The sequence below is a fragment of the Carya illinoinensis genome, chromosome 3 (genome assembly GCF_018687715.1).
Source record: "Carya illinoinensis cultivar Pawnee chromosome 3, C.illinoinensisPawnee_v1, whole genome shotgun sequence".
NCBI classification, from domain to species: Eukaryota; Viridiplantae; Streptophyta; class Magnoliopsida; order Fagales; family Juglandaceae; genus Carya; species Carya illinoinensis.
Genome location: NC_056754.1, coordinates 31476459 through 31620637, shown reverse-complemented (window position 1 = coordinate 31620637; position 144179 = coordinate 31476459). Strand labels below are relative to the sequence as shown.

The 144179-nt window shown below is 36.0% G+C and overlaps 4 protein-coding genes across 10 annotated transcripts; 1 reads left to right on the top strand and 3 right to left on the bottom strand.

The window, feature by feature from the left end:
• Window positions 1-25969: 25969 nt before the first annotated feature.
• LOC122304111 (ribose-phosphate pyrophosphokinase 4-like) lies at window positions 25970-34141 on the bottom strand. Its single transcript, XM_043116165.1, has 7 exons — window positions 33951-34141; window positions 32609-32924; window positions 28339-28434; window positions 28164-28232; window positions 27240-27368; window positions 26439-26535; window positions 25970-26357 (listed from the first exon to the last, which is right to left on the bottom strand). Exons 1-7 carry the CDS (start codon window positions 34076-34078, stop codon window positions 26224-26226), a joined length of 969 nt encoding a protein of 322 aa, XP_042972099.1. The 5' UTR covers window positions 34079-34141; the 3' UTR covers window positions 25970-26223.
• Window positions 34142-42459: 8318 nt separating this feature from the next.
• On the bottom strand, window positions 42460-53261 carry LOC122304110 (zinc finger BED domain-containing protein RICESLEEPER 2-like). Of its 5 annotated transcripts, none has more exons than XM_043116162.1 (3): window positions 52908-53261; window positions 51827-51921; window positions 42460-44747 (listed from the first exon to the last, which is right to left on the bottom strand). In XM_043116162.1, exon 3 carries the CDS (start codon window positions 44718-44720, stop codon window positions 42750-42752), a length of 1971 nt encoding a protein of 656 aa, XP_042972096.1. In that variant the 5' UTR covers window positions 44721-44747; window positions 51827-51921; window positions 52908-53261; the 3' UTR covers window positions 42460-42749. The 5 variants fall into 5 exon arrangements, with proteins under 5 accessions (XP_042972096.1, XP_042972094.1, XP_042972095.1 ...); XM_043116160.1 differs by having other exon boundaries at window positions 52913-53261; XM_043116161.1 differs by lacking the exon at window positions 51827-51921.
• Window positions 53262-66756: 13495 nt separating this feature from the next.
• LOC122305604 (HVA22-like protein f) lies at window positions 66757-68278 on the top strand. The gene is made up of 5 exons (XM_043118193.1): window positions 66757-67011; window positions 67139-67165; window positions 67262-67384; window positions 67560-67809; window positions 67920-68278. Exons 1-5 carry the CDS (start codon window positions 66965-66967, stop codon window positions 67947-67949), a joined length of 477 nt encoding a protein of 158 aa, XP_042974127.1. The 5' UTR covers window positions 66757-66964; the 3' UTR covers window positions 67950-68278.
• Window positions 68279-71846: 3568 nt separating this feature from the next.
• LOC122304109 lies at window positions 71847-98796 on the bottom strand. Of its 3 annotated transcripts, XR_006240915.1 has the most exons (5): window positions 98538-98796; window positions 97680-98418; window positions 75383-78366; window positions 74960-75041; window positions 71847-71885 (listed from the first exon to the last, which is right to left on the bottom strand). XR_006240915.1 is itself a non-coding variant. In XM_043116157.1 (4 exons), exons 1-3 carry the CDS (start codon window positions 98567-98569, stop codon window positions 75385-75387), a joined length of 3753 nt encoding a protein of 1250 aa, XP_042972091.1. In that variant the 5' UTR covers window positions 98570-98796; the 3' UTR covers window positions 74693-75041; window positions 75383-75384. The 3 variants fall into 3 exon arrangements, 2 of the variants coding, with proteins under 2 accessions (XP_042972091.1, XP_042972092.1); XM_043116157.1 differs by lacking the exon at window positions 71847-71885 and having other exon boundaries at window positions 74693-75041; XM_043116158.1 differs by lacking the exon at window positions 71847-71885 and having other exon boundaries at window positions 74693-75041; window positions 75383-78363.
• Window positions 98797-144179: the final 45383 nt, after the last annotated feature.

Sequence of the window (144179 nt, the reverse complement as noted above, 5' to 3'; positions counted from 1 at the left end):
AGTATGCTACACACATATTCCCTTCACACTTCACGCCGCATCATAACTACGGCATCCATCTCATGCCCATACTCACAACACAGCCCACAATACTACACAATTGAGCCCAACACTTCACAACTATACTTCACTTCACAACTATGTAACGAACTCCACAATTACTAACTACACAGTCTATAGTCCAACCAATCAACTACTATAAACATAAATAACTAGAGATAGAGGGTTATACCATCGATGGGATAACCCATGCATCGCTCACTACTCGTCATGATCAAGACGTTGGAGGAGTCTTGCATGGTAGTAACACCACGTACAGTAGCTGTCCACCATATAAAGTGACGGTTTAGACTTGAGAATAGCTAGGCGTGGTCTTAGAAAGTCTCAACGTGGCCTCGTGATGGTCAAAGGTGGCAGAGCACGATGGCATCACGTCGTGAACAGTGCGCCCAAAAAGGAGGGAGGGTGCTTGACGTGGAGGAAGGCTATAGAACTTCATGGGAAGCTAGGGAGAGGTAGAGGAAGATGTGGTGGAGCTATGGTGGCGAGGTGGTGGCTGGACAGTGGCTCACGGCCCCAGATCAGCCACAAGAAGTGCAATTCATGCCTTGGAGAGTGAGAGTTGTACAAAACTCTGTTGGGCATGAAAATGGTTGGAGCGTGATGATGAAAGGAACAAGATGGTGGTGGTGAGAAGTAGTGGGTAGCCGTGTACTGTGGTGCACGGTGGTGAAACCAAACATATGGTTGTGGAGACCCATCGGAGAAAGAGAGAGAGAGAGGTAGAGGAAAAGGAGGACATAGGAAGGAAGCCCATGATGTGGTGAAGCCATTGGTGGTGCTCGGCAGCCGTTTTGGCCGTGTATGGTAGTGCTAGGTGGAGGAATAACCTTTAAGACCCATTTGCTTGGGGAAGAAAGAGAGAGAGAAGGCTGCCAGTGTAGCTCACCACCGATGGGCTAGTGCTCGCCGATGGGAGGAGAACATGTGATGACCCGCTTTTACGTGTATTTTCACTGAAGGGTTGTTTTTAATTTAATTAATATAGTGGTTTATTTATTTTAAATTATTGTGTTTTAAATTGGTTTTTAATTTATTTGATGTTGTGTTTTATTTATTTAGTCATTTTACGGTTTTTAAAATCGTTTTCGGCAGATCTGTTTTGGTTTCCAGAGTGAAGACTGGACCTCATTTTTTTTCCCTTATCTTTTCTTTTCTTTTCTCTTTTTTCTTTTTCTTTTTCCTTTTTTCTTTCTTTTTCCTTCTTTTTCTTCCTTTTCTTTTTCTTTCTTCTTTGTCCTCTCCCACGTGCGCACAGCAGCACCTTTTCTCTCCTTCCATTGCCGCCTATTTGTCAGCCCAGTGTGCCGCCGTCCAGCCTCCATGTAGTGCACCACCCCCACCATTCTCTTTCCCTCCCACCAGAGATCATCCCCACCAATTTTCAGAGCCATCGGACCAGCCGTTAGCCGCCACGAGCCCCTGGAAGTCACGGCACCTGTCTGTTTTTCTCCCCTCTCACTGGTTGCTTTCGCAGCCCAGAATCGCCACTCGCCAGTGGCGTGGCCTACACCACCCACCCAGTTTTCTTGCCCTCTCACCGGTGAACATCTCCACCAAGTTTCACCTCCATCCGAGCCACCGTTAGCCACCACGAGATCTTCCAAGCCACACGGTTTTTCACCGATTCCGGCGCCGTCACACCACCTCCGGCCACCATCTCTTCACAGCTTCTTTCTCTACCTCTTGCCGAGCTAAACCACCCATTTTCGGCCTTGATCCGTTGCCGGAGCAGCTCCCACGAGCTCAACTTCGATTTGAGCTTTTTCTGCTTCCTCCGCCGTTTCCGCAGCCACCCACGGCCAAACTCCACTTCCCTTAGTTTCATAAAAATTCCTAGACCATTCCCTATCAATCCCGAGCTTTGGTTTGTCCCCGTTCAAAAGTGAGTATTTTACAACCCACGACCACAGTGAAATTTCACTGTTACGTTACTTTTCTTCCGCCGTTTGCAACGCCGCGAGCTTTCAAAAAATACCATATAGCACTGTAAGTATTTTCTAAACTCTACTTTTAGATTTAAATATATTTTGCTCATATAATAAATATTTGTTGTTGGTTGGCTAATTCCGGACTGAGTCCGAGGAGTTCGGGGGTCGGATGGTTTGAGGACGGAGTGTTTGGTTTTGGTTGTTTGTGATTGCTTGATTATTTGAGCCATGCGGCATGTGTTACATATTGCATACATGTGCATTTTATTTTAATTGAGAAAATCGTGTTTTGTTGGCGTAAATAGTTTTCGGGTGCGTGTGTCTCACGAGCCCAAGCCGGGATGGGTTATTATCTCGGTGGAGCTTCTCTGGTCACTCGGGAGTGGATAATACTGAGTGGCATCCCCTGGGTTGTCGCAGGGAGACGACCGGATCGCACAATACGGTAACGCTGTCGTGTCGACTCCCTGGTCCCTAGAGTGGCGGAGACTAGAGGATGGCCTGGCCAGGTAAGCCCTGGGCGCGAGTCTGGGCATCGCTCGTTTAGGTGTCACATATGTAGTCGTTACCTGCGGTGTGGCACAGAGCCAGGGTGTGCGAATGATCCCTAGGGGAGATCATGGTGCATGCATAATTGGATCGTTTTTATGGTTTTCGAATACGGGCCATTTTCTAAGAAAATGGAGAGGATGTGTTGAGGCTTTTGATCCATTTTATGGAAAAATGGTGCTTTGGGCCATTATCTGGGATAATGGCGAGGCTTGGTTTTAAGCGTTATGTTTTTGGGCCAAATGGGTTTTTGGCGTGCGTGGAAAAAATGGTTTTACGGGACATGTGCATTGGTTTTTCTTTCATGCATATTGTTTGAGTTTTATATGTTTTTATCTAGTGGTATTTGGATTTTACTTACCTGCGGCACCATTTTTGGTTCCGTAGATTTTGGTGCAGGGTTCGAGGAAGAGGAGGCTGAGTGTGAGGATGCGGCTCCACCAAAGTTCTGAGTTAAAGTTTAAGCTTTGTTGTTTGGTTTAAAACTATATTTATGCTTTGTAATATTTTATTATGTATGTTTTAAATAGCTTTGTATTAAATTAAGAAAAATTCTGGTACTTAGTTATTGACTTTGCTATTCGCTGCGTGTTTCTCGTGCACATTCGTTGCTTATGCACACACTTGGCACTCGTCGATAGGGTGGTGACCCGTGATGTCATCATCCGGACATCTCGATTTTCCCGTGTCTGTGCGTGGGGATTTGGGGGCAGTACAGGTGGTATCAGAGTGGTTTGGCTCTGGGTAAAACCACATGTCCCGTAGGTAGTACCAGTATGTTTTTTAAAGTTGTGTTTTAAAAATTATGTTAAGTAAAGTTGCTATTTGATTTGTTTTATTTGTTTGTACTTGTTTGCTTTTTTTTTTTTTTGTTTATTTAGTTATGTTGTTGCATGCTGGTTTCTTTTGTTTCTTGCTATGTGGTATTGGTTTTGGTTTTTGGTTTTATGTTGGTTTTTTTTTGTTTTCTTAAAGGGGGTCAGAGGTTGTGTTGTGGCAGGAAAAAAATAGTGAGACCAAGAAAATCTACTCAGGAGCCACGGGACGATACATCAAGAGATGACTCTATAGCCCAAGCAATACGGTAGATGACGGAGGTCATGCGGCATAATTTTAGGCCACAGCAGGTAGGGCCTTGGCCACAACAAAGAGGACCTTGGCCACAACAAGGGGGTCCTTGGCCACAACAAAGGGGTCCCTGGCCATAATAAGGAGGGCCTTGTCCACAACAAGGAGGGCTTTGGCCACAACCAGGAGGTCCTTGGCCACATTAGGGAGGGCCTTGGCTATACCCAGGAGGGCCTAGGGCCATGGTGCAAGCTGGATGCACTTATGAGCGCTTTCTAGCGCATAGAACTCCACACTTCACTGGAGAAGAGGATCCACTTCAAGTTGGAAAGTGGATCAAAGACTCGGAAAGAACTTTTGAGGTGTGTGGTTGCACCGAGGCGCAACAAGTACTCTATGCCAGCTATCTGTTGCAAGGCACCGCTTCTGATTGGTGGAATACCAAGAGGGTAATGCTGGAATCAGAATTGGGATCTTTCGCCGCTATGACCTGGCAGCGCTTCAACAAAGAGTTTAATGATCGCTTCTTTCCCACTTCTATAAGGAAGCAAAAGGCAAGAGAGTTCTCACCCACCTTATCGCCACAAAGGAAATGCGAGCTGAGCGTTTCCAGGAGGGACTACGCCCTGATATACGCCATGTGGTGGTCAGTCACCGGATATCCACTTTTCAGGACTTAATGGATGTGGCCACCCTTGTGGAGCGAGAGAATAATCTGAGTATGGGCTCCCCTCCGGGACATAAAAGGCAGAGTTTTTCTGGTGAAGGAAGCAGCTTGGGTTCGCCTCATAAATTTGTTCAGCTGACCAAAACTCGACCGCAAGCATCCTCAGGTATTCGTATGGGAGGACGTGTGCCAGTTTGCGGAGTTTCTAATAGAGCCCATGTGGGTGAGTGCCCTTCTGGTGAGGCTCGATACTATAATTGTGGCCAGCAGGGTCACTTTGCCCGTGAGTGTCCGAGGCTAGTTCAAGGAAGCTGTGGAGGTAGACGTAGTGGAAGAACAAATCCAAGACAAACAGTGCAAGCCCGGGTTTATGCTGTCACACTCGGAGATATGGATGATGAGGCACCAACAACCCATGATGCTGGAGTAATTACAGGTATGGATCTAATTTAATTTTATGTTGGATTTGATTTTTGGTGTGCTTTGATTTCATTGTGTATTTGGATTTCATGGGTTTATATGTTTGGTTCAGGGAGAGTCTGTTTATATGAGTTTTATGCTTGCACTTTGTTTGATTCGGGTGCTTCATAGTCATTTGTATCTTCCACGTTTGCTCGGATGTGTAATTTGGTCACGGAACCTTTGCCGAAGTCATTGGTAGTGGCTCTACCCAATGGTGAAATGGTGTGGTGTTCCAAGGTTGCTTTGGGATGCCCATTAAATTTTGATGGAAGGTTCTTAGATGCTGATTTGGTGGTGTTTAAGTTGTTGGGTTTTGATATCATTCTCGGGATCGATTAGCTATACCAATATTCTGCAAGTATTAATTGTAGAAGTCGGATAATTAGCTTTCAGCTTTCAGATGGTGATTGTCTGGAATTTTTGAGGAGTAAGCTAAAAGAAAAATCGGTAATTGTATCGGCAATTCAAGCAAAAAAAGAGATTGCATGGGGAGCGGAAGCCTTCTTAGTTCAGGTGGTGTCTACGCCGTCTGAGAAGAAGTCTTTGGTAGACATTCCCGTTGTGGAAGAATTCCCCGATGTGTTTGTGGATGACTTGCCTGGGCTACCCCCTGTTTAAGAAATGGAGTTTGTTACAGACTTGGAACCTGGAGCGGCTCCTGTACATAAAGCTCCTTACCGCATGGCACCGGCTGAATTAAAAGAGTTGAAGACTCAATTGCAAGAGCTGGTAGATAAGGAGTTCATTCAACCAAGTATTTCACCGTGGGGTGCACCAGTTCTGTTTGTTAAAAAGAAAGATGTAACCCTCCGTATGTATATTGATTATCGGGAATTAAATAAGGTGACCATCAAAAATAAATATCCTCTCCCACGGATCGATGATTTGTTTGATTAGCTTCAAGGAGCAGTTGTGTTCTCGAAGATTGATTTGAGGTCGGGATACTACTAGTTGAGGATCAGAGACAAGGATGTGCCCAAAACTGCTTTTAGGTCGAGATGTGGGCATTATGAATTTAAGGTGATGCCGTTTGGATTAGCCATTGCCCCTGCTGCTTTCATGGATTTAATGAATCAGGTATTTCGACCTTATCTGGATTCCTTTGTGGTAGTATTCATTGATGACATTCTGATTTATTCCTGAGATGTTGAAGAGCATGTGTATCATCTTCGTCTAGTTCTTGGGAAATTGAGAGGACACCAGTTGTATGCCAAGCTCAGCAAGTGTGAATTCTGGTTGGAGGAAGTCAGATTTCTTGGGCATGTGATTTCTCGAGACGGAGTGGCTGTTGATCCTAGTAAGGTGGAAGCCGTTTTGTCATGGCAGCGTCCGACTACAGTGCGCGAGATCTGGAGTTTCTTGGGACTTGCCAGATATTACCGAAGATTTGTGGAGGGATTTGCTCGCCTATCCGGACCTCCATAGCTTTGACTCGGAAGAATGTAGAATTTGTTTGGTCAGATAAGTGTGACAGAAGCTTCCAAGAATTGAAGAATAGGTTGACGACGGCACCAGTGTTAGCGCTTCTGGAACCGCATAAGCCATTCGTAGTCTTCAGCGATGCGTCTAAATTCGGTTTGGGTTGTGTCCTTATGCAGGAAGGAAGGGTTGTTGCTTATGCATCTCGTCAGCTAAAGGACCATGAGAAGAATTATCCAACGCACGATTTGGAATGGGCTGCGATTGTTTTTGCTCTCAAGATCTGGCGACACTTTTTGTATGGGGAAGCTTGTGAAGTATACACTGATCACAAGAGCTTGAAGCACTTGTTTTCCCAAAAGAATCTAAACATGAGGCAGAGACGATGGCTGGAGTTAATCAGTGACTACCAGTGTGAGATGAAGTATCATCCGGGGAAGGCAAATATAGTTGCTGATGCTTTGAGCCGAAAATCGCACTTGGAAGATGAAGCCGAGCCGTCAGAATTGGATTCTTTGCTTTGTGGGATGAGAAGACTCCTTATTGACAGTTCACAGCAAGAAGAGATTTTATCTTCAGTTTTTGATACTCGGGTAACTGATTTTGAAGAATTGAAGACTCTTCAAAGGAATGATCCGAAGCTGCTGGATATCAGAAAAAGAGTCAGAAAATCTCGAGGGTCGTTGCACTATAGTATGGATAAAGATGGAATACTTCGGTCCCGAGATCGTAGGGTGGTCCCCAAAGATTTAGAATTCAAGGAGCGGATCATGGCAGAAGCTCATGCGGCCCCTTATTCAGTTCATCCTAGCAGTACAAAGATGTACCGGGACTTGAAGAAAAATTATTGGTGGGATGGAATGAAGAGGGATATTGCCTTGTATGTTGAGAAATGCCACACATACCGTCAAGTCAAGGCTGAGGATCAAAGACCCGCAGGTATGCTCCAACCCCTCCCTATTCCTGAGTGGAAGTGGGATGACATCACGATGGACTTTGTAGTGGGCTTGCCGAGGATGCCTAGTGGGAAAAATTCTGTTTGGGTGATTGTTGATCGGTTAACGAATAGTGCTCATTTCTTACCTGTTAATAACACTGATTCCTTGGGTAAGTTGACCCGCTTGTACATCAAGGAGATAGTGCAATTGCACGGTATACCGAAGAGTATAGTGTCGGATCGAGACCCAAGGTTCACGTCTCAGTTCTGGAAGAGTTTGCAGGTAGCATTGGGTACTAAGTTGAAGCTCAATACTGCATATCACCCGCAGACAGACGGCCAATCAAAGTGCACCATTTAGACCCTTGAAGACATGTTGCGAGCATGTGTCATGGAATTTCAAGGGAGTTGGAAAAACCACTTGCCGCTCATAGACTTTGCGTATAATAATAGCTTCCATGCGACCATTCAGATGGCTCCTTATGAAGCTCTCTATGGGAAGAAGTGCAGATCGCCCTTGTGTTGGGATGAAGTCGGGGAGAGTAAGATAATTGGACCCGAAATAATTCAAGAGATGCAAAGCCAAGTTCGGATCATCAGGGATAAAATGGCGGCAGCTCAGAGTCGCCAAAAAAGCTACGCTGATACCAGGAGGAGAAAGTTATCTTTTGAAGAAGGTGATTGGGTTTATCTCAAAGTCTCTCCCATGAGAGAAGTTAAGCGTTTTGGTAAAAATAGGAAACTGGATCCGAGGTATGTCGGCCCTTTTCAGATCTTGGAGAAGGTAGGGTTCGTCGTTTATATAGTTGCTTTGCCAGAATATTTTGGGGATATTCATGATGTCTTCCACATATCATCCTTGAAGAAGAGCTTTGGACAACAAGAGCCACGCTTTGTCAATCTAGAGAGTATTCAGTTGCAGCTGGATCTTACTTATGAGGTTGTTCCGTCGCAGATCATGGATTGGAAGGAGCAACAGTTGAGGTCCAAGACGATACCTTTGGCTAAGGTGGCATGGGGAGATCCGTTAGCTCAAGATTTCTCTTGGGAGCGAGTAGCGGATATGAGGGAGCAGTACCCTGACTCACTCAAAAATGAGTAGCACTAATGCTATCCCAAGTGCAGGAGGATGTCGTGTAATAATTAGGAATAAATTCCTAGATCGTCTCCTCAGGAAAAGTTACTTAAAATTAAACTCGTTGAAAAATGTGAAAAACTTCACAAAGAGAAAACAAGAGGATGATATGTGCAATGGATGGAAGAGGTTACTAGTCATGGACTAGATTCATATTTTTAGATTTTTGATTGTCGAATTGGAATGTAAATGACTAATAGATTAAATTCAGAGATTAATAAAACTAAATTAAGAATTAAACTAGATTAGAAAATAATTGACAAAACATGCATTGAAAATTGAAAAGCCTCAAAATCAATATTCTAAGGTTTATCATTGTATCTAAATCACAAATTCTCAAATTAAACCATAACAATTGTAATCACTATTAAAATGAAAGCTTAATGAAACAATAAAAATAAATAACATGAAATAAGTAAACAACAATTAAATTACCCAACTAAAACAAAAACAAAAGCTCTCTACCAAACCCTTCTTGCAATAAATTAAACTAGTACACTTAATTAAAAACTTCTAAAACAATTCCTTTATTTCATGAAACAAACTAGCATACTTGATTAAAAACTTCTAAAACAATTCTCTTGTTGCATGAAACCAACTAGCACACTTGAAAGAAATTAAGGTATTACAATTAATGAGATAAAATCTAAAACAATTCTTAATACTTAATAAAAATTCTTAAAACAACAAAGCATTGTAGGCAAAAACAAAAAAAACTGCCGAATACCAATCTATATTAGGAAAGAAAAGTCAAAGAAAATGAAATGAAAATTCTGCCACTTAAACGAAAGAGAAAGAAAATAAACTCAAGGTTGCCCTACTGCTATATACGGAAAGAAAAACTCAAACGACTACTGCAGGTCTGGAACGAAAACAAGATGTAAAGCTCTGCTATCCAAATGAAAAACCAAAGAAACAGAGAAGAAAACTAAATAAAACTGGCTGCCCAGCATCTGAACGAAAGAAAGAAAGTAAATAACAACTCAAAGCTACTCCCCCCCCCCCCCCCTCTACTGCTACGTCCAAAACGAAGGCAACGTCTGGAACTCAAAAACACAATAGCATGTCAAAAGGCTACTGAAAATAAACTAGAAAACCGAGAGCTTCAGAGAACCCTCGCCTGAAACGAAAACTGGAAAAAAAACAATAACTCTCTCTAGCTTCTAAACGGAAAGAAGTAAGAAAAAACTCCCCCTATGTTGCTGCCTTCATTAAATACTCTGTCCAGCTTAAACGAAAGAAAGAAAGAAATAAAGTCTGCTGCTGCTGCTTTCCGTCCAGCTGTCTTCCATGATCCCATGTGTTCTCTTGCTGCCCCAGATGCTATTGATCTCCTGCTGCACGTCCAGCTACTCGGAAAAGAGAGAACAAATCTGCTGCTGCATGTGTGTTGCATGTGTGAGTTGGTTGCTGTGTGCTGTCCGAATGAGTGTTCTGCTTGTGTGAGCTGGTGTGGTTTCTTGCATGTGAGCTGCTGTGGTCCATGTGATGCTATTGATCTCTTGCTGCACGTCCAGCTACTCGGAAAAGAAGGAATAAATAACTCAGAAGCTTGCTACTGCTGCACGTCCAGCTACTTGGAAAAGAAGGAATAAATAACTCAGAAGCTTGCTACTGCTGCACGTCCAGCTACTTGGAAAAGAAGGAATAAATAACTCAGAAGCTTGCTACTGCTGCACGTCCAGCTACTTGGAAAAGAAGGAATAAATAACTCAGAAGCTTGCTGCTGCTGCACGTTCAGGTTGCTGTCCATGTGGTCCGAATGAGTTGCTGTCTGCATGTGTAAGTTGGTCCCATGCATGGTCCAAATGAGTGGTTGCTGCATGGTGTCCGTGTGGTCTGCATGTGCATTGTGTGAGTCACTTTTCTGCATGTGTGAGCTGGTGTGAGTGCAGTTCCGAGTGAGTGGTTGCTGCATGGTGTTTGTTCTGCTGCATGTGCATTGTGTGAGTCACTTTTCTGCATGTGTAAGCTGGTGTGAGTGCAGTTTCGAGTGAGTGGTTGCTGCATGGTGTTTGTTCTTGATTTTCCTCAGCATAATCTCTCTTTGCTTGAACAGAAACACGCACTCATCATTTTCCTTTCCTAAGTTAAATTTCCAAGGTTTGAGAAGCATAGGATTTCACAAGGAATGTGATATATTTATTGGAAAATGGGTTGGCAAGAAGTGCTTTTATCTTTTGAAGATGGAAAGATAGCTCAAGAAACCTTATGAACATGAAGAACAAGGAGAACAATGGTACAAACACAAATGATAATAGAAAGCAAGAAAAATTATGGACTAGAATGCACAGTAATCAATAGTTAGTAGAATTCAAGCAGAAATTCATGCTTTTAATCAATTAAAATCACAACTTTGATTTATTCACTTTAACCATTTTTCCATTTAAAACCAATAATAATGTCATGATGAATTTAAAATACATTGGTTTTAAATAACTAAAATATGCAATATTTCAGCTCAATCATACCCATACTTGTTTCATTAATGACAGTACGTTTCTTAATCTTGGTCACGGGTGGTTTATGTGATATTATGTGGTTTGTTTCAAGTTGGTGTTTGATCTTGCAAATTTCGAGGATGAAATTTGTTTTTTAAGGGAGGGAGGATGTGATGACCCGCTTTTACATGTACTTTCACTGAAGGGTTGTTTTTAATTTAATTAATATAGTGGTTTATTTATTTTAAATTATTGTGTTTTAAATTGGTTTTTAATTTATTTGATGTTGTATTTTATTTATTTAGTCGTTTTACGGTTTTTAAAATCGTTTTCAGCAGATCTGTTTTGGTTTCCGGAGTGAGGACTGGACCTCATTTCTTTTCCCTTATCTTTTCTTTTCTTTTCTCTTTTTTCTTTTTCTTTTTCCTTTTTCTTTCTTTTTCTTTCTTCTTTGTCCTCTCCCGCGTGCGCACAGCAGCCCCTTTTCTCTCCTTCCGTCGCCGCCTGTTTGTCAGCCCGGTAAGCTGCCGTCCGGCTGCCGTGTAGTGCACCACCCCCACCATTCTCTTTCCCTCCCACCAGAGATCATTCCCACCAATTTTCAGAGTCATCAGACCAGCCGTTAGCCGCCATGAGCCCCTGGAAGTCACGGCACCTGCCTGTTTTTCTCCCCTGTCGCCGGTTGCTTTCGCAGCCCAGAACCGCCACTCGCCAGCGGCGTGGCCTACACCCCCCACCCAGTTTTCTTCCCCTCTCACCGGTGAACATCCCCACCAAGTTTCATCTCCATCCGAGCCACCGTTAGCCACCACGAGCTCCTCCAAGCCACACGATTTTTCACCGATACTAGCGTTGTTGTACCACCTCCGGCCACCATCTATTCACAGCCTCTTCCCCTACCTCTTGCCAACCTAAACCACCCATTTCTGGCCTCGATCTGTTGCCAGAGCAGCTCCCACAAGCTCAACTCCGATTTGAGCTTTTTCCGCTTCCTCCGCTGTTTTCGCCACCACCCACGGCCAAACTCCACTTCCCTTAGTTTCATAAAAATTCCTAGACCATTCCCTATCAATCCCGAGCTTTGGTTTGTTCCCGTTCAAAAGTGGGTATTTTACAACCCACGGCCACAGTGAAATTTCACTGTTACGTTACTTTTCTTCCTCCATTTGCAACGTCGCGAGCTTTCAAAAAATACCATATAACACTGTAAGTATTTTCTAAACTCTAGTTTTAGATTTAAATATATTTTGCTCATATAATAAATATTTGCTATTGGTTGGCTGATTCCGGACTGAGTCTGAGGAGTTCGGGGGTCGGATGGTTTGAGGACGGAGTGTTTGGTTTTGGTTGTTTGTGATTGCTTGATTATTTGAGCCATGAGGCGTGCGTTACATATTGCATACATGTGCATTTTATTTTAATTGAGAAAATCGTATTTTGTTGGCGTAAATAGTTTTCGGGTGCGTGTGTCTCATGAGCCCAAGTCAGGATGGGTTATTATCTCGGTGGAGCTCCTCTGGTCACTCGGGAGTGGATAATACTGAGTGACATCCTCTGCGACGACCGGATCGCACAATACGGTAACGCTGTCGTGTCGACTCCGTGGTCCCTAGAGTGGCGAGGACTCGATGATGGCCTGGCCAGGTACGCGCTAGGCGCGAGTCTGAACATCGCTCGTTTAGGTGTCACATGCGTAGTCGTTACCTGCGGTGTGGCACAGAGCCAGGGTGTGCGGATGATCCCTAGGGGAGATCATGGTGCATGTATAATTGGATCGTTTTTATGGTTTTCGGATACGGGCCATTTTTTGGAAAAATGGCGAGGATGTGTTGAGGCTTTTGATCCATTTTTTGGGAAAATGGTGCTTTGGACCATTATCTGGGATAATGGCGAGGCTTGGTTTTAAGCGTTATGTTTTTAGGCCAAATGGGTTTTTGGCGTGCGTGGAAAAAATGGTTTTACGGGACATGTGCATTGGTTTTTCTTTCATGCATATTGTTTGAGTTTTATATGTTTTTATCTAGTGGTGTTTGGATTTTACTTACTTGAGGCACCATTTTTGGTTCCCTAGATTTTGGTGCAGGGTTCGAGGAAGAGGAGGATGCTGAGCCCGAGGATGCGGCTCCGCCGGAGTTCTAAGTTAAAGTTTAAGCTTTGTTGTTTGGTTTAAAACTATATTTATGCTTTGTAATATTTTATTATGTATGTTTTAAACAGTTTTGTATTAAATTAAGAAAAATTCTGGTACTTAGTTATTGACTTTGCTATTCGCTGCGTGTTTCTCGTGCACATTCGTTGCTTATGCACACACTTGGCACTCGTCGATAGGGTGGTGACCCGTGATGTCATCATCCGGACGTCTTGATTTTTCCGTGTTTGTGCGTGGGGATTTGGGGGCAATACAGAACATGACGGAGGTGGAGGTGAGGCGCTGTGATGGGTGGTGGCACCGGCTGTAGGAGGAGCAAGGTGGAGGAAATAACGAAAGAGAGAGAGGAGTCGAGCTTATCGCATACACTGGGGAGAAGAGAAGAGAGAGAAGAAAAGGAAAGAGATAAAAACTGAGAGAGAAAGACTAGGGGCTTGGGTATTTAATCTCTAAGTCCTTCGTTGAGGAAACCTCAAAACGATCTAACGATAAGTTTAAATACTGATTTGAAAATACGTAAGTGTTTTATTTAAACTAAAGTTTAAAATAAAACACTGAGAGGAATTAGGATAGAATATTATTTTATAAACTAAAGTTTATAAAATAATATTTTTCCATCATTACTTAAAATGATGACGTATCGTTAATTATTCAAAGAGAATCAAATCATTTAAATTTAATTTAGAATTTTCAACGTAAAGTTAAATCTCTTAATATTTTAAAATAACTAAAATATTTAATTTAAGTAATTATCCACAATTATAATATTTTTAGAACTCATTAAAATATTATAATTATGTTATTTTAAAAACAAGCTTATCTAATAATATTGGAAGTATCTCATATAAATATTTTCAAAATATTTAAAATATCCATAAGTTTTAAAATATCTATCTAGCTTTGAAATCCGCTTGATAATTTTCGGAACACGCCATCGGGGTTCGGCACGTAGGATAAGGCTCAGCACGTAGACCGAAGCTTGGCATGTAGAACGAGGCTCATAATTAAAAAAAAAAAAAAAAAAAAAAAAAAAAGGGAGCGAATATCACACTACAGACCAATTGGTCTTTGTAATGTTCTATACAAGATTGTTGCAAAAGTTTTAGTCAATAGATCATTTCACCCAACCGGAAGTGCATTTATCCCAAGTAGATTGATAACTAATAACATTTTGGTGGCCTATGAAACTTTGCACTCAATGAATACTCGAATGTATGGAAAGTCTAGTTATATGACTCTGAAACTTGATATAAGCAAGGTATATGACAGAGTAGAACGGGTTTTTCTTAAAGAATTTATGTGTAAAATGGGGTTTGATTCTAGGTGGATTGATTTGACTATGAATTGTATTTCAACTGTCTCCTACTCAGTTCTGCTTAATGGAACCCTCAGCACAAGTTCCATCTATCTATAGGAATTAGACAAGGAGATCCCTTGTCTCCATATTTGTTCATCTTGTGTTATGAAGCTTTAACTTCTCTTCTTAACCAGGCTGCAGAAAGAGGCATTATCTCAGGACTTCCCATTGGCAGAAGCAATTTGTGCATCAATCATATTCCTTTTTGCTGATGATAGCCTTCTCTTTTGCAAGACAAATGCTCTTGAATGGAGTCATTTGAGTTATGTGCTAGAAGTATATGAAAGGGCCTCAGGTCAGATTCTGAATAAAGAAAAGACTACCATTTCTTTAGCTGGTCTACTCCTTCAAATATCAAACAGAATATTATCCAAATTGCAGGGATCAAGTTCACTGGCTCCTATGAAAAGTGTTTGCATTTACCTACATTAGTGGGTAGATCAAAGATTGCTGCATTCCACTCTCTAGTTGATAAGGTATGGGCTCAAGTTACAAACTGGAAGACCAAGTTCTTATCTTCATCAGGCAAAGAGGTTCTCCCAAAATCAGTGCTTCAAGCCATCCCAACTTTCACTATAGTGATTTTTCTCTTGCCTCTATCTATTACCAAGAAGATTAATAGTATATTCAAGAAATTTTGGTGGGGATTCAATGAGGATCATTCAAAAATTCAGTGGGTGAAATGGAGTCATATGGGGCTTGCTAAGGAAATGGGAGGGCTTATGTTTCAAAGATATCAGGAGTTTTAATTTGGCCATGCTTGCAAAGCAAAACTTGGGAATTCTCCAGAATCCTGATTCTCTTCAAGCACAAGTTTTCAAGCAAAAATACTTCCCAACTACTGATTATTAAGTGCTAAAATATGAGGCAGACCTTCTCTAGCATGGAGGAGTTTAATGGCAGGATAGAACCTAAGAAAGATGGACTGATTTGGAGGATTGGCAATGGGGAATCTATTAAAGTATGGACGGATAGATGGATCCCAAGACCATCTACATTTATGATTCAAACCCCTATTGCTAGTTTGGATGTTGATGCCAAAGTAGCTGAGTTAATTGATACTGATCTTAAATGGTGGAAGGAAAGTCTACTAGGCACTCTGTTCACCTCAGAAGAAGTAGACCTGATCAAGAGTATCCCAATCAATATAGGAGGTAAGGATGATAAATTGGTTTGGCACTTTTCGAATAATGGTTTATTTTCAGTTAAAAGTGCCTACCATTTGCATGAGGAGGTCTGTGCTGGAACTGAGGGAGGATCTCCTACTAGGTAGTCCCTAAGTGAGGCTTGGAAAACAATTTTGGAATTTAAAGATCACAAATGCAATGAAGCTATTCATCTAGAGAGCTTGTAAGAATGCCTTACCTATTCTAGGAAATCTTTGCAAGGGGAAAATATTAGAAGATGATGCATGCCCTTTATGTAAACGATTTACTGAATCTGCAGGTCATGCTTTATGGAGTTGTGGTGCTTCTATGTATGTTTGGAGTAGCAGCTACAATAAACTTCAGAAAATGACTACACAATCTGAGTCATTTATGGAGATATGGGCACACCTTGTTCAAAAGCTGACTGCTAAAGAACTGAATGAGGTGGTTGTAACTGCAAGATTGATCTAGTTGAGAAGATATTAAGTAATCCATAACAAGGCCTTCACCTACCCTAATACTCTCATCTAAAAGGCTAGGGAGGAGGTTCAGGCTTTTAGGAATGCTCAGGTCTCTCAAACTGTCTCATAACCAGTTTCCCCCCAAGTGCTTCAAGTATGGAAGAAACCTCCACCTGGAGTTTACAAAATAGATTGGAATGGCGCAGTCGATAAGCAACAAAGTAAAATTGGCATTGGGGCTATAATAAGAGATTCTGAAGGTCAAGTTATTTGCACTTTTTGAGCTGTTAGAGAGATGAAGGCATCTACTATGTTGGCTTAAACTTATGCATTGATGATGTCTCTAAATTTTTGTCAAGATCTTGGATTGAGAAATCTCATGGTGGAAGGTGATGCCTTTAAGTAGTCAATGCACTGAACAAGAGCTCTAGAGACTAGAGCCAATCTGGTTTTCTGCTTGAAGTCATTAGAGCTTTGCTGCAATGCTTCTCAAGATGGTCAATCCAACATGTTGGACATGATGGAAATTATGCTACTTATAATCTTGCTAAAGATGAAATCAAGTTGGTTGAAGATGTCATGGATGTTGAGGACATTCCCAACTGTATTCATGATATTGTATTACATGAGATGATGTAATCTATTTATGAGCAATAAAGGTTTTCTTTTCCTCTCCAAAAATAAATAAATAAATAATGATTTATAATATAAGTGTTTACGACAAAGGAAAATATTTGAAACTTGAGTTTTTTTTTTTTTTTTGAAAGTGAAACATAGTTCCATTCATTCATGAAAGCAGACAATTATAACATTTAACCTACAAAATACAAGTCAAATTCTAACATTTTCTCGCTCTTCAGTCCACAACTTTCTTTACGACTGACAGGGTCTTGTCCAAGACCTCCAGATTAACCGTCTGAGAGACTAAAATCTGTCTTATACCACCGTCTAAGACAACCCACACAACTCCCCCTCCCAAGGAGTGGAGTACAAACTCTACAAATCCTCGGCCCTAGAGACTATGTTTCCTATTGCTAACTAAAACAAACTAAATAAACAAATACAACAAAAAATACCACTTAAAAAACATCCTGGGCCCAGACCAAACAAAACACAGCCCATCCCAACCAAATATGTTGGGTTTCTCGCTCATCAGCCCAAACAAAAACAGCCCAACCCACGTACAAACCCACTTAGGGTTTCATCACTAACTTCTGCTGCTGCTCCCTCACCGTGCAGCTCCCCTCCCTCCAAACAAGTGAGAGAAACACCATGTGCAGGGAAAGCACTCCTCCAAGCTCACGGCTCCAAGCTCCTCCTCGCCGTTTGAAAATAAGGGCTGCTCATGGCTCCAAGCTCCTCCACGTTGTTTGAAAACACCGGATGCATGCATGCTCTCCAGCAATCCTCCACAGGCCATAGAAAAAGCTCTACTCTCTGGTATCTCCCCAAAGAAAACTACAGGGCAACTACCTCCCATCTCCATGCATTTCTCCGGCGTTTTCACCTTCGTTCTAACCAGCACTGACTTGTGTGCCGTGGGCCACCTTGTCTTCAACCTTCTCCACCAGCTCGTTCACCGTGGGCCACATCTAGAACAGAGCAAAGACCATCTCGAGTCTGGACCGCTTGGGACCGATCAGACCATGCCTCTAACCCTCACTCTATGGCCTTGAGAAACAAGCATTGCTCCCTTAAAACATCTGGACCTGAACCTCCTAACGCCTTGCGCCATAGCCATGGAGACTAGATACCGTCTCCTTTTATTCACAACACCAGATCTTGGAACTAACATGGGCTAGACAGACAAAAGGGAAAACTAACAAAAACAAAAGAAAAACAAAAGGAGCGGGAGGGAGGGAGGGAGGAAGGATCCGAAGCTCCCCCCTCCCTCTGAGGAGATTTTTGTTTTTTGGTTCTAAAGAGATGAGAGAGTTTCTCTCTCTAAAAGCTTCGCTCAATTATACCTTCTCTATAGCCCTCATTTGAGACTTGAGTTGAATGTAACATTGAGTGGTGTTTATGAACATCATGATAATAACCAAGATATTTAGGATCTGTTTGACAACAAAACAGTTCTCAAGTATTCTCGAAAATTTTCAGATATTCTTTCCCAAATATCACTTCCTTATAAAAATACTTTTCAATTTTAAATATTCAATTTTTTCATCTAATCATTACAATTTTTTCAAAATCCCAAATAAAACACTAAAAATAATACTATTTTTTTAAATTTCAAAATAAAAATAAAATTAACTATTTTTTTAACTTTATAATATTTTTTTTCTTATTTTTTAAAACTTAATAAAATATTTTAACTCAAATGACTTTATTACCATTCACAAATATATTTACATATTTTAAATAACAAAACCACATATACAATTTGGGGATAATGGGAACGGGGCTTAAAGTAAAGTAGAAAAGAGGAAAAAAAGGAAATGAATATAATATAAATGTTTATGACAGCGGAGAATTCTAACGCATGAGGTGAATGTTACGTGTTTATGCTTATTCAATAAAATTATGCTTCCCTCTGGTTAATGTTGAATATTTCAAAAAGTTCCTCCAATTTAATTTTGATTTCTTTAGAAGTTTTCTCCCAATATGTGATTTTTTATTAGTTCAACGTTTGAGAAGGAAACGTTTAGTAGTTTATAAATGAATAAGTTTTACAATACATAACTTGGAATATAAGAGTAGATATACAATAATAGTACGTGTTACCTAGCGAAAGCACTGACCATATGCACACACATGCGTGCAACGCATTGATATAAGAGTAGATATACAATAGTAGTGTTACCTAGTGAAAGCACTGACCACATGCACGCACATGCGCGCAACGCATTAATGCTCTAGATGCACTTACGTATGTCACAAGTGACATAATTGATTTTTTTTAATAAAATGATATGGTTTTTCATTCTTAATAACTGTCACTGATAATTATTTTTACACCTTACGAAAGAAACTATTTTTATTTATAATTTAAATGAAATAACACAACTACTGCTATTACATTTTTTTTGAAATTTTAAGATTAATATTCAGAATTTATAATTTACATATAATATAATCAATATTATATTCTAAAAATAAAATTGTTAGATTCTCTTTTACAAAATTTAATTTCATTAATAGGAGGTAGTATTTATCTAACCGCCTCATTTGCTATTTTGGATCTCTTATTGCCATCATTTCTAACAGTTAAAAATACATTTTTATTTAGTTAATGTTAATGTTTATGTTTAAACTTTGGATAAACGAAACCCAGTCCACACACACGCAGAAAATTCTCAAGTACAGTACACTCAACTGTAGAAGGGGTAACAAAGAGGACGTTGACGGTCAATGCGTAATCTGCAAGTTACGTGTCCATCTAAAGAAAACGTAAGTCAACGATAAGGCTAATTTAGATTCCGACATAAGATGAAAGATGTTTTTAGATAAAATTTAAAAATTAAATAAAATATTATTTTTTAATATTATTATTTTTATAAAATTTAAAAAAATTGTAATAATGAGATGAGACACTTTCTGAATCTAAACAAGACTGTGTTGAATAACAACTTGTTTGGATAAAAAAATAAAATGAGATAGTTTTAGTCTTTTAGATGAAAATTAAAAATTGAATAAAATATTGTTAGAATATTATTATTTTTTTAAGATTTGAAAAAATTGAATTGTTTATTTATTTTCCTTTAAGTATAAATGATATATTTCATTTATCAACCAATCAGTCATTACAAGACTTCTCCCTTAACACAGAGCTCATAATCTATGGAGGGCCTTCCTCAATCCATACAATTTCTTCAGAACAAGTAAGAGTCAATTTGGCTAGTAAATGAGCTGCATTGTTAACCTCCCTATGAATGAAATTTACAGACCAATTCGTATTGCCCTTCATCAATCTTCTGGTATCTTCAATTATTACATCATAGTCTGCCCATATATCATCTTTACCGATTGTATCTTTGACAACCACCAGGGAATCACCTTCCAGCATTACCTTCTGCAATCCCAGCTCCAAACAGAAAAAAATTGCTCTTCTGAGTGCATGTGCCTCAACCACTACAGGCTTAACAAATGCAGAAATTTTTTAACACAGACAGGCAAGAATCTCACCCTCGGAGTCTCTTATAATGATCTCAATTCCCACTTTTTTGTTTTTTACATCCAGTGCAGCATCCCAGTTAACTTTACAGGCCATATCATCAGGTTTTTTCCACCTAACTGAACTCTTGTAACTTACATCAGGCCTAGATGGATTGTTTACAATTCTGAACTCTTCAAGATTCTACTTGACAGCATGAAGTAATACTTTTGGACGCTCAAACTTCTTCTCAAAAATGAAAGAGTTTCTTCTCAACCATATCCTTGTTATCATGCAAGCCACAAGACCAACCCCATCCTCCTAACATCTATTAATTTGCTTCCATAAATCCATAAAGTGACCTGCAGAACAAGCCCACTTATGAACTGGACTATCATTCTCTGCCCAAACATCTGAAGTAGCCGAGCAACACCATAAAGCATGAGTAATAGTCTCCTATTCCTCTCACAAATTGGATATAGACTGTTTTCACTTATTTTCTTCTTTATTAAATTCAGATTAGTAGGGAGTAAATCATGGCAAGCCTTCCACAGGAATTGTTTCACCACACCCTGCACCTTCAGCTTCTAGATCAAATTCCATCCAACTTCATCTAAGTTCATAGTCAAAGATTCACCCTTCTTTGCCCTTATCCTTGAATATTCCAGGTGATACGCATTTTTTACAGAAAATAAGCCGTTCTGTGAACAACCCCACCTCATTTTGTCCTCTATACCCATCCTGCTAAGAGAAATATTACAAATGGCCTCAGCCTCCGCTTTGTTAAAAATTTCATTAATTAGCACTTCATTCCATTTACCCATTTCCTCATTAAATAACTGCCTAACAGTTGCATCAGCAGGTATTATCTTCACAGGAGATTGTAATAAATGAGAGGAAGATGAAGGTACCTATCTATCCTTCCATATTTTGATCATATTTCCATCTCCAACTTTCCATAACAATCCATCTTTTATTAAGTCAACAAAGGAAAGAAGACTTCTCCAAACCAAAGATGGAGAATAACCCAATCTAGCATCCAGAACACTATTTCCCTTAAAATACTTCTCTTGCATTACTCTTGCCACCAATGAGGAAGGATTATTCAAAATTCTCCAAACTTGCTTAGCCAACATGGCTTTGTTAAAACACTCGAGCTCTCTAAAACCCAGCCATCCTCTTCTTTTAGAATCACACATCTTTAACCAGCTCTTCCAGTGAATTCTCTTATCATTTTGTATATGACTCCACCAAAATCTTGACATTATAGCAGCAATCTCTTTACACAATTTCCTTGGTAGCATAAAGACACTCATTGAATAAGTTAGTATTGCCTAGACAACAACTTTTAACAAGACTTCCTTCCCTGCTTGTGAGAAGAAATTTTTCTTCCAGTTGTTAACTTTCATCCATACTCTCTCCTTTAAGTGCTTGAAGGCATTGTATCTTGATCTACCAACAATAGAGGGGAGGCCAAGATATTTCTCAAAATTGCCACAAACAGCTACCCCTGCCACTTTCTAAATCTACCTTCTTACAGCCATAGGGGTATTAGAGCTAAAAATTATGGTGGTTTTTTGTCTATTTAAGCACTGACCCAAGGCCCTCTCATAAGTGCTTAAGAGCTTTTGAATTTTGAACCACTCTATCAACTTTGCTCTTCCAAAAATAACATAATCATCAGCAAAGAGTAATTGATCCACTCTTATGCCTCCTCTGGTTACAGCAACCCCCCTAATATCACCATTTATTTCAGCCACATCAACAAGAGAGCTCCAACCCTCAACACAAAGAATGAACAAATATGGAGAGATGGAATTCCCCTTGACGAATTCCCCTTCATGGCTTTATAATACTACCTGGTTGTCCATTGACTAAAACAGAATATGTTATTGAAGTAGCACAAACCATAACCAATTTAATCCACTTTTCCCCAAAACCTAGCTTCCTCATCACGCCCTCCAAAAATCCTCATTCAATTCTGTCATAGGCTTTGGAGATGTCCAACTTAAAAGCTATACTTCCAACCCTCCCTTTTTGCCTTGTTTTCATGGTATGCAAAGTTTCATATGCAACCATGACATTATCTGTGATAAGCCTGCTTGGGATGAAAGCATTTTGAATTTTTGAGATGACCTCTGGCAGCACCTTTTTTAACCTGTTAGCTAGAACTTTTGACACTATTTTGTATAGCACATTACATAGACTTATAGGATGAAATTCACTAGCCACAACAGATTTTTCAACTTTAGGAATTAAGGCAATATGAGTAAAATTGAGATTATAATCGAATTCACATTTGCCATTCAAAAAAGACAAGACAGCTTGACTTACCTCCTGCCCTACAACACTCCAATAAGTCTGGTAAAAGCAAGCTCCATATCCATCTGGTCCAGAAGACTTAAGTGGCCCCATATCTTTAAGTGCAACTTCAACTTCAAACAATACAAATTCCTTCTGCAACTCAGAGTTCATGGCACTAGTAACTTTCCTCTCAACTCCACTTAAACCCTCTACAATAGCCTCTGGCGATGGATTAGAATAACTGAAAAGGTTTCTGAAATACTGAGAGAAAACCTCCTCAATGCCTTTCTAATCAGTCACCCTTCTTCCCTAAGCATCCTGAATTTCTGTAATGCAATTTCTTTTTTTTTTCTCTGACTAGCATGTTCATGAAAGAACTTGGTATTTCTATCACCAAGATTATACTAAGTTCTTTTTGCCCTTTGCTTCCATTTTAGATCTTCCTTTTCGAGGAGTAAACCTAAATCCTTCTGTAGTTTTCTTACAATCAAGGCATTGTGAGCCCCTTCAACTTACTACTCTTTTTTTAGCAACTCAGTCAGCCTTAAGATCTCCTTCTCCCCATCAGAAGCTTTTAGTGAGCTCCACTTAATTAGTTCACCACTGCACCTTCTTAATTTTCCTTGGACCTTTTTTAATATGTTTTGGCCTACATTGTCTCTCGCCCAAGTAGCTTCAACAATATTCCCTCCCTCTTCCTCTAACGTCCACTTAGCTTCAAATCTGAATAATCTTCTTCTATTACCAGCAAAACAATTAGACTCATTTATTATCAACAAAACAAGCTTATGGTCAGATTGCCTAGCAACCAGAGTCTCCACCCTCCTATCAGCAAACAATTCCATCCATTGAGAATTGGCAACAGGTCTATCAAGCCTCTCTTTAGTAAATGAGTCATCAGTGTGCTTATTAGATCATGTAAATTTCACTCCCCTCCACCCCAAATCATACAAGTTGTTACCCTACAAACACTGTCTAAACTCATCCATTTGTCCCTCAGGTCTTTCTTTTCTCTCCACTTTCTCAGATTGTGATACTATTTCATTGAAATCTCCAATCACACACCACCCCTGTTTATTCAATGGTTTCAGACTTGACAGTAAATTCCATTTCGATTTCCTTCTTGAGGTCTCAGGATGGCCATAGGAACCAGTCAAAGTCCACTTGGTCATAGATTCACCCTGCCCCACCATCACACTGATATGGGGCTGAGTAAAGTTAATTACTTCTACATTGACCTTCTGTTTCCACAACAAAGCTAGCCCCCCACTACTACCTCTAGCATCCACCACAAAACAACCTCACAGTCCATTTTCTTTTTTATAACATCAAACTTATTTGTTAATAGTCTTGTCTCCATAAGAAAGACTATCTCAGGCTTCTTATCGTTTACCAAGAGGTATAGGTCTTGAATTTTTCGAGGGTTCCCAAGCCCTCAGCAATTCCAACTTAATATTTTTATAATGATTGGTGGGGCTGTTTAATAGCCTCCTCCAATTCCTTAGAAAACATATTCTCTTTATAGTCCACATCATGCTTCCCTCTCTTCACAGGGCTCTCTTCCCAAGTAGTATCCTCATCAATCAACTATAGTCCACGCTAACACTTGGTAGACATAACAACCTTATTAGGATTACTGACATTTTTGGCCCTTCTTTTCCATCTCCCTTGGTTAATCACACCACCACCCTCACTCACCTTCACATCATTTTGCTTCTCTACTGACCTTTCACTAGTGGCCATTGAAATACAAAGTTCCCCTTCATACTTCTCATTTACCTTATTCTCAGTCAATTCCTCAATCATCTTACTAACCAAAGAATTACTAGTCCTTTCATCTTTTGGTACTGGCTTTTGTTTATGCATACTCTGCTCCATAACCAACTCATTTGCAACACACACATTCTCACTACCACTTGGTTCAGATTGATTAGGATATGGATCTCCCTCCCTTTCCCCCAAATCCTTCTCATGATCTTTCCCCTTCCTGCACTTAGGTTCATGTTTAACATAGCCAGAACCTGACCTATCATCACTTGGAATTCCACTCCTTCTCCCCATCAGGTTACTGGCCCGAAGCCAGGATCCATACTGTAATTTCCCTCCTTGTTTTACATTTACACTAACACCTGAGTTAGAGCATCCTTCTCCCCCATGAACAATCACTCCACAATTAAAACACATTCTAGGTAATTTTTCGTATTTTAAAGGAATCCAGTATTTCTTCCCAAGCAAGTTCATAGTTCTTCCACGAGCAATGGTTTTTTTTTTTTTTTTTTTTTAAGTTCAATTCAACTTTAACTCTCAAAATACCCCCCCTAGCCAGATCCATCTTCCCTTCAATCAATCTCCTTAACCACCCCTATTAATTCTCCAATCTGCTTGCCTACCTCTCGATTCATACAAATAAACGGTAGGTTAAACAATTGAATCCAGGAATCCTTAGTATCAAAATTTATCTATTGTGGATGGGTAAAACCATCAAACAGTTTAAGGACCAGAAGATAGCTATTGAATAACCACGGCCTACCCTTCAATATACATTATGCATCACCTTGACAATCAAACACAATCATAAATAGGTTTGCGCTGATTTGTTGGAAAGAAAATGACCTATCTACTTTCCAAATCTTAGCCATAGTACATCTGACCACCTCCTTCCCCACTCGTCGATCGGACCACAACTTACAAACTAATCATCTCTCTCCCTTCTGCGCAACATCCTCTAATTCAATCTAGGCAACTTCAATTACTGAATTCTCATCTTCAGTCAGGCTGAATTGGTCCCAACATATCTCCAGATCCTCCATTTCTTCCCACCTTAATTCTGTTACAACGAATTAAGGAGAAGCCCTTCCTTAGTCACTCCACGAGCACCAAAAATACTCACTCCACCTATTCGCTCTCCCAGAGAGTTTAGAGGAGACTTGTTTATTATATTTTATGTGTAAATTTAAAAAAATTGTCATGATAAGATGAAATGAGATGGTTTCTAAATCCAAATAGTTCTAAGAATTATATAGCCACAGCTTAACGGTGTAGACCAAGTTTGCATGAAAATTGAATTTGGAGTCTCGGTACAAAGTGAAGGCGTGAAAGCATTGAGGTTAGCAACAAACATCTTATATCAAAAGAATAACCCAAAACCAAAGGAACCCATGAACCGTGTAACAGTACTACTGAAGCCTAGGAGTCTAGGCTTTTAGAATCTCACTTATTATTTGGCCACAGATAATTAAAAAGTGTATTCGTGTGTGATGTCGGCAGGGTGTGCATTTTGATATTAAGTCAGCATTATTGTTTCGTTGCATGATTGTACTCATTCTATTATCTATACTTGATTATTGATTAAAGATGAATTGTTGATGATGTTGTGTTTATAACTTACATTATGGATTTAAATTATCATTGGTATACAGATGGAACATAAAAATTGAAGAAAACGAGTAACAAAAAAGAGATACAAAAAGGCCCAAAATAGGTAAAGAAAAGACCCATACCGACTATTGGATTCAGGCAAATTCCAAAGTGGACTCCGACTCCAACTCCAACTCTAGCTCCAATTCTAACAGTTCTGATCAGAGGCAAAGTGGGCTACTAATCGAAGTTGAAGTCGAAGTCCCCAACGATGTCTGCCTCCGATTAGAGTTGGAGTCCAGAGTTGGGAAATCATCGGGAAATCCAACTTCGTTAAAGTCAAAGTCCAGCCCGATAAGGACATAACTGGGTTTTAATTTATTTTGTATTTTTTTTTTAGCCCAAAATAAGCAGTACACCAAGGTCCAGAAGCAAATAAGTACTCATGCTTTTCGTATTACTAAGAAAAAAACAAGCTTTATTTGCCTTGGCTTTGACAGTGACAACCAAGCAAACCTCTAAGAAACATGTTTTTTGTTACTAATATAGGCTTTATTTTTCGGCTTCTTGCTTACCGTTTCGCCAAAATATATCATTCATCAACCGAGTTAAATTTCATCAGGATTGCCAGAGATGTATTTCTTCGCACTATATCTGAAGTCAGTTACAACGTACGATCTTTTCAAATCTGTAGAGCATCAGCAATTGATGCCGCAAGACTCAACACTTCAAAAGGAGCTTTATTTGCTATGTCTTTGACAGTAAGTGGGCAAGAATCTGTTATCCAAAAGTAGGCAAACGCCTTCTCCGACACTTCTGAAATTGAATGTAAAAGGTAATGAAAATCATAGCAGTTCAAAAGAGAAGCACTGGGATTGGGAACGGGAAAGTACGTACCATCCTTGTGAATGAATCTCTCCCACGAGCGCTTAGGAAACACTCCATGGGTCACGTAAGCGCTCACCTTTGCTGCACCATGGGCTGCCAAAAGTTTCTAGCAGAATCAAGGGAGGAAAAAAAGAAATGTTATGCCCCAGGATTGCTAAAACATTCATAAACGAAATGTCCATTTGCATCAGACTGCCCAATTTGTATCCATGTTGAACATATTGAGTTAAAAGAAAAAATGGGAACTCACCTTGATTACCTCTGTGGGAAGATGAACATATTTGTAAAGAACGACATACAATGTTCAACTTCAATGTAACAATAAAACATCTCAAACTGTAACATAGGAACATAAATAGAAAGAAAAAACATATTTCAAAAAAAGTTAGGAAGGTCTGAAGTATGTATAAGGATGCTTGACTGAGTCAACCAATGAGTTATAACTTCCGGGTTTAAACAGTTCTTTTTTATTAAAAAGCGGATACACACAAATCACAATCCCACTTTCTGTGTTATTCCATATTTCGATGAATCAGTGTTCACTTATCCGTATTGTTTCATGTCCTTACCAGTCCCACATGCTTGAATTTACATTAGTTACGTATGCTATATACAAGAATTCAGGTTTGGTGCTGATGAGAGATTTTGATGTTTCAATCAGAATGACAATATATTAGAAATACAATAAAATGACTTAAAATCTTAAGTGAACATAAACTTACCCAAGTCCTGAAGCACATCCTCAAAAGGCTATGAATACAAAGGAAAGAAATGAAAATGCCTATATAACGAGGGCTAACTGAAGGATACCTGGCACTCAATCAGGGTGCCTCCTGATTGGACTAAATCATCAACAATGACTACATGACAACCAGCAGGATTTCCTTCCTTGAGCCGAACTATCCTCTTATCACCCTCACGAACCTTCGCGCACACCACCTCAATTCAACAACATAAGAGGGCAGCATATAATACAAGCATCGGATTATAATTTTGATGAAACTTTTTGATCAAAAACCTACCATGCTATGTGGTACTTAAATTTAGGACACTGCAATTCTTTTTAGAAATAACCCTCTATGTATGAGTTAATTAGGAAGATGTCCTTCAGTCAATTTTTCCGTCCATTAGTGCTAATTAAAATACATATCATTTTCACAGATTACCATGTGGCAACTTTCATTTCTTTTAAAGATTAAAATAACTTTTTTTTTTTTAAATAAAGAAATTTCTTAATAAATTTATTAATAATAAAAAAATAAAGAAATATTTTTTATATTTAAAAAATATTACAACCGTTTTTTGTATAAAAAAGACCACCGGTGGTGGCCATGGGGTGGCCAAGCATCAGGTGGCCAATGGTTGAGTTAGCCTCTTTCTTAGTTCTCAAACAATTTTAACATTCTTAAATACAAAATCCATTTTTAGTTTACCATGTTTTCAGAAATAATTTAATTTTTTAAAATTATTTTTTATAAAATAATAAAATAACTTTTTCTTAACAGAGTTTAAATTTCCATGTAGTTCTATAAAGTGCCACAAGTTTTCGGTTAACTTTGGTGGACGGAAAATTGACGTAGGGTTCTATTTATAATTAACACATACCATAGAGGTCATGTCTCAACAAAAGAAAACACAAATCGCACATGGCCCTAAATCTAATTACTCCATAGCATAAGGGGTGTATGACCAAAATTTCCTAACTTAATCATCACTTTATTTGAGGAAAAAAACCATGGGGAAAAGATCCAACAGCTTGTGGAATCGCTTCCAAGCTCCATCATCAGGAAATGCAACTACAATCTGGATGAGGTGTATTATTAGAATGGGGAGATATAGTAGAGAATTTACAGGCTAGAATGTATTGCAAGAGCTGCTATGAAATCAAGAACTGAGCATAAGCACTCACATTGTCAGCATCTGGAAGCTGGTGCAGACGCTGCTTTAAAAGAGGAATGCCAGTCTCAAACAATGGCAAAACATGGTCCCCAAAATAAAATCTTTCCTGTATAATAATGGAAATGAGCACACGTGGATGTTATTGTCGCCATTATCTCACCTAGAACTAATATCAAAGACAAGCCTGAAGGGTGCAGAACAAGATAAGTAATATTCCCCGGTACACTGAAGCTTGGTTCAACCATAGTGGAGAAAACATATTTTGTAATCTACAATTAGTGGCAAACACTTCTGTATATTGGAAACAGAGGATCTATCTAACAACACATTTTCATTTTGGGTAAAATGCATCAACATTGTCTGCATATTTCATTATATTCTGTCAAGGCCCTATGCTCTTAATAATAAGGTGTGTCCATCCAATGACATTGACGATTACTTATATGGACCATTACATGATTTATGGATTAGCAAAATAAAATTGTTGCTTCATCCTATCCTTCAAAATACATCACCAAAACCCACTTTTTCTATTTTACATACTGACTTTTACAATAGACTATACATCAGTTTATCTATTTTTTCTTCATATCATTTAAATAATGTTTTTTATTTTTTTTAAACATTTCCTTTCTACCAATAAATTTGTAATATCCATATATTTTTTTATATTTACAATATATTATTATATATAATGTAATATAATTCAGTCCTATAAACACAAAATAAAATTATATAAGTTAAATAAAAATAAAAAAATCAAATCAAATATGAAGAAATTGGATAAATAATATTTCCAAGATTTTTTTTAGAAAAAAATAAAATAGTGTTTTAAATGATGGACACTAAACAGAATTTGTATTGAAATGTAAAAAAAGTATAAGGAAATGAGGGAGTAAATGAAGTATAAATAATAAAAAAAATTATTTGAAGGATGAACAGTACCCACTACATGTAGCAGGTAACTGTAGCAACTTGTATTTTACAAAATCTTTTACCTAATCAGATGGAGCTCATTTTATGAACATTCCTTCAAATATTTTACATTTTTTGTATTATACATGAGCCATTGAGAGTGCTCTTATCAATATAAAGAATGTTAAAAATGAAACAGAAGAAACATAATCCAAGGATAGCCCAAGCCGCATATAAGCCTTATACTCCAAAAAGATTAGTCAATGTTGCAATTGATGACTCACATAGAGTAGGTACATTATAGAGCTAATCATGAGCGCTAAGTCCAGCATTGCCTGCTTGCTAGGTAGAAATGGACTTCATAAGTGATACTAGGGAAGCTTCAAAATGATTAGTCTTTTATGGCGTAGATGTGGTTAGCATTTTACCTAGGTCGCTGAACAATATAAAGCCTAGTTCTAACCTAGTAAGAAACCAATGTGGGACTCAACACTCAATGCACCATTATCATATTCATTCACCTCTATCATACTTCTTCCATCCAATGTGAGATTTAGTGAGAGTATCACAAAAAGTAAAAGAAATATGGAGGGATGGAGAGATAGTAAAATCAGACATCAACCAACAATATATGTACTTTCAAATGCAATGAAAGAAAATCTTATATTTCTGAATATTAAATTAAAACATTGTTAAAGCCCCTAGGAGATGCAAACAAAATCAAATCAACGAATAAACTTCCAAATCTATTTTTTTTTTTTCATTAAAAACTAAGAATGAATAACAGAATCTAAACAAAATACTAAATAACATAAATATTTTGTGTAACTCATTAAATTACACACGCATTCATATATGTCTCTATGTGTGTAAAGACTAGAATATTATCGTTTAAGTACCAACACCGTATCTCTAAAACCAAAACCTCTCCATTCTCTTTAAAACTCTCCCAAACAGAAATCAGCCCAAAGGAAGGGGGGGGGGGGGGGGAAGCTTCAGCTCCTTCCTCCCTCCCTCCCTCCTTCCATCTAGTGGGTGTGGTTTTCTTTGCCTTTTTCTTCTGCTTTTCCCATTCAAAGGGTGACAAATAGTTGATCTGTTGCTTTCTGAAGCCTCAAAACCAACACGCGCCCCACCGTAGGTTGCCCAAGCTACCGATCGTTCAGACGGATGAAGAATTTTGTCGAAAGGAGTGGCGTGTGTGCCTCATGCACATGTCAAAGTTGCGCGTGTGATCCATGCGCCACCACAAGGGAAGCCTCCTGCAGCACCAAGCGTGGTAGATCTGGATTTAGGGCACTCGATTTCTTCAGACTAACCCATCCATCGCTCTATTAGGGTGGCACGTGTCCCTCACGCACCCCCACAATGTTTTTCATTTGGTTTTGTTGTTGTTTTGTTGTTTTTGTTTTCCTTCAAGGGGGTGCGGATCTGCAACTTTGTATGCTATAAATCGTTTATTTTCCCATCTTTGTGTATGGTTTTGTGTTGTTTTTGTTTAGGTAGTAATAAAACCTTCTCCTCCTCTAGAGGATGGGGGTAGAAAACCCTCTCCTCCTCTAGAGAGAGGAGGATGAAAACCATCTCTGCTTTTGGTAATGTTTGTCTCTACAGTTTGTTTGTAGAAAGTTATAGAAGTTAAGATAATACCAATCTCAAAGGAATTTGAGCGCTGGTAGGAGCTCGAACAGTAACTAGTTGGGTTGTAGTATGTATTAGGTCACAGCTGTAAGCGAAGCTCGAACAGTAACTAGTTGGGTTGTAACTCCCTCCCTCCCTCCCTCCCTCTCATATCTGACTATCATATAAATGTCACCACAATAAAAAATGAAGGGTGACTAGTTTAATAAGTGCTATTTTATTGGCCCATAATATGTGATATCCACACGGTTGACAGCAATCACCAAAACTATGGATAAAAGGACCCATTAGAACAATAAAAGATTGACAAGTGTGATTAGAAAAATCAAAAGCCCATGGGCCTTGATAGAACACCATCAATACACAGGACCTGTTGATGCATTTCACCCTTGCATTTTTTCTTTGGATACAACTTATTGATGAACTTAGTAGAAGTAACTGCACAGTTAACAAGAATTTTCAATTTTCAAGAATTTATAGATGTCGAATGCAATAGGGAGTCTTGTATAGGCGGATACCTCCCCAACTCTTTAACAAAACTCTTAATTAGATGGTCAATAAAGGATGATGATATCAAGCTACCAAAGGTGCATAATTTGCAACTCCGCCAGGATGTACTAGTCACAGCAACACAATGCAGGAAATATCTCAATACTGGTAGTGTAATGCATATCAATAAAAACTGGGCATCAACCTGGACATCTCAGGTCTGAATGACAACCACTATAATATGGGTAACTCCTAAATTAGGATTGATGATAATTAAGTACCATTAGTTTCAATGATCACCACTCAAAACTTTCTGTTTATTGTGCAGCAATAGACTCTAGCATTTAGGGTCACATTATCACGACTGAGAATCTGAAATTGATCCTTCCATATCTCATATTTAGGATGATATGGGGAAGCTAATGAAGATATACTTGTGACTCAGTTATGTTAGCTAGGTGTTTGTCAAACTAGCTTCCACAAGGAAAAAAAGAAAAGAAAAGAAATTGGGAGCTTGAATTTTAACCAAAAAAACAAAGATCAACAGATGATTCTAACACTCAACTACCTGCTTCTAATATTTTTAACTCAGTGTAGGTCACATTATCTAAATTATATCTTCAAATATATCCTGTATTAAACAGAGTTTAGCTAAAGACACAAATTTTCCAGATGCATAATAAAAATAATGAAACATTGGATTAAATAAAAATGATTAAATAAGTAAAAAAGCTAGTGATAACATCAAACATGAATACCTAGGTATTCTGAAATATATATCACCATCCTAATGCTCACTTTTTCTCTCTAGGTTCTAACTACTAAGCCATAAGCCTATGACACCACCTCAAGCCATCTTAAGTTCTTAACCCTTGGCCAAAAGAAAGGCATTCCTTAAAACCATAAAGAACTGCAGTCTAGTATCCAATTCTTACAGAAGAAAAGGCAAAAGAAATTGTTCCAGATGAACAATTAAAAAAAAAAAAAACAGTCCATATACACCAAAGGTGAAAGAATAGATATGATAAGCATGCAAATATCATTAATTAAGGCAACAAAATAACTTGAAACAATCTTATTAGCATCACATAATTTATAGTAAATTTGAAAAGGATGCTGCTTTTCCAGAAGAATAAAAGTAAAAAAAGTCAACCAAATTATGTGATTCTAAAAGAGCAGCATTGAAGCACCAGGGCAATAGAAGCAAATCTAACTACTTCCAGAATAAAGAGTACCTGCAAAGCATGAATATCATAGATGACTAGACTATTAGGGCCACCTCTTGAAATGGGTATATTTGTCAACATCCTTGATAAGGTAAATGCAGTTGCTACATCCCCTTCATCTTCCATTCGCTCAAAGGAGCCAGTTGGAAAGAAGGGCAACACCAATGTGAAGGAAGCGACAAACAGCCGTGGTAGTAAATATATAACAGAGAGCTGCTCAAAGATTACTCCAGTGGAGCTGAAGGATGCAAGAAAGGCAACATGTTGACCTCGCAGATCTTGAGCGTTGTTAATATAAAGGTTTGGAAATCCATCATCGAAATTCCTGTAGATGAATAGAATTTAATCAGTTCTCCAATGCATCCTTATGTAAAATTAGCTCTAATTGCCCCCACAATTCAACTAAAGATAAATTTTAAATTACACATAAAAAAAAGACTAGGAAATTTTGTTTAACTATTTAAAAAGTAGAAAAGTATTTTCTTTTTTTACCTATCGAATAGGAAAAGACTAATTTTTTTAAAGTCCTACGCAGATTCTGGAGCAACCACAGACATTTTATCATCTCTTGGTCAAGGAAACAACATTTTAAGTTGCAATGATTATTTGTATCAATTCTTGCAGGCCCAACTTCAATGTTTTGTGCAAAGCCAGTGGCAACCCAGCCGCACATTAGGTACAGATCATCAATCTCAAATTCCCACCAACCGTTAGATATGGAAACAAAGACACAAGTGTGAAACGGAGAAAAGCACCAAAGGTATATCAAATAATAAATTTTGAATAGAGGTGGCATGCATGCTAGTGTAAATCTTGATCAAAATTAATACACTAGCATGCATGCTCCATAAGAGCAGTTTACGTAAATAGACCAGGTCATCATATCAATACTTGCAAAATTGCTTAGACTAATTGCTTGTGTTGTGCCAATAAAAGGATCGTGTTAAAGATAGTATGCGTAACACTACAAAGGTCGAAACCATGGAAATTGATACAGTAGACGACATATAACTGTCCAATTAGGGAAGTGATTCCAACTTAAAATTTAAAACAGCAAAGCACAATAGCTCAATTACCCTTCATTCTTATTTTTCTCTTTCTTCGCAATGTCAGATTTTCCGCAACAATGTCAATGTCCATTCTCATAGTAATTCTGTTTTCTTCTTATTCATTTTCCTCTGTTTTTTCTTATTCATCTCCTCTTCCATTGTATAGCTAAATTTATTAGAAAAAGAAAACTACCCATCTCATGTTTGCAACAAAATAAAGAGATCAAGCACAGTACCAACAAGAAAAAAGTGAAAAACGTGAAGATGTGATTTTAGAACTTGAAAAAGAAGAATAAAGTGACCTCCATTTGATGGTTTGGAGAGTGATATTGTTCGACTGAGCGGCGACGTTCCTGGCAAGGTCCTCGCACTCTGGACAGTAGAAAAGGTGCACTTGCTTCTTCTTCGTCTGAGACTGAGACAAAGCCATTAGCGTCCAACCCCCGCACTGTCGAATGCTTTATAAAAGGGGTTAGGGACATCCCTACAATGCGAAGTGACCATCCGTACAGTTTTTTCTTTTTTATTATTGAAAGCGTTATAAAAGGTGATATATATAAAAAGTTGAATAAAATAATATAAAAGTATAATTTTTATAAATTATTTTTATTTTAAAATTTAAAAAAATTAAAAATTTAATAAAATTATAATAATTAGATAAAATAAAATAAACTAATTTGTATAACCGGAAGTTAATTTACAAACTAATTGCTTGATATGACATATATCATATGTTTTATTATAAAATAAATTTTATAAATTAAATATAATATATTAATTTACTTTTATAAAATTTTGAGTGGGATGCTATATTTCTCTATCTAATGGATTGGACTAGAATCTTTTGCATTCGTTCTCTTACTGTCTTTTGTATCGTGAAAGTATAATCGAGTTTGTCTCACTTATATGACATTCTTAGATTTTAAATATTGAATTATTTATTATATTTTACATGAAAATTTCAAAAAATTATAATGATAAAATAAAAATTTTGTATTTGAGATGAAAATTTTATATGCCTAAACCGAACCTTAGTTTAATATTTTATTCTAATATGAGTTAAGACTGAATATATCATTCGAGTTATATTTTATATTTATGAAGAACTTAATAAATTTTAATTTATTTACGAGTTACTTAATTTTAATAAAAAATAAGTTATTTATAATATAACTTATAATCTTATTTATAAATTTTGACAAATAAATTTAGAGTTTTTGTAAATGTGTTTATATTATATAAAAAAAATCAGTAACACTCGTTCTAATATTAGGGATATGATTTTTTATCATCTTTTAAAAATATAAGATTGTTATAAAGTTAAAGATAATATAATTAAAAATAATAAAGAAAGATTAGGTTCTGCTTGGCCACTGAGAATTCTCAGATGAGAATTTTAAGTTTTAAGATTAAATATTAAAATATTATATTTTAATATTATTATTGTATTGGGATTTGAAAAAGTTAAGAAAAAGTTAAATTGTTTATTATATTTTATATGAGAATTTAAAAAATTGTAATGATGAGATAAAAATTTTATATTTGTGATGAAAATTTTTTAGGACCAAGCAGAATTAATCAATTTGATAACTTGTACGAATCATGTCTCTAATCTCAAGTCAGTCACGTTTCACGAGGAGCATGCGGTGACTCCAATGCGTTTTTTTTTTTTTTTTTTTTTTTTTAATTTTTTTAGAAAAATGGTGGCTGTGATAGACCTCAATATAATTTATTTATTTTTATTTAATGATTAAAGATGTATTTTTTAATAATATTTTAAATATTTAACCGTATTAAAAATAATAATAATAAAAAAAAAAAAAAACAGATAAAATAGTCTTATCCTGCCAGACTTATTCTCAGGCTACACCTCGATGAATACGGCACAACTCTCATTTTTTTCTCACGCCTCAACCTGTCTTTGTTGTCAACCTGTAAGAGTCGTCATTCTCATATGATGCCAATAGGGAAACCCAAGTAGTATTTTCCTTGCTTGCGCCTAGCAGGACGAGTCTTTCCTTTGGAGTTGTGCAAGTAGCATAAAAGAAAAAGATTAAAATGTTATGAAATCATTGAAAAGAGAGAGTCATAACGTGTTATAAAACTTTTAAAAGAAGAGAGAAAGAGATAGAGCTCAGAGAGGTTATGAAACTTATAAATTTCTTAAAGGATTCAACGATATATTTAGGAGTACAAAGGGGACTATGCTTTTGACGACTAGCACTATGTATTTGACGGCTAGCTCACTATACTAGCACTATACACTATGCATTTGATGGCTAGCTCACTATGCATTATGTATTTGACGGCTAGCTCACTATGCTAGCACTATGCACTATGCATTTGACGGCTAACACTATGCACTATGCATTTGACGGCTAGCTAAATGTGGTTATACAATTTAAGATAGTTTATAACACTTCCCCTTTGGATGACCATATTTAAAGAATATGCCTTGTTAAAACCTTACCAATGAAAAACCATGTGGGAAAAAACCAATGGCGAAGGAAAAAGAGTACAGTATTCATGTGTATCGCCGAGTGCTTTAGGATTGCCTCATTAAAACCTTGCAAAGGAAAACCCAGTGGGATAAAATCTTAGCGAAGGAAAAAGAGTACAATCAGCACAAATCTTCAAGACATTACTTCCCCTGAAAAGTACATGATAACAGGTCTTCAAACCTCTGCATTCCAATGTTCTGCATAATCTTCTTAAATGTTGCAGTTGGTAATGCTTTAGTGAATAAATCTGCCAGATTTTTACTTGACCGTACCTTATTGGTATCAATTTCAACTTTCTTCTCATGAATTGCAATGATCTTCTTGTGTGTATCTGAAAGATAACTCACATCTGTACATCCAACTAACTGTGGACTTGATCCATGTTGATAAAATAATCACAACTGGATCTTTCTGCTCATCACTACTCTCTGGAGTTGTACTCTTCTAGAGTTCTTGTAAATAACACAGTTAGTGGAGAATTCATCAACATTAAACCGCTAACCTCATTTTTTAATAAAAACGGTGGCCAACCTTTTAAGATCAGACAAGCACTGCGGATTTTCAACTTTTCTGTAGGTGTCAGGCGTGCTGTCAGGTGCCGTAGCTGTCAGGCGTGCTGTCAGGCGCCGTAGAGCTATGAAACTATATTTCGTCTCTTTTCTCTTACTTCACGAGAGATGTTGTATCATAATTTTCTCTATAAAAGAGATATTCAGCTCATCTTCATTCGCATATCATCTTCTTCACTTTTCTGTAATCATACTGCATTTTTACTCTGCAATCTCTTTCTGCATTCTTATCCTACAATGGCTCAGCGATCTTCTCATGGCCAATATATGAGGTACTCTGCACCTCGTTCATCAGCTGTTCCTGCTTCTACCACAGGTGCTATCATGCAATATAATGATGTGACTCATAAGTCAGATAATGAAACTATCTATGAGCTTGTGAGTCTCGGTACCCGATACTCATCATCTATTGTCGCATTTTCTCAGCGACTGCAATCCAGAACTTGTGGAATTGACAATCTCCAAGAGAATATTACTATACTTCAACGACTTCTTCTGGAGTCCAACATGAAAATAGAATCAATAAAGCAAGAGAATATGAATTTAAAATCCTTACTTAAATTTTCTTTTCGATTGCCCACTCCTTTAAATAGGGATGACATGCAGATTCTTGAAGAACAAGAGCGTTTGAAGAATGAGGCAAAGTGCCTCGAATTTCTGTAATTCTTGCTTCAAGATAATAAAATAATATTTCACAAATATTCATATTTGTGTTTCTATCTTTTGGTAGATATTCTGTGTGTTCCCTTTTATTTCTTCTTTAATAATGCACACTTCTTATCAAACCCATAATATGAATCTGAAATACTAATTGTATTAAAAGATGGTATTTCATGACTAATAATATCATCCATCTTCCCCTTGAAGCCGCAAGGGTTTCAGATTTATATTTCAAATATGTGCAGTTTTCATGAGCTCTTCTGGAGCCTCAATGACATTTAAATCATATATATAAACTGCAATAATAGCTTGTTTCCATTTACGTTTGGATTGCTTTAGATCATATAAGGATCTTTGAAACTTGATAGAATACATATTTCCAGATGTATTCATATTAGAAGTTTCAGACATTTTCTATCATTCAGGGATTTTCATATATATATCATGATCCAATGATCCATATAAATATGCAGTTAATCATGCATATCCAAACTCTCGATAACTTTCAAGCTAATAAAAATCTCAATATGATTTCAACCACTTTAAAATCATATCAATATTGTTTCTTTGAGAAACTAACTTGTGATTTCTATATCACATTTTCATATTAAAAGTTTCAGGCTTTTTTATATTATGTATATAAATATCCACTGATATTTAACAAAAATCACATCTTTAAGTATTTGGACTTCAAGTCCATATTTATCACATTTTATTTAGTGATATCAATTCTGTAGGAATTGAGAAACTGACTCATGATTTATATATCACATTTTTATTTCTTTTCCATAAATACCCACTGACATTCAACAAGCATCACATCTTTAGGTGTTTGGACTATAAGTCCCGATGCATCATATTTTACTAGTGAATCAATTCTGCAGGAATTGTTTCTTTCAAATTCGGCCAATATTTTACGTCGTATTCTTCGACGATTCTTGATTCACTTTCATCATTACTTTTGGTAATATCAATTGCCATTTCATATAGAAATACGTTGTTGACAACGATTTTATTTCTATCCATAATTTTTCCATTATTCATGAAATGTATCGAGATCTCGTTATTTTCAGGTACCTGTCCCTCTTTAAGAGAAGACATTTTCATGAAAAACCTTTTCAGGAGGCACTCTTCAAGAGTTTATATAGGAGAATTTTATACAGAGAATTTGGATGGACTTTATTGCTTGTTTTGTGGGTATGGCCTCTTCAGGAGCACCAAATTATTTGTGCCTTTCTCTTTTGAAATGCAGTACCTTTTGTATCAATAGGTCTCACATGCTTTCAGACTGCTGAATTTCTTAATTGTCCTACAGGGACTTCAATCCTCGCTAGGATTTTAGCAGTTAGAATATGAGACATTTTTATCTTATTGCATCCAAAATTTAATTATCATCTGAACTTCTGGTTCACATATGATAATCAAGATAACGTCGAATAATTTCATCTTATTTGCTTCAAGCAAATTTTTCTTTCCACTTCTGGTGGTAAGACTTTATAGTAAAAGAATCTTCTAGTTCTTTTATGGACGTCCATATGAAAATCATTCGACTTATCGTAATTGATTTTGGATGATCAAAATAACCATGAAAAGATACAAATATTTTGAATCATATCACCTTTTGATGCATCATAATATTTGATTCAATAATTTGTATAATATCATCTCAAAAAGAAAGCTTACAGCTTTTCCAATACGAGCTTCTGGCCCGAAAAGATATTCATTATCACGTCCAATCTCTTAGTTTTTTTAATGAAACGTATAATTCTTTTCACTTCAGGGAATAGAATGATATAAATTCATTATCATTCACTTCAGGGAATGATATAGATCTAGTAAGACGTGACTAATGATTCTTATTAAAAGCTCATTATTTTGCTCAATTACTGAAAGACCTGATACAAATTTATAATATATTGTGAACGTTTGCATTTCATATTGCTACTTCAGGAGCATACTCGATATTGCTAATTCAGGAGCACAATCGAGACGTTCATTCAAATATATATTCTTTCCACAATTTCAATTATGCAACTTCAGGTGCATAAATCATAATGAACTTTTGGTACAAGTATCACTCATATGAGATACTCAATAAAATTATTGATTTGGGCGATCCTTCAGGGATACTCCATTTCCATTCTCAGATAAATCATATCATCAATAATTTATAACAAGTATAAAAGAATAAATAAAACTTTCATTACTACAAAACATTGCAGAATATAAAAATATTTTATAATAAGATAAAGGAAATACATTAATTAAAAAGGAACACTTCCATGATCAACTCTACCACTAGAATCTTCAAAGAAATCAGAAATATCAAGACTTGTAATATCTTCTCCATCTATAGAATCTAAAACATATGATGGTTCAGCAAAATTTGTTTCAAATTTCTTTATTTTTTCTTTTATAGAAGATTGGTATAAGTCAACCAAGTGCTTATCTGTACGACAGACACGAGCCCAATGTCCAGTCATACCACATCTATGGCATCCATCTTCATCTTTCTTTAAAAATTTGTTTTGAGGACTTTTGTCCTTCTCTGAGTTGAACCACTTCTGGTGGTACGGTGTATTTCTATTATTGTCCCTTTTAGTATGGTCACTTCTAAGACCTCCACTTCTATAGTTTTTCCTACCACGTCCACGCCATCGTTTTCTTTGAAAAGATGCACCATTCGCTTCTGGGAATGATGTAAATTTAGTACCATTCACTTCAGGAAATGATATAGAACCAGTAGGATGTGACTGGTGATTTCTTAACAAAAACTTATTATTTTGCTCGGCTAATAGAAGACAAGATATAAGTTCAGAATATTTTTTGAACTTTCGCTCTCGATACTGCTGCTGCAAGAGCACATTCGAGGCATGAAAAGTAGTATATGTCTTCTCTAACAAGTCATCATCAGTGACTTTTTCACCACATAATTTCAATAGCGAGCTAATTTTAAAGAGTGCAGAGTTATACTCACTAACACTCTTGAAGTCTTGCAACCTCAGGTGCATCCAATCATGATGAGCTTTTGGGAGGATTACAGTTTTCTGGTGTTCATATCTCTCCCTTAAATCATTCCACAAAATAAGTGGATCTTTCACCGTTAGATACTCAGTTTTTAATTCTTCATGAAAATGGTGCCGAAGGAAAATCATTGCCTTAGCACGGTCCTGCAGGGACCCTTGATTTCCTTCTTTAATTGTATTTCCCAGGTTCATCGCATCCAGATGGATCTCAGCATCAAGGATCCAAGATAAATAATTTTTTCCAGAAATGTCAAGAGCAACGAATTCCAATTTTATAAGATTTGACATTTTTTATATATATAAATCAGGAACATAAGTATAGAGTTTTCATTAAGTAATGTAACATTTCATATTCATTTTGGAAACTACAAAAATATATTGAAAAACTTACTTGAAGTAGAGGACTACTAGCTTCAAAATCGTCAGAACTTTCGTGCTGATAACGTGTTATGAAATCATTGAAAAGAGAGAGCCATAACGTGTTATAAAACTTTCAAAAGGAGAGAGAAAGAGATAGAGCTCAGAGAGGTTATGAAACTTATGAATTTCTTAAAAGATTCAACGATATATATAGGAGTACAAAGAGGACTATGCTTTTGACGACTAGCACTATGCATTTGACGGCTAGCTCACTATGCTAGCACTATGCACTATGGATTTGACGGCTAGCTCACTATGCACTATGTATTTGACGGCTAGCTCACTATGCTAGCACTATGCACTATATATTTGACGGCTAGCACTATGCACTATGCATTTGATAGCTAGCTAAATGTGGTCATACAATTTAATATAGTTTATAACATAAAAATAATTGTCATCCCTTATACCACATACAATTATGTAATTTATTATTTTTTTCATTCTATTTAAATATATATTGATATATAAATATATGTATTTAAATAAAAAGATAAAAATAACAAATCACATATTAATATATGGTGTATAGATAATAAATAGCATTTCTTAAAACAAAACAGTAACATGCATGATCTTAAAAGATTTTATCCATTAAGAAATTCTATCCATCATCTCAACACCACAAACCACACATGATTTTTTTTTTTTTTTTCTTTATCAAATATGTGGTATATTGATGATAAATAGAAGAACTCATTTACTTTACTAAGAGTAGAACAAAATAAAATTAAAAAAAAAAAAAAACAAGTGCGGTATGTGATTTAGTAATGATGAGTAGATGGGCTATTAACCATTAAGTTCTTGTAGAATAAACTAAATTTGATAATTATATTACACTGCTCCCCACCATTAAGAATAAAGTCACTTCTACAATTTTTCGAGAATCGAAATATTACTATTGACCTGACTTAAAAATATATTTAGAGCAAGTTTGACAAGTAAGATAAAACACAAAATTCTTATATCATCTCATTTCATCATTACTATTAAGTCTCATATTACTTAAGTATGACTATTATATTGTTTTAGCCTCATCTTTAGCTTAAGAGGCTAAAGCAATTCAAAATATAACTTTGACGGGTTTAAATTATTTTTATATTTATAAATTTTAATTTATAATTTAAATTATATTATAATTTGAGTTCAAAAAAATATTTTTAAATTCAAAAATAATTTTTTAGACTCAATGAGTTGGCCTAAATTGAGGTGAGGAGGATGGATTTTTGAGAACCCCCCCCCCCCCCCCCCCCCCCCCCGGCACACCGCGGGGCAAGGGCCTACCAGGACGGGGGGCTCTGGGCAGAGGTAGGGATGGGGTTGAAAACTCCTCCCCGCACCATGCAGGTGAGATATGGGGAAGGGGCCCTGCCCAGCACCATACGGTTAGCACCTCTAATTCAACCCTTTAGATTGTATGGGCCTAAAAGTTGATTTTTCAATATTGATTGATTGCCTGTGGCTACTCATGATTATGATAGGCATCTAATCACGTTTGCATGTGAGGGCTCGAGTGGCAGAAGGCGACGCACGTTTTGCATAAAGTAAAACTCACTGATGTAGCATGCATTCCTGGGATAAAAACTCGTCTATTTATCCCAAACCACAAAGGAATTGAGTGATGACTAGAACATAGGCAGTCCTCTACAGTATGGAAAAAATAAATAAATAAGAAAAAATACAGATACGCTGGTACAATTTGAGCAAGAAATAGTTTATTGCCACCCCATCTAGACCGATGTAAAGAAAGATGGCAAATATTAGAATGGACAACCTTAAAATTGACTCACTACTATGCATCAAAATATTGGTACAGGGATTAGCTTGATCCTGCCATAGATGAGCTACAGAAATCCAAGAAAAAGAAAGCTCAATGACAGATAGAATTTACCAAAAATGAGATTTAAAGGGGAAAGAAAAGAAAATTAACTTTCTAGTTCATTCCGTATCCAATCTTGTGAACACACCAACGCTTGGACTGTCTGTGGACTCAGTGAACTCCAATTTCGACGGAGCACCCTTCCTCCAGTGTTGAATGCAAACTCTGAAGTAAATTTGGACATGGGAACTGCCAACACATTCCGCGCCATCATAGATAAGATAGGATACCTAGGAGTGTGTACTTTCCACCAATTTAATATGTTGAAATCTACATTACGAGGAAAGAGGGGCTCCTCTAGATACTTGTCTAGATCTGATTTCATGCCTTCACCATGAGCAGTTTCATGTAGGTATTTGTCAAACCCCATCAGCCTATCCCTTGAAGCAGGTGAGGAACCACCCACTTGCCAGGACAGACCTTGATCAAGAGAAGCCAGTGGTGAGCAGATTGAATGTTCATTGTAAAGTTCCTTGACACAGTGAAAGACATCATCAACACGTTCTGAAGCACTGCTACCATAGATTTGTGGATAGTAATACTCTACCAGTTTCATCTTAAATCGAGGATCTAAGATGGCTGCAACTGCTAAACCAGAGCTGCATCTCTCCCAATATTCTTCAAACTTATTTCTCATCTTCGATGCCAAAGAACTTATACAATGATCTGAATTCTGGCACCATTCAATCAACTGCAAGTGAATATCACAGAGCTCAGGAAAATATATATTTGCTGTTGGAGACTTGCACTTTGTCAAAACATTCGTAACCTCAACAAAGAGCTTCAAGAAACTAGTAACAACACTCACTCTCTCCCACTCTGTGTCAGATGGGCACATTGTGTAGACGGGGTCATTTTCTTGCAAAAGAGAAAATGCCTCCCTGTATTCCAAGGCCACTTCAAGCATAATATATGTGGAGTTCCATCGCAATGAATTATCTAGACATAAGGACTTTTGACTTTGAACTTTAACTTCTTCAGCCACTTCATTGAACTTGGCTTGCATTGCTTGGGTACTTTTAAAGTGTTGAATGCTTTCCCGAATCTTATTGGTTACATCGGATAGTGCTTCCAAGGCATCCTGAACCATCAAATTGATAACATTTGCCACACAGCGTACATCAAAGAATTGGCCATTACAATAAAGAAATCTGTTCTGGGACAGCCGGTCTCTGATTTTAAAGACAATGTTGTCGTTGGTAGAACAACTATCAAATGTCATGGAAAACAACTTACGGTCAATATCCCAATCCATCAAACATGTCATGATAACATCTGAGCGCATGTCTTCAGTATGGGAAGGATCAACCAAACTAAAATTTAGAACCATCTTCTTTAACAGCCAAGATTCATCAATGTAGTGTGCTGTCAAACACAAGTACTCAACGTCGCCATAAGCAGCCCACAACTCTGCAGTGAGGCTGATTTTTCCAGGCAATTTATCCAACACTTCGTTCACCTTCTGTTTCTCTTTCATGTAAATTTCAATACAATCAGCCTCAGCTTTACTAAATGTCACGAGCTCAAAAAGTGGCTGCATATTCTTAACAAATACTCTAAATCCAAAATGCTCAACCATGGCTAATGGATACCCATGTAAAATGATCATGCGAGCAAGATCAAATTGACTTCGCCTTTGATCGAAGCTACCGGTTCCACCGTTAACAAGCTCATCTTTCATATGTTGCTCTTGCTCAAATCTAACATTCGCAAGGCTGAGCATTTCATCCTTTCGCTGCTCTTGATCCAAATTTAAATTTGCCAGAGCTAGGGTCCTTTCTTTTTTCTTTTCCCTCGCTGCAATATATTGAGGTATGCCATGATTAGATCTTCTCTGGCACCTGATCAAATGATTCCTCAAATGTGATGTTCCGCTTGTACTTGATCCACTAAGTTTCTTTTTACAATGCCTACATACAGCCACACAGGTATCACCTTTCTTGACCCTATCAAAGTCATTCCATACAACTGATTTCAAACGGCTAGAATTGACTATTACAGCATCTGACAAATCCATAGCATGAACCTAATCTTTCACCGAAATCTGTAAATCAAAAATATATACAAATATGTTATGTTGATAAATAAAAACTGAAAGAAAACTAACAAAATCTATAAACTGCAGAACAAACAGTAACCTATGTGAGACATCATCACCAAAAAAAGAAGACACTAGTTGTTCATTTCCTATACAGTACAAAACCATTTCAAGCAGTATATTATTGAGAAACATGAAGCAAATTATTGAAATCAAATGTAAAGCATAGAAGACAACTGGAACCAAATGGAAAATATAGATACAAAGAATCCAAGAAAAAAATATGGTACAGTTACTCAAACTTTAATAACAATTAGGAAAACTAGTACTAAATGCGATTTTTTGTCCCTGGTTACATAGAAATGTTGATTAGTTATAACATGAGGAAAGAACAGGAGACAATTATGAAGAGAAGGGTGGGGGAGATGGTAAGAGAGATTTAAAAGAAACAATTCTTAAAAGTTTCTAAGCATATTCAATGCATTAATGGAAAGCTTACAAAAAATCCCTAGATCTTGCACAAGATTATCAAAAGATGTCCCTAGATTTGGAAAGAAGGTTACTCTGAATTTTTAAGCAATCTCAACCAAGTCTTTTTTTTTTTCATCTTTTTGATTAAGTGAAATATCGGGTTTATTGGTAAGACTAATACCAGCTCAAGAAACATGTCATGGAGAAGGTTATTCATTAAAGATTTGCAGAAACTATGGATGAATAAGATGGTCTTAAAATGGACGCCAAAGCAACAATTAACTCATCCTGGAATTAGATTTTCTTTCCTATATATGTTTAAGCAAATAGCCAAGTCAATTTGTGAAGGTGTTCTCAAAAAGGTGGACGTCGATTGGTTGGATGAAAGAGGATTTATTTGTCCAAAGGTGATAGAATAACTCTGATAAAGAGCACTTTCTCTAATCAACCTGCCTATTTTAAGTCTTTATTCCACTTCCCTGCAGGTATCCAATTGCATTGATAATTTACAGAGGAACTTTTATGGGGTGGCAAGGGAGAGGAGCTGGAGGCCTGGAATTCCGCCTAGTGACTCCCCCAAGATGTGCTCCTAAATATCTAAGGGCAGGTGCCACCCCATCCCCATGGGCAACACAACAGTGTCCTGAGGGAGGAGTTTAGAGGCCTTATAGTAGCACGGACTTCTTTTTCTTTCTAGGTCATGCAAAGGGGGCCAGTCCAAGATCAAACTGTTGGTAATTCTACTTTCTAATAGTTGTTAATTCCACAGCTCTGGAGGAGAATTCCATAAATTGAGGCTAAATACATAAATTATATATTTGTTGAATCATCCGACTCATTGAATTGGTTCCTATTTGATTTCGAACCTGACTCCGATTTTTAAGCCTTGCCTGCCAATATATCATGGTGCTCTTTTTTAGTGTCTTTCTCTATATTCGCTGAACACTTCCAATACCTCACCATGGCAGAGATTTCACAGCTCAATTATAGCAACTCGACTTTCTTTGCAGCTTTCGAGCCCCTTTCGTATTATTAAGATAGGGCGTTGGGCGCTCTTGTGCAATACGGCTGAAAAGCCTTATCTTGCTTGCTCTTCTTTTTTAAAGAAATTGCTTGAGCGACTTTAAAATCTTATCTTTAGCAACGGCAAGAGTCTTGGGATATAAGAAAATTTATTACATTCAACTAGGTCCTCTTCAGAAAGTGGCTATGGCTGTATTGTGATACCCCATATGATAAGTATAAGGGTAGGTTGTGTATGAGATCCAACATTGCTTGGGAACGAGAAGTTCTTGCTCTTTATAAGGATCCCACATATGATAAGGATATGGGTAGGTGATGTATGAGATCTCACATTGCTTGGGAAGGAAAAGTTCTTGCTCTTTATAAGGTTCCAATGGGGCTCCAATTTATCATTGACTAGTCCTTTTAAAGTATAGGCCATGTGGTTTGAGCCTTCCATTAGGACTTTACAAATAGTATTAGAGCCTATCACAACCAGAAATGTGGGACTTGAGCCCTCTCACCTACGACGGACTGACCCAGTGAGGAAGTCTGAAATTTAACAGGGGTGATTGTGATTCCCTATATGATAAGAATAAGGATAGGTGGTGTATGAGATCCCACATTGATTGAAAATGTGAAGTTCTTGCTCTTTATAAGGTTCTAATGAAGCTCCAATTGTATCATTGACAAGTCATTTTGGAGTATTGACCACGTGGTTTAGGCTTTCCAATGGGATGTTACATGTATGCGACAAAGAGAGAACCTACAGAGAATGGTGATCAATGTGATATGATAGTTGATGGAGCTGTAATGAGGTGAATGGAACACATGCAGTTGGACCATTAAAAGATATTAGAATGGGCTCAAGGGTGTTTTAAAAAATTATCATATATGTGGTGGTTGGTGGGAGATGATCCAAAATAAAGTTTTGATAGGATGTGAACCCCTAGTGGTTGGCTCAAGTGGTAAAGGCCTTGGGCTTGGGGATATGCTCTCCCCAGGTCTAAAGTTCAAACCCCCTTGGGTGCAAACAATCTTTAGGGGCCATCGGACCGAGGGATTTTCTTCTTGAATTACCTGAGGTGCACTTGCAGGAAACTCCGCGCCGATAGCCTGTGCACCCTTGGGATTAGTCAGGATGTTTGTTGTTCCTGGACACCCGATACCAATAAAAAATAAATAAATAATAAAAAAGTTTTGATAGGATGTGGTGTGGAAATCACCCTCTTACCAGGGCATTCCCATATCTATTTTTCCTTGCTCGGTCAAAGGATGCCTTTATAATAGAGAATATAAAGCTTCCAAATAGACTTCCTCAATGTGTAGAAAATTTTAACAGAGCGGCACAAGATTGAGAAATCATTCTACACTACTCAATTGTATTACATGTGTTTGAAAAAAAAAGATGGGCTTGAAATGCAATGGGTAGGGGTGTAAGAATTTCCATCAAAACCGAAAAAACCGACCAATTTCAGTCAGTTTGGACCAAACCAATTAAGGAACTGGTTGTTCTCGATCCAAGAAAGTAGAGAAAATTGGTTTTCGGTCCTTTCACCCAAGACCGGACTAGATCAATCGAGTTTACAATATAAATTTTTAAATATTTTTTTATATGATATTTTATAATTTTTTAAAGTAGTTGTATAAATTGAAAGCAAGTCATTGTGTACCTTTCTTCTAACTAATTATAAGTAATTATGTAATTTTCTTCTAACCTAAGTATTTATGCTTAAATTATAAAAACTATTAAAATGCTAATAATTTTAAGACAAGGTATTAACTATTTTCTCAAAAAAAAAAAAAACTATTAATTATTGATAGTACACATATTGATAACATTATTAATTTATTACACTTACTTAAAATACATGATTAGTTAAGTATACTCTTGGTTAGAGAACTTAGATTAAATATTCACTTAATTACTTTTTTTCATCATTTTATACAACTTTTTGTCAAAAACTTGGAAAAATAAATAAAAAAAGACTCGGACTGAAATACCCAAATAAGACCGATTGGACCAAACCAAATCGGTCTTGGTTTGGTGTTTTGGTGGACTGAAAGAATTGATCCGGTCCAAAATTCTCCTCCAAGATTGACTAGACCGGACCGAGTACACCCCTAGCAATGCATCAAATCCAAAATGGGATTGTTTGAAGTCAAGTTGTTCTATAATGTATTGATCCATCGCAATAGTGTTATCCACTCATGGAATTCATAGTAGAAGTAAGGCCCCCTAAGAATTGCCCTTTTTTAGGGCTACATTAGGTACAAACCTTACCTTTAAGTGCTTATCAACAAGACATGCTGTGATGATTGAATGGTGCTGCACATGCAAAAAGGTACAGGAAACAGTGGATCATCTCTTACTTCATCGCCAGATAGCTTGTACTTCGTGGCAAGCAGTTTTTGGCCTCTTTGAGTTCATCTAAGTGATGCTGAGATGGGTGGTAGATCTATAAGAATGTTTGAAATGTCGATTTGGGAGTGAACACATTAGGCTATGGTGGAAAATGATTTCCAATATGCTTATTGTGGAGATTGGAGTGAATGAAATGATCAAAATTTCAAAGAACAACACAAGGATAATGGATGATCTGAAAGCTTTCTTCTTTAATAAGCTATACTCTTGAATTTTTGCTTATTTATGTTTCTCTATCTTTAGCTTTTCAGCCTTTTACTTTCTTTAGATAGGTAGATCCAATGTATGCTCATGTGTACTTAGGGGATGCCTAGAGAATGAGATGAGATGAGAATTTTGTGAATAATAGAAAGATTGTTTGTGAATAGTAGTAAGATAGCTTAAGTTAAGTATTTATTGGGTTTTGGGAAATAAGAGATAAAAAGTTGAATTTTTTTTTTTATAAAGTTAAAATGTTGTTAAAATATAATTTTTTAATATTATTTTTGTTTTGAGATTTGAAAATGTTGAATTTTTTTTTTTTTGAAACTTTGGGAAAGTTTTAATGATTACTTTGAAAATGTTGTAGTGATTAGTTTGAAAGTGTTTGTGTTTAAATGATGTTTGGGAAGGAATAAGATGGGATGAAATGAGATGGGATGGGATGGGATGTGTTTCCAAACATCCCCTTAGATGGTGCCTTTATGATCATTAATTAAATTTATCTTACTTGTAAAATAAAATAAATTTAAGCTAATAGCACATAGCTGGACTAGAAACACATATCCTTATGGTAAACAATATCAATTCAGGGTTCCAATAAATATATATATTTTTTTGATAATAAGTATTCAAGGTTCCAAATTTAACTATCCAAAAACTTTACCTAAAAAAAATTCTCACAAAGGCCCACATCCTAAAACTACTAGAGCAAAGACCACAAATGAAGGTTGTTTCTTATTTAGTACGCTAATGCTTCTACACAACAACCTTCAAAAGACCACAAACGAAGGTTGTTGTGTAGAAGCATTAGTATACTCAAAAGGTTTGATGTTCCTTAAACCCCAATATTAGTAACACATAATCAATATATGGTAAAATCTCATTTCTTTGGCTACACAAGGGGCAAGGGGATGTTGAACCCTGACTCTCAAAATGAGAACCAGAGCTTGGTGCTAGTGTGGCAAAAGGGCCCCTAACTAATCGATATATAATTTATTCAAGCATCAATGACAATTCACATGCTAAAACCGTAAGCTTGACACCTGTATAGAACCTTCAATGCCCCATACGACATGCAAGTAACTAAAGCAGTTCCATCCTTTGATATTCTTAATGAGTGTCTCTCTATCATTTCTGTAGCCACCCAAGCATGTCCCATTAGTTTAATAAATCCTACTAACTTTGAAATTCAAATATATAATAAACTTAAATTTAAGGCCCAACAGAAAAAGGCTATAGGCTTAGTAGATGACTTTCCACTAGAGTTTGCAGCAAAGAAAAATCAAGACTAAGGATCCTATTAAGTAATACCCCAAATTGAGCATACAAGGTGTAACGTCCTAATAGAAGGCTCAAACCACATGGCCTATACTTTAAAAGGACTAGTCAGTGATACAATTGGAGCCCCATTGGAACCTTATAAAGAGCAAGAACTTCTCCTTTCCAAGCAATGTGAGATCTCATACATCACCTAACAATCTACCTCCCTTAAATTCCCGATGTCCTCGTTGGGCTTATCTATTGTAGTTGACACGGCTCAAGTCCCACATTTCTGGTTGGGATAGGCTCTGATACCATTTGTAACGTCCTAATGGAAGGCTCAAACCACATGGCATATACTTTAAAAGGACTAGTCAATGATACAATTGGAGCCCCATTGGAACCTTATAAAGAGCAAGAACTTCTCATTCCCAAGCAATGTGAGATCTCATACATCACCTACCCATATCCTTATCATATGGGGTATTACACAAGGCTAGGAGGGTGGTGAATGCAATTGCAATGTCTAGCATAGAGAAATTCTTGTGCTTTAAAAGATTTCATTGGTATCCTATTGTAACTCTGACAAGTTTTTTTGAAGTATAAGCCCATAAGAAGTTTGGACTTTTCTTGGTTTAAAACCAAAATTTTAACGACAATAAGAAGGTGGATAGCATATACAATCTATAATGAGATGGGCATTATAACTAGTGACTCAAAACATAAAATTATTTTTTATTTTGACAAGTGATTCAAGGTGTAAATTTATTAAATAACCAATTGTTTAAAGAAGACCTTCTGCAAAGACTTAGGCCATGTTTGGGAAGTGAGATGAGTTCAAAACATCTCATCTCATCTCAAAACTTTTCATAATTTCCTTTCCGAACATCACTTAAACACAAAACACTTTTCAATTTCAAATCTTCAATTTTTTCATTTAATCATTACCTAATCATTACAACTTTCCCATACTTCCAAATAAAACATAAAAAACAATACAACTTTTTAAAATTTCAAAACAAAAATAATATGAAAAAATAATATTCAAACAATTTTTTTACTTTATAATATTTTTATTCAACTTTTTCTCTCTTATTTCCCAAAACCCAATAAAACATCTTAACTCAAACCATTTCACTACTATTCACAGAATTCTCCCGTAATGCTCCAGTAGAAGGCCCAAATCACTTAACCTATACTCCAAAAGAACTAGTCAATGATACAATTGGAGTACCACTGGATCATTATAAAGAGCAAGAACTTCTCATTCCCAAGTAATGTGAGATCTCCCATACACCACCTACTCTTATCCTTATCATATGGGGTATCACATCTCCTCACATCTCATTACCAAAACATGCCCTTGATGATGAAAATAGAAAATGTATAAGAACTAACTAAAAAAAAAAAGCTATATTTTACATCACAGGATTGAATTTAGTCATGCCCGAGTGAGGGCCAAATGAATGATGAAACAACAATTTTCTACGAAAATCTTGACCAAATATGTGATACATGAATTCAAAGATCTGCTATTGAGTAAATACCAAACTTTTTGGGAATGCTTGCCTAAATAGATTTTTCTTATAAGTTCTTGCTTGCTTAAATAGATGACAACTTTAAAGTACTAGATTATACAAAGCTTCCAGTTCAATTGCTAAAATTAGTAAAAATGTTGACTGGAAAATATTTGTAGAAAATCATCCACACAAAATGAGATAAACACCTCTTGTGGGTTTAGGGGACACCATAAGAGCACTTTCTTGCTAAAACAAAGAGGAGGGCGCGATGGCTGTTCAAAAATCACTGTTGCATGTGTACCTATTTTGGGAAGTAAAGTGCATGTTACTTACTGACAAGACAACCAGGAAAATTATTATAAAAATAAAAAATAAAAAAATAAAAAAGAAGAAGAAGAAGAAGAAGAAGAAGATTATAAGATACCACTTCCCACTTTACATTTGATGATGCATATAAAACAAACTTCGAAGTAAAATTCATGAAACCCTTTGCTTTTGCATAAATATGGAAAGATATCTCGGTCAAAATCAACATAAGAGGACAGAAAGAAATATTTTCCCATGATTTTCTTGTCTCTTTTTTGTGTTAGGAGTTCCTCTTTTATACTTCCTATGTGCTTGAGCTACACCTTAGGCATTTCTAATAAACTTCCAAGAGAGAAAGAGAGAGAGAGAGATGAGGAAATAAAAAGATCTTATCAGTTCCTTCCAATAATACACTACTGAAAAGTGAACGGAAAAAATATCCTCAAAACATGCTAAAATTTTCCTCGAAATGAAAAGCCTACCTTTATAAGTCTTTATTTGATTTAAAAATCCGACATAACCAAAACAAGGACAGCCGCAACAAAGAAAATTAACAGAATAAACTGAAAACTTTATTTTTCAGTTTTGCACTGGGAACAATTGGAAAACCCTTCGTCAAATGACTATTCGGCTCCACACTAGTAATTCAACAGTTTCAAAGCAATAATAAACCACAACAATGGGAATTGAGTCAGAGAACCGAAAACTAGACATATATAACGAAAAAAAAAGAGTTAACCAAGAAAAAAGGATGTGACATTAGTATCAACGGAATCTGGTTTGTTTTCCCACTCAATTTATCCTCATCTTTCCCTCTCACTTTTGTTTTTACGTTAATTTTTCTGATTTCAGTTCGTCAGGAACTGGGGGTTTTTAACCATCTGGTATCAGAGCATTTATAATCTTTACCTACGGATTTCTCGGTAACCGTTCGAATCCATTAAACACAAACAAGAAGAAGAAAAAGCAGAAGGTCCGAACCATACGCTGTTGCAAGATGAAGCTTGTGAGCGGCGTTAGGGTGCTGTGCGAAGTGGTGAACCGTGGGTTTCCGTTGGTAGTGGCGCGTGCGGTCGTCCCGAGCCGGGCGAGTAGAGTCGGGTTTGTGGGTATTGTTGAAGCGGAGGAGTGCGTCGGTGTTTTTCTGTGAAGCGGCTGCGCGTAGGTTCCGCCGTACGTTTGGGTTGCTGTCCTTTGTCTCCTGACGACGGCGTGCGACGCGGTGCCTGTGCCGCTCCGTTCTGGGGAGGACCGGTTTTCAAACAGAACCAAATAACAAAAGAAATCGGGAGAAGTGTCTTGTAGGAGCGAGCCCGTTTGGCAGGTGGTTTTGTACTGGGAATATCGTAATCCTATAATTACGCTCAGCAACGTTTAGGGCTATTTTGTTTTCACAATCATTTTCATTCTATTAATTTTTTAAAATATTAAAATAATAATAATTTAAAAATATATATATTAATAATATTTTATTTAATTTTTAACTTTTATCTCAACTCATCTTATCTCATATACAAAAACAAACAAAACTAAGTAGTACACAACCACGTTCCCTTTTATTTGTAATTTGGCACAAAGCTTCTTCTAGCTAACAAAACAAATAATGCCATATATATTTTGGAGCGTGTAGTTCTCTGCATACATATTTTAAAAATAAGTGAAGGTTACTATTAAAATTTTTTTTTTTCATATGAGTATCAAATTTACCCACTTTTAACAAATGGAATACATGGAGACTGTAACCTTTAGGACTATAAATATCATTTCTTTAAAAAGAATCCTCGAAGAAAAAAAAAATGGTAATACACAATCCTAGAGTCTGCACTAGAGTGTAAAGTTCCTACATACTCCATTTAAAACAATGTGGAGGCCCCTATTAAAAAAATAATTTTTTCATGTAGGTCTTAAATTTATCCATATTTTTTAAAAGGAGTATGCGGAGACTACAAATATCATTTTTCAAAAAAAAAAAATACCCTAAATATACATACTAAGTAGGAGTGTAAGAAAAAATCGAAAAATTAATTTAATACATGTTTGGTCGATTTTGGTTCCTAGGAATCGAAATCAATTAGAAACCGATTTGATACCCTTTTTCAATATTTTATAACCAAATTAGATTGAACCAAACTAAAATATATATTTGAATTTTAAATTATATATATTATAATTTTTTAAATTCTTATGCTATATATTAAGGTGGGCTCCATTTCCAAGAGAGTCAGAATGGTCAACTTTGACCTCTGACTTCGACTAGGGTTAGGTTAGAGGTTAGGTGGAGCTCCGACTTTGATCAAAGCGATACTCCAGAGTCTGTGTCATAGCCCAACTCGAAGTTGGGTAGGTCCAATGGTCCATTGTGTCGGGCTAGGCCAAAACAACCTTAGAAAAAATGCTTAATAAAATTATGTGATCTTCTATTACTTTCTATTACTACATATCTAAAACAATAATTCCATCCTTGACCTCTTTAGGCTTAGTTTGGATATTAAAATCATCTCAACACATCTCATCATTAAAATTTTTACAAATTTTCATATAAAATATAATAAACAATTTAACTTTTTCAAATCCTAAAACAATAATAATATTAAAAACAAATATTCTAACAATATATTATTCAACTTTCATTTAAAATTATCTCATCTCATCTCACTATCCAAACCTCACCTTAAACTCCACTAAAGAGAAATAAAATTAGATGATATTTGAGATGATTAATAAAACCAACAAACAATAATAAATTAATAATAAATGATTATTATAAGAACCAACAAACAAATAAGCAAACATGACACCAATATATATAATGTAAATTAAAAGACATCATCATCAATAAAATTATATATTATATTATTACAATCCATCTATAATAAAAAAGCAAATAACCAAATATAGAAAATAGAATCATAAACATTAAAACAAAATCATGCAGCACAAGATCTTAATGCACTGCAAGGTGCAAATATCACACAAGAACACACTCACTAACGAGTATTTGTTGCTGTAGATGGATATTACAAAGTTACAAATTACAACTCCCTTTGGGACTCACTTCCATAATTACATCAATTTAACAACCAAAGTTATAAACCAGTGACACCACAACCATTCAAATGTTACAAAGTATCATAATTGTTTCCAAAACAATGAAAATTAACAATCCCAACTACAACTGCATCCAAATGCATAGTTCTCACCCAGTTACTAACTTCAACTCCAAATATCATGCATTGTTTTGAAAATTAAATAAAATTAGACATTACACTACATAACTAAAGGATAATACTTATAGTAAAGTTAACATAAAAGTTAATGATGCCATTCATGACTCATCTATCAGACTCCCTCTCATAATGTCACTATCTCAATCCTCCACAAGTATTGTGGGGTTCACAAATAGGTCTACAAAACAATAAAAATTATAAGCTAAATAATTAAAACAATACAAATATCTAATTAATCATTTAAAAATTAAGGCTAAAAGTCTAAAGTTACCCGACTAAACTCTATAGCTCTCAGCATCATTAACAATATCTAGTCCAATAGGCGTTGACCTTAGTCAATTCTGTGTGTAAATAAGTGCCTCCATAATTCTCAGATCCAATGAACTACAATAAAAATCCAACACACAACTTTTGGTGCTAAATGTCAACTCAAAGGTAATTATAGTATTAGGAATGACCAACACAACCCTAGCCACTTAGGATAGGGCTAGAAACTTGGTGAAATGAAAATTCTACCAAATTAAGATAGTAAATGTATCATTAGGTGCCTCGATATCATCCATAAAATATTATTCAATTTTAGATTTACATTACACAATATTCCTTAATGCTCAGATTTGATGATACACTCGCATTAAAACTGCTAAATTCGGAGCATGTGTGTTATATAATGAAGAAGTCAAACCTATTGGTCTTGAGGAATTTTTACCTGCACTTGAAGATTGACCACTGTTGTTGTAATGGCTATATAAGGTTTTAGTATCATTTTTCAATGTTCTAATGAACTAATCAACCTTCTCATTATCGAGTACATCCCTAATCTAAAACTCTACAATAACCAACTTATATTGGGGATTAAGAATCGCATCCACAAATAATAACCTGTTTATTTTCTTAACATCCACCCAATATTTATTGTACTTAGATTTCTTCCTCATAGCCATAACCATTTAACAACTTGACACTACTTTTATAACTTCTTTGCAAGTGGTCATAAAAGCCCCAAAAGCTCCTTAAAGTACAAGTCGTAGTACAATATAAACTACTAGATATGCGAATAATAGTATCATAAAAAAATTTAAAAAACTGAACAAAGTACCTCACATTATTCCAATCATGAGTGTCTGGTGGTCTGAGCCCCTTTCTCCCTGCTCCTCGAACAAAGTATGATATAAACCTCCATCCTCCCGAAGGCTCTCTGATACTTTTTTGCTACATCCAACATCGTGTATGTCGAGTTCTATCTAGTGGGAAGGCTCTCTGATTTTTAATCGTTCGACATTGAACTTAAACTTGTCAAGCCTTTGGGGGCAAGCCTTAATGTACTTAATAATATTGCAGACCTTGATAATTGACTCATCAACTTCCTTCAGACCCTCATTGACTATAATTTTGATAATGTGAGCACAATATCTAACATGTATATACTCGTGGTCACGAATTATATCTTCTAAGACTGTACAATTTCACTTCAATTAATCAATTGCACTAGCGTTTTCAACTGTGATATTAAGAAACTTTTTAATTCCCCAATCATTCATACAATCATCTAACTCCATTCCAATACTTTTCCCTTTGTGATCTTGAATTTGCTTGAATGCCAAAATTCACTTATGCAACATCCACTCATTATCAATGAAGTGGGATGTGATATGCATATAACTTAGGATCTGAATTGACGTCCACATATTAGTTGTAAAAGGAATGCTTTTCCCAATGCTTATAAACATATCCTTCATGCGGGCCTTCTCAGTTGCATGCATCTTTAAGCAATCTATCTTGACCATATATACCTTAAAGGAATAGGAAATCAGGGCTCAAGACTAGTTAAAAATTTACGAAAACTTTTTCCCTCAACAATGAGAAAAGGCATCTCATATGTTATAATCATGGCTACTATCAACTCTCGCACTCTCTTCTCATTATAATGAGTGATTAGTAGCTTTTTTATTTCTCATACCATGTTTCGCAATTGTTGTTTCATAACTTAGCTTCTTTTGATCTTTCCAACTCCTTGTATATCTTATACCATACAATTATTCAAATGTGCAATCAAAGTTGATGTGCCTTGCTTATTAAAGTTACAACCAAAACAATCCCCATAGTGGTGACACCTTGCTTGCGGGTTCTCATGATCATTGTCGATTTTCGTAAAATGGTCTCGTGTTCATAACTTTTTCTTACTAGGTCATGGTGGTCGACTGTTATCATGCTCCACTTCTTCTGATTCATTAGGTTTAGGACTTTCAGGTACTTGACTACTTGCACAAGAAGTAACTGCAAATGTGGGTGTACGGGTGGATATCCCTGTTGCCTAGGTAGGTCTAGGCACTAGAGCATTCACATTAGTAAGATTGTAATAGTCTGCCATAAATTCAACATAGGAGTTTCTTAAGAGTATAGGAACCTCGTAAAAATCCCAAAAGTTTTAATGATTTAACTAATCGTGTAGGTTTTACTCTATTAGTATAGTCAGTGTTACCTTTCACTGTGGTGTCAGAATCATAATTTTATTTATTTAAGGTACTTAGAAGCATTAAAATGAGAAATGGTCTACACCATTAGACTCAGATGGATATTTAAGTTTTTATGGCACAATAAAACAATTTTCAATATCCAGAATAACACAAATTCAAAAACACATTTTGGGTTTTCTTAGACACTTCGGAGTCAAATTTTGATAAATGATTTGCACTGTAAGGTTAGTATGATTATTTAGAATTTTACAACGTAAAGTTTATTTTTCAATTTTTCGGAGTGAATAGTAGCCTTGGTGTTAGCACCTAAACTAATGTTTTCAAAATCAAGTGTGCAATGTCCAAATTAGTTTAGAGAATTTTTATGTGAATACTTAGTAAGATTTTAACCACACTTAGTAAATAGTATTGGATACTTGACACAAAGAGGAACCACGATATGGAAACATGAAATAAATCAAACTTTGAGATCATGCTACCTAAAGCAAACCTATTCCATCTAACCATCCAATTTGTGCCAAACCAAAAAATGTTTTAACTTTAGTGAAACCCTAAACACTTGGAATTCAATTGAAACTTCAAAATTTTGGTGAGAACTGAAACCCCAAATGGTGTATCCAAACTCCAAAAGTTTGCCTCCAATCCGTAATTAAACTTGGTTTTAGTTTAATATTTAATCATTTCATTAAATTACTTCTGCATGTTATTAAACACTGAAATTCATCTTATTATATCATTATTTATTATTTTAAATCTTAGTAATTTTATTGGACCAAGAAAAAGTAGATTTAGACTTGATATCAACCCAAACCCCAACCAAACTCTATTAAAATCCTGAATGGAAGCCCATTCAGTTTTGGCCCATTAAAACCCACAAAATTGAGCTATCAAGGTGAGGTTTGTGAAGGAATTTTCCTCCTTTTCATGGAAGTTCTTTCACTATCCAAGTCAGCCCCAAATAGTGGTTGATGGAAAGGCCAAGAGCTACCTTACTCCCTTCCTCTAACACGGTAGCAGCAGGTAGAAAACTACGGGTAGCAGCACTTGATTTTGGCTGACACTCCATCACTTAAAGTGTCTATCACACACCTCCTATCACCCCTCCAGATGATTAAGTGTTGTCCTTGTCCATTCCCCTTGCATTTGGTCACTTTTCAAGCCTTTTCGTAGAGAGATAACTAGAGGAGCTCTCGGATAGTTTTTCTAGCTTACTTTGCTCGACTTTTTTGAAGTTGTTATAAGTGTTTTCTTACAAAGTACCCTTCACATAAGTTTTTTGTATCTTTGAGTCTAGTTTGTTTTGGTATTTTATTTTATTTTAATTTTCATTGTCATTTAATGGTGAAAAGTTGGTTTAAGCATGAAGAGGTCATTCTAGGAGATAGTTTGGGCAATATGTAATATTTTGATAATTTTGACCAAGTTATTGGCTAGATCTTGGTATGATTTATTTATGGTTTATAGTAAACATGCTAATATGCAAGTTTGATGAATATTTGTTGCATGTTATAAGTCTTTGATGAAGATGATTCGTTACATGTTACAAGACACAGTTCAAGATGGATGTGTTGCCAGGCCTCATTGAGGACGAGTTTACCATAGAAGCTTGATACTAACTTTTCTTGTTTAAAAGCAACCTCGTATTTTCTCAAGGAAATTTAGGATATCCTAAATGAAGAGTACATGCCGCACTAGGCACTTGAGCTTGAAGAAGCTCTAACTCTAGAGAACTAGTTGGATGACACGAATGACTACATAATTCAAGCATGAGGGTATATGGCAAAGGTCCAAGAAGTCACTTGAAGTTTTGAGCTACAACTATCCGACCCCCATGCCTCATAAGAGGATAGTTCATTTTAATGAAATTGTAAACGTGGTTTTAAGGGTTGTGGTTTAAAACCCTCAGTTGTATTTTGGAAGTCTCTGAACAAATATTTTTGGGATTGATTAGTTTTCATATAGTACCATACTTTAATTACTCAATTGTTATTTATATTTGAACTTTTTCTGTTATGATTATTGCATACTGCTAAAAATATGTTAGGTACATTGCATGTTAAATGTCATGAACGAAGGGTGTGTAACCTTGAATTGCATGTCCTGACGCTTTAGTCTCTGTCTAATCCCAAGCGGGGTGTAAGGGCGCCACAATAGCTGAGTTGCGTGAGCGACTCAGTGATCTAGTTTAGTAATTTATGTGACGACCAGGATTAAGTTAAGCCTCTTAGTTTATTTTTGGTGTATTATTTCAGGCCAAGTAAGGTGGAGTAACCCAATTGAAAATCAGGTTTGGTACACTAGGCATCTAAGGCCTTGAGGAAGGCCCAAGCCCATGAGGTGATTCGGCCTCTGTAGGAAAATTAGGGTTTGAAGCCCAATAGAGCTAGGGCACATGCCCAAACCTTTCTTGGATGCCAAATGTCACATTGTCATCCAATGGAATCTACAACTAAGACTTGATGAATCTGGACTGAATTGAGGGAAGAGAGGTGAGAGAGTTTAGGGTATTGGTCTTACACACCTACCCTAGAGGATCACCCACCTCCTTGCCATGTGTCATGCATGCAAGAAGGCTTACTTGTAAGAAGAGGTATTGTGACACTTGTCACTAGTAGAAGAAGTTTTCTAGAAGAGAAATGATAAGGTTATGGAAAGTGGAGCCTAGGGAAGACCAATGGACAAGGTAGGACAACCATGGAAGATAGAGGGTTTCGGTTTCTAGGAGTTGCCATGTGTTACATGCAAGATAGAAGATGAAGGGTTTTGTCTTGGGAATGGATGAAATCTACATGGGAGATGAAAAGCCACAAGCCTAAGGGTTCTAGAAGGATCTTGGTGGGAAACTCTTTAAGGTGGATGTCACTTGAGAATGGTGCTTGCCACCCACATTGTATAATCATATTTCTCCAAGACTTTGGGAAGATGAAGGATCACCTTGGTGCATAGATGCCAAATGACATCATCACTGTGTGACTCTTTCCCTTCACCCATCATGAGATTGTGTTGGGAACAAAAACTATATCCTTTAGACAAGTGGCATGTAAGCCCTTCAAACCGAACCCTAGGTCCTTTTTTGCCTTTCTTCAAGTGTCTATGTCTATTGTATCTAGTGGTAAAAGGGAAAATTTAAAACCCTAGAGGAGGGAGATCACGCCTATAAGAAGGGATAGAAAGACCAAGAGTGTTTTTGGGACTTTCTGAAGACAAGCTTAGAAATCTCGGTCACTCTCTTTCTCTCTACTTTCTACCATTTTCTCTTCACCCAAACAACATTCATGCTACCCTCTATCCACTCAAGCTTTGTTATAAATGTTTGCAAGACTATAATCATCTTTCACCAAGGGAAAGCCACGAGGTAAGGAAGAACCAACCATCTCTTTTCTTGTTTCTCAAACACTGCCAACAGAGGAAATGCTTCAGTTTTTCCACATGTTCTTCATGAACAAGTGCTCACACACACATGACCAAAAGAAGGACAATGCTTTTGGTTTCCACATGAGCACACACATATACATTCGGAATACTTAGGGTTTTCTTCTTTCAAGAGTGAGAATCCAAACCATCTTTTGGTCAAATTTTGAGGATGAATATTTGTAAGAGGAAGGAATGCCAAGCCCTAAGCATTTTTTTGAAAAACTAGGGTTTTATTCTTTAGAGTTTTATACCTATGGAAGAACCTTGAAGATTAGGATTTTTCTTGTCTTGAAGAAAAAGCTATAGCACTCACTCACTCACTCATGCATGGATTAGGGTTTAGGAGGAGTGGATTCTTATGACTGTGTTACTATATTTTTCAGCTTCCTTATTTTATTAGATGTTTGATTTTTGGGTGATGATACCTTATCATGTTCTACATTCAGTTTCTCAAGTGTTTGCCTACCATGTTATTGGATTAGTTTGTTGTTATTTGATTTGCATCATGAAAATAGGATGTGATGCCACATCTAAGGTTTGGACTTGGATGCTTTAAAATGTTTATGAATACTTGATGCATAACCGAATCCATTAGAGGTTCAAGTCCATGAAATACTTGCTTTTCCAAATGTATATTCATATGCATGATTCGGCTATACATGTATGTTTATTGATAATGTTCCACCGAATGCATTAGAAGATTCTAAGTTTATGAAAAGATTATGTAATGTGTATTTCAAGTGTTGACATGTTTAGGCCACGATCATGAATGATGTGTAATCAACATGTGATTGAAGTTCTAAGTGCATAAAACAAATATCCGTGCATAAAAAAAATATCCATGCATACTAGGGTTTGCATGTTTCAGTGTGGTGCCCCCAACGCCCATTTGGGATTTGGTGGTGATTGAGATGCCGAAACATGTAACACAAGGCTGCACACCCCCTTGTACATAATAGATAATATGCAATGCTCCTAGATATTCTAGCAGTATGCAATAAACGTTCAGCCGAAACAGTGAAAAGGTAAAGAGATATAAGCAATACTGTAGGCAATTGCATGGTACATGGTATAAAAAAATATTTTTTCTCAACTTTTTCCCATCATTGTCATCAATAAACAAAGAGAGTTTTCAAACAAAATACGAGTTTGTGACTTCCCAAAACATGAGATCTAATATTCATTTCTAGAAGGAAGCAGGCCATCTAAACCTTCCCAATCTCTCATTATGCAACCTCCCCACTATTAAAGATCCATCAAGAGAAAAAGATTAAGCAAGCTCCCCTCGACTTCTGCATTTCTGGCGATGAGAGTCCTATATCCATAAAAAGCCTTATTCCATTCACATATGCCTCACTAGCTTCTTTGAGAAGTCACGTCACTTGGTCCAAGTTTCATGAAAACTTAAACACTCGTAAGGGATCTAAAAGCAAAACATCAAAATTAGGGTCATGAAGACCCTTCAATAATTTTTTTAAAAAATGGAATAGTGCAATCCAATCCAGCCACTGCATAGCGTACACATCCCCAGATGGTGTACTCGTCGTCTATCATAGAACCATCTAGATTCATGCTTCAAGGTTGTTGGGTGTATCTGTAGCTACTTCTACCATTCCAGGAGAAGAATGATAGAGGAAAAATTGCAATAGTAAGATTTCAATAAATCTCAATAAGTAATCACACAGCATACTACAGTTAACACAAACATACAAGAGATATATTATGCAATGCGTGCATGGACATGTACATTATTCATGACTGAGACTGAGCTGTGACTCATGAATTGACCACTTTTAAAACTTGTAACAGAGACTTAGCATTTTTTGAAAAACATACTTTTGTCATCATTCATATCTTAGTTAATCACGTGATCTGGAACATATCATATCATATTGCATGATTCACATCATGTGATCTATAACATATCATATAGGCACATGGCCTCGTTTTTATAACATTTGTGGATACATCACTGCTCCCCTATGCACTGCGTGTTCCTGTTAGTTACCACACCATCACCTATTCGTGCACTATGATGACTAGGTTTTAAATATAACTTAACTTATTAACTCAATAATACTTTGTCATATTACATGCCTTATGCACCCACTAGCGTAAGGCGCTACCCTACTCAGGCATTCTTTAAAAAGAATCTAATCGAGACACGTCGACGATTCCTTGTTGAGCCAGGACTTACCACTTCATTCTTAAGCACTCCAGAGTGGACAAAAGAGTTCTACTATGACATTTCCCTACCCTAGCATTTGGGGTTGTGATAAGACTTTTTAAAACATTATTTTATTTCTAAAATCCTTTTTGTTCTTGAATACGTCTTTCTTTAAAATCACTTTTTCCAAATGCATGTGACACGAGACTTAAAACATGTGTGCTAATACTTGACATATACCATATGAGATACAATGCATGAAATAACCAAGCATAACATATTTAGTTCATAGCATGATAACATAGAACTTATAAGATATTGAAACACAGACATAGAACTAGGAAAATTAGCCTTGGCCAAAACATATACACAAGAACATGAAAAATCATCACTTAAACATACTCCAAACTTCATCTAAGATGCTTAGAAATCATGGCATAGTAAAACAAGACATGAATTCATGGCATTTGAACAAGATCTGAGTCACTCAAAGTAGGATAAAATTGAATCATCAAAAGTCTTAAAACATCAACATCATTTTCCTTAAAACTGAAACATGTAAGGAATCTTATCACCATTTTTCATCACAAACCAATTCACATTAGTCATTCCATAATCATATTCCAACTTTATGTAAGGGTATCCAATCAAACAAACAAAAATAGCAACCAAAGTAATAGAAACAAACAAAAAGATTTACACAAATGTATACATGCATTAACCAAAAGTAAGTTGAGTGTATACTTACAAAAATCCATGGAGATTAACAAATAATAAGCTGTAAATTGAAGTATGAGTATTTTAATAGATATATTCTAACAATCAGAATGATTCGGCCAGAAGTACCTTGTAATAGTTTTAATAGAAATACTTTGACAATCAGAATAATTACATTATGAATGTTTTAAAAATGAAATACTCTAGTAATCAAAATGATTATGCCATGAATACCTTGTATAAGTTTTAAATGGAGATACTTTGACAATCTGAAAGATTACGCTACGAGCATCCTATGCACGACTAACTTGTAAAATATTTCATGATGGACTCGTGTGACTCATGATATGCAACCATGACGTGTAACAAATAATCATGTACAATAATAAATGACATGGTATTCACAACATGTAACAAATAATGTGACATTCATGGCATGTAATAGATGAACTTGTAACATATGACATGACTTTCATAACATGTGACAATGAACTTGTAGCAAATGGCATTTCATTCATGACATGTGACAACGAGCTTGTAGCATATGGCATGACATTCATGACTTATGACAAATGGAATTGTAACAAATGACATGGCATATCATGACATGTAACAATTAAGCATGAATTGTAATAAATGATGTGACATTGCATGTTATACCAATTTAAAATAATAATCATGAGTGACAATAATATGACAATAATAATCTTATCTCCGTACATACATTAATACACCGGGAGTAAGTTAGAGACTAACTTACATTAATTTGTATAACGCAAATTGTAGCATGAAAAAGGGCTCGAAAAGCTATAACAAGAACTACCAAAAAAACTGTTTGAAGAGTCTCTCTTGGTTTCTCCCTAGATATGAGATGAAAAAGGCACAAGTGTTAAATGGCAAGGCTTGGGGCATGGTATACATGAGAGAGGGTTGACATGGGGTAGCTGAGGGTTGACAAAGGGGCTACATAGCTATTGTTGGCAACATCAGTTCTGGTCGAGTGGATGGGCTATGATCTTATAGCATTTTTTTTATTCTCATCAAGTGACTTTTGGAAGGCTAGCACTTGAGTGGAAGTCAACCCTTGTTTTTGCCTTGGGACAGGGAAGAAACTTCCTCAAGAAGCCTCCTCTGGTAGTGGTTTTTGGTGGGCCATAGATGGGCCTTACCGATGGGCTTCAATTTTGGCTTTCATTGGGCTTTAAGTTGAGATTAAGTTTAAATCAAAATTTTCTTGGTCCAAAGAGATTACCAAGATGTAATAGAATAGTTAAGGGTGTATGTGTGAAAATTTGAGTAATTAATAACAGGTAGAAGTGATTAATGCAAGTGATTAAATACTTAATCAAAACCGGGCCACATTAAGATTTGAAGTCAAGGTTTAGGATTTTGGCCAATATGAGGGTTTTAGATGTGCCATTCCCAACCATTATTTTGTGACAACAACGCTGCCTTTCATTTTGATACCAACCCCGTCTTCTATGAAAGAACAAAACATATTGAAATTGATTGTCATATTGTAAGGAAAAAATTTCAAGCCAATGTAATCAAGACTCTTAATGCTTCTTTCCACGTCAATTAGTTGAGTGATATTTTTACCAAGGCTCTTGGCTGTGTTCAATTTCATGTTTAGTTGGTTCATTCTCATTGGTTGTAACTAATTTCATTAACAAATACTGCACGTCTGCCTCTATAATTAAACAATAGTCTTTACACAAATTCAGAAATACAAGAAGTACTTTTCTTCTCTCTTTTCTCCCTCTCTGTTCTTAAACTTTCTTTCTTCTCAATGGCAGAGCTCATTTTTTGTCAGATTCGATCAATCTCCATAGGGGGAAACCTTATCACATCCAAGGGAATGGCACTCCGATGAAGCAGCAAAGGCATGCGTCTGAAAAATCGCTTGCTTGTACCGTGCACAAAGGCATCTGGTATCTTTTTCCTTGGACCAAGAATGTCATCCTTACCTGAAAGTCTCACATTCCTGTCAGACCGATGAATACCAGATTTATGAATCCTTTGCATGCGTACCACATTGCAGAGGTAAGCCCAGGAATAACTTCTTTATGGACTTTGAGAATGCTACGAACAGGAAACACTCATGGCTTCAGTTACTATGTAATAAATTAAGCTTTTCTTTCTCTATTTTATTATATTGATGTACTTTAACATATAAGGCGTGTCATAGATTGCGGATCCCTCCCAATCTTGAAAAGTAATTTCCTTCTTCTTAAGGTGTTTGAAGTAGTTTCTTTAGATAATATCAGATATTTTTTGTATGATTAGGTATTAAGATGATACGAGAGTTCTGTAAATAATAGTAAAATGATTGAAGAATAATAATGAAATGATTTGAATTAAAATATTTTATTGGATTTTGAGAAAGAATAGAGAAAAAGTTAAATTAAAATATTATAAAATCAAAATATTGTTTTAATATAAATTTTTATTTTAAATTTTAAAAAAATTGTATTATTTTTTTATATTTTATTTGAAAGTTTGAAAAACTTGAAATAATAAGATGAAAAAGTTGAATATTTAAAATTTAAAATTATTTATTATTTGAACAATATTTAGAAATGAATTTATAAAAAAAAAAAATTGAGAGAATAAAACTATCTAAATATCCAAACATGGAGTTAACCAAAGTTTTATTCGGTACAGAATGTTCAGAAAGTAGTACAGGAGAAAGCAAAGTAGGTTACTTTCTTAGATACCTATAAATATATATATGAGACGTGGATGAGAAGGTTCAAAGAAAGGGAACTTCAAACTGATGATCATCATCTTTCCTTTCCACATCTTCCTCCTTTGATGCATGCATTAATGCCTTTTCTTTCCGTGTTGTTGGAGAAAAGAAGACTTTAGGCTATCCAACAGATATTCTTTACTTCGTTTCATCTACTGCCACCCATACCTACCTTACACTCATATTGACATCTTTAATAACTCTGCCTCAACGATCTCTGATCTCTGACATCTTTGAACTTTGTCGATCAACTGGAGTAGTACGTACAGGAGGAACAGAATTTCAACATGGGTGTTCTCGGAGCAATAGCAAGACACTTGGATACTTTAGTCGGGTATTTATCATTTCTTTTCTAAAACGAATTATGGGCGTCTTGCCAAAAATATCATTTCTTTTAAATTTAATTTACATCATGTTTAGGTTCCTAACAATTACTATATTTCTTTTTTTGTAACCTGCAGGCCTGGGGTAATGCTTGTATACCCTCTGTAAGTTGGAAACATCTATCCCTAGCTAGCTTGTATTATATATATAGATACATTATATGCGTGTATGAGTTAGATACTACATGATTGAACGTACAGATACGCGTCAATGAGAGCAATTGAGAGTCCTTCGACGCTAGACGATCAGCAGTGGCTAACGTACTGGGTCTTGTACTCCTTCATAACCCTTTTCGAGCTGTCTTGTTCCTCAGTTCTTGCTTGGTATGTTCATATCAGGCTAACACATATAAATTATATATATATATATATATAAAAATATATATTATTAATTGTTTCAAGTGATTTTCTAACGCTGTACGTGATCGATGATTTATCTAGCTAGCAGCATCATATATATACATATATTGATCGATCTTATATATATCTGCGTACGTAGGTTTCCAATCTGGCCATACCTCAAACTTGTGTTTTGCATGTGGCTGGTGCTGCCCGTATTTAACGGGGCAGCATATATATATGCGAATCTTGTTAGGAAGTATGTTAAGCATATTGGGGGCAGTGTGAGCTCAACTTATTCTGAGGGCCATAAAAAGGTGCTCCAGATGATGAGTCTGGATGCAAGGAAATCTGTTGAGCGATACATCGATACACATGGACGAGAAGCTTTTGATCAAATCGTTAAAGCGGTAACTACATTTATTAATTCATCATCATCATCATCGTCATGAACTTATATTTCTTATATATGCATCATCATCATCGAAGATGGGTAATTCTTTTACGAATTTGTTTGCAGGCTGAAATCGAAGCTCGGAGGCAGCGCTAGTAATTAAGAAGATCATACGACAGCGACAAAATTCAACGTACGGAACATGATGAAAATATGTATATATATATAGACATGGCAAGATCGATGATATTCTCCCGAGAGAATGATGTCTTGAGATGAAAATAAAGACGATTCGTAAGAAAATGTTCATGAGGATCATCTGCTATGTATAACTGAAATGTAAAAATTAGTTAATACATTTAATTATTTCCCTCTGAGTTCAACAAGTCTTAATCAATGTTTCACAAGTTTCATATATACCAGTGTAAAAGCTTATCATATCTTGCAAAGTGCATTAAGATATAGAATTTCTTGATGTTCCGTGAGTTTTGTGTGATAACCCGGACTTAAAGCCAAGTCCTTGCCTGTTACTTTTTATTATTTTTGCCTTAGTCCAATTAGAATTTGTCTTTATGGTAAGTCACAAGGGCCCTACTAAAGCAGCCCGCTAAAAATTTAATGATAAAATTTCTATAGACTTTAGAAACTTCGAATCGACAAATCGTGAAAGTTTTAGTTTGTGCAGCATAATCAGTGTTACTACTTACTATGATGTCAAAAGTGTGATTTTATTTATTTAAGATAGTTAGAAATGTCAGAATAAGTTATGGTTTGTGCCATTAGGCTCAGTTTAGCATTTTATGGTACAATAAACTCATTTTCAGTTTTCAGACGAAACATTTGTTCAAAAATGAGTTTTGATAATTTCGAGGGATTTTGGAGCCGAAATTTGATAAAGGATTTGCACTATCAGGTTAATATGATTATTTAGGATTTTACAATGCAAAATTTATTTTCACTTTTCTCAAATTGAATAGTAACCTCGATAGTAACAACAAGTTCAGTATTTTCAAAATCATTCATGTATGGAATGTCTAAATTAAGTTAGAGAAGTTTTGTTTGAATACTGAGTAAGAACTTAGCCACATTTTGTGAATAGTATTTGACACTTGGCACCAAAAGAAACTATCAGATGGAAACATGAAGGAAATCAAGATGTGAGATCATATCATCTAAGCAAAACACTATTCCATCCAATCATCCATTTTGTGCCAAACTAAAAAGGGTTTCAATCCTAGTGAAATCCTAAATATTTGGAATCCAGTTGAAACCCTAAAAGTTTGGAGAAAACCAAAATCCTAAACGGTTACCCCAAACCCCAAAGTTGATTCCAAACCTTAATGGATCCGATTTTTAGCATTGTATTCAATCACTTGATTAAATCATTTTCACATGCTATTAATCCCTCAAATTCATGTTATGACATCATTATTAAACCCTTTAAACTTTTAAAATTTTATAGGATCAAGAAAAATTGGATTTGGATTTGGATTTGATAGCATTTCAAACCCTAACTAGACTCTATTTAAACCCCAAAATGAAGACCATCCAGTTAAGGCCCATTAGGCCCACAAATTTTGGCCATCTTGGCAAAACGTTTTTAGGACATTTCAACCAACCCCCAACCCAAGGCTGAACACTCACTACTCATGAAAGCCCTCAAATAGTCCTTGATGGGGGAAAGCAAAAGCAACTTCACCACCATGACACCTCAAGGCAACCCCTACCATGGGTAGTTTGCCTCTTGTTTTGGCCAAGACTTCCATCACTCAAATGTCACTCAAGACCTCACTTCACCCTTCATTTGTGTAAGAAGAGTGCAAACTATTCACTTTCTCATTTCATCCATTTCACTCACATTCTTGGAGAGAAAACACTATGTTTTCTCTTGAGTAGTTTTTTGAGCTTTTTTAATTACGATTTTTGAAGCTTTTGTAAGTATTATCTCAAGCATTTTTCATCATGAAAGTTGTTCTTGTTTTAGTCTAGTTTTGTTTGGTACCTTTCTTTTGTGTTTTATTTAACGGTAATTTTATTGGTCCAAAGTTGTTTTAACCATGAAAAAGTCTGTCAAGGTGATAAACAAGATAGTGTGTTGTATTTTAAAGTTTTTGACCAAGTTAATGGATAGATATTGGTCCGAAAGTTTTATGGAATATTGCTAACATATTTATATGTATGTTTGTTAAGGATTAGTTGCATGATAAAAGCTTTTGACGAAATATTTTCTCAGATCTAGAAACTTAAACATTTTTAAGAAAGTTTGGATCTTTTGTGGTTTAATCTTACTCTAATGAATTTGATATTTTTATTTGATGATTCTAAGCCTTTTATCTACATGTTAGGATGCTGATCTGAAGATTTTAAGAGTTGATTTTTATAGAAGAAAATACTCAATTGGGTCAAAAGTTTGATGATTTTGACTAGATCCATGTTTTGGGTTATTTTTAGCCATTTGATTTTAAGTTTAATACTTGAATCTACTTTAGGACATATTTGTAAACCATATGATGTTTTTAGTTTGTGATTTTTATCATGATATGCCTCAAATCAAGAGGTTTGACCAAAACCAAAGTTGAGAAAATTCTATTGAAGTCGGGTGCTTCAAATTAAATTTTTGTGATTTTTGATGACTTGTTTTTTATGATTCAAAGCATGATAATTCTTATGAGTGTGTTATGGAAATGTTAGAATAGATTTTTGGGTTTTCAGAGTTCTTGGAGATATTTTAAAAAAGAGTTAAAACATTGAGATTTAAGGGTTTGTATTTTAGTTATAAAAGTTGGATCTTTTTATTAAAAAGTTCTATGTCTATGTGAAGTGAATTTTTGTTCGTTCTTTTACGCATGCTTCTAAGTATAGGATGTGATGGTCTATGTTGCAATATTTTGGTTTAAGTATGAGTGTTAAATTTGGATAAAATTGCAACAAAAATCAAAGAAAAATGGCCTAAGGGTTTTTTTGGTGTATTTTTTTATGCTTGTGAATTTTTTTAATTTTTTCTAAGTTGATATTTGAGTTCAAGACAAAATTTACATAAGGAATATAAATTTTGGTGATTTTTGGAGTTAGAATGTGAAATCTTTAAGTTATGTGTAAAATGATCATTTTTCCACACGTAAAGAGTAAAATTGTAATTTTACTCTAAGTTAGCATTTTTCATATTTTAACAAACTTGTTATTTTGAACGTTGAAGTATGAAAGAAAATGGGAAGGTCCATTTTCTAAATTTTTAGTATGTCATTCAAGTCCCTTTTATAAACTATTGTTATATTATTTACTTATAGAAAAGAAAAGGCAGGACGAAAGGTAGCAGCTCATCCCATTTTAGGGAGGGTTTGTTACAAAGCTCCCTCCATTAATTATGACTTTCAAGACTTAATCGAAGATGCCGAAAGCTATACGTTGGAAAATGGTAACCCTCATTTTGAAATATCATATATTTTCATGTGGTATTTTTAATAATTCTATTTTTAACATCATTTTTTTCTTCATACGAAGATAACTTTGAATAATGTTTTAAATATAAACAGTTGAAGAATACAAGATATTTCCACTTCCTTTGTTATGTGTTATCCAGAAATATAGTTTTAAGTACAAGCCAATTGCTATCTTCTGATGGTGATTTGGTTGCGCTGGAGTTGATTCTCTTTAGTTTGATAATATTGGGTAGTTTTTTTATTTTTAATGACTTTGAAGTTTGTGGGACTAGGAAAAATGGAGTTTTTAATGACTTAGATGGTGTTGCTTGTATCTCAAATGCTCATTCGAATAAGAAAAAAGCTAAATGCAGTCCCTCTATGCAACCGTGGTGCAGTCTGGATCCCACGTGACTTTAATAAAACCATCCCATTTCATAAAATAAAAATAAAAACATTTTTAGTCGGGGTCCTCCTTAGTTTCCTTCCTCAAGAACTCGCTCTCTCCACTAGTTCTCTCTCTTGATCCTTCCACGAAGTGCCACCCTTCCTTGACAACGAGTCTCAGCTCAGCTTCCAAAATAACTCCATCCATACGCTTGTTTAAAATTTTCAAATCTTGATAAATAAGAACTCTTAAAAGAGTTTTCTGAAACCTTCTACACAAAAGGACCTGCAAACAAATTGTTTTATTATTTAATATAACACTTAAACTAACAAAGTGAAGCGAAGTCAAAAAAACACAGAGAGAGAGAGAGAGAGAGAGAGAGAGAGAGAGAGAGAGAGAGAGAGAGAAGTGACTTGCTCTGTGCTAAGATTAATCACTCCTACATATTTAAAATTCACTCTCAAACTACACCTGTCAACATCCAAGTCAAAATGCAAGCTTCCAAGTTCAGCTTCTAACTTACTTTTCAGGACAAGCATAATATCATGAACTGGAATATAGTCAGCAAATTTATGCTCCAGCTCCATTAAGTAGTAATGATACAATATATTCGAATTCTTTGGAATATGACCGACCAGTTCAGGTGGGAAATAACTGAGTTGCTCATCAATATAAGGTTTGTTCTCTGTAGATTTAATGGTTACAGATACAAGTATAAGTGGCAATCATCAAAAGTTTTAAAAAACGACAGGGCTGAAAAAACACAAGGGACACAGAATTCTTCCTGTCTTACATATGGCATTGTAAGCATAAAATGGATAACAGTCAATGCGTGAAGAAATAAACACCCACAATACAATAAATTTTACCCCTTTCTTGAGCATTAGCTTCTTCCACAAGATTATCTCTCAATGCACCAATCTCACGATGTTGATTGCATGCTTCAAGGCATGTAGTTTGTTTGATGATCTTAGAATTCATATTTCCTTATTGAATAAAGATTTGCAAAGGAAAGCTCTTGGGAAGTGCAAGTCTTTGATCCCTAAAAGTTTGAAATTCATAAGTCGATGAACAGAACACATAGGATCATGAGACAATAAAGATTACCGACAAGGAACAACTAACCAATTTGAAGATAGAATCACAGTTGCAACTTGCAACAATGCTTGCAACACTATAAAATCTCTCGTCAATTGAATCAAATTTAGTTGAAGCACAGAGTGATTGAAGGGAAAAAAGAGAAAGGACTAGAGAGGAGAGTTTCAAAGCATACGAGAGTGGGTGGGAAGAATCTTAAAAGAACACTTCGACAAATAACTGGGCTGCAGAGAATGAAGCAGCTGCAACACTATGTTAAACACAGACAACTACGAGATCACAGAGGAGGCTCGTGCTGGGTGACGAGAAAAAGACATGGAGAATTCTGTTTGCTTCCTAGGCAAGGAACTTCCTGCCTAAGGCTTCATTGCTATCATTATCATTAATATTATTTAGAAATCACCCACATGAAGATGACCAAGTAGAAATTATGCCAAATATCTGCCTTCGAAATCAGTGGCTGCTTACGAACTCATCCACTTGAAGAGAGAGCACAGATCCACTTAAAAACAAACGAGCTCGAGTTGCCGAAGACTACACCAGTTCCAAAATGAGTTTCTGGAGACGAGCTTGAAGACTACCAGAGCACCAACGCAAGAGAAGTGGGAATCGACAATGCACTCCGTTTTGTTTTTGTTTTTTTTAATACTAGCTGGCAGCCAACTGCATGCCTACTGTAGCCGGCGACTGTACCTAGCAGAAGTGTTCAAATTATTATTCCACATGAATTGTGATGTAATCTCATAGGATTGGCACTCTTTGTGGTACATAATGATTAGAAGCTTCTTGCTTTTAGAGGAATCATATTGGTTTTTTTTGGTTGGAACTTGGGTAACAACATGGTGGAAGAGTTCATATTGGTTATTGGCAAATGTTGTCATGTTCTGATGTTTTGATAGAAGTGGGTGCAAACTTCTTGTGTAGAGGATATTGGTTATGAATACATATCTGTCTTTTGGCCTTTTACAGATTCAGAATAGAAAGTCTTTGAAACATAGATCATGTCATATTTTGCTACAGTTCTTCATCACCTTCTTGGTTTAAGTAGCTATGTCACGCTTTCTTTATTGCATAACAATGAATTCCATTGATTGGATCTTAGATTGTATGAATCGCATGAATTTAAGATTGCTTTATACACTACCTTTTCTTTAGCTGTACTAGGAAACGATTTAGTGCTATAAGAAGTTGAAATAGAAGAGAAGTTAATTGGGCAATACTTCGGCCGCCATTTGATTATCTAGTTTGAAAGAGAATTGACAAAAGAACTTCTAGTTTGCCAAGCCAATCAATTCGGGATTTGTTTTTTTTTTTTGCTTGGGCAATAAACATTATACCATTAATCAAGAAGAAGGGAAATAAAAAAATAGAAAAACTTGTATAAGACTTGGCTGCATCCGCAACTTAGCAAAGAGATCAACTTTGAATAGCATCACTTGATTAGCTGCATCCGCAACTTGTAAAGTTTGTTCCCTTTTTACCACCTTAAAGCAGACCAGGATAAATAATAAGAGTGACAAAAATCTTCTGCAAGAGTGATTTTGTTCATGTTGAGACTATAAACCCTAAAAGCAACTGGGAGATGTGGAAGATTATTCCATCTGAGGCTTGTAGATGAGTGAGGAGCAGTTAAATGCTTTCATACCAAAGGAAATTCATTCAAGAGTTGGCTTAAAAATAAAAAATAAAAAGAAAAGAAGAAGAAGAAGAAGAAAGGATGTACACCATTTTCAGATCGCATCGGAATGCTCAAATTTGGGTCGGCTCGGGTGAACGGTCTTAGGAAATGTACCTGGCGTGAAAGAAGAAGATGAAGAAGAGGGTAGAAGAGGCTACAAATACAGAAAAGTAAACGGGCTTCTTCTGGTACAACTGTTAAAATAAGCGATCGAGTAAGAGGCTCTCTTCAGTTGGCTTGGGTCCAGGTGCTCGGAGCATTGGACATCTCATGATATGTTTGTTTTCATGCCTAATTATCTACTGCACCAGAGACAAGTTGACAACAAATGTCTGAACATGAATGCATTGTGTGTTCGAGCTCCCTTGATGTCCTCAAAATTAACCAACATGAATGCATCGAGTGTTCACAAGCTCGGGCCCTCAATGTCCTCAAAATTAACCAAAAAAGGAAATAAGATGAAATTCTTACAAAAACCTATGCAAGAACTTAAAACAAAATTAGCATCAGATCAGCAAAATATTCTTCCCTTAACGTCGAAGAATTAGCTATCACTCCTACATTTTCAGGAACATGGTCAAACCTTTGCGAATACCGTGAATTCTTTGAAAGGATAAAGTCATTATAGACACTTTAAAACCCCCGTACAGATGTCCCTTGAATACCTGATTTAAGAAACAAATATCAAAACCATAATCTAGCAGCTAATCTTTAGCAAGTACATTCCAGGCCATGGTATTGAACTTCAACTGAAGCTAATTAAAGAAACAAACACCAGAACTGTATGCTAGCAGCTAATCTTTCCCAAGTATTGCACATGCAGATATCTGGACTTGATAACATCATATTTCAATTAAATGGGACCGAAAAACAGCAAAAAATGAAGATCTACTCTTGTATCTTCAACAAGGCAGTAACGTAGTAAGATTCATGTAATGCAGTGTGTATGAAGAAGCATGGAGAACAAAAAGGAAATCCCATATCAATTTACCAAATACCAACTTACTTCTAAAACCTGTAAATCTTTGTTAATTTCTTCTGAGATTCTTGTGCGCTTTCACAATTTGCTGCAACTGCAAAAGGGAGGGTTGAGTGGATCAGCCTTGAGTTATCCTGATCGGCAGCTTGACTAGGCTTCAGGATGTGCTTTGCTCCTGCAGTTAGTTTAACAGGACCTGATCTTGCCAAATTATGATCTTTCGAAAAATCAATGCCAGTTGAATTTCTGAGCCCATCCTTTGAGCTCTCATTTGAGCCACATCCTAAACTGCTAGCTTTATCCCTGCTTGGATTGCATTCAGCCACTGCCACATTACTTTGAAGGTCCCTGCCAATGTTTTCACTGGTCAACCCCATCACAGCATTTAAATCCTTTTGCAGTTGTAAATTAGGTATTCTGGTGGCTTTTGTTGAACAATCTGCTTTAGCCGTTGGCCTCTTGGTTTTCTTGCAAGGATTAGGGTCTTTGATGCCAAAAGCTTTCGACTTCAGTTTATCTCTGAACTTAATTCTGTTCCCATACTCCATATTGACAGCAGGAGTATTAACAGCAGGTATGACAGGAACAAGTGCAGGGTGAAATATAGATGTTGAACCGAGTGAACTCTTGCTTTGTGACTGAGATTTCACTGGATAAGAAACTTCTGACAAATGATTCAAAGGTTGGGAAGGAAAAAAGTTAGATCCAGAGATAATTTGGGGAGGGTAATTATGACCCAAATCAGATATGATTTGGGACGAAGTAATTAATTGTTTATCTTGTTGTGCATGTAACAACCAAGGGGGCAGACCCTGTGAGGATCTCTGGAACCCATAGGGTTGAACATCTTCTCTACAGTCTGTGTACAAGAAAGGGAAGTTGAAAGCTGATTTTGTAGCATGAGGTAGATTTTGCTTGTGATTGAATGCAACAGGACTCCAAGGGATATGCTGACAACTTATGTGAGGAGTAGATGCCAGTGGTGAATAATGACTGCCTCTTAGAGCTTCAGCTCCAGATGGAAATGGCTCCCGGAAGCTGGGTGCACCTCTAAACACGCCTGAGGAGGCAGGTGAATGAACAAATGAATGTGAATTACTAGGGTTTTCGTTGAAATTAAGGCTGCCATTATGATGCGCTGCATTGGTTTGCCAATTGAGAAATGGGTTAGAAATCCTAGACTCTGAAGCTTTCGTCATCAAATTGTCCTGCACTGTATGATTGCATTGAATTGCTAATGAATTGGCTACACTGTCCTTCGGTTTTCGTGATGCAGGGTGCAACATCCAGTCCTGCAGAAAGTTTCTCTCCATAAAAGAATTTTCCAGTACAGTACTTGTAGGACAATCTTCTGCAATAATCTCCTTATCAGTCCAGACCTTACCGTCCTCAAATTTGCTGCTTCTACCAACTGCTAGATCCTTACCCATCAACCGCATTGTTGGTTGGGTAGAATTTAGAATCATTTTATCTGGATATTTCTCAGGATGAACTCTCCCATCAGCATTTTGGTCCTGCTCCTGATTATATTGTCCACATCCACTGAAAGACAGGTTCAGGTCTGAATCAAGCTGGCTAACCGAGTGGTGGTTAAGCCTCTCAAAATTAAGTCTGTGAGCATCTGATCTTCCTGTACCTTCTAACTCAGTTACACCAAACCTAGCAGGTAAATGTACCTTAGGGTTCTCTATAACATAATTCTGCACAGGAAACAAGTTCAATGGATCTTTTGAATGTTGTCCCTCAGCAATCTGCCTCTTCTTCACACTCCAATAATCACCAATAGTTTGTCGCATGACAAGATTGTGTACAGGTAAGCTGCTGGAAGAATGGTGTACTGAGCTTGGCAACATCAGCTGGTCAAATGCACCTTGCCCACTTGAACTAAACGGGATTAGCTCACCTTGTGAATTGAGAGGCAAACCAAAAAATCCATCATCCATGCACTTTTCTCGAATGGAAACTGCTCTTTGCTTCCACTCTGGAAATAAACGTATGTTGTTCATCAACTCCATTGGAGATGCATGACAATGTGGTTGGTAATGCATAGCATGCCCATTAAAATTCTGGGTGGCAGATTGTGATAAAAATGGCAGCCTCCTGTTAGCATTTTCATCTGACACGAAGCAAGATGATGAAGGAGGTGAAGATAACCTCGTATTTGATACTGAACTTATTACGGGAACTCCATGGATTGAATCAACAAAATGATCAATTGACTTTCCACTCTCATTGAAAGCTCTGAAAACATTGCCACCTACTTGAGCATTTACACAAGTATTGTGCCTTCCGTCAAGTGTAGAAATGAATCTGTGTACTTCGTCATTGTGAATTGCAACTTGACTTGGAGAAACTGATTTCTCTGGAAAATGCTTTGCTTTGTCTTGACAAGTAACATGTGGTCTCAGATTCTTCTGTATATCCACATGACCATGAGTATTGAGCAAATGCTCCCTTCCAGCTATAGGTAGAACTCCAGTTCCATTATCTGTAGTGGTGAAATCAATATCCTGGATTCCATCAATCTCCATAGGGGAAACTTTATCACGTTCTTTGGAATGGCAATCCTCTGATGAAGCAGCAAAGGCATCTGAAAAAAGTTTGCTTGTACAGTGCACAAAGGCATCTGAAATCTTTTTCGTCCTTGGACCAAGAATGTCATCCTTACCTGAGAATCTCACATGTCTGTCAGACCGAGGAATACCAGAATGATTTATTTGAGTACCACATTGCAAGGGGCAAGTTGAAGAGTTGAGCCCAGGAATAACTTTTTTATGGGCTTTGAGAATGCTACGAACGGGAAACACTGGCTTCTGTTGCTTTGCAATAAATTTGGACGTTTGAACAACTTTGAGCCTCTTTTGCAAGGATAAGCATTTCAGACTTGGTTTCTTTCCTCGGATAAAAGAAGCATCCAAGATATCCTCTGGAAACCTCTTATTACAAAATGAACCATTTGGTTTTACAGTAAAATCAACATGTGGTGGCAGTTTGATCTTATGCAAAGTCTCCTGACAGAAAAAAAAAAAAAAAAAAAGCCATAACAAAAAGTCAAATTAGGTTTTTAAAAATTAAAATGCTTCCAACAATATATTTTATCTGGTGGGATAAACTAGCCTACATAATCATCTTGTATACTTAATTTTAGGCTTTGCAACATTACTTCCAATTTTAATATTATGGAATCAAGAGAGATAACATTCCCTATGCTTAGCAGTAGAATGCCATGATGCGCAATATAATCAAGAAATCGCATCCATGGATCCTGGAAGAAAAATTCAATTAAAATATTGAAACTTTGATATGAATCTCCAGTCTGCATTTCAACATGGTTATTCTCTTATGTCCCCAAGATTCTAGGATGGCGTGATAGCAGATGGTATGATTGGCATGCATTTGTTCCGCAGTTTTGAATAAATTGCAAGTATATGCGGGCACTACATATTAATTTGTGCACCATACACCGGAAATGGAAGTATATTTGATTCATTTCAATCTTGCATCCTGTATTATGTTCATGCCCTGACATGTAATTGGTGCTCCCAGATGATTCCAAGAAATGCCATGGATGGCTAAAACCTCTAACATATGTCTTCAATATGCTGTAAATTTTTCTTGTTAATGGTGTACCAAAAGCAGAAATAAAGTGAATGAACCAACTCTGCCTAAAACGAGGGGTGTGAAGGATTTGTTTTATAGTTGGGGGTCAAGCAAAAAGCAGTTCTGATTATAATGTATTGCCCATCAGGTGAGTGCTATTGGGGATATTCAACACCATATTCTCTCATAGAATAGTTGAAGGGGCGGTTGCAATCCAAATTGAGTGCTAGCATCAAAACTTTGAACACAATTAGTTGTTTCTTTATTAACAGCAAAGCTTCTAAACTGCATTATCGTAATCTATCCCATGCAGCGTCTAGAATCAATGTTCAGCCACTTAATTAGGGCAAAGGCAGCACCCTAAAATGTGCTGTCTTATAATATGATGTCATGGACATGTCTCATGCTGGAGAATTCTGGCAATTCTATTCCAAGGTGGATGCCCGTATGCAGTATTGCAAGCTCTTCCACAACTTTGGCCACTATAGCTGTTTTTATCTTTTTTAAATTACGAAAGCATTGAAACACTGTTTCCTCTGATCTATCCTATGCAAAGTCTAGCATCAAGGTTTAGCCATATGATTAAGGCTGTTAGTCAGAATGGAAAGAGGTATATGTGTGAAAAGAAAAGCTGATTTTCAGTACAGCCCTCATTCTTTCATTTTTTTTCCCTATAAATCTTTTCTTCTCATTCTTACATATGAGAATGACAGCTGGTAGGACATCCCGCAAGCCAACTCAACTATAGATTCTAGAGCTTCCTTTGTATAAGGAATACATATTACAGTAGCCCCAACAAATAATTCTAAACCTCCCCATAAAGCTGGAACACATATTTCATAAAAGCCCAGCTTAGACCGACATGAGTTTCTGAACATACCAGCAAGCTGGTCCTCAGATTTAACAAAGAGTGTAGGTATCTACTAAGAATATTCTCTCAGTGTATATGGTTTGTTAATGGAATACAGAGTTGGAGGCAATGTCTAGAGCAGTTTGATTATCATAGGCTAGTGGAATAGAAGTAGGTGCTGGGAGGCCTATCTTCCAGAGAAAAGATTATGAACTCAATTCTCATTAGCATTATGTGATATCCCATATTGATGTTAAGTGTAGATGGTGTATGGGATTCCACATTGTTACGTAGGGACAAGTTGCTCTTTATAATGATTCCAATGGGGATCCAACTTGTACCATTGGTATCAGAGCCTATTCCAACTAGAAGTTTGGGACTTCACTCATGCCACCTATGATGTGTTTGGGACTTCACTCGTGCCACCTATGATGGAATGGCCCAACGAGGGAGGGGGTTTTGGGGGGGGGGGGGAGAGATTGTGATACCCGATACTAATGATAATTTTAAGTGGTGAATGGAATCCTACATTGCTAGGGAGGGAGAAGTTCTTGCTCTTTATAATGATTCCAATGGGGCTCCAATTGTACCATTGACTAGTACTCTTGGAGAATAGGCTCAGATGTGGCTTAGACCTTCCCTTGGGGTGTTACACAATATAAATCATTGTCCTATACACAATTTTGCACTTGATCCAATGACCGCATTTTGTTTCTTACATTTTCTTGTAATTTGTTTTCATGTAATTAGATATCAATATCCTGTAGGGACCTTCAATCTAAAGGTAATCCTGTCCAACATTGGCTGACCACACTAACTGTCCCTCATATCTAAGTTGTGGTTTGGATCCATGAGTGTTAACAGGTCAAGCACAAACTAAACCCTATCTCCCCAACTCACCACATACTTTATTCAAGATAAATTGATACGTGATCCCCCATACTAACTAATAAGTGATAAGAGTAGGTGGTGTATGAGATCTCACATTGCTTGGAAATGAGAAATTCTTGCTCTTTATGATGATTTCAATGGGGCTCTAATTGTATCATTGACTAGTCTTTTTTTAGTATAGGCTCAGATGTGGCTTGGGCTGGCCCTGGGGCATTACATTATACCTAGTAAAGATCTTGCAACTTCAATCCCCAAGAAATACCAATGCTTATCTAGAACTTGGTATGGAAACACCATTGTAGAAATTCTTTCAACATGGCGAGCCTCCATAGTCAATTTTGGGGATCACAAAATCATCTACTGAACCAGTAGGATGTACCTTGCATCAAAATGTAACTTGAGCTCCCAAAGGAGATAGGGATGCAGAGCTCGAATTGAAAAAGAACAACTGGAATGGCCCCCCTCTCACTTGAAGGTAGACAAGGCACGAGAATGTTAGATCATAAGAAAGCTATCACATCTCACTCTCAATAATTCTCCTAGTGTTTCTAAATTTTTGGAGAATGCAGGGTTATAATATTGTAAGTTCTCTGTTTTAAACATTTCCTCACAAGTTTTAAATCAAGAAACGACTCTGCTGCAATGGATGGTAGAGGGTCCAAAGTACCCAAAGCACTGGAGTGACCCAATAGCCGGGAAGAGGCCTATAAGTGCCTACTACCATACCACACTACACTTGGCTCTACACATTTAAATGAGTTCAATCAATCCTATGCCCATTTGCTTTAACCTGAGGGCCTTTCAAAAGTTCAGTAATCGGAGGATGTAACATATTCCCTCATTAAGACGATACATTTTCACAACAGTAGTAAGTAGCGGTGAGCTTTAAAACCTCAAAGATCTTCCCAAACCATGGTCTCAATACTGCTTGAGACCATATAATGCATTTTACAATTTTCAAATACTACTTCAACACTCCCCCTTGAGCAACAAACTTAGATGGTTGCTTCATATAAACCTATACAAGTGAATCACCACGGATAAGCATTCTAGAAACCTAGATAATAGTGGGGCCAATCCAGATTGGAAATAAGGGATCAACAGACAAACAAAAGAGATGTTAGCAACCAGAGAATATGTCAAATTATAATCGATGCTTTATGTGTAGCCCTAAGCAACAAGGGGAGCCTTCAGGCGATCACCAAAACCATCACGAAGAAATTTGACTATACATACCCATTTGCAGCCAATAGTTCACTTCCTACGAAGTAGGAGGAAAGTCCCAAGTATCATTCTATTGTATAGCTTCCATGTACAATTCCACAGCCTTCTTCAAACCCAGGTCAAATAGTGCATCTTGAACAATCTTAAAGATGGGAACACGGTAAAGATTGGAGATAAAATAAGAAAGGGAAGAAGATAAGGATTAAAAAGACACCATTACTAAAGCAGTACTTAACAACACGAGCAAGTACATTTTCCAGAGAGCAATTGGTAGTAAAGGAAAGTCACGAGATGATGCCAGATTTTAAAGCAGTGAGGGGAGGGAGCGGGACTATACTATCAGTCATGGACATCATAGCCATACTTGTAATGAAGCTGATGCCTTTGGAGGTAGAGACACAGTGAAAGAGTAAAAAATAAAGCTAGAAGGTAAAAAGTTCTTAGTTGGAGAAATGGTAGAAGGTATAAAATAGGCAAGCTCCGACAACATCACGTAATCGGTTCTTGTGCTCAACAATGCAATTCTATTGTGGGATTTAAGGACAAATAGCTTGATCCCTTGCTAGACAAAAAGGAAACAATGGAATAGCAAATATAATTCTTTAACATTTGTCATTTTAACATACAAATTTTCTAGCACAAATGAGTTTTAAAGTCTTCTTGATGAAGCTGAAAGGTTGTCATTGAAGCAGAACAATCGCCTTTCCTGCTGTTTAAGGGCACAATTTTCATAATTTCCCTTTTTTTTATTGGCACTAGATGGCAAGGAACAGTTCTGGCTAATCCCGGGGGGTGCACAAGCTCTAGATAAGGAGTTTCCCTCAAATGCACCTCGGGTAATTAAGGAAATTCCCCTAGTTTGAGGGAGCATACTACCAAGACTAAGGCCCTTACCACTTGAGCCAATTCCTAGGTTTAATTTTCATAATTTCCTGATAGCTATTTCTTCTTCCTAACAAAATGTTTTCTCTTGTATACATCTTGAGTAGTTGGCTATTCCTATTCCTCTGTTAGCATAAATAAAATCTATTACTTGCATATATATATATATAACAACTTTTGATACAGTACAGCCAAGTCATTAAGGACTAGTCATCAACTAAAGTAACAAAGTACTGAAATAAAAAAAGTAACAAAGTACTGAAATAAAAAAGTAACAAAGTAATGAAATTTACTGGAGTACTAAAATGCGCCCATGGATTGAAGTAAACTAATTCAAATGGGTTAGAAACCAGACAAACTAACCTAGTCTAACTTAGAGGTCTAGGTCTCCCTCAAAGCAATGTTTTTCCTAACCAAGGACGACACAACTGCTTTGTTGAGTCGTGCCAAGGAATTAGGAGCTCCAAGTGGGCCATTTTTGGTAAACAGAACTAGTGATGCGGTATGAACCAAAAGCCGGGTTACAATACCCAACTGCGCTCTGTGTTAATCGATTAAGACAGCAGGAAAATGGTCATGGAAGTTGAAATCCACTAAGGAGTGTGTAACAACTCACATGCTGAATTAACTAGCCCCGAAAAATGGATGGTGCTGAAGCGCATGACATATAGCCAGGGCAAGTGCCAGGCTCCGATGAGTAGGAAGCAAAGTCATGGCTACTTCAACCAAAATAAGGGCACCCCCTATTCAAACTGAAAGAAGTACTTTACCTCATTTATGGAGAAGTAGTTGAAGCTGGGCATCGAACTATGAGAATTTACTTTTGTTTCATGTTTCTACGAGCAATCGGTGCTGCTAAATAGAAGGATCTTATCAACCTCCATGAATGATAAATCACTACCACCAAAGTGAAGCCCATAGCCTGAACCTTGCCCTTGAGTCATATGATGTTGTTCTTAATAGTGTCATAATAGTAAAATGAATTTTTGAACTAGAGATTTTAGTTAAGCATTTGCAAACAATGCAACAGAAAGGGCCCTTTTCTAATAAAGCAAAAAAAAAAAGGAGGGGAAAGGGAAAGAAATTTGATCATACTTATGAAGAAGGAGAATTAGGAAGACTCTTGTAAGGTGCTCCATCCAGTCAACTAGGACCTTGCAATTTCAGCACTATATATATGGGATTAGGATTAGGATTCCTTAGATCGGTTATTGTATTTTTTTTTTTTAAATGACGGGAGAACCACCCCACGGCAGAGCCCTTAGGACTCACCCACGGCTATTGTAAATTAATGATTGAATAAACGACTTATAGTAATACTTGTAGAGAAGGTAAGAGAAAGGGAGAATGGAAAAAAGGGGAAAAGGAGAGATCTAGCTAGGAATTCAGGACTCCAAACAACAGCAGAATATAGCTCCACAATATTTGCCATAGCAATCACCCTCTCATCCTCTTCTAACACAAAAATCCTAGGCGCATGTCCAAGCAACGACCATAATGTCTGTATGTTCTATAGCATCATACAGAAATCAAACAAGTTCTATACAAAAAATCTTAAGTATAAAAATCAAAGACAAGTAAGTAAATAAGAGAAACTTACGGAAAAAGAAATGGAGAAAAATGAATGCCAAGCATAATCATCAAGAACATTGCCATTCCCAATATTATTGTGCAATCAGCTATACCATAGAGATGACTAAACATTTCATTAAAATAGAATGGATATGGTACTCAACATGTTGATGTCTTCATCATAAAGAGACGATGAAGCTTCGCATATATTGATAAGGTACAGCTTGCTTAAATTTTGGGAAAAATTAATTATTTTTTTGTTGGAAAACTTTTTTTTTCCCAAACCAAAATAAGCCCAAATCATTTTCAATCCAGGCTTCTATGTATTTTCCAAAATTTCCATTACCTTCAAAATAAAAGGTGAGCTAGTAATGTTATAGAAAGTTTCTTACAGGCTAGTGGATATATGTTACTCTAATTTTGAAAATGCACAAAAGCTTATGGATGACCTTGAAAGAAAATGTGAAGGATTCTGAGGGATAGATGAAATAACAATCCAGTCAAACAGATTATGAAATTGTAACATTCCATTTATATAATTTGTAAATTGGAAGTTAATATGTACTTTTTTTATAAGTGTAAGTTAATATGTACTTAATAGCGTATCATTCTTTTTTTTATATAGGTAAAAGAAATTTTATTAACATAATAGGAAATAGACATTGCCCCAGTACACAAGACATATACAAGAGAAAGACACCTAGTTAAGAACTAGAAAGAGATACAAGAAATTCCAGGAAGCTAAATCCATTGAAATCTATAGCAATAGCCCATGACATTAGTGTGTTGAAGCAGAAGCATCTAAGTTCATCCATTGAGCATTCCTTCTCCTCAAAGTTCTGATCATTCATTTCCCTCCATTTGCAGTACGTATAGGGACCATCTTCCATATATATTGCTGCAATTTGCCATATAGACCTCTCCAGATGGCAAAAAAATCGATCACCCTCCCAGGCATAACCCATGCTAACCCCACTGTACTGAAGATATCATCCCATAGAGCCCTCGCCACCTCACAAAGAAAAAGAAAAGAATCCATTATCTATCCACTTCTACAAATGCAACACCGGTCAATTGTTATGAACTGCCGTTTCCTTAGGTTGTCCATGGTCAGAATCTTCCCAAAAAGAAGAAAGTGGCCTTGAAAAGCGTCTTAATCCTCCAAATACTCCCCCAAGGGAGCTGATTGTGGCTGATAACTTCTCGCCGGACTAATCACTCCCCACTCCAACCCTGTCTCTCCATGTTCGCATATGCCACTCATGTTGTAACCAATGCCCCTACAACATACATAGTTCAACCTCCCTTTGTCCCAGACACCACTTCCCCACACTAACCACCTCATGCCTATCGTCTTCAAAAGAAACAAAAACCACCACTTGCAGCCAAATATCCACAAAACCCAAACAACTTCCCTCCACTTTGGCACTTGATGTCAAGGAGAAAGTCCCAACTAATTCCATGGGTGCACCTACACCTTAGGTAAGGGGTTTTCCACAAGTGCACTTTTGGTAATTTAAGGAGAAATTCCCCGAGTCCGATGGCTCCACTTTATATGGCTCGCCCCAGTACCACTAAACCACCTCTTGGGGTTACTTGAACACAAACATATCAAGCTGCCATTCTTGGTCACCAATTTTCAGCCCTAGTAGAACCCATTCCACCTCTTCCCAATTCAAATGGCTATCAAACTCGTTGGAAAACCGGCAGAGCAAGTCATTTCTAGTCGGAGCTACCAAATAAAAGATCTCTTCCTTCAAAGAGCATGGGACTTGGTCTCAACGCCATCTATTAGGTCTGAGTGACTCAATCTAGGTCATTGTGAAAGAAGCATGCCTTCAATTTGGCCTAAATTCTGCCAAAAACCATTAGTTCTAGCCTATACCTAACCCACTCCTAATTTTGAGTTTCAATCAAAACTATTCACCCATCCTCTTGGGTGCAAACAATTTCTAGGGGCCACCAGACTAGGGAAGCTTCCTCTTGAATTACCTGAGATGCACTTGCGGGAAACTCCTTATCGAGGGCCTGTGCACTCCCGAGATTAGTCGAGACTTTGTTCTCAGACACCCAGCGCCAATCCAAAATAAAAATAAAAAAATTACTCTCCCCATTAAGCTTGATATTTCACTCAATTATGGAAATTATTTTTTAGTATGGTTGTAGTAGATAGAGTGGAAGGCATGCTGAAGTTATGGCTTCAAGTATCAATTGTTAAAGAGTTTTTTTGTTCAAATGTTTATATAGCTATAAACTAAGGCTCTAAAAGATGTGTTTAAGTCTCCAATTGAGTTTATTTGTATGTGATTCTAGATTAATCGATAAATTAAGGTTTTGGTTAGGCCTCATTCTTTGCTTTCATAATCTCATTATTGTGAAAGCAAACTAATGATTGAAACATAAACTTGAGGCCTAATTTATGGTTTTAAACTTTACTGGGTTAGATCAACAGTAGATTGTGAATTTGGGAATTTATCTTAATGAAGTTGAAAATTGGGGATTATATATAACCCCTAGGGGTTGGCTCAAGTGGTAAGAGCTTTGGTCTTGATGGTATGCTCCCCCCAGGACTAAGGTTCAAACCCTTGGGTGCAAACAATTTCTATGGGTTATTGGACATGGGGGGTTTTCACTAGTATTACTTGAGGTGCACTTGTGGGAAAATCCTTGCCACAAGCCTGTGCACCCCGGGATTAGTTGCGACTTTGTTCTGGACAACTAGTGCCAATAAAAAAAATTGGGGATTATATAACTTGGAAGATAGCCTAAGACTGAACATATATAATTAAGATCAGGGGTTCTTGATTGGAGGTTTATGAATTTGATTTTTTTTAGTCACAATCTGTTTAAAAGTAGGTTAAGCATCTTGCCAAATGAGGGTCTAACCTTAATTTTTTTGGTAGAACTTGGATGTATATTGGGACAGGCCTGTTCTGTTTTAGAAGCTCCCCTAAAGAGTTAGAAGGATTAAGCACATATAAGTTATATCATATCCCTTGTGTTTGTACTATTTTTGCTTGGCCAGATATAAGCTTAGTTGAGCCATCTATGGTGAAAGGTTTGTTCACTTCTCAATTATATTCGACTAGCCTTCATTTGAAGAACTTGAGGGTAGTCCTTAAATTGTGCTTGCCAGTGAGGTAAATAGCTAGTCCTCATGGTTTTCAATGAAAATATTATATAGTATCCTTATCACTTTATTCTTGTTGAAAAAGTGTAATTACAGAAGATGCATATGTTATCTTCGGCTCGAAAATGTACGAGTTTTCGGCTTGATAATGGTAAGCATCCTTGTTTTGATCATTTGATAATGATGTTGATAATTTTTTTTTTTTGAGAAAAGTAAGAAGATATATTCAAAAGAATAGGCAAAATGCCACGTTCAGTACAAAGAATGTCCTACACTACGTAGGATCAAAAGAAGTAAGAAACTCATGTAAATTCTGGCCATTAAAACTAACAGCAATAGCCCAAGTACAGAGAGTTCTAAAAAAGAAGACTTTCAGCTCCTCCCTTGATCTCTCTTTGTCCTCGAATGTCCGCTCATTGCGTTCTTGCCACACACACCACATAATGCATATCGGGATCATCTTCCAAATTGCCTTAATCTGGGTGTTGCCCCTTAAACCTGTCCAGCTAGCAAGAACCGCCACAACTGATTCCGGCATAACCCAACCCAAGTCTAATCTACAGAAAACCTCGTTCCATAGCCCTCGAGCTACCTCACAGTGTAATAAAAGATGGTCAACAGATTCTCCCCCCTTCTTGCACATACAACACCAATCTGCGATGATCACCCTTCGTTTTCTCAAGTTATCCGTTGTGAGGATCTTGCCCAATGAAGCGGACCACACAAAGAATGCCGCTTTGAGAGGCGCCTTGTGTCTCCAAAGCTTTTTCCAAGGAAACTGTGAGGGTTGCCCTTGTGTTAGAGCCTTATAGAAAACACGGACTGAAAACATACCTTTTCCCGACGGTAACCACCACAACGAATCTAGAAGCTGCGCACTTGGTTTGGTTGAGTACAAAAGGCTGAAAAAGGCTTCAAAAGTATCCACTTCCCAATCTTGGGCAGCCCTGCTAAAACTGATACTCCACTGAATTTGCTCCCCCATCACCACCATGACTTCCGCCACTGATTTTTCTTTGTCGCTTGCAACCAAAAATAGTGTCGGAAATAAAACCTTAAGCGCGCAATTACCACACCAAGTGTCATACCAAAATTTGATCCTGTTCCCCTCTCCTAAACGAAGCCTCGTATAGTGAGAGAAAACCTCCCATCCCTGTCTGATATGTTTCCACAAACCCGCACCATGAGCCCCTCGCACTTCCTTAGAACACCAACCACCCCATAATTCTCCATACTTATTTTCGATCACCAACTTCCAGAGAGCTTCTGGTTCTCTGTGGTATCTCCACAACCACTTTCTAAGTAGAGCCTGATTAAAAATTCTCAGCTTTCTAATGCCCAACCCCCCACTTGAGATGGGCTTACAAACCTGTTCCCACCTGACTAGATGAAACTTAAACTCCTCACCTATTCCGCCCCACAAGAAGTCCCGTTGTAGTTTCTCAATTCGAAGTGCCACCCTTGATGGAAGAGGGAACAGGGATAGAAAATATGTTGGGAGGTTAGATAGCGTACTCTTTATAAGCGTAACCCGACCCCCTTTTGATAAGTACATTCTCTTCCAACCTGCTAAACGTCGCTCTACTCTCTCAATCACTGTATCCCATAACGCCACTGCTCTCGAGGGGGCCCCCAACGGAAGGCCTAGATAATTACTGAAATGTTTTATTCAGGAATAGATGCTTTATCCCAGATCCAGCTATTTGGAAAACTTGATAGAAAATCAGGTTTTGAAGTTTGAACGTATTGTGGAAATCTTAGGAACTTTGTGAGTTTTTTTGGATATGGAAAGATTTCATGAGTACCTGAAAACACATTATGGTACCAAGCAATATTAAACTTATAAGCTCTTTTTCATTTACTATTGCCGGTCTGGCATTTAATGTCTTTATGACATTGGTGCTTACAGGTTAGCACGATGTCTACTTTATCCTTATTTGGCAAAGGTGATTATGAAATGCGGAGTATGTATCTATGTGATGCCAATTTCATATCTTGTGGCATTTGTGACTACTGGTCTACATAGTCTTGCATCTATTTGATGGAAACTTAACATCAATTGTAATTGTTATACCACATAGTGTATTACATACTTGATGGTACGTTATTAATAACACATGGTTCATCATATATTATTTTAAAAATTTTAGTAATGCATCTTTCACTTCTCATTTAATGTCAGGGTATAGAAATGGCATCCCATATTTTGTGAAATCGTTACAAATCTTTATAGAACTCCAACTTATAATTTAAAGACTTTAGTAGGGTTAATTACTTATTAAAAAAAAGACTTTAGTAGGGTTAATTCCCTACATCTAATGGATTGATCATTGACGTCAATTCTACAAATAAAGGAGGAAACAAATATACTTCAGAACAAACTAATTCAAATCTTGAAGACTTTCACTGTCTTCTCAGCTACAAAGGATAATATGATAGTCAGAAGATGTGAACAAGAAAGAAAGCATAGAACTTGTTCATGATTTCCTCGTATCTATTGCTCCTACGTAGTTAGGGAATTCTTTGTACTGAATGTGCCTTTGCCTATACTTTGATTGATATAATTTGTTTACTTATCAAAAAAACAAAGCATAGAACAAGTTCTACGACAGGAACATGGGGAAAAGTCTCTATCTAGTATGGATATATGCATGCTAACCTATTGCTTAATACAAATTCAATAATATCATGAAGTATGTACATCAACACACATCTAGAAAGGTTAGAGAACAAAACAAAATGCTTTAATCTTCTCTTTTTTTCTGGGTGTGGGAGGAGGTTGGGGAGTTGAGATGGCCAAGGCTATATTATAAAAGAGGGCCAAATGTTTTTTTCTTTAAGATGAGTGAGAAGGGCCAAGTGATAAAAAAAAAATAAACTAATTGCTAAAGAATCTTTAACTAAAAGGTCTTTAGTCATACATGATCTTAAATCATGTCTGGGAGATAGTTGAGTTCCCAGTATTGACTTGCTAACATCACTACACTCAAATGAAAAGGCACTAGGTTAACATTAAATTTTTTTTTTTAATCAGTAAATAAGAAATTTTATAGATAATATGCGAAGCCAAGTACATGGGACATATACGAGAGCCACACCAGGCATGACTGTCTAGGGATACAAGAAAATCATGTACATTCATGACATTAAAGTCTATTACAATTGACCAATGAAATAAAGTGTGCATAAAAAACATTTTAAGCTTGTCCATTGTCCATTCATGATCCTCAAAGCTCCGACCATTCCTCTCCATCCATATGCACCACCATAAGCAGGTCAGTATCATCTTCCACATAGCTGTAATTTGAGAATTACCCAGGATGCCTTGCCAACTGGCCAAAAAGTCAACAACCCTTCTTGGCATTACCCAAATGAGCCCCACTCGCGCAAAAATGTCATTCCATAAACTCATGGCTACGTCACAATGCAATAATAGGTGATCCACCACTTTTCTTACACATGTAACACCAATCTACTACAATAAAATGGCATTTCCTTAGATTATCTAAGGTAAGAATTTTCCCTAATGAAACTGTCCACACATAAAAATAAATAAAAAATAAAAAAAAGGAAGCTTTTAAGGGAGCCTTAGTCTTCCATATGTTCTTCCATGGAAAGCTTCTTGTAGTGTGTGTCATAAGAGACTTATAGTACCGCTGTACAGTAAATTTCCCATTCTTGGACGATGACCATATCATCTTATCCGCTCCTCCAAACACTCTACAATTGTGTATTAGATTGAAGAAATCTGTAAATGTGTCAATTTCCCAATCTTGGGCAGCTCTAAGGAAAAAGATGTTCTATTGGGGTGATCCACTAGAAAGATCCATAAGCTCTGCTACTGAGGCAGTCTTTCTTTGTGCAAGGCTGTATGGTATCAACTAGGCTTCTTTAAGACTTCGATCTCCACACCACAAGTCATCCCAGAATTTAGTTCTAGAACCGTCCACAACTACAAGGCGTGTTGATCTAGCCTCTTCTTATGTGTTTCCAAAGCCCCACCCCCATGTGGTCCACTCACCTCATTCGAACTCCATCCTCTCCACAATCCACCACATTTTAAATCTATGATCACCCTCCATAAAGCTCCCATTTCTTCGTGGTATCTCCATAACCATTTACCCATTAAAGCCTTGTTGAAGACCAGCAAATTCCGAATTCCCAATCCGCCTTTGCGCATAGGGGTACAAACCGTAGCCCAATTCACCAAATGAAACCTAAATTCTTCAACTATTCCCCCCCATAGGGAATCTCTTTGCAATCTCTCTATCTGGTGTGCCACCTTGCATGGTATTGGAAATAAGGATAAGAAGTAAGTAGGCAGGTTGGAGAGGGTACTTTTGATCAACGTAACTCTACCACCCTTGGAAAAATAGGGCCTTTTCCAACTCGCTAGTTTGCACTCCATTTTTTCTAGTACCCCATCCCAAATAGATTGCGACTTAAAGGAGGCACCCAATGGAAGACCGAGATACTTCACTGGTAGAGTGGAGACTTTGCATCCTAAAATATTAGCCAATCTCAAAACACTTGGAACATTTCCAACTGGCACTACTTCTGACTTTTTAAGATTCACTTTCAAGCCCAGTGTCGCTTCAAAGCAGAGTAGAAGAACCCGCAAAGCTTGAATGTGGCTATGATTAGCCCCACAAAATACAAGTGTGCCATCTACAAATAAAGGTGGGTCATCTCAAGTGTGCCGATTCTTGCATCCCGCATCCCCAACAATAAAGCCAGATAGAAATCCCACCTCCACAAGACCTGCAATCATTTTACTAAAAGTCTTCATTCTAAAAACAAATAGTAATGGAGATAAGGGACCACCTTGCCTCACATCCCTCGAACTTCCGAAGAAACCCATTGGGGTCTCGTTTACCAAAATAGAGAAACGGACAGTGGAGATGCAAGAACGCCATTTCGCTCCAATTCCACACCTCTCAAGTATGTGTAGTAGAAAGTTCTAATTTACGCTATCATATGCCTTCTCCATGTCAAGTTTGCATAATAATCCTGGTTCACCCAACTTGACACAACTCTCCAAACATTCATTGGCAATGAGCACCAAGTCAAGAATTTTCCGAACTCATATAAATGCATTTCGGGGCTTGGACATGAGCTTCTCCAATACCATGCTCAATCTATTAGGCAATACCTTTGCAAGGATTTTGTACATTTTGCTCACCAAGCTAATAGGACAAAAATCCTTAATCTCCAACGCTCTTGGCTTCTTTAGAATCAAAGCAATGAAGGTAGCATTTAAGCTACTTTCAGACTTCCCTCGTTCGTTAAACTCATGGAAGAAGCTCATGATGTCATCTTTAACTACCTCCCAACATGCCTTAAAGAAGACCATAGTGAACCCGTCCGGGCCCGAAGCTTTGTCACCTGCCATGCTTCTCACCACCTTACAGATCTCCACCTCCTCAAAAGGTCTCTCTAGCCAACTTGCTTCTTGCTGGTCGATTGACTCAAAAGCAAGACCATCTAGACATGATCTCCAAGAAAACTACTCCGAATTGTGCATGGTAATTGGTAATGCGCTTTGTGATCTCAGTTAGGTTTAGTGCAATCCTCCCATCTACCGATAAGGACTCAATGATATTGTGTCTTCTATGTGACTTCGCCGTTCAATGGAAGAATTTGGTGCATTTATCCCCTTCTTTTAACCATAAACCCCTCGATTTTTGTCTCCATGAAGTCTCTTCCATTAAATCCAATCTTTCAATATCCAAGATGAGAAGTTTTTTGTGAGCCTTTTCTTATTCTAAAAGCTCCCTCTCCTCCTCCATGTCCTCCAAGCCCTGTAGTTTGCCAAGGAGGGACTTTTTACAGTGTACATTCCCAAAAATCTGCTCATTCCACTTCTTCAAGTCCACTTTGAGAGCCTTTAGCTTACAAGCCAGCACATAACTCAGATTGCCCTGTATGATATATGAAGATCACCATTGTCTAACTCGCTCAACAAAACCTTCTAATTTCAGCCACATGTTCTCAAATTAAAATATCTTTTACCTCCCTAGATGCCACCACAATCAATGAGAATGGGGAAGTGATCCGAATATAAGCTTGGATGCCATTTTTGGAGTAGGTCTAGAAAGTATGCTTCCCAATCGGGTGAAATAAGGAATCTATCAAGTCTTGACCAAGCTGGATGTTCTCTATTACTGGACCATGTAAATGTGCCACCCACTAGAGGAATGTCCAAAAGTTCTTGCTCACAAATAAATTCATAAAAATCCGTCATTGTTGAGCTAGAGCTAGGACCCCCAACTCATTCGCTTGGGAAGCAAGTGACGTTAAAATATCCCTCAATGCACCAAGGAAGGCTCCATAAACTACAAAGACCAGCCAATTCATCCCATAAGCCTCTTCTCGTTGTATTAGAGTTGGGTCCATAAACACTGACAAGGGACCATTGATAACCATCTTCCACATTCTTGAAAGAAGTAGCCACTGTATATTCCCCCACACACTCCTCCATCTTTTCCACCATTTTATCCCACATTACTAAGATGCCTCCCGAAGACCCCTTAGACGGCAAATAGGTTAACATTAAATTATTCACATGTATTAATTTGTGACAAGATGTAAAGAAAATATATAATCTTTCTTTTTGCATAGAGCAGACGTACAATCTAGAACATGGAACTTCAATCAAGAGATCGCCAAATGTACATCAAAATTACGAAATCATTCATTAACGAATGGAATTCCAAGGGAGATAATTAACAATGTCTTGAAAAAGGTCCGAAACTTTTCAAGTAACCTAATGAACATTTTAACTGGGGTTGACAAAACATGTGTCTCTATGCCCCTTTCTTGAAGCATTTAAGGAGGTTGCTCAGTCAATGCTCCGTACAACATGTATGAAGAAGATATTCCGGAGTGAAAAAAAAAGAAGATCAAAATCAAGGTTCTTTGTAGTTCCTGAAAAGTCTATTTAAGTCATTGTTAAAAATTTCATAAAAGTATTTAAATATTTCTCCTCCCTTCTAATCATAGTTTTGTTTTAAAGGCTTTCTGAATACAGACAAATGAATACAGCTACAACACTCTGATTTCCAATTAGAAGTTTAGAAGAGAAGGGAGTAGCTAGTAGAAAATGGAACGCCTTTGGAAACTTGCTAAAGCTTGTATAAACTGAGATGTTAAGTGTCAGGCCTGAAATATATCAAGCAAGAGTTTTGCTTCTTGAAAAGCTTTCAGTCAATGCTTTTATTTAGAAATCCTAGTTTCATATAAGCAACTAGCTCAAAATATATGCAATTAATTAAACCATTTTGTTTTTACCCCAAAAAATTTCCAATGTGTTTTAGAATGTATAAGTAATTAAGCACTTTAATTTGCCATCAAATTTTCCATTATTTTTGTTAGAATGCTGCATCAGACAGCAATTGTAATTCGCTATGAATATAAATGCTTAAACCATTCTGCTGCCAGAAGGCCGTATCTTGCAAAAGAAATATTTAAAGTCGGCAGAAGTTTGACGTCTGACCATGATAAGGAGACCAAAACCTGAAACCATTGTCAACCAAACAAGTGATTATGTGTGTCTTATCATCAGATTTCTTCACATATTTCTACTTTTTGGCAAATAAGTGCAGTAGTAAAGATAAAACGGTGTTTCTAGCTGACTGGCTTTTCATTAGTTTCCCATATATAGCATCCAGTAAAATTAATTAGATTTCTTCAATATCCTAGGATTCGGGCGATCTAGACATATTGCTTATGTTAGCTGTGGAAAGGAAAAATAAGTGGAAATTAAGAAATTTAGAATCGAGACCAAATGTCACTGATGAATGAAATGGCCGGTCACAACTAAACTGAACGACACGGATAGCAATTAATTAGAAAACTGAATTTCAGACAAAGCATTAAAAAGTTGTAAAAATATAAAGCATTAACATTAATTCTACGGCATTGTCTTTGTAAATGACTCCCACTAAGCTTCTTAAACACAAATCATTAAAAAATAACCTGCAATGCTGAAATAAAATAATAAACCCAAAAAAACCAAAATAATTTTCTTTGCTGATAAGTTAAATATATAAGAGGAAATATATTCATATGCAATACGTGCAAGTCCTAGACCATGACTTAGATGTTATAGGTCTCTCCCTTAAAGAAAGGAATACCAACGCAAAAATTGTTTCTGAAACATGTTTAATTCCTACCATATGTTTGTTGCAGTTGAACTAAAGAAAGCTATTAAAAGGAACCGATATTTTTGGACCCAAATCTTGACAACAAAACCTAGCATAACACGAGGAAAAATATACATGACAATCTTTCTCTTTCAAATCATGATTCCTAGCAGAAGGCCAATAAAATAAAACAAGTAGTGAATTATATTTGATCACGCAACCGGTAAAGAGTTGTATATATAGATTTAATCGACTGTTCTTAATAATCCAGCTGACTTTGGAGAACCAAAGAGAAAACAATTCATATTGGCATGATTTCACGTCTTTACTGCAATCTTGTTCTTTAGCGCCCTTTCGCGTGCTAGATCAAAATAAAAGTCTGCCAAGTATTCCTTCTGATCAACAACCACAGTTATCATATAGCTGTCAAGTGATGTCCAGTAACGAATTATAGTCTGACTGACAGCAGATATGATATATATGAATACTTTGCGATTTTCAAAGATAAATTTAGCATTCTCCTGAGCTGGCTGTAGTAGATAAGGATAGAATACCGGTACGAAGCATTCAATCTCCAACTGGAAACGTTGATCTTAAGGAACAAATTTCGTCTCTCAAAATTATAGGCTTCATAAACAGAATTCTTGCTCAAATAATTTCCCTTCCGATCAAAGCATAGAGCTGAGTCCAATGGATGAGTTGTAGCTTAGAGCAAGACTTCAAGTTTCTCAGAATCTGTCCTTAATTTAACTAATTATAAAAAAGTACCCACATAAGGCCACCCTGGATTCTTTAGTAGGATTGCAAAAAGAAGCAACCGCTAGCTTGGAATGACAAGTAATTAAATAACATTTTGATCGCAGCAACATAACATCCAGGTACTTACATATTGGCCATCCAATAAGCAACACCAATTGGGATACAGCTGATCTCTAACAAGTTTATGATAATGCTGATATATGGCTGTTCGAATTTTCAACTGAGATGTAATCAGTCTTGGACATCATTCCTTCTATCCATCCAGAATAGAGGCTGACAAGATCAAAATACTCAACCAAAGGGCACGGCCAGAATGCCAAAACAACTAAACGAAACGAACAATAAACCCATTGGCTTTCATTAACATAGCAGCATAAATAAGAAATCATCTTGTCCATTTCACAGGAAAAGCAATGAAGGTGACATAAGTCCCAGTTCGGCAGATAATGGCCATGTGATAATGATGCAAACCATTCCAAGTCACCATAGTCCAATGAGGTGATCATCTAGAACAACGTATGATAAACAAAACCTTTTCACCAAACACAACCCCAGTATTACCTCAACCCATTCAACCTCTTAAGACTGTTTTTCCGAACCGTCAAAATACAGAAAGTAGATCCAACAACCCATATGATTTATCTCCTATCCATATACATTCCACCCATCATAATCATCAAATACCATCAAACTAAAATCTGAGCGGCTCCAAGGCCCAAATGATTATCTCCCGCAGATATACAGATTTCTGCAATATTTCAAAAAGCATCATCATCGATAAGGGACACTTTTGCTAAACCAAGGACCTTATAAAAGCCCCGCACTGCCTAACCCGTACTTTACGTACAGCTGGAGCACCACATCACACCCTCCCCCTCCATTAACCTGCTAATCCTTCCTAAACATGAGAACCCTATTCCTAGTTTTGTTTACTTTTACTCTTTATACCGAGCCTCATTGCCGCCCAGTTCACACATCAAGTACAGTTGCAAGCCCACTGCCCTCGTCCTCAAACGTATTGCTGTCTTTAACCAGCTTTTTCAGCAGTAATACCACGCAGAAAAGCTAAAAAGAGCAAATACCCAATTGAGAACATAGCGTAGCTAACAACTAATGAAAGATCACAAGACTACAGTAATCAAGCAACTCTTGTTGACTACATAGGACATATTACATCCAACATGAATGTGCCACAACCAAAATCATACAAAGGAAACACGAGTTCACAGATATCATAAAAATCAACGATATTTTATGATAAAAATCACATACCTTCTTTGCAATTGACCCATTTTTCACGGCCGCCCTTTTTAACTTCTTGTTCTTCTTCAACTTCCTCACAATTGCCATACCACTCTCTTCTAAAGCCCGTTTCTTCTTCTTCTTTTTCTTCTTCAGTTTCATCCTCTTATTAATGTTCTTCTTACCCTTGATTATAGAAACCACGTTATCCCTACTTGAAAACTTGCAACTGCCAAACATTTCTCCTCCACCACTGCTATCTTCATCCCCACTTTCATCATCAACATCTACTGCTTCGATCTGCGGCGCTACCGCAAAAATCTCAGCAATCGATCTTTTCTTGGGCGCTTTGGACGTCTTTGCCTTCATTTGCCGCCTCGCCTCCTTCTGCGAAGACTGCGCAAGGCAACTATCCATATGCGCATTCACAGCATTCACCGTAGCCGCCGTGAAAACAAGGCAAACCGGGCAAACCATCTCCAATTTCTCATCCTCCGCCTGTGATTTCTTGAACTCGGCCCTTTCAGCGTCAAGTTCACTCCCATTTCTTCGAAGTTCTACTTCCTCTCCTCGAACATTTGCGTTGCCTCCGTGAATTTGATCGTGTTTTCGGCGTCCTTGGAGCTCGTTTGACCACCAGCGGAACTTCGTGACAGTAATCGGAGGGAGCGACAACTTGATATCTTCTTTCTTCATCTCGTCAGCCGGGTCTATGCCGAACGGCCAGCACTTCCCCACGTCGACGGTCCTCATCTTCGCTGCATACTCTCTGTCGACATATATACCCAATTCATAACGCATAAAGAGAAGTTAAAGAAAGATTGAGAAGAACGAGAGGTTAATTAGAACCAAAAGCAAAAAGAATATTCAATCAGAACAACATGTTACCGGATCGAGAAGCCCTGAAACGCCACGGCCATGGCTCGAGAGAACAAACCGAACAAGGACCAACACAACAACAACGACGTTAAACACGAAGGGAAAAAGATAGAAGCATGCGTCTACAATCTACATGCTGAAATCAGATGGGAGAGAAAGAGATAGAAGATGAAGTGAAGGAGAGCACGGAAATTAGGTTGGAAAGAGAGAGAAAAACAGACAGAGAGACAGAAGAGAGAGACAGCTTTTTACTTTTCTTTACATTATATTTCCCGCTCAAGAGAGGGAGAGATGGGTTTTCTTTATATATTTATATACCTGTTTTCGCTTTCCCTTAATTTATGACTGATAGCGACGTATGAGAGCGCTTGCCAACGCTTTTTAATGTGATGTTGTGAACCCACACACACTCCCACAGAATATCAACCATTATTCTCTCCTTTGTTTTTTTCCTTTTTTTTTTTTTTTTTTTTTTTTTTTTTTTTTTTTAATTTTTAATTTATTTATATTATATATAATCATTTAATTGAATAAATACTTCATATCTAATAAAACCTTATTACATTGCAGGTGATTCATAAATATCATCAGGATGGTGTAAAAATAAAATAAAAAATCATCAGGATAGTGGTTCACTACTTCTTAAATTACTTCTAATTAATTTGACATATAGAAAATTTTGATTTTCAGTTAAATTAATAATTTATCTTAAACTCTTAATATTAATAGTCTAAAATTTAATATAGACTATTAATATTATAAATAAATAAAATTATATAATTTTTAATTTTTTAAATTTCTTTTTTATTAAATATGTTGTATATGGATGATGAATAAAAAATTTTAATTAATTTAAAAATAATAAAATTAAAAAAAATAAAAATAAGTGTGATGTATGATGCTTGAGAATGATGAGTTAAAAAGTTCAAAAATAAATAAACTGATTATATCTATTAAGGACGTGTTTTACTGCCACCTATCACTCGAATCACCTGCAATAAATGAAAGGAGCGGCACTGCTTGCCCTGTGGAAACTTGGATGCCAAGGGATTCAAACTCCCAAGAGAAAATATAATATGAGAGCAAGAGTGTATAGTAAATCAAGTTGAGTTCAAGATTTATTACCTCATGTAGGTAATTTATAGAGGTTATTTTCTTGGAGTGATAGGAGTCTAATTAACCTTGTGAAGTCTTTTCTTTTTAGGAGTGTGAGTCTATATCCTGCTAGAAGTGGGAGTCATTTCCCTCTTAAGAGTTTGAATCCCTTCTTCTTATCTCTTCTTGATCTTATCTCTTAGTTAAAGTTGTGGGGACTTAAATATCTCTTAGTTAACAACATTTTTATGAAAGAAAAAATATATTAATCATCTATTTTCTCATCATTTCATGATGTAGAATTGGATAATAGATTTATAGATAAAATATAATAAATAATTTTTAATTATAAAATAATAAAAAATATATGAAAATTGAAATTATAATTAGGTACGGAGAAATGGGAATATGTTACGAAAATGATAATGTAATTAACATGTAATTTATATATTTTTATCTAACTAATATCTAATTTATCATTTTCTACTATTTTATCCTAACACTTAAATATGAGTATTTAAATAAAATAATAAATCATATGTTGATTAAGTGAAGGTGTATAATATAAGTCTTCTATGCAACATTTTTTTTTTTATAATTATTGGCTTATTTAGGGTAAAAATAATGAAATTCAACATGAAACGTTACACTGTACATCTCCTCTTAATCAACATGTAATTTTTTTTTTTATTTTAGTCATTTTATCTTAATATTTAAATAAAAAAATAAAAATAATAAATGAGTTATAAATATGTATTGTAAGGTTTCCCCGTAACATACCTAAAAAATAAAACTGGTAAGAAGCTAAGTAAAGGAAATCGAAAAGTGTAACATTGTACGGAAACTCAAATCAATTAATTTGCCTCTACCCTGCACCACCATCTACATAATAATGCCTCGTACACGTGGTCCATAGATCATGACCGGAATTATCAGGATTATCCAGAAATAAAAAATTAAAAATAAAAACAAAGATTAGATTATATTCGGATTTTGATATTTTTTATAATTATTATAGAACCAATAATAACAGTGTTATCTTATAAAAATAAATAAATGAAAAAATATATATACAATTATATATTCGCAGGCCAAATTTATTAATGATCATAAGGCCGAGAGATGCACAACAATTATAGTATATATAAAATAATTATATATATATGTTTTTTAAAGTAGTTAATTTAATAATAAGTAAGATATACATTATACGTACATGATAGTATATAAGAAAAGTCTAGTTGCAAGTACACTTGTGTATTAATATGTGCACTAATTTATTGTAATTGGTCAAAAAATAAATTTTATTAAAAACAATGCTAATTTAAATTTTAAATATGAAATAATCAATATTAATATGCAGATTAGTATGCGACTTTATTTATATATAGCAAAACTCTAATATATATATCGAAATAGTGTCTCGAATGGGTGTCTCGAATTTTTTTTTTTTTTAACTTAGTGATTAAAAAAAAATTTAAATAATATTGTGATTTTTTTTTATTTTTTAAAAATGTTTATGATGATTAATATATATATATAAATAATAATAATAAAAATAAAATATATAATTCGAAATATATTTTTCAGAGATGAGTACTCTAGAAGTACTCATGCATGATGTCCCGAGTATTATATCAAAGACGAAGGCTGCAAGCTAGCTCATGCCCCGTACGTACGTATAACCTTATGTGTCCATCATGTGTACAAACAGCACTAGCCTAGCTAGCTAGTTGCAACAAATACCTTCAATCAACGTGAATGAACGGCTGTCCTGTCCCCATGACAGGCAATTATATATGGACTTGAATGGCTCAGTTTCTAGTTGGCTCCATCCTTTGAAATATGGCTATGAACATTAATTTGATCTAATTTTGTAGGTCCATATCTCATATAGACGTTGCTAGCTAGCAGCTTGTCGCCGTCTTGTCAGGAAGTCTTATAAAATAAATGAAATTTTATTTGGAGGACTTATACTACACATATTTATTTTATTAATATGTAATTTATTATTTTTATTTAATAAATAATAAAAATAATAAATTACATATTAATTTAATAAAAATACGTGATGCTAAGACTCTTATAGCATCTGATTCTTATTCTTGTGCAGAGTAGAGTAGATTTTAGTTAAGCAGGGTGATTTTATAACATCATTTTTATAAATGGAATAGTTATGCAAAACTCCCTCGCGAGCCATTTACGGATCGAACCTCCTGCATGGGTCAGGTTGCAGATCAGTGCTTCCTTGGCCGTTTAACCCTCCACGTGGAGCAATATTCTCCTTTTAACTAGGTTCCAATTCTCTGACAGCTGGCTCGTGCCTACCACTCTACCGCCTTCTCTGCTCCATTTCCCTAGTTATAACTAAGCTATTCTTTCAACCATCCTTTTTTTGGAACTGTGTGTGAGAATGTAGTCGTTAACATGCATCAAAGGAAAAGAGAAAAACCCTGGCTACAATGACTTCCCTTCTTGTATTTTAGACGTTGAAATGGAGAACTAATATTATAATTAGATCATGAAACTCATATATATATATATATAAATAATTCACTAAATTAGATGAATCTTCATCAATCATGCATGTGTGGTCACATTTTAGAGGACTCTTAAATGGAGTTTTACCACTTGAATGATAATTCGATGATGACCAAAATGATTTGATGCCGCATTTACTTAAGTTTTGCAGGGAAAGATTTGATGCCGCATTTACTTACCCTGGCTATATATGAGTACTGCATATTCTGGGTGCATGGCATTATTTTCTTTTTCATATTTAGGCAATTGGTGAGGAACATAACAAGTTGCTAGACCATGTCTGTACTGTAAATGTTAAACACGTCATGAGTTGTAAAGCTGGATCCGTTTAACTTGTGGAATCAGGGAAAGAAAAATGAATTAGGAGAGAGGATCAGGACTAGTATTTATTGCTAGCTAGTGCAGTAGTGTCCCATGCATTTTGTCGGATCATGCATGCATGCGTACGACCTGAGAGAAGGGCGCTAGTACTAATTTGTCGGATCATGATGTTCTAATATTATCAAAAACCCAATCGCTAGCTGTTTCGATATGGATCGATGTTTCATGGTTTTGTTATTTATTATTATTATTTGGTTCTTTTCCATTGTATATAACTCCGTTTAGTATAAGAGTAGTACTGTGCATTGTTCGCTTAGTCCAATGCAAAAATGTGAGATTAATAGTGTCTCGTACGTGTAGGAAGAGATCAGATCGAAGCCATTAACGTCGAGTTAAGCCAAATATGTCTCGTACATGTAGTAGTACTGGCATTGATCTACTCGCTGTGATTTCACAAAGATGTGATTATGTATGGATATGTATTGCTTATATATATATATATATATAATCGATGTAATTGTTTTTCTTTGACTGTTGGTGATATCTCTATATCAGAATAAACAAAAAACTTGGCTAGTCGATCTCCTTAATTTGTTCCCCAAGATTTATCTACTTATTTTTTATTGGGTCCAAATAAATTAAGGTTCTTCAACATAGAATTGATAGCCTAGTTTTCCAGATCTTTAATTTATTTTTGAACTAAATGTAAAAAGGTTTCGTGGGATCTCTCTCGACCAATATCTCTCGATCGATTTGGTAGGATTTTATTAATTGTGTACGTACGTACGTGAGTCTGTGGCTGTAATGAAAAAAAATAAAAATAAAATTGCTAAGTATCTCATGCATGCATGCATGCCTTCATTTAATGAAATAACTAAGAAGCAGCCTTGTAGAACGCAAATTAAGAGAGATCTGGTTTGGTGGATTCGTGTTCTTGTTCCCTGCTGGATTTCATGCATCATGCATGGTTTCAGATCTGAAGTGATCAGCAAAATAAAAGTAATTGTTCAGATCGATTTCGATCAGGTGGGTTTTGTTTTGATATATATTACTTTTAGCTAGCTAGCTACCTAGCATGCATGAGCTGTTCTCTTAGATCGCTAATTCATATATGTTTGTGCTTGTGTATATATATAATATTGTTCAAGGCTTATATATGTATAGCTTTAATTTTGGTGAGATTTCTATTTCGTGCTAGCTAATCCCCTTAGAATAGAATATTAATGAAGAGAAGGCTACGTACATACGTACATGATAAGTTTTAATTATTTATATATAGCCTTTAGTCTCTCCTCTTTCAAGGCTGCGTACGTACGCACTCAGCAGGTTCATGATTCATGTAGTATCTACCTAGCTAGCTTGAAAAGACGAGTATCTTGAAACGTGTGTTAGGGTTTAATGTCTTTATTTCTTGTAACGAAGAGATGAGGTGTCTGGTCAAATAATTGATCAAGAAATAGTGATAAATGTCTCTTAGTCATATGGTCGAGCAACATTATGTTTGAAAATGTTGTAGTGCATGAGCCATGCATGTTATATATGACTGATCTCGCACTTGCGTTTCCCGACAATATTATTGGAAATAATTATGAAAACAAACAACGACATTGGTTTTCACAGTAGTACTACGTACTGCTTTTATATATATATATATATATATATAAAGATAAAGATAAAGATATATATATATATATATCTTTATCTTTATCTTTATATATATATATATCTTTATATATATAAAGTGGCTATCTAACGGAATTTTATTGGTTTAACGGTTTTTGTTGTTTTACCGTTAAAATTAACGCCGTTAGTTACATGAATAAATTAAAGTGGCTCTCTCTTCTTAAAAGTTCTTAATTTTTTAATCTCTTTCTCCCCAATCACTTATGAATAAATTCATAATTATTAAAATTCATGCAGCATGCATGATCCTGTAACCTATGCATTGATGATCATTTATTTATGAGGTATATTAGATATCTATATATATATATATTCTATTATATATATCTATATAAATTATATAAATATATATTCTATATTCTATTATATATATATGATCTTTTATATAAATTATAATTTATATATCAATTTATTTATGTGATTTAAAATTTTTATTCATTCCTTATATAAACAAAGAGAAATGTAAAATAATTAAGTTTAAATATATTTACCAACTACATTTACGAATACAATTATCCTAATAAAATATTATTTATTTATCAATTTAAATTCATTATGAAACATTAAAATCAAATAATAATATCTTATAAAAACCTTAGTATTTTATTTCTTTATAAAAATTATGTTACTTTTTAAAAATAATTGCTTTATTAAATTAAGAAAACGTGCTATGCACGTTCCTTTACTGTTAACAGTTTATCTCCTGTGCTGCACATGTTTGTTTCAAGATTCTTTTTTTTTTTTTTTTTTTTTATAAATTCTAAATGCTTTAAAACTGATTTAAGTCTATTTTACTATTTGATGTTAGAATTTATATATTTTTTTTCTAAAAATATTACATTATTATTCAAAATTTTTTCCTTAGTAAAAATAATATTTCTATACACTGGACGAACGTCCCTTGGACGTTGCCCAACTACTAGTATATGTAAAAAGTACCTATTTAACAAAATTTTATTAATTTAACGATTTTTGTTATTTTACTATTAAAATTAATGCAGTTAATTACATAAATAAATTAAAGTGGCTCTCTTTTCCTCTTCTTAAAAGTTTTCATTTTTTTAATCTCTCCCCAATCACTTATGAGTAAATTTATAGTTATCAAAATTTATGCAATATATATTGATCCTAGAACTCATGCATTAATTATCATTTATTTAGGAGATATATTAGAGAGATATATATATATATATATTCTATTATATATATCTATATAAATTATATAAATATATATTCTATATTCTATTATATATATATATATATGATATTTTATATAATTTATAATTTATATATAATTTATATATAAATTTATATATGTTATTTAAAATTTCTATTTATTCTTTATATAAACAAAAAGAAATGTAAAATAATTAAATTTAAATCTATTCACCAACTACATTTACAAATACAATTATTCCAATAAAATATTATTTATTTATCAATTTAAATTCATTATGAAACATTAAAATTAAATAATAATATCTTATAAAAACCTTAGTATTTTTTTTTTATAAAAATTATATCACTTTTTAAAAATAATCGTTTTATTAAACTAAAAAAACATGCTATGCACGTTACTTTACTGTTAACGGTTTGTCTCCTGTGTTGCACAATTTTGTTTCAAGGTTCTTTTTTTCATGTATTTGTTATTTTCAGCTGTACTTAGGAGCACATGTAGTAGTAAATAATAAAATTTTAATTCGAAATGCTTTAAAACCGATTTAAGTCTATCTTACTATTTGATGTTTGAAATTATATGTTTTTTTTTCTAAAAGCATTATATTATTAATCAAAAATTTTTCCTTAATAAAAACAATATTAATTCTTAAAAATAATATTTATATACACTAGGTGAACGTCCTTTGGACGTTGCCCAACTACTAGTATATATATATAGTATATACATGCTAGAGGCGCCTAAATATTTCGTTGAATGTAACTTGTTTAGACTACTTAAATCATGAAATATTGGAGGCCGGACCTTTATAGCCTAGGAAAAAATGGGCCCAATCAGGAAGCTCAGATGATACAAGCCCAAGGCTAGAATGAATTAGTCGCCCGAGTCTTAGAGACCAATACAAATCTATAAGGTAACCACCAAGTAGGCCAAATAAGATCATTAGGCTAGTAAGTTGGGATAAGCCCGCCATTTTCGGGATGACTATCATGATTAAGCCGATAAGAGCAACAAGAGGATCGAGTTTGTAATTGATACTTATAAATAATTTTCATATATATATATATATATATATATATGTGTGTGTGTGTGTGTTTGTGTGATAAGAAGGTAATAATTCAAGTAAATTTACACTTAGAACTTTTGTGATATCCCTTACTATGTATTATTGATTTAGACATCGGAGATGCTTTAGACACTCTAGGCCGTCAACTTTCTTTGTTGCGGTAGAGTGCATGGAACACATCCTGAACAGTGTTTGTGGGTTCTTGAATTTATACGTTAAGTTTCCCATTGAAGTACTCCAACGTGATTTCCACATGCTAGCCACCACATGCTTTTAAGCAACTCGTGATCAAGACACAACACCTACAGACATAGACATGTGGCTTGTAGAAACCAAGGAGAGATTAAAGAATGTTATGGAAACAATGGAGGACCTAAGAAGGGAGAATGAAGAGCTAAAGTGCCATAACACCGAACTTAGCAAGGCAACATTATTGAGCCATAATGAGCAACTAGAGGGAGAAGCACAAAGCACTGGAGGGACAAATGTTGAAGAGTTAGAAAAGAAGAGATTGCACAACAATCTTGTCAATAAAAATGAGGAGATGGCCAAAAAGATGTGGGGATCATCCTCACTTGAGCAACTGTTGAATTGCATGGACCTACATTATAGTGCGGAGGTGATGGTTGAGCCACTTTTGCCAAAATTTAAAATCCTACAGATAGAAATGTACGACAGGTCTCAAGACCCAGTTGACCACCTAGAGAATTTCAAAGTGCACATGACTTTTCACGATTTTTCTAGGGAAATAGTCTGCTGAGCCTTCCCTTTAACATTGAAGAGCATAGTGAGAGGTTGGTTTGGAGCACTGTGACTTGGGTCAATTAACAACTTCAAATAATTGGTTAAGTAGTTCCTAACGTGGTTGATGGTAAGCAAAAGGCGCTAACAACTTGCTGCATATCTACTAACCATTAACCAATGAGAGGAAGAAATTTTAAAGGCATACCTAACTTGATTCAATAAGGAGAGACTACAACCAACGGCCAAGAAGAAAAGATAACTCTAGCATCTCTTTTGGGAGGTGTATGGCCTAAAAGCCAATTCATGGCTAAGTTGGCGAGGAAAACTCCTTCAACTTTGAGGGAGTTTATGGATAGAGCATATGACTTTGTCAACATGGAAGACACTTTATAAGCCCTTATTAAGTCGAGGAAAGGTGAGATAAAATTAAAAGGCAAGAATTCCAGCAAAATAGGCCAAAGACAGGAAGATTGGCCCAAGCCAACAAGAAAGAAGGTATGAGAGACAAGTAGCCCTACTTGAACAAAAAACCATGCTCATTCACAACAACTTGAATGTGCAAAGAAAAAGAGAGGTCCTCGAAAAAGGAACAACGACTTGCAAGAAGAAGAAGAGGGCAACACTTCTACAAGTACAATTAGTAGGACATCCACTAGAAGGAAGACTAGAGAAGCAGATGAGACTACTCTTATCTACACGTATGCTCACCGATTTATCTCAGATAAGTAAACCAAAATATTAGTAACCTAGCTTTTTTTCAAAGTTTTAACAGGTGAAACTAGAAACGTCCCTAACCAACTACATATCATGCATGCTATTGTCCCTTAGCACGGTTTTTTAGAAACTATTTTAATCATCACCACTTGGTTATTCTTTACGTGGTATAAAATGAATTATAGATAAAGTAAAAGAAAATAAATTATTTTTAATTATTTGATACGACGTTATTAGGAATAATGAAAGTGAAAAGCATTTCTCATCAAGATTTATTAGAATTGATATTCAATCTGGGCAGCAATAAATGCCGTAAAACCCGTACATTGTGTCTCTCCCCAATTGATCTTTGGCTGCTTGAGCTTGTTACAATAAGCTGTAATATACTTAGGGGTGACAATATGTTACACGACCCGTTAATTCAACACGAACACGACACGATAATAGCGGGTTAGGGTTTAGTCTTAATGGGTTTGGGTCAAAACGGGTTGACTCGTTAAGACACGATTGCTTAACGGGTTGATAACGGGTCAACCCATTATGACATGTTATAACCCGTTATGACACATTAAGAAAGTTAAAATTACAATTATACCCCTATACTAAAAGTAAAAGTGTTAGATTTTCAATTTCGATATTTTTATTGTTTGAATTGTAATTTTAGACTTGTAGCTAGCTTTATAATTTTATTAAATATTATGATTTTAAAATTTATATGAAATTATGCTATATTGAATCAGGTCAAACTGGTTAATTTTGGGCTTATTCAACTAATTTACATAAATAATTTGAAACGGGTCGTATTGTGTCGTGTTAACCTATTTCTTAATATTTACTAATGAGTCAAAATGGGTTGACACGACACGACCCGTTATGTTAATGGTCGTGTTAGGGTTTGAGATTTTGACACGATAAGCTTAACGGGTCGGGTTAGGGTTGAGCTATATAGTATAATATACATGCTTTGACACGACACGATTCGTTAACACGATTTGATACCCCTAAATATACCTGCTTACAATCATGCTCGCTTCTCGAGGTCACAAACAAGCATTGTTTATTGGAAGCTGAACCTTTTCAATTTGCAACTGAAAATAAGCACACCACACTGTTTCATTTTATCAGTAGACTATATATCCACAAGGGGAGTGCTACGGCCACCGTTGGGGCTCCTGCTGGGAGCTCTCGCTAGGCCAATTTTTTTTTTTTTATGTTTTTTTTACATCATTTTTTTAATATTTTTAAATATTTAAAAAAATATAAAAAAATCACAATAATATTAAAATTTTTTTACTTAATCACTAAGAAAAAAGAAAAAAGAAAGCTGGGAGCTCGAGGGATCTAGCATTTTCCATATCCACAATCATTTACTGCAAAAAACAAAGCATTCGAACATGAATGTACAGTTCTAAATGAGTTGTGCACAGTCAAAAACTAGACAACCACACGGTTGATTTCTACCGTGCATCACAGAAGCTGATAGAGATACAAGCACACAGCTAGCGGTAGATTCTTTAAGAGCAACAAGATGATGCACTTGCTACTCTTTCTGCAAGTCTACCCATAAGAACCATTCCTCATGGATTCTGGATTGGTTGCACTCGAGGTAATCCTTTTGCTGTACAGAAAAACACGATAGAATCAGTCGCAATGTCAAAAACAGAGGAATCATACATGAGCAAACACTCTGCGCATAGACAGAGAAATGTAGTGTTTCTGTAGTCATGGCAAACATTGGTAATGAAAAAGTTGCTGGATAGATCAGGTTGGTCCTCATAAGTGTTCGGCATTATTTTGATGGTAACAAGTCAGAAATATTTCAACAGACAGACTTTATCCTAACTAACTTTCCCGCCTACAACAACGAGTGAAGTAGAGAAATAGATCTTACAAAATTAAATATTAAGCACTAGATAAAATTAGATGATATGAGATATTTTGTTGAAAATTAAATAAAATATGATTAAAATATATTTTTTTAATTTAAAAATGTTGAATTATTTATTATCTTTGGTGTGAAAATTTGTGAAAATTATAATAATCATATGAGATGAGATGAGATTGGATAGTTTGATTTTATGTAACCAAATCAACCATGAGTGTTGGGATAAAATTTTTCACCTAAGATTAAGCTTTTAACATGTCATTAAGGATTATAGTAATTATTTTCAGATAAAGACATTGAATATACATGCATTCATAAGAGTCAATAGTTGAAAGTATACTTAGGCATCAACTAGAGTGCATGCCACGTGTTAAGTGCATTTGGACTAGTTTCACTTTGATTTTTAGAATTATAAGGGCATAGATGATTTTAGAGCATATAATATATGCAGTTTGTGAATTTTGGTAGAATTTGAAGTTCGTTTGCAAATAGAGAAAAATTAGGGCCTTAGTAGTAATTTTGAAAAGTTTAGGGGTATTTTTACAAATACTAGTTCTTGAACCCTTTTGATTATGAATATATGACTTAGTAGTTCAAATCCTAACTTAGTACAACTTTGATTACAGCCGCTATGATTTTTTCAAACTCAGACAATTTGTAAGTTGGTCTCTAATTTACACCTTGATAAGTTATTTATGATTTATTGATAAATGTCACATTCATATTATAATTATCATTTTGAGCATGAAGCATTATGTTATATGATACATTGAGTACATGATTATTTTTCTACATGACATGTGACATTTTTGCCATTTTTAGCATTTTGCATATAAATATTATTTTCATGTGAAAACTTATTATATATGCCAATATCATGAACTACACTTTTCAAATATAGCATGAAAATAATTTTTGTCCCCAAAGGCTAGGATGGAGAATTATTTTAGTGGAACTCCTCTATTTACTCTGGAGTGAGTAAAAATGGAACAATAAACCCTGGATTGATAAAGAAAAGTCAATGGGTTTCGAATGGATTCTTTTTAAAGAACGCTAGAGCGAAATCAATATTATGATACCTAAGGCTGATGGGTGTATAGGTTATGATGTGATAATAATGTTATATTATGTTACCAATGCATTAAGAATGAATCTGCAGACAACGTAGTTTAACATGTGTAGTACTATGGTCACCAGCAGGTACTCACAATGCATATGGAAAATTATGACAATACCATACATTATGATGTTAATGATATGATTAAATGTGACTTGCTAATGATAATGAAATATATAGTTTTGATAGTTGAAGTGAAAAATGTTCTTTGTAAGAAAATATTTCTTAGTTTTCTGAGAATGATGAGGAATCTGAATGGGAGACATATACTAATTTTTTTGCATTGCACACATTTCATCTTTATCATTCATCATGCATAATTTATCTTTGTATATGTTGGTTGTCTAACTTATTGAGATTTCAAGTAAATCTCACTCTTTGTAAACCACTATCATTCTACTCAAAATGATAGAAATTGTATCAGGACTTGACAAGGACGAACCACATAGACCAGTAGATTCAATTGATTGAAGAAGAGCCGGATCTTGACAAAAGATTAGACCTCATCTTGATGTTTGTATCCCTAACCCTTTGTGCATTAGAGCGCATGAAGCAATTGATTTAGCCATGAAGACTTATTATTAAGAATAATTGTACTAAGATTATGCTACCTTATGATTTGAACTTATGATGGTTATGAATGAAATTGAGGCGTTTTAGTTTATTCTGGCATAAGTACTTCTTAGTCACCCATTTTCCACTGCAATTATTGCATACTGTTAGATGCATTTATAGGATGTGTTTCATATAAACTGTCATGAATGGGGGTATTTAGTCTTGTGTTACATGTCTCGATGCTCTAAGTCTCAATTTCATCCCAAGCGAAAGTTGGGGTCATCACACCCAATGCTAAAGGAAACAAGAATAACCACATAGGAGGATGAAGAGCTTGGCCCCTGCTCGAAATGGCCATATGTTATAGTTGCCAGTTACCAACCCAACTCATATCACTTAAAGGATAGTCAAGGGAAAGAACTATAGTATCCCTAGAATGCCGATCACTTAAAGAAATATTACCTTTGATCTCATATATTTTAGCAATAAGAAACAATGAATAAAGGTGATCATTTCCCTCCCAACTCTTGTGTTTGAAAAATGAAACGAGCATGCAAGTCAAAGACCCCGCAACCTTCAACCCACTAAAGTCGAGTCCAAAAACTCGTGGTGATGAAACAAGTGCACATGTCCAAAGACCCCGTGACTCTCAACCCACCAAAATCAAGTTCAAAGACTTGCAGTGATGAAACAAGCGTGCAAGTCAAAGGCCTCGCGACCCTCAACGCACCAAAATCGAGTCCAAAAACTTGTGGTGATGAAATGGGAGCACAAGTCCAAAGATCTCGTGACCTTTAACCCACCAAAATCGAGTCCAAAGACTTGCGGTAATGAAACGAGCATGAAGGTCCAAAGATCCTGCGACCCTTAACTCACCAAAGTTGAGTCCAAAGACTCACGGTGATGAAATAGGCATGTAGGTCCAAAGACCCCGCAACCCTCAACCCACCAAAGTCGAGTCTAATGACTCAAGGTGATGAAACAGGCATGCAAGTCAAAGACCTTGCAACAACCCACCAGAGTTGAGTCCAAATACTCGTAGTGATAAAACAAACGCATAGGCTAAAGACCTCGTGACCCTTAAACCACCAAAGTCGAATCCCTTGTGGCAATAAAATGGGTGCGCAAGTCCAAAAGACCCCACAACCCTCAAACCTCCAAAGTCAAGTCCAAAGACTTGCGATTATGACACGGGTGAACAAGTCAAAATACCCCCTGACCCTCAACTATCAAAAAGGAGCCTAAGAACTCACGATGAGCAAAACGGGAGACTTTAAAAACCCGCTAAAAACACGAAGCAAATGTCAAGTACCCAAACAAAGGTAAAATTGAATACAAAAGCAAATCACAACAAATGTCCACACATAGTTCAATAAACAAATATACATGAATGTAATTTCAAAGGATCCTAAGGGGGGAGACACATGAGGGCATGGACGTTGCAATCAGGAAAGCATCAGGCATGGTGTTGCACCCCAATGCATCAACAAATTAGCGAGAAGTCTGTGATCAAGATTAAATGCCCCAAGGTTCAACTGCCTCAAGTTAGTCTGGGGGTTCACCAACAAGAAGGACCTAAGTCGCACCACACTAGCCCTATAGCCATAGCTAAAACCCTGGTCACTAATTGACTTGGCCTTCGTGAGTTGAGGAAATAGTCAAACAAGTTCTTCCTTCAAGGAGGCTAGCTCTGACTCCAACTCCAGTCCCGAGCTTTAACCTTTGCATCAAGATGCAACAAGGAGTCACCCAACTTTTTCTGGTTCTAGTCCATCCATTCTTAGTCCTTTTTCATCATTGCATGCCTTTGGGAATGCTCCTCCAAGGACCCCTTGGTTTTAGAGAGCTTGAGTTCAACTTACTGCCGAGTTTTTTTGCCAGTCACCACACCCTCAGAAAGTTTGATACAGTGCTGGTTAGCACTAGCCAACTCCCTCTGGGAGGAGTCTAGTACTAGATAGCTATGCTCGAGCAGAGTCTCACTTTGCCTTCAACAGTGTTAGCTCAAGCTAGTTGTCTTGGACGTTGGCCTCCCTTGCCTACATGAACTCACTTCAGAGGCTAGACGCCTCTTTACGAAGAATACCTAGATCACCCTCTAGTGAGTGGGCGTAACCATCTGACCGCTCAAGGAGGATCGACTTATACAAATTTACATGGGTAGGAAGGGCCTCAAGATAAGCCCTCCACAAGAAGACCTTATCTCTAGGTTGAACCCTTAGCTTCCATAGCTTCTGCCAAACCTCTTTAAATGAATTGCTACATGATGTCTGGCTTTTCTCTGCTTGGTCTCTTGCTATCTCCATTTAATAAGCACTTCTAACTGAGAAGTTTCCATCCTTCGTACCATGCCAAATAAGTCTGTCCCTTCCATGTAAGGTGCTAATAGGAGTTTGTAGGATCATATTGGCCTCCTTTTCCTTGAAGATTTTCTTTACCAGCTCAAAATTCCATTGGATGGAGTTGTGATCAATTAGCTTGGAAACAGTTGCTCGACAATCCAACTACAGGACAAGACTGAGAACCTTGCTAAGAACTGGATAGCCAAGCCATTTATCCTACCATATATGTACTTCCTTCCTATTTCCAATCCTCTAACATGAGCCAGCTTCCACAACCTTATGAGAAGCTAGGAAATTTCTCCAAATAAATAGAATAGCTTTAAATTAAAGTACTCATAGCCACACACATGATATGACATGCAACATGCATAAAAAAACCTTAGAGTAATGCTAGCGTGACTACTGGCCATGCCTGCTAGAATAAATTTATATTTTTTAATTATATATTTTTAAAATATTTAAATATTTAAAGAAAATAAAAAATATACCAATATATTAAAAAATATTTTTTTAATTATTAAGTGAATAAATTAAAAAAAATTAAAACACATAAACGGTGTCCAAATAAATAGACAAATTCAAGCAACATTCTAACATTTTCCAAAACCTTAAACACCCAATTAAGGAAAAGCCTAGTTGCAAACACACTTGTATACTAATATGTGTACTAATTTATTATAATTGATCAACAAATAGATTTTATTAAAAATGATGATACTTTAACTTTTAAGTATAAAAAAATTAATATTAATATATAAATTAATACGCAACTTTATTTATATATAACAAAACTCCTCAATTAATTATAAATACCTGTCTTGTCCGCCATGGCATGCATGCAGTTTATATAACAGCAGGAATATAAGTTCTCTTTACACAACTTTCCAAGCTAATTGGCCGTTAATTTGACATTTCACGTGGAGATCATCAATGCAATATATATGTACCGTGTGATTGGATCTAATGATGACTAATCAACACTTCAGGAAAAGAAAATGCTGCTAATTAAATTCTATACATTATATTATTATTTTATTTATATTTTATTAAATAAAATATAACATATTTATTATAATTAAATAATTATTTATTATATATTTTTTTATCATCAAATAATAATAAATACGTTATATTATATATAATAAAATATAAATAAAATAAATAAATATATCACATCTAATTTAATAAAATAATAATATTAATTTTTCATTATATATATAAGTTCTCTTTTTAACATTTTAATCCAAATTAGGACAAAAGATCATAAATGATCAACCTCATCAAAAATTTTTAAGTCAAATAGTGGATGGATCTGTACGTCAGAGTTCGGCTCTCTCTCTCTCTCACTCTCTCTCTCACTGATCTCGGACCCTGAGGTTGTTTATTTATTTATTTATTTTTATCTATTTCATCTTCTTTTTAAATTTTATTTAAATATAAATATTTTAAAATTAATTATTATAATTTTTTCAAATTAATCATTACAATTTAAAAAAAAATAAAAAATAATTTAACTTTTCTTAATTTTAAAACAAAAATTATATTCTAACAATATTTTAATTTTATAATATTTTTTATTCAACTTTTTCTCTCTCATTTATTAAAACTTAATAAATATTTGATTCAATTATCTCATTACTATTCACAAATTATTTTATTATATTATTCACAAATTTTCATATTATCTAATTTTTCAAGCATCCCTTACTTTTATTTTTAATTTTTTCAAATCCCAAAAATCAACCTGATTCATCGTGTGTGGACAGGTTCTGAGTGCTCTTAATTTGAGTACTTTTATCACTTCATTTTAATTCATTTTAGTATTGTTACTCATAATTCTCATATACCGCAAATCAGATTTTTTTTTTAAATTTTCTTTATAATTTTTGTTTTATTCATTTTAAACTAATTGAATTCTCTTACTCATAATCCATACATTATTACACATTTGATAAAAGAAAAAAAATAAAAAATAAAAAACTAGAGAAATTTTATTGGCAATTCTGAGTGAGAGACTGCGATTGATAAATAAGGATAAAAGTAAAAAAATATCATTTAAAAAAATTATTATTATAATTTTAAATTTTAATTATATAGACTTGTATGAACTTTCCGTACAGTATATCTGAAATAAAACTTGAACTAAACTCTTGAGTGACAGACTCTCTATAAGCAATTTCTCGAAAAAATATATTGAATAATTCAATAGAAATTCTAGTCTAAAAGTGTGAATATATAATATTAAAATTAAGAAAGGTTCCCCTATTCTAATGGCCAAAATTAGAAAGGGTTTTACTATTTATAAACAAAATCGGGTACTAATTTACGTACTAATACTGATTCTTTTATATTCAAAATTTAAGTTAGTACTGTTTTTAATAAAATCTACTTTTTGACCAATCACATTAGATTGGTGCACATATTAGTGCATAATTTTGCTTGCAACTACATTTTTTCAACTGAAAAAGATTTTCCTATTTTCGAACTTAAGATGTATGGTTTGTACTGCTCATCATCCTATGAATCTATGGCCACTATGCTTGTAATATCCGAATCTTACTACGTGAGTTTTTATGTCATTTTATTTTAATCCTTAAGTTAAATATTTTCATGTAAATATTTTATTATTTTATTAATTCATTTTATTTTATTTTAAGATGTTTGTGTTTTTATTTTATGTAAATTATTAAAATGAGATGAGAGCATATTTTTATATCTTTAATATACTTTCTTTTAAGTCCTTCACTTTGAATTAATTATGAATTGACCCATTTGAACTTACACCCTTGGATTGAGGTAGATGTAAGATTTATCTTCTTAGGCTTAATCTAGGACGTCCAACATACACCTCATGAAGATAAGTTTTGACCACTTTTCATTTTCCTAAGGGATTCTCGTCGGTTAAAGGGCCAAAAGACTTGTAAGTCTTCTCACTTCTTCAAGCCATCGTACAACATCATTTCCTCTCCTTCTTCTTTTACCTTCTAGTTCAAGAGAAGAACCAAGACTTCTTGCCATCACCTAAACCGTGTGAGCTCCCAAAAGAAAGTTAAATCTTTCCAAACCGTGGACTATATCTATTTCCTTACCACTTTGTGGTTTCTTATAGTTGAAATTTTCAAGTGCTTTCATCTTTCAAGAAGTGAAGAAATTTGGGGTAAGGCTTCCTAACTCATTTCTTAGTGTAAGTGATATATGGATTTTGAAATACATCAACCATATTATATATATGTACATGGTTTTGAGATGTTGTTAAGGTTAACTGAACCATGTGTTGTATTGTGTCAGGTTTGTTTTATTTTCATCTCTTTACGTTGTGGTTTGGTATGTATATATGTGCATGTGTTCTGTTTTGCTAACCAAGTATATACAAAGCTGTTTTGAGGTGGTGTTTCAGGTATATAAATATATAAGGCTATTTGAGAGGTTGCTTTCCGTGTAAATAGATTTGAAAGGCTATTTTAATGTTCTGTTTTATATATATGCATATTTATGTTCTGTTTTAAGTGTAAATATATATGAGACTGTTTTGCATATATACATAGTTATGTTCTGTTTTAAGTGTAAATAGATATGAGAGACTGTTTTAATGTTCTGTTTTGTATATATGCATATTTATGTTCTGTTTTAAGTGTAAATATATATGAGAGGCTGTTTTGATGTTCTGTTTTGTATATATATGCATATTTATATTCTGTTTTAAATGTAAATATATATGAGAGCCTGGTTTAATGTTCTGTTTTGTATATATGTGCATATTTATGTTATGTTTTAAGTGTAAATATATATGAGAAGTTGTTTTAATGTTTTGTTTTGTATATATACATGTTTATGTTCTGTTTTAAGTGTAAATATATATATATATATAAAAGGTTGTTTTAATGTTCTGTTTTGTATATACATATATATATATATATATAATTATATTCTGTTTTAAGTGATTAAATGCATATATGGAGCTGTTTTAATATTGTGTTAACTAAGTTAATTATCTTCTTATGTTACTCTTGTAAGGATTAGTCGAGAGGGTAGTTATTTGAAGTAACGTTAATGGTAGAAAACGATGTTAGATTTATAATATTTTAGTTATCATTAAAAGGAGGTTTAAAGGATATTGGATGAGTATTAACACACTTGTTATTTATTGGATTAAGATTTTCTAAAGTTAAAGGGATTGCAGCGGATCGAGGTAAGTAGGTATGACCGCCCACACCAAGTTCTCTTGTGGAAGAATATATCTCTTTCTCTTTCCAAATGTTCCCCTAATTAAAGAATAAATGAATTTATATTATGTATAAGCATTTCTTGGTAGCCCATGTTAAGTATCCTATTGATTATAATTGGTTGTATGTATATATCGTAATGCATGCATATAGATTTTAAGTCATGGAATTTTTATACATGCTTCTTGAAATAACTAAGGTTCTATTTATATGTAAGCATGACATGAAATGCTATTTTCCAAAATAAATGCATATGCATCAGACTAAGGAAGATACTGAAAATGTTTGATTTCAAAGAAAGAAAATGAATGAATTGATGTATGAAAATATGTAATGACCATATGAAGGGAAAGGGTACCAAAGAAATGGGCAGATTGCAATGCTGGGTAAGTAGTACTGGTAGAGCACCCAGTGCTGCTCCCTAACAGAAAGAGCTTCCTAACCTATGGCTACGGGTGGAATCCAGTATTGGACCGCTAACCCTAACACACATGGCGTAATAGTGTGCTGGCCAAAAGAAAGTGAAAGATTAAATTAAGTGTATGCATGAAGATATGATATATAAGTATGTATCAAAATAAGATATAAAGATTATGCATGAAAGCATGAAGTAAGTATATGCATGGTAGCAAAAAGTAAGCGTATGCATGGAAGTATTGTCAGAATTAGTAATGGTTTATGGATGCATGTTTTCAAAAGAAATACTGTATACTTATTAAGTTAACGGCATGGTGTACTGCTTACTGAGTATTAGACTCACTTTGTGTTTATGTTTTAAACGTCCAGATACAGACGAATCTGCTGAGGAGCTGAGTAATGCTGAGGAGGGAGGTGTCGACGTCTAGTAGTCCTTGGGTAGTTTGGTTTCTTTCTAATGACGATATATATTTCTTATGTTTTGATACTGGACCTGACACGGGGATGTTTTATTGAGTTAACTTCTAGACAAGATACTTTCAGGTATAATGTATATTTTATGGTGGGGTGATGGAAACCTCTCCTGCTTTAAGTTAGTTTTCTTGTGTAAGGATTGTAGGGATTGAGTCCTTTTTTGTTTAAAATAGTTATGTTAAATGAATGGATGGCGGACTTTGAGAGTTATTTGTAAATGAATGTAAATGTATGTCTATTAGGTGTTTCTTTTAGTTAGCAATTAGAATTTATGTGTGATGCATTCGAACCCGTTATGCATTATCTTTTTTTTTTTTTTAAAAAAATACTAATAACAATATGGGCATTTATTTATAATAAAGTTTACAGTTATAATAGGAAAAAAACAGGTACGAGATCACGGTCTTGCTCTTGATACGGTGGGGTTGTGACAATGCCAGTGGTACCTGATGGAGTTTACCGCTTAGACTTTTAACAATACCAGAACTTCTATCTAGCTAGGATGTCAAATGAGATTGATAAGATGCATGTATAGTTTAAATTAAATAAAAGAGTAGCTAGGGGTAGTGGTTCTTTTTTGTTAATGAAAATATTTTATTGTGTAAAATGAAATTATTATTAATTTCGAACTTTTGGAATATGTTAATAAAATGTCTCCTGAAGCTGCTAGATGATTCTAAATGGAAGGTGTGTGATGGAAATCTCTCATTTTGGAGGGATACTTGGTATGATAGGACCTCTATTTGCTCGTCATGATATTAGTGAACTACTCGAATTATCTTTGAAGAATTGTAAAACTGAGAGGGGCTGGAATGTGGATCTGTTTTCCAGTTTAGTGGGGATGGAGAAAGCAGAGGAGTTTGTAGAACAACTGGATTATCTTAAATCGGGTAAAGACTTGCTAATATGGTTGCAGAATCCAAATGGAAAGTTCACTACATTTAGTGCATGTAATTGTGTTCAGGTTAGATCTCCTGAATTTCCTTAGGCAAAATGGGTGTGGCATGCTGCTATTCCAAATATCTCAATAACCATGTGGAAGGCTATGCATGAGATGCATGAGTGCTTGGCAGTTGATGATTGGATTTGTAAAGTGGGCATTCAAATAGTCTCAAGATGTGATTGTTACTCTACTGGTGCATATGAGGATATGAATCATGTTCTCGCAATAGGTGAGTTTGCAGAACAGATTTGGAATTCTTGTTCCGTGAAAATGGTTATGATGAATATGGCTGGGAGAAATTGGAGAGGCCGAGTGGAAAGTTGGCATCGCCATGCTAGAGGATCCTCACGAAGTGGCCAATTAATTAGTATTATCTCGTCGGTGACTATTTGGAGATGGTGGCGATGGTGCAAGGCGAGAAGGATGGAAGGGGTATTTGAATCAGTGAACTTGGTGTGGTGTTCTATTAGGCATTGGGTGTCTTGGATTGCACTTAGACTCAAGGTGTTGAAACCATTATCTAGATGTGATGAAGAAATAATGCGTTGCTTGCATCTGCCTATTAAAGCTTCAGTTCTGTTGGTGATGAAGCAGGTGCGTTGGTTAAGGCCAAAAATTGGATGGTACAAATTAAATGTGGATGGTAGTTCCTTCGGTACTCTAGGTCCTTCTAGTGTGGTTGGGGTAATTAGAAATAATAAAGGTGAGTTTGTTTGTGGTTTTGCAAATTTTACAGGTCATAACTCTAATAATGCGGCCGAAGTCTTGGGTTTGCTGTATGGCCTACGTAGTGTTTGTTCTTTGGGTGTGTGGGATGTGGAAATTGAAATGAACTCAATATTAGTAATTAAGTGGTTGTAGTAAAAAAGATGTGGCCTATGGTATTTGGAGGATTACTGATATGGAGTTCTAAAAATGTTAAATGGGCTCAGATATTCTATGAATCATTCTTATAGAGAGACTAATGCTGCAGTGGATGATTTGGCTCAGAGTGGAGCAAAGGGTTGGAATGGCTTGTTGTTTTCTTTTTCAGATCTCCCTTTGTCTATAAAAGGTATAATTAGACTGAAAAAGATAGGTTACCCTTATATTAGGATTACTCTTTCATATGTATAGATTGTTTTTTATGATTTTATATCCTGGTTTTTTTTTACACCTTGGTTTTTTTTTTTGAATATTTGTTATCCCAAGGTGTCGAGTTGTTATCATAGTATTCTTTCACTATAAGTGAGAGTTTCTTTTAATAAAAGTAAGGTGGGATCACTCTTAGACATATGGCCTTATCTTTTCCTCAAAAAAAAAAAAAAAAAACTCAATAGATTGGTATGGTTTGAGGAGTGATGTGATGACCCGTTTTTACGTGTATTTTCACTGATAGAGTTTTTTTTTAATTTAATTAATATATTAGTTCTTTTATTTTAAATTATTGTATTTTAATTGATTTTATTTTATTTGTTGTGGTGTTTAATTTATTTTAGTTATTTTATATTTTTAAAATCGTTTTCAGCGGATCAGTTTGTTTGGTTCCCGGAGTGAGGATTGGACCGCATTTCATTTCTTTTTTCTCTTTTCTTTTTCCTTTTCCCTTTTCTTTCCTTCTTCTTTCTTTCTTTTTTCTTTTTCTTTTTCCCTTCTTTCCCGCGTGCCCAAGCTGCCCCTTTCTTCCCTTCCCGTCGCCAACCCTTTGACCGCCCAGACCTGCCGCCGCCGGCCGGCGTGGTCAACACCACCCACCCAGTTTTCTTCCCCTCCCACCGGTGAACATCCCCACCAAGTTTCACCTCCATCCGAGCCACCGTTAGCCGCCACGCATGGCTGGAAGTCACAGCACCAGCTCTCCCTTCTCTCTCTGTCGCCGGTTGCTTTCTCAGCCCAGAACCGCCGCTTGCTGGTGACGTGGCCGACACCACCCACCTAGTTTTCTTCCCCTCCCATTGGTGAACATCCCCACCAATTTTCACCTCTATCTGAGCCACCGTTAGCTGCCACGAGCTCCTCCAAGCCACACGGTTTTTAAGATTTTCCGGTGCCGTTGTTCCACCTCCAGCCACCACCTCTTCACAGCTTCTTCCTCTACCTCTTGTTGACCTAACCCATCTAATTTCGGCCTCAATCTGTTGCCGGAGCAGCTCCTACGAGCTCAACTCCGTCTAGCCCCTTTTTGGTCTTCCACCGCCGTTTCTACCACCACCTACGGCCAAAGCTCACTTCCTTTAGTTTCATAAATATCTCAAGGCCATTTCCTATCAATTTCGTGTCTTGATTTGTCTCCGTTTGAAAGTGGGTAATTTATTACCCACGACCATAATGTAAAATATACTGTTACGTTGCTTTTTCTCCGCCGTTCGCAATGCCGCAAGTTTTCAAAAAATACCGTATAGCGCTGTAACTATTTTCCAAACTCTAATTTTAGATTTAAATATATTTTGCTCTTACAATAAATTATTGGATTGGTTAGTTGATTCCGGACTGAGTCCGAGGAGTTCGGGGGCCGGATGGATTGAGGATGGAGTCGTTGGGTTGATGTTGATATTTGTTTGAGATATTTGTGCCTTGATGTTTGCATTGTATAGTACACGCATTTTCATGTTTAAAAAGGAAAAACCAGATTTTTTGTGTAGTTGCATGCATTTACATGTGTTTGTAAAATGGAAACTGGGCTTGTAAGCGAGAAATGATTTATGGTATATGTGAACGGTTGGACTGACTGGTTTGAGTTAGAGGCACGCGTAGGGATGGTGGTAAGCAAGGACGGTAGTAGAATCCCGCCTGTGATTCCCGCCTACGGTGCATGCGTAGGGACGGTGGCGAGCAGGGATGGTGGTAGAGTCCCGCCTACAGTGCTCTGACGATCTGGTTTTTGGGCCATTATTGGGGATAATGGTGAGGTTATGTTTAAAAGATATGTTTTGGGCCAAAATGAGATTTTGGCATGCATGGAAAAATGTGTTTTATTGGTTATGTGCATTGCATTCTTTCATGCATATTGTTTGAGTTTTAATGTGTTTTTATCTTGTGGCGTTTGAATCTTACTTACCTGCGGCACCATTTTTGGTACCGTAGATTTTGGTGTAGAGTTCGAGGAAGAGGAGGAGGCTAAACCCGAGGATGCGGCTCCGTCGGAGTTTTGAGTTAAAGTTTATGCTTTGTATTTGGCCTTGAAACTATATTTGTAATTTGTAATATTTTATTATGTGTGTTTTAAACAGATTTGTATTAAACTAAGAAAAAATTCTAGTACTTGGTTATGACTTTGCTATCCGCTGCGTGTTTCTTCGTACACATTTGTTGCTTATACACACACTTGACACTCGTCGATAGGGTGGTGACCCGTGATGTCACCATCCGAACGTCTCGATTTCCCCGTATTCGTGCGTGGGGATTTGGGGGCGTTACAGGTGGTATCAGAGCGGTTTGGCTCTAGGTAAAACCACATGTCCCTTAGGTAGTACCAAAATGTTTTTAAAGTTGTGTTTTAAAATTTATTTTAAATAAAGTTACTATTTGACATGTTTTATTTGTTTTAAATTTATTTGAGCTTGTTTGAGTGTATTTATTTATTTAGTTATGTTATTGCATGCTAGTATGTTTTGTTTTCTTGTTGTGTGGTTTGGTTTTGATTTTTGGTTTTATGTTGTTGGTTTTATTTGTTTTTCTTAAAGGGGTCCAAAGGTTGTGTTGTGGCAGGAAGATGATGAGGCCAAGAAAGTCTACTCAAGAGCCTCGGGATGATACGCCGAGGGATGATGCTATAGCCTAAGCAATAAGGCAAATGATTGAGTTCATGCAGCAGAATTTTAGGCCGCAACAAGGAGGGTCTTGGCCACAACAATGAGGTCCTTGGCCACAACAAGGAGGTCCTTGGCCACAATAAGGAAGGCCTTGGCTACTACCAAAAGGGCCTAGTGGAAGGGTGCAAGTTGGATGCACCTATGAGCGCTTTCTAGCGCATAGAACTCCACTCTTCACAGGAGAAGAGGATCCACTTCAGGCTGGAAAGTGGGTCAGAGACTTAGAAAGAACTTTTGAAGTATGTGGTTGCACTGAGGCGCAACAAGTGCTTTACACCAGCTATCTGTTGCAAGGCATTGCCTCGAAATGGTGGTATACAAAAATAGTAATGCTGGAGTCAGAATTGGGATCTTTTACCGCTGTGACCTGGCATCGCTTTAAGAAAGAGTTTAATGATCGGTTCTTTCTCGCTTCTGTGAGGTGGCAAAAAGCAAGAGAGTTCTCAAACTTGGTCCAAGGGATTATGACTGTGGAACAGTATGCCCGAAGATTTATAGAACTTGGGCGATTTGCTCCCCACCTCATTGCCACAAAGGAAATGCAAGCCGAGTGTTTCCAGGAGGGTCTACGTCCTAATATACGCCGAATGGTGGTCCGCCACCGGATTTCCACTTTTCAGGATTTAGTGGACTTGGCCACTCTTGCAGAGCAAGAGAATAATATGAGTATGGGCTCCCATTCAGGACAAAAGAGGCGGAGTTTTACTGGTGAAGGAAGTAGTTCGGGTTTGCCTAAGAAGTTTGTTCAGCGGATCGGGACTCGACCACTAGCAGCCTCAGGAGTGCATATGGGAGGACGAGTGCTAGTTTGTGGAAGATGTAATAGAGCTCACAGAAGCGAGTGTCGTTTGGGTAGTAACCAATGTTTTGAATGCGGTCAGACGGGGCATCTTGCTCATGAGTGCCCTAGTTGAGTTCAAGAAAGCCGTGGAGCTCGTCGCAATGGTAGAACTAATCAGAGACAATTAGCTCGGGCTCGAATGAACGTAGTGACTCCTAGTACTGTTGGAGGCGAGATTACGGAGACTCAGAATGCTGGAGTCATGGCAGGTATGGGTCTAATCTAATCCTTCGTGATGAACGCCTTGTGTGGTTTGTTTGTTTGTTTGTTTGTTTGTTTTTATATTATCGAGACTTGGAGAGAATGGCATGATTTGGGTGATCTTTTATGGAAGTAGAATAATTGAGTTCTTTGGTTCCGTGGAGTTTATGAAATGGTCTATAACGTAGTAGATTGTAAGTTTAACAAATTTCAAGGATAGATTTTATAAAGTTTCAGCAAAGTTTAAAGTTTGGGGCCTTATAGATTTTAGGAAAATAAGTTTATGGTAATTAAGGTGTTAGGGTCGACAAGCTTTGGGGGAAAATAATTAAATTTTGAGTTTTAGATTTCGTGATTCGGATGAGTAATTTGGTGGTAATTGGGGCTTTAGATTTTACAAGCTTTTAAGGTGAATGTTTTGGATTAAAACCACCAATCTTGAGAATTTCATAAAATGATTTATTATCTATTAATGTTTTAGAATTTGAAAGATTTGGGAGTCGATTTTTCTATTATGGGATGTAAGTTCTTTGATCTTAGAAGTTCCGGAAGATGATTCTTATTTGATTTAAGGTTTTAAAATTGCAGAGTTGAAGGACTGATTTATAATATGAATTGAGTTCTTAGTTTTACAGATTCAGTGCTGTAGCTTGATCTACTCTAGTGAGTGATTAGTTTGTAACCATTAAAATAGGGTTGATTAGAGTTGAGTTATTGATATGAATTTTTTTTTTCTAGAGTAGATTTCTTTGAGGATTGGAGGTAATGATCTAATTCGTGTATTTCTTTAAGGATTGAAGATATCGAGCTAGTTTAGAAAATAATTATTGTTAACTCGAGGTTGTAGTAGTAGATTTTAGGAGATGGTTTTTTATCGATTCGAAAGATATAGGTCCATCAGGGTGTTGGAAATAGTAGATTTTGTGTTGGTATTGAATACGACTGAATTTGAGGCTATATGATCCATAGACTTTTGGGAATGGATTCTTAGCTGGTTTAAGGTCATTCTCGGTACCAAACTTTAAGCAATGGCTAGTTGCTGATTTAAGGATATAAGTTGAGTAGATTTAGGAATGAATCTTGTTGAGTTGAGAATATAAGTCTAGATGATGGAAATGTGGTATTGAATCACTTGTACGTTTGAATGATTTATGGTGTTGGCTAAGAGTACGTGAGATCGATGAGTAGTAATGGTAAATGTGTATGGATTTCGGGGAGTGCTGGTCCTAGTCTCATCTATATTTTTTTTGGCTTGGTAGGAGTTGAAGAGGGATTTGTGTGATAATTTTAAATTCAAGAGATTTTGATTTTGAGTTGTTTTGTAAGTTGAACGGAATGTGCTGTCGAAGTAGGTTACCCATTGGGATAATGGTTTGTAACAACTGTTGTGTTTATCTTGAGAATTAATTGCGACTTGAAGTCAATGGTAGTTTTTAGTGAGTTAGTTATTGCAAGATTAGATGTTATTCAAAATATAGGTAATGAGCTTGAAGTGTGGGATATCGGGTAGAAGTTATAGGCACTCTCGTCGGTTGGCCGGGAAGGACTTGAGCCTTTTGGATATGTTCCTTATCTTTAGAAGAGATAGGTGTATTTTGGGATGATGTTATGTGTTTTCAATTTGGGGCCTGGAGGTTGATTAGTATTGATATCTGTCATCAATCAATGGGTGTATTTTTGTGGAATGTTGATTTTTGATTAGGGCAGCGATGACCAACTGAGGAATGAGTGGAGATTTGTGGTTTTGGAGGTATATTATTTTCTATAGAAATGTGATAAAGGTTTTCTTGTGATTATGTGTGGATTGAGCTTGTACTTCATGACGTAATTTTTGAGGATATAGCCTTTATGTATTTTGGTGAGTTATCAGAGTGCGCGTGAAAGCATAATTTTTGGAGATACTTAGATATTCAAATTTTGTATTGATTTTGAGGAATTAGTAGTGATCCGGAGTTTTAATGGGAGATTAATCTTTTGGTCATGCAAATTTTGTTTATTGATGGTTAATTTTGGAAGTAGCTATTAGGTTACCAAAGTTGGAATAGGATAAAAGTTCGAAAGGTAAAGCAGAGACGTCGTTGATATTAGCAATTTATGGTATGAAATTAATAACTATTGGAATTGTTGGGAGTTGTTGATGTTATGTGTCTCTCATATATGTTCGGAGTTGTATCTTGTATCTTTTTGGCGTTGATGTTTGATCTCACAAATTTCGAAGACGAAATTTGTTTTAAGAGGGGAGGATGTGATGACTTGTTTTTACATGTATTTTCACTGATGGACTTTTTTTTTAATTTAAATAATATATTAGTTCTTTTATTTTAAATTATTATATTTTAATTGGTTTTATTTTATTTATTGTGGTGTTGAATTGCTTTTAGTTGTTTTATATTTTTAAAATCGTTTTCGGCGGATCAGTTTGTTTGGTTTCCGGAGTGAGGATTGGACCTCATTTCTTTTCTTTTCTCTTTTTTCTTTTTCCCTTTTTCCTTTTTCCTTTTTCCTTTTCTTTCCTTCTTTCTTTCTTTTTTCTTCTTCTTTTTCTCTTCTTTCTCGCGTGCCCGAGCTGCCCCTTTCTTCCCTTCCCGTCACCAACCCTTTGACCGCCTAGACCTGCCGTTGCCGGCCGACATGGTTAACACCACCCACCCAGTTTTCTTCCCCTCCCACCGGTGAACATCCCCACCAAGTTTCACCTCCATCCGAGCCACCGTTAGCCGCCACGAGCTCCTCCAAGCCACATGATTTTTGAGCTTCTTCCTCTACCTCTTGCCGACCTAATCCACCTAATTTCGGCCTGGATCCGTTGCCAGAGCAACTCCCACGAGCTCAACTCCATTCAGCCCCTTTTTGGCCTTCCACCGCCGTTTCCACCGCCACCCACGGCCAAAGCTCACTTCCTTTATTTTCATAAATATTTCAAGGCCATTCCCTATCAATTTCGTGTCTTGGTTTGTCTCCGTTCGAAAGTGGGTAATTTATTACCCATGGCCATAGTGTAAAATACACTGTTACGTTACTTTTTCTCCGCCGTTTGCAATGCCGCGAGCTTTCGAAAAATACCGTATAACGCTGTAAGTATTTTCCAAACTCTATTTTTAGATTTAAATATATTTTGCTCTTACAATAAATTATTGGACTGGTTGGTTGATTCCGGACTGAGTCCGAGGAGTTCGGGGGTCGGATGGATTGAGGACGGAATCATTGGGTTGATGTTGATATTTGTTTGAGATATTTGTGCCTTGATGTTTGCATTGTATAGTGCACGCATGTTCATGTTTAAAAAGGGAAAACTGGATTTTCGTGTAGTTGCATGCATGTACATGTGTTTGTAAAATGGAAACTGGGCTTGTAAGCGAGAAATGATTTATGGTATATGTGAACGGTTGGACTGACTGGTTCGAGTCAGAGGCACGTGTAGGGATGGTGGTAAGCAGGGACGATGGTAGAATTCCGCCTGTGATTCCCGCCTACTGTGCACGCCTAGGGATGGTGGTAGGCAGGGACTGTGGTAGAATCTCGCCTGTGATTCCCGCCTATGGTGCATGCGTAGGGACGGTGGCAAGCAGGGATGGTGGTAGAGTCCCGCTTGTGATTCCCGCCTACAGTGCTCTGACGGTCTGGTTTTCGGGCCATTATCGGGGATAATGGCGAGGTTATGTTTAAAGGATATGTTTTGGGCCAAAATGAGATTTTGGCGTGCGTGAAAAAATATGTTTTATGGGTTATGTGCATTGCATTCTTTTATGCAAATTGTTTGAGTTTTAATGTGTTTTTATCTTGTGATGTTTGGATCTTACTTACCTGCAGCACCGTTTTTAGTACCGTAAATTTTGGTGCAGAGTTCGAGAAAGAGGAGGAGGCTAAACCCGAGGATGCGGCTCCGTCGGAGTTTTGAGTTGAAGTTTATGCTTTGTATTTGGCTTTGAAACTATATTTGTAGTTTGTAATATTTTATTATGTATGTTTTGAACATATTTGTATTAAATTAAGAAAAAATTCTGGTACTTAGTTATGATTTTGCTATCCGCTACATGTTTCTTCGTGCACATTTGTTATTTATACACACACTTGACACTCGTCGATAGGGTGATGACCCGTGATGTCAACATCCAGATGTCTCGATTTCTTTATGTCTATGCATGGGGATTTGGGGGCATCACAAGTGAGATGAGAATTTTAAATTTTAAATGAAAGTTTAAAATATTATATTTTAATGTTATTATTGTTTTAAGATTTGAAAAAGTTAAATTGAAATTTAAAAAAATTGAATTGTTTATTATATTTTATATGAGAATTTATAAAAATTATAATAATAATATGAGAATTTTATATTTAATATGAAAATTTTAAAAATTTTAACTTAGCCAAACGAAACTTTAGTTCATTTCAGAATCTTAAGAGATACAAATAAATTATAATAATGTTCCGTACACTAGACAAATTTTGTTTTTCGTATGGATGATGCTACATCACGTAGGGTAGCCACTACCGAATGTGTATTTTTTTAAAATATATATATATATATATGTTATAAACTATCTTGAATTGTATGACCACATTTAGCTAGCCGTCAAATGCATAGTGCATAGTGCTAGCATAGTGAGCTAACCGTCACATGTATAGTGCTAGTCGTCAAAAGTATAGTCTCTTTTGTAACCCTATATATATGGGTATATTGATGTTAGATGAGATACAGATCAATAAGAGAATCTCCTCTCCCGTTCTCTCTCAATCTCTTGAAACTCTCTCTTTTCATTCAGTTCATAACACGTTATCAGCACGATCACTCTCCGTTCTTTCTCTTGCTCCCTCTTCTCTCTCTCTCGCCGACTCTGAAATCCACGCTGCCAAAGCTTTGGGTTCTTCTGGTTTGCTACCAGGAGCTCTAGGATGTTCAAGAAGGATCTCCTCGGTCGAACCTATGATTGTTCCAATACTGGTACCGTTAGCCGTAACGGTGCCTACAGAAAAAACATCGATACTCTCTTTTCCTCTCTCACTTCTAACACCCAAATCGATTATGGGTTCTACAATTTCTCCGCCGGAGAAAACTCCGACAGAGTTAACGCTGTTGCACTTTGCAGAGAAGACCTTACTCCGACCAACTGCCGGAGTTTGAACCTGTGCAACATGATCTTTTGGGCGCTGTAAACGTCACGGACCCGAGTGGGACGTTTGACCAGGTGCTAGAGACGTTGCTGGATAGACTGAGAAGTGAGGCTGCAGCTAGCACTTCGACTCTTCATAAGTTTGCAACTGGAAGTGCGAGCTCCCCACACTTCAATATATATGCTCTTTTGCAATGCACTCTCGATTTGAATCAGCAGGAATGCAGCGATTGCCTAAATCAGAGCATCGCAGAAATTCCAACTTGTTGCGGTTTAGCGCTAGGAGTGAGAGTTCTTACACCCAGCTGCAACTTAAGTTCATGGATGGGAGCATGTGGCTGCATGAGCTCTCTGAACCCGAAGATGAAGAGGAGGAAGTTAGAGATGACGATGGTGGGATCCGTGAGGTTGATAATCAAGATCGGACATCGGCGAGGAGCTTGCCTTCGACTCTACCTGCTGCGCTTGAGCCTCGCTCGCATGTGCCCATACTCGTATTCGTTGGCTGAGAAGACCGATTTTGAGTTCTGGAAAGCTTTAGATCGTAAAGCTTCTTTTGGAAGAAGCCACTAGAGGCCTTGTCGCCGTTGAAGGAAGGTCCAGACGGCACGGACGACGAGGTTTCAAGGATGGAAGGAAAGTCTTCCCAGCAGCCCACGTTTTGGGCTTGTCGGTAGCATTTGAAAAAATAAAAAAATAAATAAATAAATAAAAGAGAAGGAGACCTACATCGGGCACCTCTAGAGCTTGTGCCAAAACGAGCAGGACCCACGCCTCGCAAGCTATATTCTTATTTTCAATTTCGTGCTTTCAGTTCTGTGTGCTTGACTTTCTGACATGTTTACTTGATAGGTTATGATTATTGAGGCGCTGGATAAGTTAGACTTTTCTTGAAAACTTTAAGAGTAAAAAGTAGAGTTGGTAACACACGTAAAAGGCCCTCGTGATTAGGTGAGAGGTGAGCTGGTTTCTATCCAGGAAAAGAATTTGGGTCTATGAATTCTCTCAAGTCCAAAATAATGGCTGTGAAAGGAAGTATCTTTGAAGAAGTTTGAAAAAGGAGCCAACTTGCTTTTGGTATTCTATGGAGCCCACTTATTTTTGGAATTACTACATGGAGCCTTCCTCTGTATACTAAATACGATCTTGAACCCAGTTTATCCTCAAGGGGATGAATGATGAGTTCAATCAACGACAATTTTTTTTTTTTTTTTTATAATTGGCATAATCGGGGTTTAACGTAGACAATATATATTGCCAAATCTAATGGCAAGAAAAGTCTCTCTTTTCTTTTTCTTTTTGGTAAAGGTTTACTTTGAGACACGATGATGATGATGGTGAATTAATTCTTCTTCTCATCAGTAATTTTTCTACTTATATGATGCTGGATATTAAGTAAGTTTTTAATATATTATTGCTGAGGTGAATATTTATGATTATATTCATTATTATTATTTGATAAATTCTATGTTTATTTACATAGTTTAGATATAAGTTTTATTTATTGATGATATGATTTATTGATGATATGATTTATCTGAGAATGGAAATAGAGCATCCCTGAAGGATCGCCCTAAATCAATAATAGCTTTTGAGTATCTCATAGTTTAAATGATTGATACTTGTACTAAAAGCTCATTATGATTTATGCACCTGAAGTTGCATAATTGAAATTGTGGAAAGAATATATATTTGAATGAACATCTCGAACGTGCTCCTGAAGTAGCAATATGAAATGCAAACGTTCACAATATATTCTAAATTTATATCTGGTCTTTCAGTGACTGAGCAAAATAATGAGCTTTTGATAAGAATCATTAATCATGTCTTACTAGATCTACATCATTCCCTGAAGTGAATGATAATGAATTTATATCATTCTATTCTCTGAAGTGAAAAGAATTATGCGTTTCATTCAAAGAAACTAAGAGATTGAACGTGATAATGAATATCTTTTCGGGCCAGAAGCTCGTATTGGAAAAGCTGTAAGCTTTCTCTTTGAGATGATATTATACAAATTATTGAATCAAATATTATGATGCATCAAAAGATGATATGATTCAAAATATTTATATCTTTTCATGGTTATTTTGATAATCCAAAATCAATTACGATAAGTTGAATGATTTTCATATGGACGTCCATAAAAGAACTAGAAGATTCTTTTACTATAAAGTCTTACCACCAGAAGTGGAAAGAAAAAAATTTGCTTGAAGCAAATAAGATGAAATTATTCGACGTTATCTTGATTATCATATGTGAACCAGAAGTTCAGATGATAATTAAATTTTGTATGCAATAAGATAAAAATGTCTCATATTCTAGCTGCTAAAATCCCAGCGAGGATTGAAGTCCCTGTAGGACAATTAAGAAATTCAGCAGTCTAAAGACATGTTTAAAGGCATGTGAGACGTATTGATACAAAAGATAGAGCATCTCAAAAGAGAAAGGCACAAATAATTTGGTGCTCCTAAGAGGCCATACCCACAAAACAAGCAATAAAGTCCATCCAAATTCTCTGTATAAAATTCTCCTATATAAACTCTTGAAGAGTGCCTCCTGAAGAGGTTTTTCATGAAAATGTCTTCCCTTGAAGAGGGACAGGTACCTGAAAATAATGAGATCTCGATACATTTCATGAATATTGGAGAAATTATGGATAGAAATAAAATCGTTGTCGACAATGTATTTCCATATGAGATGGCAATTGACATTACCAGAAGTAATGGAGAAAGTGAATTAAGAACCGTCGAAGAATACGACGTAAAATATTGGCCAAATTTGAAAGAAACAATTCCTGCAGAATTGATTCACTAGTAAAATATGATGCATCGGGACTTATAATCCAAACACCTAAAGAGGTGATGCTTGTTGAATGTCAGTGGGTATTTATAGAAAGAAAGTAAAAGTGTGATATATAAATCACAAGTCAGTTTCTCAATTCCTGTAGAATTGATATCACAAAGTAAAATGTGATAAATATGGATTTGAAGTCCAAATACCTAAAGATGTGATTTTTGTTAAATATCAGTGGATATTTATATACATGATATAAAAAGCCTGAAACTTTTAATATGAAAATGTGATATAGAAATCACAAGTGAGTTTCTCGAAAAAACAATATTGATATGATTTTAAAGTGCTTGAAATCATATTGAAATTTTTATTAGCTTGAAAGTTACCGAGAGTTTGGATATGTATGATTAACTGCATATTTATATGGATCATTGGATCATGATATATATATGAAAATCCCTGAAGGATAGAAAATGTCTGAAGCTTCTAATATCAATACATCTGGAAATATGTATTCTATCAAGTTTCAAAGATCCTTATATGATCTAAAGCAATCCAAACGCAAATGGAAACAAGCTATTATTGCAGTGATTTAAATGTCATTGAGACTCCAGAAGAGCTCATGAAAACTGCACATATTTGAAATATAAATCTGAAACCCTTGCGGCTTCAAGGGGAAGATGGATGATATTATTAAATATCATCTCTTAAATACAATTAGTATTTCAGATTCATATTATGGGTTTGATAAGAAGTGTGCATTATCAAAGAAGAAATAAAAGGGAGTACACAGAATATCTACCAGATGATAGATACACAAATATGAATATTTGTGAAATAATTATTTTATTATCTTGAAGTAAAAATTACAGAAATTTAAGGCACTTTGCCTCATTCTTCAAACGCTCTTGTTCTTCAAGAATCTGCATGGCATCCCTGTCTAAAGGGGTGGGCAATCGAAAAGAAGATTTAAGTAAAGATTTTAAATTCTTATTCTCTTGCTTTATTGCTCCTATCTTCATGTTGGACTCCAGAAGAAGTCGCTGAAGTATAGCAATATTCTCGTGGAGATTGTCAACTCCACAAGTTCTGGATTGCAGTCGCTGAGAAAATGCGACAATGGATGATGAGTATCGGGTACCGAGACTCACAAGCTCATAGATAGCTTCATTATCTGACTTATTAGTCAGATCATTACTATATTGCATGATAGCACCTGTGGTAGAAGCAGGAACAGCTGATGAACGAGATGCAGAATACCTCATATATTGACCCTGAGAAGATTGCTGAGCCATTGCAGAGAGAGATTGCAGGATAAGAATGCAGAAAGAGATTGCAGAGTAAAAATGCAGTATGATTACAGAAAAGTGAAGAAGATGAGATGCGAATGAAGATGAGCTGAATATCTCTTTTATAGAGAAAATTATGATACAACATCTCTCGTGAAGCAAGAGAAAAGAGATGGAATATAGTTTCATAGCTCTGCGGCGTCTGACAGCACGCCTGACCGCTGCGGTGCCTGACAGCACGCCTGACACCTACAGAAGAGTTGAAAATCCGCGGTGCTTGTCTGATCTTAAAAGGCTGGCCACCGTTTTTTATTAAAAAATGAGGTTAGCGGTTTAATGTTGATGAATTCTCCACTAGCTGTGTTATTTATAAGAACTCCAGAAGAGTACAACTACAGAAGAGTAGTGATGAACAGAAAGATCCAGTTGTGATTATTTTATCAACATGGATCAAGTCCACAGTTAGTTGGATGTACAGATGCAAGTTATCTTTCAGATACACACAAGAAGATCATTACAATTCATGAGAAGAAAGTTGAAATTGATATCAAGAAGGTACGGTCAAGTAAAAATCTGGCAGATTTATTCACTAAAGCATTACCGATTCCAACATTTAAGAAGATTATGCAGAACATTGGAATGCGGAAGTTTGAAGACCTGTTATCATGCACTTTTCAGGGGAAGTAATGTCTTGAAGACTTGTGCTGATTGTAATCTTTTTCTTTCGTTAAGGTTTTATCCCACTGGGTTTTCCTTTGTAAGGTTTTAATGAGGTAATCCTAAAGCACTCGACGATACACATGAATACTGTACTCTTTTTCCTTCGCCATTGATTTTTTCCCACAGGGTTTTTCCTTGACAAGGTTTTAACGAGACATATTCTTTAAATATGGTCATCCAAAGGGGAAGTGTTATAAACTATTTTGAATTGTATGACCACATTTAGCTAGCCGTCAAATGCATAGTGCATAGTGCTAGCATAGTGAGCTAGCCGTCAAATGTATAGTGCTAGTCGTCAAAAACATAGTCTCTTTTGTAACCCTATATATATGGGTATATTGATATTATATGAGATACAGATCAATAAGAGAATCTCCTCTCCCGTTCTCTCTCAATCTCTTGAAACTCTCTCTTTTCATTCAGTTCATAACAATATATATATTTTAAAAATTGCTTAATAATTAAATAAAAAAAATTCAAATTGGTACATACAGTCGGTGAACTTTATCTGTGAGAGCAGTGTTTTCGTCTTTGCGTAGAACGTTAAAAGAATTAATAAATTATAAATTAAGTGTGTTTAATTATTTTACCATTAATTTCACGGCCACCTATACGAAGATAACGAATTTTACTTTTGATGGAGGCCAACTTAATTTTTTTCTAGTTATATTTACCGTTAATTTTAATTTTTTTAGGCTGAGAAATTCTGATCTGGGTTTAGCTAGGGATCGATCCTGGTAACACGGCTATAACTGCATGCATGATCTCGTGCTAGCTAGCTACTACCCTTTTTTCCCCAAGGCCACGTTATATCTCACGAAAAGGAATGGACCCTTTAATCAAATTCAGGCCATGCATGCCCATCCATGTGTGTGTGTATATATATATACACATGCTTCTTCTTTTTCTTTTCATTTTTTTTTAAAGATAGTACCTCAATTTTATTGATAGCTCTCACTTGTAGTAGAGAAAAACCGTAGTTACAACTTGACGCTTGGTGTATACAGATAAACAAGAAAAAACAAAACCCAGACATTAAAAACTACAAAGCAACCAATCAAATTACAAGAGATTATAGAACAAAAACCAAAACCAGACCCAAAACAAAACTGAGACTGCCAAAATGTTCCAAATGCAAACTACAAACCGAAAAAATAAACAATCATAGCAAAGCCTCAAATGTGGAAGAGAACATCTATTCAACCTAATTAGACCTTGAAGAAGCCGATGCAAACTACTTTGCAAGTCCAGTGAAGGCCGTCTATTATGAGCCCCTTCCTTAGCTAGGTAATTTGCCGCCATGTTCCTCTCTTGAAAGACATGATAAATTGTAACCTAGATAGTCTCCATCAATTGTAGCACTTCCTCCTAGTAATCCCATAGGTACCACATAGTGCACTTACCCGTTCGAAGCCAATGGACCACCACCAAGCAATCAGTTTCCACTTTAATGCTAGTTAGGCCCATGTCACAACAATATTGTAATCCATTTGTCAAAGCCTATAACTTTGCAGTGATGTTGGATTGTGTGTTATAAAGTTTCACAAAACTGCCTACCAGGTTCCCCATGTAATCACGAATTATCCCTCCACCTCCAGCAGGCCCAAGTTACCAAGTGTATAGCCATCAACATTGAGCTTCAAGTGACCAATCAAGGGTGGGTACCAAGCATATGCACTTGGCTTATTAAGGCGAGGTGGGACAACTGAACATCTCAAGCTTCGTAAAATGTCTTGATCCTTGGAGGAACTCGACATGCCCTTAAATGGTTTCGTAAAGTAATCACGAACTTGAGTAAAAACTGAACCAGTAGCTGCTCCATCGATATCATGATATCGTCTATACGAGCCTAACAACACCATTTCCACAAAGCCCATTCAATAATGGAGGAAAGGATCCCCCGAATGATCCCAACCTGTGTAGAACCTTTGGCCTGTGACCACCATAAGGCTATCCCATCAAATAATCTTTGCCTTTTCATGTATAGAATATTTAACCATATCGAAAAAGAGCTCCACACATATTCTGCAACATCACCACATGTAAAGAAATGCTCTGTCGTGTCAGCCTTCTTCATTTGTTCACAACAAGCACACCGAGATGCCAATGGAATGCCTAATTTTATTATATTTTTATTTGTTGGTAAAGCAAGATTCCATAAATGCCAGGCCACAAAGGATATCTTTTTTGGAAGAACCTGATACCATGTCCATTTTGTCCAAGGTAATCTTGGCATTTTAAGTCTAACTTCTTGCCAAGTGCTCTTCATGGTGAGCTTGCCTTCTTGGTTCGGTGTCCAAAGAAATTAATTTTTCCCTGCGCGAAGCTGGGTATACATATTAAAATCATAAGCTTTGTCTCCTCTCCCACTAGTTGAGAGAGCAAATTGATATCCCAACCTTCCGAATGCAACACATCCTGAACCTAAAGAAGAGGATTTTGAATGCATGTCACTTGGTTCCCCAATGTACCTGTTGGCAACCAATGATCAAACCAAAAATTAACCTCACCACTTTTGATCTTCCACAGCCCATTTTGGACAATTGTAGGCATGACTTTCACAACATTTTGCCAAAAATAAGAGCTATGACCCCGTCCAGAAGGGACAACAATATCTCCAGACCAAGTCTTGAAGAACCTTGCCCAAAAGGATTCACCAACAATAAGTTTCAAACAAATTTCATAAGCAAAGATGTATGTACATCCGATAAAAGTCTAAGGCCCAAACCTCCCTCCACCTCTGGGGAACACACTCAACTTCAAGAAATCCACGCCTTCTTCTTCTTCTTGTCTTTCGATCCCTAAAGGAACTCTAAAAAAATTCATTGCATGTCATGAAGAACTGTAACTGGTACTCTTAGAACTAAAAGCAAAAAGATAGGAATGCTATTGAGAACATGTTTTAATAGAATAATTCTACCTCTTGTTGAAAGATAATTCTGCTTCCAACCGGCTAGTTTCTTCAGTATTTTATCAAGCAGCGGATCAAAAAACTTGGCCGTCACCCTCCCTGAGTGGAGAGGAACACCTAGATAAGTGCAAGGGAAAGAACCCTCTGTGAAACCTGTTACTTGTAGTTGACTCTGTTTGCTAGAAAAAGCCATCGGCTTTGAAATAAATAAGGCTGATTTGTCCACACTGATATGCTGACCTAAAACCGCCTCATAAATTCTTAAAGTCTTCACTAAACTTCCCATCTAGTGCTCACACCCATTAGTGAAAATTAAGAGATCATCTTCATAAAGTAAATGAGAAAGCTTTGGACAATTTGGGCCAATATGTATACACACACACACACACACATATATATATATATATATATATATTTTACCTTCTATAAATTATTTGTAGCAGCTGAGAAAGAAAGTTCTCTTGTAACAACTCACTAGAAATTCAAAGGTGGAATTTGTATTAAGATTTAAGAATCTCGTGAAAACCCCATCAGTTTTCATGAATCAACTAATCGCATAGATTTTAGTCTATTAGCATAGTCAGTGTTATCGCTCACTATAGTGCTAGAAGTGTAATTTTATTTATTTGAAGTAGTTTGAAGTGTCAGATGCGCTATGGTCTGTGCTAATTGATTTAGTTGATTATTTAGAATTTTATGATGTAATAATTCAATTTTCAGTTTTCAGACGATACTTTTGTTTGAAAATGAGTTTTACTTTTATTGAGGCATTTCGGCTTGACTAACTAAAAAATGAGTAGAACAAAGGCTATTCCAAATGCAGGAGGATGTCGTGTAATAATTAAGAATAAAATTCCTAAATCGTCTCCTTGGAAAAATTTGTTTAAAATCAAACTCGTGTAAAATGTAAAAATATTCACAAAGAAAAAAATCGAAGTGGTGATATGTGCAATGAATGATTCATATTTTTAGATTTTTGAGTGTCAAAATGGAATGTAAAAGACTAACAAATTGAAATTAACAATTAAGGAATCAACTAAGCTAAACAATCTTTATTAATCTGAAAATTAAATAATAAAACTGAAATTATTTAAATCATAATTAACCTTTAATCAATCTAAAGTACTATGGAACTAAGATATTAATAAAACTAAGTCAAAGATTAAATTAGATTAGAAAATAATTGACAAAATACAAGCTGAAAATTGAAAAGCCCCAAAATCATGATTCTAGGATTCATTATTGTAATCAAATTACAAATTCTCAAAATCAATTTATAACAATTGTAATTACTGTTAAATGAAAGCTTAAAAGAGCAAGAAAAATAACGGCATCAAACTTAAACATACTAAAAATAAAATATCTAAAATCAAATGATTCTAAATTAAAAATTTCAAAAATACACTATAAAAAATTAAATAGATGAAAATGGATGAAAAAAACAAACTAAATAGATGAAAATGGATGAAGCTGCTGCAGTTTGAACCCCTAAGGAGTTCTTCAAGCTGCCACCGCTATTGTCTTCTTTTTCGAAAAGAAATATATCCATGCAGCGTGCATTCCTTCTTCTCGCATGAATGAAGACCCCAAGAGAAATTAATGTGAATTTCTCGTGTGCGTTAGACCCTAACGTCCCATAAGCCCTTTCGTCAAAACTCCCTAAAGGCCCTCAAGTCTCTCACGTCCATGTTCATCAAACTCCAAAAGGCCTTTTTTTGTCTTTAGTGCATGTCTTTTACTTAAGGAACCATGTGTGTGAGTTGATAGGAACCAACTTCCGTCCAAAAATCGAAAGTAATGGGTCCACGTGCAAATGTGACTTTTCTCTCTCTTAATATATATATTTTTTTGGATCCACTACTATGCCGCTCTAATTGTACCGCTGGGCGTACTGTTTAGTGTAATTTTTTTTTATAATTTTTTAATCACTTTTTTAATCATTAAGTAAAAAAAATACACCAATACACTTAAAATCTATTTCTTAATCACTAAGTAAAAAAATATTATTCTTTTCCCGAGCGGTATACTTGAGCGGTACTGCCTGGGCGGCAAAATGGCTTTATCCATTTTTTTAAATCTTGGCCTTAATAGAAATTAGAAATAAAATAAAAAGAAATAATAGAATATCAAAAATATATTATATCTGTGAATGAATATTGTCCAATTAAATCACAAGTTATAAAATTATGCATAAATCATGTTATTAACCAATTTAAATCACAACTTGAATTTATTCATCTTAAATATTTTTCTATTTAAAACCAATAATAATGTAATGAAATAAATAAAATTTATTGGTTCTAAATGTATAAAATATGCAATATTCTAGCTCAATCACACTCCCCAACTAGCGTTTTGCTAATCCTTAAACAAAATAGTAAAAATTAATTGAGATGAATATTGTATAGAAATTAAAATTCAAACAAAAGCAACCAAACGCTATTCTGGATTCTCATAAAAGGTGATCCATGACTACTTAACCCCAGGAACTATACTGCCAAGACTGTCTCAATAATCATTCACATAAAATTGAGACAAATGTCTCAAAACTCAGATGTGTGTGTAGCTACATGGTTGTGTATTACTCATTATTAGCCATGATTTATCCTATAATTTTTCAACATTAAAATTAATCATTGCTGATTCTAACTACCTCAAAATCCAAGAGACTAACATTTTTCACACCAACTATATTTAAAGGTTGAACACTCAAACTCCAAAATTAAGGTAACTATTTTTAGCCCTTTACTTAGGAAAGTTTACTAAGTTGCTTTTATATTCTTCTTCTTCTTCTTCTTCTTCTTCGATTCTTTTTGAATCCATTTTTTTTCATTTTCTTTTTTGTTTCATTCTTTTTTATTTTTCTTTTTTTTAGCACGGCTCGTTAGTCCTACAGTTTACTTCTCTTGTGTTAAACCAGCGGACAATAAAGGATGAACACTATAGGTGTAAGCATGTGTAAAACGTCCTTCAAACTTTTCCCTTCATTCTATATAAATCTTACTAAGTCTCATCTCAAAGTATAGCATTTCGGTGTTTCAAATCACATATCAACAAAATATGATGCATCAAAAATCATTCTCTATGCTCAGGTTTGAAATTAAATCTACACAAAATAATTTTGCTCAACCATTCCACAAAGGTGTTCAAATTTTACAAAATACTAGAAATAGAGTGTGTGTCAATCATTTGTGTATCAATGCACATACATTAATATAAAAATTGTGTTATCCTATGCACACAAACTACCCCATAACTAGTGAGAGACATGGTCCTCAATGAATCGAACAAAAGAACAAAGTGCACAAGAAAAGGTAAGCAACACAGACAACCAATCACGTGATATAAAATCAAAACAAAATAACGAATAAAGATAAAAGACAAAATGCATTTAAAGAAAGCCCTATAAGGAAGAAAATAAATAAATCAAAATAAAAAAATTCCCCGGGGTCTTGCACAAAAAAGATCTATTCGTTTGAATCAAATGCAGTCATAAATGGCTTTAGACGTTGTCCATTGACAATGAAGCTATTGCCCTTCTTTGGATTGATAATGTTTACCGCCCCGTGAGTGTGAACCTACTTTACAATTTACAGCCCACTCTATCGGGATTTCAGTTTCCCGGGAAAAAGATGTAGTCTAGAATTATAGAGGAGCACTTTCTGATCAGAGACAAGATGTTTGTCATGGATCTTCTTGTCATGCATGACCTTCATTCGCTCCTTTGTGAAATGAGAATTGTCGTAGGCCTCCCACATTGCTTCATTAAGCTCCAAAATCTGCAACTTTCTTAAATCTTTGACAGCATCAAGTGAAAAGTTAATTTGCTTAATAGTACATAAAGCACGATACTAAATCTCAACAAGTAAATGACAAGCCTAACCATAAACCAATCTATAAGGTAACATCCCTAAGTTAGTTTTGAATGCAGTCCTATAAGCCCAAAGAGCATTAACCAGTTTTTTAGACCAGTCCTTCCGAGTGGGATGAATTATTTTTTCAAGAATGAGTTTGATCTCTCTATTGGCCAACTCAGCTTGATCGTTAATCTGGGGGTGATATGAAGTAGAGACTTTGTGAGTGACTCCATATTTCTGCATAAGTTTTTGAAAAGGTTTTTAACAAAAATGTGAATCCCCATCACTAATGATCGCTTTGGGCATGCCAAAACATGAAAACAATTCTTTCAAGAAACGGATGACAACCTTATGATCATTTTTTCTACAAGGTATGACCTTTACCCATTTTAAAACATAATCCACAGCAACTAAAATATAAGAATTCCCAACTGAATTTGGGAATGGTCCCATAAAGTCAATCCCCAACAATCAAATATCTCAAGTGTAAGAATAGGGGAAAGGAGCATCATGTTACGTGTTGTGATTTTTCTAAGTTTTTGACAAGGCTCACATGCCTTGCAAAAAAACTCCACATTTTTAAAAATAGTGGGCCAGTAGAGTTCATTTTGTAAAATTTTGGCAACAATTTTCTTAACTGCAAAATGGCCTCTACAAGCCCCAGTATGACAAAAGTGAAAAACAGAGGTAAACTCATCATCAGGAATACATCGACGTACCAACTGATCAGCACAATACTTAAAAAGATAAGGAGTATTGAAGTAATAAAATCGTACCTTTGCAAATAACTTACGCTTGCCTTGAGATGTCCAATGCTCCGGCATCTGGTCAGTGATAAGGTAATTCATAATATCCGCAAACCATGGAGTGCACGACACTACAAAAAGATGTTCATTAGGAAAATCTTCATTCAAGGGAGGAATGAATGTAGACACATCAGGTAGCTGCAGTCGTGACAGGTGATCGGCTACTACATTCTCGACTCCCTTCTTATCTAGAACAGTGATGTCAAATTCTTGGAGCAAAGAATCCAACGAATCAATCCGGGTTTAGCATCCTTTTTTGCCAACAAATACTTAAGAGCAGAGTGGTTAGTAAAAATGATAACGGGAGACCCAATAATGTAAGAATGAAATTTATCTCAGGCACACACAACAGCGAATAACCCATTCTCGGTGGTGGTGTAATTTTTCTGTGCATCATTCAAAGTACGACTTGCATAATAAATGACCAAAGGCTTGTTGTCCACTCTTGGGCACCAAGAGTGAAATCATTAGCGTCAGTCATAATCTCAAATGGTAAATCCCATCGAGGAGTTTGCATAATTGGTGCAACTGTTAAGTGTTCCTTTAAGGTCTCAAAAGCATGCTAGCACTCATCAGTCCAAACAAAAGTAGTATCATTTTGCAACAAATTACACAATAGTTTTGCAATACTACTAAAGCCTTGAATGAAACGCCGATAGAAGCCAGTTGAGACCAAGAAAAGAACGAATATCCTTCACTGTCTTACGAATAGGTAGTTGAGATATTAATTCTATCTTGGCCCTGTCAACTTCTATGCCGCGTTTAGAGACTAAATGTCCCAAGTACCAAACCATTAGTGACTATAAACTAATATTTCTCCCAATTCAGCAATAAATTCTTCTCCTTACATATTTTCAACACAACAACAAGATTTTTTAAACAGACATAAAAAGATTTACTAAACACAGAAAAATCATCCATAAAAACCTCACACATGTCATCAAGCATATCAGAAAAATGCTCATCATATAGCATTGAAAAATAGCAGGTGCCTTACATAAACCAAATGGCATTCTTCTAAAAGCAAAAGTACCAAAATGGCAAGTGAATGTGGTCTTGTCTTGATCATCTGGTGTTATGGAAATTTGATAATAACCAAAAAAACCAACCAAAAAATAATAAAAAGAATTACCAGCTATTTTTTCTAAAATTTGATTTAGGAAAGGTAATGTGAAATGATCTTTTTGACTGACCGAATTTAACTTTCGATAGTCAATACACATTCTCCAGCCCATTACCTTCCTAGTCAGGATCAATTCACCATTAGCATTTGCAATAATAGTTAAACTAGATTTTTTTTGAACTACCTGTATTGAACTTACCCACTTGCTGTCGGAGATAGGATAGATGATGCCCACAGCTAACAATTTCAACACTTCATTTGTCACCACCTCCTTCATGGTAGGATTCAGTCTTCGCTGTGCATCACGAATTGGTCTCGCACCTCCTTCCATAAAAATGTTATGGATACAAATTAAAAGGTCAATATCTTTGATGTCTGCAATAGTCTAGCCAATTGCTCCTCGATGATGTCTCAACACTGTTAATAATTTTTCTTCCTGCTTCAAAGTAAGTTGAGAAGAAATGACTATAAAAAATATACCCTCAATTGGGCCTAGAAAAATATACTTCAAGTTCTCGGGTAGTGGCTTCAACTCTAGTATTAGGATTTCTTCTTTTGATGACTTCATGACTCCTAGTAAATAAAGAGCTTTAAAGATTGGCCTATGCCAATTACTCGTGTAACTCACATTTGATAATTGAAGAGACCCAGTTGTCTCTGTCAACTGCCCATTTGATTCTGTCAACTCTAATGATGTAGGAATTGTCTCAACAAGAACCTTAGACTGCTCAGGAAAGCCATCCTCTTAGATGCACTCTCGAAATCAAATACTGATAACAACTCTGAAACGTCAAAATCATATACCATATCAACACCATGCACATCTAAATCGTTGCATCCACTAGGCATCTTGCAAGCGTTAAATACATTCATCTCTAATGTCATATTCCAGAAAGTGAGCTTCAGTA

Excerpts from the sequence above, each read along its gene's own strand:
- LOC122304109 (XM_043116157.1), bottom strand. The coding sequence starts at position 98,569 with ATGGCCGTGGCGTTTCAGGGCTTCTCGATCCG. Across the intron at positions 98,419-98,537 it reads TTTCAGGGCTTCTCGATCCG|AGAGTATGCAGCGAAGATGA; the intron begins GTAACATGTTGT and ends ATATGTCGACAG. Across the intron at positions 78,367-97,679 it reads ATGGGTCAATTGCAAAGAAG|GAGACTTTGCATAAGATCAA; the intron begins GTATGTGATTTT and ends TTTTTCTGTCAG.
- LOC122304110 (XM_043116162.1), bottom strand. The coding sequence starts at position 44,720 with ATGGATTTGTCAGATGCTGTAATAGTCAATTCTAGCCGTTTGAAATCA.
- LOC122304111 (XM_043116165.1), bottom strand. The coding sequence starts at position 34,078 with ATGGCTTTGTCTCAGTCTCAGACGAAGAAGAAGCAAGTGCACCTTTTC. Across the intron at positions 28,435-32,608 it reads ATGATATTCATGCTTTGCAG|GAAAGATTTTATTTTGGGGA; the intron begins GTACTCTTTATT and ends ATTATTATACAG. Across the intron at positions 26,358-26,438 it reads GAGATTCATTCACAAGGATG|AAGTGTCGGAGAAGGCGTTT; the intron begins GTACGTACTTTC and ends ATTCAATTTCAG.
- LOC122305604 (XM_043118193.1), top strand. The coding sequence starts at position 66,965 with ATGGGTGTTCTCGGAGCAATAGCAAGACACTTGGATACTTTAGTCGG. Across the intron at positions 67,012-67,138 it reads CACTTGGATACTTTAGTCGG|GCCTGGGGTAATGCTTGTAT; the intron begins GTATTTATCATT and ends TGTAACCTGCAG. Across the intron at positions 67,810-67,919 it reads TTGATCAAATCGTTAAAGCG|GCTGAAATCGAAGCTCGGAG; the intron begins GTAACTACATTT and ends ATTTGTTTGCAG.